The 128,514-nt window shown below is 44.0% G+C and overlaps 1 protein-coding gene and 3 long non-coding RNA genes across 27 annotated transcripts; 3 read left to right on the forward strand and 1 right to left on the reverse strand.

Moving 5' to 3' along the window:
* Window positions 1-71,070: 71,070 nt before the first annotated feature.
* On the reverse strand, window positions 71,071-73,505 carry LOC123077451 (protein ANTAGONIST OF LIKE HETEROCHROMATIN PROTEIN 1). Its single transcript, XM_044499731.1, has 2 exons — window positions 72,768-73,505; window positions 71,071-72,375 (listed from the first exon to the last, which is right to left on the reverse strand). The coding sequence occupies exons 1-2, from the start codon at window positions 73,410-73,412 to the stop codon at window positions 71,410-71,412; spliced, it is 1,611 nt and encodes a 536-aa protein (XP_044355666.1). The 5' UTR covers window positions 73,413-73,505; the 3' UTR covers window positions 71,071-71,409.
* Window positions 73,506-80,930: 7,425 nt separating this feature from the next.
* Window positions 80,931-91,777, forward strand: LOC123077452 (uncharacterized). 14 transcript variants are annotated; one of them, XR_006436631.1, is made up of 14 exons: window positions 80,933-81,483; window positions 81,591-81,661; window positions 81,775-81,884; window positions 81,979-82,013; window positions 82,678-82,831; window positions 83,357-83,525; window positions 84,203-84,314; window positions 84,407-84,536; window positions 85,480-85,593; window positions 85,913-86,077; window positions 86,274-86,385; window positions 86,492-86,621; window positions 87,637-87,735; window positions 91,381-91,777. It is a non-coding gene; the product is annotated as an uncharacterized lncRNA (long non-coding RNA). The 14 variants fall into 14 exon arrangements; XR_006436630.1 differs by lacking the exon at window positions 91,381-91,777 and adding an exon at window positions 87,951-88,206; XR_006436620.1 differs by lacking the exon at window positions 91,381-91,777 and adding an exon at window positions 87,833-88,206 and having other exon boundaries at window positions 80,935-81,483.
* A 3,045-nt stretch (window positions 91,778-94,822) lies between these two features.
* Window positions 94,823-99,979, forward strand: LOC123077453 (uncharacterized). 4 transcript variants are annotated; one of them, XR_006436635.1, is made up of 8 exons: window positions 94,828-95,374; window positions 95,466-95,539; window positions 95,652-95,761; window positions 95,856-95,890; window positions 96,555-96,708; window positions 97,291-97,467; window positions 98,342-98,632; window positions 99,326-99,823. It is a non-coding gene; the product is annotated as an uncharacterized lncRNA (long non-coding RNA). The 4 variants fall into 4 exon arrangements; XR_006436633.1 differs by having other exon boundaries at window positions 94,829-95,374; window positions 95,469-95,539; XR_006436634.1 differs by having other exon boundaries at window positions 94,823-95,374; window positions 95,469-95,539; window positions 95,652-95,890; window positions 98,339-98,632; window positions 99,326-99,979.
* Window positions 99,980-100,881: 902 nt separating this feature from the next.
* Window positions 100,882-107,773, forward strand: LOC123077454 (uncharacterized). Of its 8 annotated transcripts, XR_006436641.1 has the most exons (9): window positions 100,882-101,210; window positions 101,922-102,075; window positions 102,723-102,855; window positions 103,546-103,657; window positions 103,758-103,887; window positions 104,675-104,839; window positions 105,036-105,147; window positions 105,225-105,382; window positions 106,399-107,773. It is a non-coding gene; the product is annotated as an uncharacterized lncRNA (long non-coding RNA). The 8 variants fall into 8 exon arrangements; XR_006436638.1 differs by having other exon boundaries at window positions 102,687-102,855; window positions 105,036-105,382; XR_006436639.1 differs by having other exon boundaries at window positions 103,546-103,662; window positions 105,036-105,382.
* Window positions 107,774-128,514: the final 20,741 nt, after the last annotated feature.

The raw sequence follows: 128,514 nt of genomic DNA on the forward strand, positions 1-128,514 counted from the left end.
GATGCATACGGGATTGAAGGGGGACCAATATATCTTAATGCTATGGTTGGGTTTTACCTTAATGAACGTTAGTAGTTGCGGACGCTTGCTAATAGTTCCAATCATAAGTGCATAGATTCCAAGTCAGGGATGACATGCTAGCAGTGGCCTCTCCCACATATACTTGCTATCGGTCTAGTAAAGTAGTCAATTGCTGAGGGACAATCTCACAAATCCTACCACCACTTTTCCACACTCGCTATACTAACTTTATTGTGTATTTATCTAAACAGCCCCTACTTTTTATTTACGTGCTCTTTATTATCTTGCAAACCTATCCAAAAACACCTACAAAGTACTTCTAGTTTCATACTTGTTCTAGGTAAAGCGAACGTTAGGCGTGCGTAGAGTTGTATCGGTGGTCGATAGAACTTGAGGGAATATTTGTTCTACCTTTAGCTCCTCGTTGGGTTCGACACTCTTACTTATCGAAAGAGGCTACAATTGATCCCTTATACTTGTGGGTTATCAAGACCTTTTTCTGGCGCCGTTGCCGGGGAGCAATAGCGTGGGGTGAATATTCTCGTGTGTGCTTGTTTGCTTTATCACTAAGTAATTTTTATTTGCTGTTCTTAGTTGTTTTCTATCTTTAGTTATGGGTATGAAACGCAAAATACCAAAAAAAATTAGTTGTACCTACTGAACCAATGGTTGAAGAACCACTCAAAATCTATCACACTCCTGAAGCTTATTACTTGGATCATCTTCGATCCCTATGTGCTCGTGTTGAAACCCCAACTAGCTTAGTTGAGGGCAAATCTTTAGATGAGCATGCCTGTTATGTGCAACACCGTATATCTGAAAAGGGAAACTTTTACTGGGTCAAATTCATCGTTTGCAATGCTATGCTTGGAATTTATGTTATATATATGATTTTACTTGTTGTTCTGAAAACCCTAATGTAACACCCCAAAATTTTGACCTTGTTTTATTAATTAAAATTTTGCCAGGAAATTAAATTTTTGTTTTCTGGATTCATCTTTGATTTCAGAACCCCTCTTCTCTTTAATATTGTGGGTTTTCACCTCAAGTGGAAACTTTCCAAAAATATTATTGGACTTGTATACTCTCCCAATAAAACAATTCTTTATCAGTGGATTTATTTGCATAATTGTTTTTCCTGAGCTTTATTCTTTTAAAATGATTTTTCATAAATTTGGAGCCTCTTTTGCACTGCAACCATTTGATAAATGCATTTAAAATTTTCACCAAAATTTGGGGATGTCATGTGATGTTTCCACATCACTTTTATGCAAAAATATCTTTTGGTTATTGGAGATTTTGAGCTCTACATCAACTTTTCAAATCTGGTCCAGTAGGTATTTTTGCACTACAACCTATTTAATTATTTCTTTAAAAATTCTTCCAAGTGTTTGGAGATGTCAGTAGATGCATATAATTCAACTTCATGCAAAAACCCATGAGTGTTCTTCGAAAAATTTGAGCAAATCATCCTCTTTTGCTCTCTGGTCCAGTTTGGCTTTTTCTACTGCAACCCTAATTTATTTTGCTCTAGTGCCCATGAGCTTTTTCCTGCTTGTAGTCCTCCCTTCAAAACCCTTAAGTCCAGGAGAGTGGACCCATTGGAGTATTTTTGGTTCATGCAAATACAGCCTTTAGTTTCTGGCCAGAATTGGCTTTCTCAAATACTTGCACTAACTAGTTTCTAGTTTTGCCAAACCAACCTTACCACCTACATCTAAAGAGACACTGGTCTGGAGTTTTTGGCCACTCCAAGAGTTGCCTAGATGCACTTAGCATTCTGACGAACACCTTGAGTGCATGGGCAGATTTGGCATGATTATTAGTTTGCATTGTGAACTTGATCCCCTGACCTAACCACCATGTCCATTAACCCCCTTGCTAGCTCTAACCTAGTCCTGTTATTTGCCAGCCTCGCTCAAGCACTCTAGGCTGCCTTGGCATTATGCCGAGCACGTCTCGTGCGTGCTCTGGGCGCACCCAGAGCGCGCGTTTTGCACGTGCGGGCGCCCGAGCCGCCGCGTCGCACGGCCGCCTCCCCGCGCCCGCTCTGGCCTCCCCCCACTCGCAGCCAGCACGCCCGCCCCCTCCCTCGCCGCAGAGCTGCCCCTGGCGCCCTATAGCACCGCCGTCAGGTCGGCCACGGCGGCTAGTGGCCGGCCACAGTGGGCTCCTGCCATGGACGGCACCGCCCGAGCCGCAGCAGTGCGCCAGTTGCGCCCTTGTACAGCCCGAGCCTATCCTCAAGCCCGTCTGCTAGTGCTCGTCGCCGCCACGTTGCACTGGCCACTACAGAACGGCGGTTCGCCGTCGTTCTTATCCACCACCGCGGAACCAACCTCGTTGCGCTATAAAAGGAGGCCCCCGAGCTCCTCCGAGCACTCAGCCGACCCCAGGCCACCCCCATAGCAACCCCTCAGCCAGCAATCGGCGGTTGGTAGCCGTCTTCCTCGACTCCGGCCGGTTCGGCCGCCGCCGCCTCCCGGTGCCGTTCGTCGCAACCAGACCCTCCCCCGTCCATCCAACACCACCACCCGTTTCCCCTCGATCTTGCGGAGCCACCCAACACCTCAAACTCGCTCGAATACCACCGCAGCCCAGAACCCCAAACCACCCGAAGCCTCCTCCGCCGCGGAGCTCGCCGGCGGCGACTCCCTTCACCCCCACGGCCCTCTCGACCACCGGGAGGACCGCCCTGGGACCACGGATCCATCCCTACCCTCCGGAGCCCGCGAGGAGCCGCCAATCGCCGGCGTCGATCGCCGGAGTCCCGCCTCCGCTCGGGCAGAGGAAGAGGAGGGAGAAGCGACTGGTCAAACCTGACCAGTGGGCCCCCTGGACCCACTGTCAGTGACCCCGAGGCGACCCACGCTGGTTTAAGTGGAGATGTACTCCGACGAATACGCCTTCGCTAGGAGAAAGCGTAAGCCCCGAAACGTTTTCTTTTTCTGATTTCTATTAAAAACAGAATTTGACTGAAACTTTGACTGGCTGTAACTTTTTAAATATAACTCCAAATGAGTTGATTCCTTTTCCTACCTTTCTCAAATTCTGTCTAGTTTATTTTAGTATTTATTTGAAAATTTTCCAAACAACTTTTTTGTACTGTTTTAAAGCTATGTTTTAATTTAAATTTTCATAAAATAGGATTTTGAAGAAGAACGCAACTTTCAAAAAGTGCACTCCCTCTTGCATACTCTTAAAGGCAAGCATTCTGAACCCTGGCATAATATTTTTGTGTGTTGTTTGATACGGTTACAACACCACCTTGACATGGAGCATTCGTTATTTTATGTGATGATACGATCATACGCGTGAGTGCATAATGAGATTCTTTGCTGTTAGTAATGGATATGCTGGTGATAGTGATCATCCTCGTGAGCTTTTCATGCATACCGGAAGGAAGCCGAGAAAGTCGCTGTCTTGGGTAGGCACGAGCTTGTCCCTAGTTCCTCGCCGAGACGAGTGTGTCCGGTATAGCATGATGAGGTATGATGAGCGGTGATTCTGTCTGTTAGTTGAAATATAATTGTTATGCTAATCATACAGGGAATACTTGAACCTCCTGAGTCGACCGTAGATCGAGTCTCGTTCCAGTAACCCCCATACTTGTTTCGTGCTACCACTTGTCCCTGCCGCAGGTAGGGTACGGTTCAGTAAGTTGTCAACCCCTCCAAGCACACACCGTATAGAGAGGCCATGGTGGAAGATACCGGAGGCATCCGGTAGGCATGCCACCTGGTCCGGGGGCATGGGTGTTTCCGGTTGTAGCCGAGGGGAGTGGCTTCCCTAGTTTGCGCGCGTTATAAATTTTGTGATCCCATGCTAATCGAGGTTGTAGCCTCCCCACTTAGAGTTTTGCTTGACAGGTGTCGTGGGTGATTCCAGACACCGGTAAGTTAGGCTGGTGTGTGCGGACAGGTGTGTTTTCAATTAAAAGACCGTCGGCGGAATTAGTCCCGATGGACTGAAGAAATCCGTTACTCGTGGGTAAAGAGTACACCCTCTGCAGAGGTTAAATCAATTCGAATAGCCGTGTCCATGGGTAAGGACTACAGTCTGAGATGGATTTAGTGTCGGTCATAGTGTCGGCCTTCGGAGGAGAAACTGCTAAACCAGAACATTGATTATGGCCAGTGACATATGAGGATTTTGATTATTATTATTGTGGACTAACCATTTACATTATTTGAATTTTTGAGTATCCCTGGGACGGTTCTACCTCCTGGATACTCACTGCGATTATTCTCTTATAAGCCCTTTATGTGGTGTCGCATAGACGCCCGACTGTGGCATGCTTGTTATTTCTTTTATATTATAAGCCCTTTATGTGGTGTCGCTCAGACGCCCGACTACGGCATTGCTTGTTATTTCTATTATTTATCAGCCCTTTATGTGGTGTCGCATAGACGCCCGACTGTGGCATGCTTGTGTAACATCCCAAAATTCTAAATTTTGGAATGTTATAATAAACAGATAGATTGGGTTGATTGTTTGATTGATTGACTGAAAGTGAGTGGAATTCGAAAACTTTTGAAAGTTAAATGAGAGGAAATAAAAGGACTTTCCCAAACTTTCATTTTTGCTTTTATGATCTCCGTGAATTCAAATTCTTTCCATCACAAAACCCTCGAGAGAAGATGACATGACTTCTTCCATTTATTTAAATGAAAAGGCGTGTTGAAAATATTTGAATTTCATTTGAGAATATTTCCAATTCTAAAACTTTATGCAACTCAATGATTTTCACGAGCGAAGATAAAATGACTTCTTCAAAACATATGAAATATGAGTTGGGAGTTTCAAAGGATTTATTCAAAGTCCCATTGAAATTATTTTTCAATATTGGGGTTATTTGAGTTTTATTCAAATTATTTTTCTCCAAAAATAAAATATACAGAAATTAGGGTAAAATGATTCCCTACATCAGAAAATTGGAGAAAAATAAATTTGAAATCATTTTGGTATTTTTAAAATGATTTTATTGGATTTTATTAAGGCAGTAGCACTGTTTGATTTATTTGAATTTTTGAGGATTTTATTTGCCTTTAGAAAAATGTTCACGTTGTAGGAAATCTTTTTCTGAAAATTTTGATATATTATATGCCTATATAATATTTTCATTTTCTTTTGATTTTATTATTTCTTTCTCTGAAAAAAATTCCTCTGGACCGACCGGACCGGGCCGGCCCAGCCGGCCCACGCCGCTCGTCCCCGAGCCCCGAGCGGGACTCCTCCCGCCGCACGCCGCCGCACCGCCTCGGCGTCCATGCCCCAGCCGGACACCGCCGCCGCCTTGCCCTGCCCCCTCCACCACGCCACTTCCTCGCCCCCCCCTCTTAAATAGCCGGCCCCGGACCCCCTCTCCCCTCGATCCCCGCAACCGCCGCCTCCCGCCGTGGGTTGCTGCCCCGCCACCGCCGGATCTCACCGCCGCCGCCGGATCTCACCGCCGCTCGCCTGCGCCGCCGCCCGTGCCTTGCCCCGCGCCCGAGCCGCCGCGCCGGAGCCACGTCGCCGCCCTCGCCCCTCGTCGCGAAGCCGAGCCGCCGCGCCGGAGGCCGCCGTCGCCACTGCCCCGCCTCGCCGGAGTTTCCCCGCCGGCGGCAGACCGCCGCGAACCGGTATAAACCGTGAACCGCCCCGGTTTATTTTTATTTTATTTTGTTTTTGGTTTTATTAAGAAAACCTAGTTCGGTTTTTTTTAGGTTTTACTAAACTGCGAACGTCCGCTGGTTAGGTTTAGAAAACGAACGTTCACTATTTAGTTTTTTTATTTTTCTGTTATTTTCGGCCAGGGACCCATCTGTGAATATTTTATTTACAGATTAGCCCCTGATCTTCAAACGTCTATAACTTTTTACTCGTTTGTCCAAATCCAACAAAACCAATGCCCACTTCTTCGTTATGATCCCCTCTATCCAGTAATCCAACTCAAACATGTTTTTGAAAGTTTTAAAATTTGATTTAGAACAGATTTGTATTCAAACTTCTTTTGTTCATAACTTAAGTTCCGTAACTCCGATTTACTTGATTCTTTTTGCAAATCGAAGCTCTTGACCTAAACTTTCTGATAAGGCCAAATTCACATAATTTTGGTACTGTTAGAAATTGTTTTATGTTGCAAGAGTTATTTGCTTGGTTTTGAAGTTTTCCGAATTGTTTTCCTCGTTCTTTCTGATCTATTGAGTGATTGCTTATGTGTGGTTACCATTGCTTGCTTACGATAGATTGACCGGTGTGTGTGACGAGTAGATCTATCAAGAGTTTTGAGTGCGAATCATCTTCATCAACATTGCAGGCAAGTAACACTTTGATCATATACTTTCCATACCCAGTTTTATTGCATTAGATCAATCCACAAACATTGCATGATTAGGGTCTAATTAAATTGTGGGTATTGGGAAGTAGTTGAGGTAGTACCTATTACCTGTTTTATTATCAAACCCTTGGGAGTTACTTCTACGTTTGCTATTGTATTGCCATGCTATGCTCGTAGATGTGGATTGGGTTTGAGAGATTTTCCATGACGGATGTGAGATTGTTAATTAATGGTTTACTTAAGGTGGCAACTAAAACTCACATCTTGGTGGATTGAGGTACCTGGGTATTCCAGGATTGCCTGTTTTTCTTTTGGACCGCCACCCAGGTTCAAAGGGATCATGAGATTATTCATGCTAGAAACTTCCGTGTGCAGCCACAAGCTATTATGGGCTCTAGCATAGTTGATTAAGTCGTGTGAACTCTTACAGTGGTAGACTAGCAGATGTAGGGGATGTAGGTGTACTGGTCTACCCATCGTAAGGTGCTAACGCTTCTGAAAGACTGTGTCTCGGTCATCCGTTTCTCAAACACCATGTAATGCGAGAAATCCAACGGAGGAGATCGAGTCTTGTGGGGAAAAGTGCGCAAACCTCTGCAGAGTGTACAAACTAATCATGATTAGCCGTGTCCCCGGTTATGGACAACTTGAGTATCTAGTACTTGGATTATCCCGTTGATCTCATCATGTTACTTTGATTAATATTGTTGGGTTAATGATGATACTTAATTGGGATTGAGATGCTGTCAACCATCTCAATGTTTCACAACCACCATGATAGTTAAATAAATTTTATTCCTTTGAAGTAGGGAAAAATTGGCTTTTCGCAAAAACAGTAACCATAGAGCTTTCCACCAGCCATATATGCATGTAGTATAGCATTACTTTGTTCATTATTCTCTATGTGTTACATTGCCAGCATATTCCATGTGCTGACCCGTTTTCGGGCTGCAACGTTTCATGTTGCAGGATTCTTACGACGAGTAAGTGATACGTTAGGGTTATGATTTCTACACTCAACTTTGCCGTTGGTGTTGATGGGAATCCACAACCTTGTTACTTCCGCTATTTGGATTGAGGTAATAGTATTTATGTTACTGTATGCATGTGATTTACCTCTGTTATAAATCCTCGAGTACTGTGTGTGTCAGCATACCGATCCAGGGATGACACTTAAGCACAGAGACTTGATCCATTCGGGTCGGGTCGCTACAGCTTGTTATTTCTTTTATCTATAAGCCCTTTCTGCGGTGTCGCTCAGACGCCCGACTGAGGCATGATTTATCTTTTTATCCTTCCGAGGAGTTGCTTCAGACACTCGATCGGTGCATCCTATTTCTACTCTCGTATTACATATTCATATTTTACCTGCATGCGTGCATCATGGATTTCGTTTATTTCGTGACAGACGTTATGATCATAGAATATTTCGGAGCATGATTATCCCTTGTTATATTATACCCGTGTTAATATTGTTTGCGAGTACATTCAAAAGTACTCACTGGCTTGTCCCTGGCTATTGTCTTGGCCAGATTTCTCGCGTGGAGAGGAGCGTTGCGATGACAGCCCCGGAACCTAAGCAACGGTGATAACAGCCTCGCGAAGATAGGAGTTATCCTAGTCAGTTGTTCCTGTGGGAAATGGAGTCCCATAGACGCAGATGAACCACAAACCGCTTCCGCCATCAATCACTAGAAACCATTCGTTGTACTCATAGGCCACAATGGTCTTGTACTACATATTTTGTACTTTGCTTGGAATTTCTGTATTGAGTTTGTGCCTCATCAGCTAACAGTAATCCTGGGGCTGGTGAGCACAAGGGCCATTTTCTGGGAAATTAATATCCCGAAAACCGGTCGTGACAGACTTGGTATCAGAGCCAGGCTGACCATTGGCTAATCCTATCTTAGCCAGGTCGAAAAACCTAGGTTAACCAACCCACCAGACCTTAGCCTAAACCCCAGCCAAGCTTCTCGTGTAAGATAGCCCCACAGTAACCCGACGCCTCTTGGCAGTCGGTGCCCAACCTATCAGCCTAGCCTGTCGATCTCGCGCCAGTGACCGACGCCTAAATTTGTCTCATTCGCAAGCGTGCGAAGGAAGACTCCGTCCCCTTTCCATAAAAAGGGCACGCTAGCCTCAGCACAGCACAGCACAGCCTCTTTCCCAAACCAGGCTAAAATGCCTGGACCCATTGTTCAAAATGAGACCACAGCCACCAACCTTGGAGGTTTTGTGACCGTGCTCGCAAACCTCACCCGTCGTGCCTATGCATTAGAAGAGCCCCCTGAATATGTTGTGTACCAAGGACCCATGAACGGTGAGAGCCATCAGTTTTGGGCCACTGTACACATCTATGGTAGGGGTCTATCGCCAGAACGCCCCTACAGGTTCACTGGAAGGACAACTTCCTTTGAGCCACAAGCCATCCAGCTAGCTGCTCGAGAAGCTATAGTTCAACTCCGGCACTCGTCGCCCAGAGTTAACTATCGCTCGTTCTACTACTACCCCAGTCGTGACGGGTATGGTAGGCCGCCCCAGGTCGCCAAACGGAGATCACGAGATGGATCCTGCATTATTGCATCTAGTGCGCTATGTAAGTGCACTAGAGGAACTGTTCGATCAGATCACCCTTGATCTGATCGCAGCTCGTGGGGAACTAGTTCGCCGAGCCCCGGCGAGAGGAGAAGATGAGTCCGACGACGACAACCCAGTCGTGTTATTCGGACAACCAATCGAGTCCTTGAGGTCTGCCCCAGCCATCGACCAAAATACGTTGGTGTCCCCAGAAGCGTTTCGTCGCCTTTTGGGAACCCGCTCCAACGGGATTGTGGCCAACAACCCCCGCGATGGTCATCATCGCTACCCCGACCCTGCAGCCCCTCAATCTCGTCCAGCTAATCCCGACGATGAAACCCGTGGAGAAGCCTCGACGTCCACTAGACAAGCCCGCTTAGATATTAACGAAGTAGACTAAGTCACTCGAGTAGTAACGAGCCTTAGTATTTCTACGCCTTGTAATTGTGTGATCCTGTATCACCATTATTAAATGTTGTCTGCTTGTGCGCCCCTATTTTTGAATAGTAGCCATGCACAAGTACGTTAGCGTACAGTTGCATTTTTAAATTCCGGTGCAGCTACCAAAAACCACCCCGACGACACCCATAGCAATGTGTCACATTTATGAGATATGTGTATCTATAGCATTGACCCCGACCCCAAGAGCAGAACCGACAACTAGTTACCCTTCACCACGGTAAATAACCCAGCCCCACTGCTATATAAAAGGCCACTTCGTGACCTTGCCAAGTACCCCTCACCTTGTGCACAACACTCACAGCCATTCCTTTGCCATGCAGACCCCCAGTATTTATCTGAGGACTCCAGACGCAACCCCGGGTAGTTTTGTCAAAATATTGTGGGACTTTACCTGCAGTACCATGAGTGCTATCCATCCACCCCAGTATGAGTTGCTCAAATCGAGGATCACCCCTTCCACCTCGAAATATTGGGCAGTGGTGCACATCCCTCCCGCAAACCCAAACCAAGACCCAACGGAAGTCTCCTTCGTGGGGAAATCCATGCCGACTCCGCATATGGCCATAGAAGCTGCTGCGTACGAAGCGCTTGCTCGTCCTCGATTCGCGGTACCCTATGCCAGCGAACGAGGATATTATTATTTTCCGAGTCGTGCAGCACCCAGAGAAGTAGCATCTTTTCCCGGTGGACGAGTCGGAAGAGACCCAGTACTGGCCAACCTCGCCCAGTATGTTAACGCTCAAGAGCGTTTGACTCAGCGGGTAATGGGTTATCTCCAGAGCCTCGCTGATTTAAATCCTCAGATCGCTATTGGCAGACCACTGAGGCCCGACCAGGAGAGACGCATTCATCGGCTAGTCAATCCGCTTCCCCCGATAGAAGAGGAGTGTGCCCCAGTACCAGAGACGTTTTCTCAGGACCCTGTCCATTTACCGTTTTTATTGTAGACGTCACCGCTATGTTTATTATCCCAGTATTTATTTATGTGTTGTAACTTGTGTGTGGTATCCAAAAGTTGTGCGACGGATCAAATATTTTGTTTCAGTTATGTGAGTAGTTTTACTACTGTTAATTTTGATTTAACTAATTTTCACTCACGATAAATTTTCAAGTGAGATTTCCTTCCCTGAGTTGCTGCAGCGTATACCTCTTCATGACATAGATTTTTTATGCACGCAGCACCATAACAGCAGACTCACAACCATAACCACTCGACCTCGTGCGCTAATTACAGATCCTCGTACACATTTTTGGCACCTAATTGTTCACACCCGAGCGCACCACAGTCTCAGTAGGAGAGATTTGTGAGCAATTATTCGGGTGCAAGTGGCCTCCAGCACACCAACAGCAGTTAGCACTCGATGCCGCACCTAATCCTCATGATCGCCGCCACCGCGAAGAGCTAACACTCGAGCGGCAGCATCACGACGATCGTCAAGGAGCATCGCGCACAGGAGCATGAAGAACCCCAGCAGCGTCGCCAAACCTCCGCACATCAGGACCACGTAACAGTCCGGCATCGCCTCCACCATTAGAGCCTCGTCTCGAGCTCCTGCAAACAGAAATGGAGAAGGAAGGAGAAGAAGAAGCGAGGCCAGGTGTGAGGAAGAAGAAAGGAGCACCGCGATCATTTTATAGCTCGAGATCGGTGTACGGTGGGCAAGGTCCACCAGCGCCGCTCGTCGCTCGATCGCCGGTGTTCGGAGGCGAATCCGCGAGCAGTGCCGACACTGCACTGGCCCGCGAGGTGAGTGCACGCTGCACCGGCAGCTAGCACGCCGCGCACTACCACAGTACGGCCTAGATGCCCTACGCGCTAGACGTCGCCGGTGGAGAAAGCGCGGGAAAGCACGCGAGAGAGAGAAAGAAGAGAGGGCCAGAGGTAGAAGAAGAGACTGACAGTGGGCCCCGGGTCCACCCGTCAGCCAGAGGGAGCACTGTGCCCTCGGGTACGGCCAGCGTATTTTAGAAATTTAGAATTTATTCTAAATTTACTGTATCCAACGTAGAAATATCTCGTTTTCCCCAACCATGGATTTTTCCACGCAACGCCAGTATACCACACTGTAGTTTTACACCACTTATTGCCCTCTCACTGTAGCCACATTTTATTGCATAAGTAGGATGATTTTTTTTTTGGTAAGAGCAATATTTATTCAAAACAGTTTTTAACAAATCTCGAGGATGAGATTTTTCTTAAGGGGGTTAGTGTTGTAACACCCCAAAATTTTGACCTTGTTTTATTAATTAAAATTTTGCCAGGAAATTAAATTTTTGTTTTCTGGATTCATCTTTGATTTCAGAACCCCTCTTCTCTTTAATATTGTGGGTTTTTACCTCAAGTGGAAACTTTCCAAAAATATTATTGGACTTGTATACTCTCCCAATAAAACAATTCTTAATCAGTGGATTTATTTGCATAATTGTTTTTCCTGAGCTTTATTCTTTTAAAATGATTTTTCATAAATTTGGAGCCTCTTTTGCACCCATTTGATAAATGCATTTAAAATTTTCACCAAAATTTGGGGATGTCATGTGATGTTTCCACATCACTTTTATTTAAAAATATCTTTTGGTTATTGGAGATTTTGAGCTCTACATCAACTTTTCAAATCTGGTCCAGTAGGTATGTTTGCACTACAACCTATTTAATTATTTCTTTAAAAATTCTTCCAAGTGTTTGGAGATGTCAGTAGATGCATATGATTCAACTTCATGCAAAAACCCATGAGTGTTCTTCGAAAAATTTGAGCAAATCATCCTCTTTTGCTCTCTGGTCCAGTTTGGCTTTTTCTACTGCAACCCTAATTTATTTTGCTCTAGTGCCCATGAGCTTTTTCCTGCTTGTAGTCCTCCCTTCAAAACCCTTAAGTCCAGGAGAGTGGACCCATTGGAGTATTTTTGGTTCATGCAAATACAGCCTTTAGTTTCTGGCCAGAATTGGCTTTCTCAAATACTTGCACTAACTAGTTTCTAGTTTTGCCAAACCAACCTTACCACCTACATCTAAAGAGACACTGGTCTAGAGTTTTTGGCCACTCCAAGAGTTGCCTAGATGCACTTAGCATTCTGACGAACACCTTGAGTGCATGGGCAGATTTGGCATGATTATTAGTTTGCATTGTGAACTTGATCCCCTGACCTAACCACCATGTCCATTAACCCCCTTGCTAGCTCTAACCTAGTCCTGTTATTTGCCAGCCTCACTCAAGCACTCTAGGCTGCCCTGGCATTATGTCGAGCACGTCTCGTGCGTGCTCTGGGCGCGCCCAGAGCGCGCGTTTTGCACGTGCGGGCGCCCGAGCCGCCGCGTCGCACGGCCGCCTCCCCGCGCCCGCTCTGGCCTCCCCCCACTCGCAGCCAGCACGCCCGCCCCTCCCTCGCCGCAGAGCCGCCCCTGGCGCCCTACAGCACCGCCGTCAGGTCGGCCACGGCGGCTAGCGGCTGGCCACAGTGGGCTCCTGCCATGGACGGCGCCGCCCGAGCCGCAGCAGCGCGCCAACTGCCCCCTTGTAGAGCCCGAGCCTATCCTCAAGCCCGTCTGCTAGTGCTCGTCGCCGCCACGTCGCCCTGGGCACTACAGAACGGCGGTTCGCCGTCGTTCTTATCCACCACCGTGGAACCAACCTCGTTGCGCTATAAAAGGAGGCCCCCGAGCTCCTCCGAGCACTCAGGCGACCCCACGCCACCCCCATAGCACCCCCTCAGCCAGCAATCGGCGGTTGGTAGCCGTCTTCCTCGACTCCGGCCGGTTCGGCCGCCGCCGCCTCCCGGTGCCGTTCGTCGCAACCAGACCCTCCCCCGTCCATCCAACACCACCACCCGTTTCCCCTCGATCTTGCGGAGCCACCCAACACCTCAAACTCACTCGAAAACCACCGCAGCCCAGAACCCCAAACCACCCGAAGCCTCCTCCGTCGCGAGCTCGCCGCCGGCGACTCCCTTCACCCCCACGGCCCTCTCGACCACCGGGAGGACCGCCCTGGGACCACGGATCCATCCCTGCCCTCCGGAGCCCGCGAGGAGCCGCCAATCGCCGGCGTCGATCGCCGGAGTCCCGCCTCCGCTCGGGCAGAGGAAGAGGAGGGAGAAGCGACTGGTCAAACTTGACCAGTGGGCCCCCTGGACCCACTGTCAGTGACCCCGAGGCGACCCACTCTGGTTTAAGTGGAGACGTACTCTGACGAATACGCCTTCGCTAGGAGAAAGCATAAGCCCCGAAACGTTTTCTTTTTCTGATTTCTATTAAAAACAGAATTTGACTGAAACTTTGACTGGCTGTAACTTTTTAAATATAACTCCAAATGAGTTGATTCCTTTTCCTACCTTTCTCAAATTTTGTCTAGTTTATTTTAGTATTTATTTGAAAAATTTCCAAACAACTTTTTTTACTGTTTTAAAGCTATGTGTTAATTTAAATTTTCATAAAATAGGATTTTGAAGAAGAAGGCAACATTCAAAAAGTGCACTCCCTCTTGCATACTCTTCAAGGCAAGCATTCTGAACCCTGGCATAATATTTTTGTGTGTTGTTTGATACGGTTACAACACCACCTTGACATGGAGCATTCGTTATTTTATGTGATGATACGATCATACGCGTGAGTGCATAATGAGATTCTTTGCTGTTAGTAATGGATATGCTGGTGATAGTGATCATCCTCGTGAGCTTTTCATGCATACCGGAAGGAAGCCGGGAAAGTCGCTGTCTTGGGTAGACACGAGCTTGTCCCTAGTTCCTCGTCGAGACGAGTGTGTCCGGTATAGCATGATGAGGTATGATGAGCGGTGATTCTGTCTGTTAGTTGAAATATATTGTTATGCTAATCATACAGGGAATACTTGAACCTCCTGAGTCGACCGTAGATCGAGTCTCGTTCCAGTAACCCCCATACTTGTTTCGTGCTACCACTCGTCCCTGCCGCAGGTAGGGTACGGTTCAGTAAGTTGTCAACCCCTCCAAGCACACACCATACAGAGAGGCCATGGTGGAAGATACCAGAGGCATCCGGTAGGCATGCCACCTGGTCCGGGGGCATGGGTGTTTCCGGTTGTAGCCGAGGGGAGTGGCTTCCCTAGTTTGCGCGCGTTATAAATTTGTGATCCCATGCTAATCGAGGTTGTAGCCTCCCCACTTAGAGTTTTGCTTGACAGGTGTCGTGGGTGATTCCGGACACCGGTAAGTTAGGCTGGTGTGTGCGGACAGGTGTGTTTTCAATTAAAAGACCGTCGGCGGATTAGTCCCGATGGACTAAAGAAATCCGTTACTCGTGGGTAAAGAGTACACCCTCTGCAGAGGTTAAATCTATTCGAATAGCCGTGTCCATGGGTAAGGACTACAGTCTGAGATGGATTTAGTGTCGGTCTTCGGAGGAGAAACTGCTAAACCAGAACATTGATTATGGCCTGTGACATATGAGGATTTTGATTATTATTATTGTGGACTAACCATTTACATTATTTGAATTTTTGAGTATCCCTGGGACGGTTCTACCTCCTGGATACTCACTGCGATTATTCTCTTATAAGCCCTTTATGTGGTGTCGCATAGACGCCCGACTATGGCATGCTTGTTATTTCTTTTGTATTATAAGCCCTTTATGTGGTGTCGCTCAGACGCCCGACTGCGGCATTGCTTGTTATTTCTATTATTTATAAGCCCTTTATGTGGTGTCGCATAGACGCCCGACTGTGGCATGCTTGTTATTTCTTTTATCTATAAGCCCTTTCTGTGGTGTCGCTCAGACGCCCGACTGAGGCATGATTTATCTTTTTATCCTTCCGAGGCGTCGCTTCAGACACTCGATCGGTGCATCCTATTTCTACTCTCGTATTACATATTCATATTTTACCTGCATGCGTGCATCATGGATTTCGTTTATTTCGTGACAGACGTTATGATCATAGAATATTTCGGAGCATGATTATCCCTTGTTATAATATACCCGTGTTCATAATGTTTGCGAGTACATTCAAAAGTACTCACTGGCTTGTCCCTGGCTATTGTCTTGGCCAGATTTCTCGCATGGAGAGGAGCGTTGCGATGACAGCCCCGGAACCTACGCAATGATGATAGCAGCCTCGCGAAGATAGGAGTTATCCTGGTCAGCTGTTCCTGTGGGAAATGGAGTCCCATAGACGCAGATGAACCACAAACCGCTTCCGCCATCAACCACTAGAAACCATTGTTGTACTCATAGGCCACAATGGTCTTGTACTACATATTTTGTACTTTGCTTGGAATTTCTGTATCAAGTTGGTGCCTCATCAGCTAACAGTAATCCTGGGGCTGGTGAGCACAAGGGCCATTTTCTGGGAAATTAATATCCCGAAAAACCGGTCTGACAGACTTGGTATCAGAGCCAGGCTGACCATTGGCTAATCCTATCTTAGCCAGGTCGAAAAACCTAGGTTAACCAACCCACCAGACCTTAACCTAACCCCAGCCAAGCTTCTCGTGTAAGATAGCCACACAGTGACCCGACGCTTTTGGCAGTCGGTGCCCAACCTATCAGCCTAGCCTGTCGATCACGCGCCAGTGACCGACACCTAAATTGTCTCATTCGCAAGCGTGCGAAGGAAGACTCCGTCCCCTTTTCTATAAAAAGGGCACGCTAGCCTCAACACAGCACAGCACAGCCTCTTTCCCAAACCAGGCTAAATGCCTGGACCCATTGTTCACAATGAGACCACAGCCACCAACCTTGGAGGTTTTGTGACCGTGCTCGCAAACCTCACCCGCCGTGCCTATGCATTAGAAGAGCCCCCAGAATATGTTGTGTACCAAGGACCCATGAGCGGTGAGAGCCGTCAGTTCTGGGCCACTGTACACATCTATGGTAGGGGTCTATCACCAGAACGCCCCTACAGGTTCACTGGAAGGACAACTTCCTTTGAGCCACAAGCCATCCAGCTAGCAGCTCGAGAAGCTATAGTTCAACTCCGGCACTTGTCGCCCAGAGTTAACTGTCGCTCGTTCTACTACTACCCCAGCCGTGACGGGTATGGTAGGCCGCCCCAGGTTGCCAACGGAGATCACGAGACGGATCCTGCATTATTGCATCTGGTGCGCTATGTAAGTGCACTAGAGGAACTGTTCGATCAGATCACCCTTGATCTGATCGCAGCTCGTGGGGAACTGGTTCGCCGAGCCCCGGCGAGAGGAGAAGATGAGCCCGACGCCGACAACCCAGTCGTGCTGTTCGGACAACCAATCGAGTCCTTGAGGTCTGCCCCAGCCATCGACCAAAATACTTTGGTGTCCCCAGAAGTGCTTCGTCGCCTTTTGGGAACACGCTCCAACGGGATTGTGGCCAACAACCCCCGCGATGGTCATCATCGCTACCCCGACCCTGCAGCCCCTCAACCTCATCCAGCTAATCCCGACGGTGAAACCCGTGGAGAAGCCTCGACGTCCACTAGACAAGCCCGCTTAGATATTAACGAAGTAGACTAAGTCGCTCGAGTAGTAACGAGCCTTAGTATTTCTACGCCTTGTAATTGTGTGATCCTGTATCACCATTATTAAATGCTGTCTGCTTGTGCGCCCCTATTTTTGAATAGTAGCCATGCATAAGTACGTTAGCGTACAGTTGCATTTTTAAATTCCGGGCGCAGCTACCAAAACCACCCCGACGACACCCACAGCAATGTGTCACATTTATGAGATATGTGTATCTGTGGCATTGACCCCGACCCCAAGAGCATAACCGACAACTAGTTACCCTTCACCACGGTAAATAACCCAGCCCCAATGCTATATAAAAGGCCACCTCGTGACCTTGCCAAGTGCCCCTCACCTTGTGCGCAACACTCACAGCCATTTCTTTGCCATGCCGACCCCCAGTATTTATCTGAGAACTCCAGACGCAACCCCGGGTAGTTTTGTCAAAATATTGTGGGACTTTACCTGCAGTACCATGAGTGCTATCCATCCACCCCAGTACGAGTTGCTCAAATCGAGGATCACCCCATCCACCTCGAAATATTGGGCAGTGGTGCACATTCCTCCCGCAAACCCAAACCAAGACCCAACGGAAGTCTCCTTCGTGGGGAAATCCATGCCGACTCCGCATATGGCCATAGAAGCTGCTGCGTACGAAGCGCTTGCTCGTCTTCGATTCGCGGTACCCTATGCCAGCGAACGAGGATATTATTATTTCCGAGTCGTGCAGCACCCGGAGAAGTAGCATCTTTTCCCGGTGGACGAATCGAAAGAGACCCAGTACTGGCCAACCTTGCCCAGTATGTTATCGCTCAAGAGCGTTTGACTCAGCGGGTAATGGGTTATCTCCAGAGCCTCGCTGATTTAAATCCTCAGATCGCTATTGGCAGACCACTGAGGCCCGACCAGGAGAGACGCATTCATCGGCTAGTCAATCCGCTTCCCCCGATAGAAGAGGAGTGTGCCCCAGTACCAGAGACGTTTTCTCAGGACCCTGTCCATTTACCGTTTTTATTGTAGACGTCACCGCTATGTTTATTATCCCAGTATTTATTTATGTGTTGTAACTTGTGCGTGGTATCCAAAATTTGTGCGACGGATCAAATATTTGGTTTCAGTTATGTGAGCAGTTTTACTGCTGTTAATTTTGATTTAACTAATTTTCACTCACGATAAATTTTGAAGTGAGATTTCTTTCCCTGAGTTGCTGCAGCATATACCTCTTCACGACATAGATTTTTATTCACGCAGCACCATAACAGCAGACTCACAACCACAACCACTCGACCTCGTGCGCTAATTACAAATCCTCGTACACATTTTGCACCTAACTGTTCACACCCGAGCACACCACAGTCTCAGTAGGAGAGATTTGTGAGTAATTATTCGGGTGCAAGTGGCCTCCAGCACACCGACAGCAGTTAGCACTCGATGCCGCACCTAATCCTCGTGATCACCGCCACCACGAAGAGCTAACACTCGAGCGGCAGCATCACGACGATCATCAAGGATCATCGCGCACAGGAGCACGGAGAACCCCAGCAACGTCGCCAAACCTCCGCACATCAGGACCACGTACCAGTCCGGCATCACCTCCGCCATTAGAGCCTCGTCTCGAGCTCCTGCAAACAGAAATGGAGGAGAAGGAAGGAGAAGAGAAGCGAGGCCAGGTGTGAGGAAGAAGAAAGGAGCACCGCGGTCATTTTATAGCTCGAGATCGGTGTACGGTGGGCGAAGGTCCACCAGCGCCGCTCGTCGCTCGATCGCCGGTGTTCGGAGGCGAATCCGCGAGCAGTGCCGACAGTGCACTGGCCCGCGAGGTGAGTGCACGCTGCACCGGCAGCTAGCACGCCGCGCACTACCGCAGTACGGCCTAGATGCCCTACGCGCTAGACGTCGCCGGTGGAGAAAGCGCGGGAAAGCACGCGAGAGAGAGAAGAAGAGAGAGCCAGAGGTAGAAGAAGAGGCCGACAGCGGGCCCCGGGTCCACCTGTCAGCCAGAGAGAGCACTGTGCTCTCGGGTACGACCAGCGTATTTTAGTAATTTAGAATTTATTCTAAATTTACTGTATCCAACGTAGAAATATCTCGTTTTCCCCAACCATGGATTTTTCCACGCAACGCCAGTATACCACACTGTAGTTTTACACCACTTATTGCCCTCTCACTGTAGCCACATTTTATTGCATAAGTAGGATGATTTTTTTTGGTAAGAGCGATGTTTGTTCAAAACAGCTTTTAACAAATCTCGAGGACGAGATTTTTCTTAAGGGGGGTAGTGTTGTAACACCCCAAAATTTTGACCTTGTTTTATTAATTAAAATTTTGCCAGGAAATTAAATTTTTATTTTCTGGATTTATCTTTTGATTTCAGAACCCCTCTTCTCTTTAATATTGTGGGTTTTTACCTCAAGTGGAAACTTTCCAAAAATATTATTGGACTTGTATACTCTCTCAATAAAACAATTCTTTATCAGTGGATTTATGTGCATAATTGTTTTTCCTGAGCTTTATTCTTTTAAAATGATTTTTCATAAATTTGGAGCCTCTGTTGCACTGCAACCATTTGATAATGCATTTAAAATTTTCACCAAAATTTGGGGATGTCATGTGATGTTTCCACATCACTTTTATGCAAAAATATCTTTTGGTTATTGGAGATTTTGAGCTCTACATCAACTTTTCAAATCTGGTCCAGTAGGTATTTTTGCACTACAACCTATTTAAATATTCTTTAAAAATTCTTCCAAGTGTTTGGAGATGTCAGTAGATGCATATAATTCAACTTCATGCAAAAACCCATGAGTGTTCTTCGAAAAATTTGAGCAAATCATCCTCTTTTGCTCTCTGGTCCAGTTTGGCTTTTTCTACTGCAACCCTAATTTATTTTGCTCTAGTGCCCATGAGCTTTTTCCTGCTTGAAGTCCTCCCTTCAAAACCCTTAAGTCCAGGAGAGTGGACCCATTGGAGTATTTTTGGTTCATGCAAATACAGCCTTTAGTTTCTGGCCAGAATTGCCTTTCTCAAATACTTGCACTAACTAGTTTCTAGTTTTGCCAAACCAACCTTACCACCACCACCTACATCTAAAGAGACACTGGTCTGGAGTTTTTGGCCACTCCAAGAGTTGCCTAGATGCACTTAGCATTCTGACGAACACCTTGAGTGCATGGGCAGATTTGGCATGATTATTAGTTTGCATTGTGAACTTGATCCCCTCACCTAACCACCATGTCCATTAACCCCCTTGCTAGCTCTAACCTAGTCCTGTTATTTGCCAGCCTCGCTCAAGCACTCTAGGCTGCCCTGGCATTATGTCGAGCACGTCTCGTGCGTGCTCTGGGCGCGCCAGAGCGCGCGTTTTGCACGTGCGAGCGCCCGAGCCGCCGCGTCGCACGGCCGCCTCCCCGCGCCCGCTCTGGCCTCCCCCACTCGCAGCCAGCACGCCCGCCCCTCCCTCGCCGCAGAGCCGCCCCTGGCGCCCTACAGCACCGCCGTCAGGTCGGCCACGGCGGCTAGCGGCCGGCCACAGTGGCTCCTGCCATGGACGGCGCCGCCCGAGCCGCAGCAGCGCGCCAGCTGCCCCCTTGTACAGCCCGAGCCTATCCTCAAGCCGTCTGGTACTGCTCGTCGCTGCCATGTCGCCCTGGCCACCGCGGAACCAACCTCGTTGCGCTATAAAAGGAGGCCCCCGAGCTCCTCCGAGCACTCAGGCGACCCCACGCCACCCCCATAGCACCCCCTCAGCCAGCAATCGGCGGTTGGTAGCCGTCTTCCTCGACTCCGGCCGGTTCGGCCGCCGCCGCCTCCCGGTGCCGTTCGTCGCAACCAGACCCTCCCCCGTCCATCCAACACCACCACCCGTTTCCCCTCGATCTTGCGGAGCCACCCAACACCTCAAACTCGCTCGAAAACCACCGCAGCCCAGAACCCCAAACCACCCGAAGCCTCCTCCGCCGCGGAGCTCGCCGGCGGCGACTCCCTTCACCCCCACGGCCATCTCGACCACCGGGAGGACCGCCCTGGGACCACGGATCCATCCCTGCCCTCCGGAGCCCGCGAGGAGCCGCCAATCGCCGGAGTCCCGCCTCCGCTCGGGCAGAGGAAGAGGAGGGAGAAGCGACTGGTCAAACTTGACCAGTGGGCCCCCTAGACCCACTGTCAGTGACCCCGAGGCGACCCACTCTGGTTTAAGTGGAGACGTACTCCGACGAATACGCCTTCGCTAGGAGAAAGCGTAAGCCCCGAAACGTTTTCTTTTTCTGATTTCTATTAAAAACAGAATTTGACTGAAACTTTGACTGGCTGTAACTTTTTAAATATAACTCCAAATGAGTTGATTCCTTTTCCTACCTTTCTCAAATTCTGTCTAGTTTATTTTAGTATTTATTTGAAAATTTTCCAAACAACTTTTTTGTACTGTTTTAAAGCTATGTGTTAATTTAAATTTTCATAAAATAGGATTTTGAAGAAGAAGGCAACTTTCAAAAAGTGCACTCCCTCTTGCATACTCTTGAAGGCAAGCATTCTGAACCTTGGCATAATATTTTTGTGTGTTGTTTGATACGGTTACAACACCACCTTGACATGGAGCATTCGTTATTTTATGTGATGATACGATCATACGCGTGAGTGCATAATGAGATTCTTTGCTGTTAGAAATGGATATGCTGGTGATAGTGATCATCCTCGTGAGCTTTTCATGCATACTGGAAGGAAGCCGGGAAAGTCGCTGTCTTGGGTAGACACGAGCTTGTCCCTAGTTCCTCGTCGAGACGAGTGTGTCCGGTATAGCATGATGAGGTATGATGAGCGGTGATTCTGTCTGTTAGTTGAAATATATTTGTTATGCTAATCATACAGGGAATACTTGAACCTCCTGAGTCGACCGTAGATCGAGTCTTGTTCCAGTAACCCCCATACTTGTTTCGTGCTACCACTTGTCCCTGCCGCAGGTAGGGTACGGTTCAGTAAGTTGTCAACCCCTCCAAGCACACACCGTACAGAGAGGCCATGGTGGAAGATACCGGAGGCATCCGGTAGGCATGCCACCTGGTCCGGGGGCATGGGTGTTTCCGGTTGGAGCCGAGGGGAGTGGCTTCCCCTAGTTGCGCGCGATATAAATTTGATCCCATGCTAAGTCGAGGTTGTAGCCTCCCCACTTAGAGTTTTGCTTGACAGGTGTCGTGGGTGATTCCAGACACCGGTAAGTTAGGCTGGTGTGTGCGGACAGGTGTGTTTTCAATTAAAAGACCGTCGGCGGAATTAGTCTCGATGGACTAAAGAAATCCGTTACTCGTGGGTAAAGAGTACACCCTTTGCAGAGGTTAAATATATTCGAATAGCCGTGTCCATGGGTAAGGACTACAGTCTGAGATGGATTTAGTGTCGGTCATAGTGTCGGTCTTCGGAGGAGAAACTACTAAACCAGAACATTGATTATGGCCTGTGACATATGAGGATTTTGATTATTATTATTGTGGACTAACCATTTACATTATTTGAATTTTTTAGTATCCCTGGGACGGTTCTACCTCCTGGATAATCACTGTGATTATTCTCTTATAAGCCCTTTATGTGGTGTCGCATAGACGCCCGACTGTGGCATGCTTGTTATTTATTTTATATTATAAGCCCTTTATGTGGTGTCGCTCAGACGCCCGACTGCGGCATTGCTTGTTATTTATATTATTTATAAGCCCTTTATGTGGTGTCGCATAGACGCCCGACTGTGGCATGCTTGTTATTTCTTTTATCTATAAGCCCTTTCTGTGGTGTCGCTCAGACGCCCGACTGAGGCATGATTTATCTTTTTATCCTTCCGAGGCGTCGCGTCAGACACTCGATCGGTGCATCCTATTTCTACTCTCGTATTACATATTCATATTTTACCTGCATGCGTGCATCATGGATTTCGTTTATTTCGTGACAGACGTTATGATCATAGAATATTTCGGAGCATGATTATCCCTTGTTATATTATACCCGTGTTCATAATGTTTGCGAGTACATTCAAAAGTACTCACTGGCTTGTCCCTGGCTATTGTCTTGGCCAGATTTCTCGCGTGGAGAGGAGCGTTGCGATGACAGCCCCGGAACCTAAGCAACGGTGATAGCAGCCTCGCGAAGATAGGAGTTATCCTGGTCAGCTATTCCTGTGGGAAATGGAGTCCCATAGACGCAGATGAACCACAAACCGCTTCCGCCATCAACCACTAGAAACCATTCGTTGTACTCATAGGCCACAATGGTCTTGTACTACATATTTTGTACTTTGCTTGGAATTTCTGTATCGAGTTGGTGCCTCATCAGCTAACAGTAATCCTGGGGCTGGTGAGCACAAGGGCCATTTTCTGGGAAATTAATATCCTGAAAACCGGTCGTGACACCTAAGAAACACCTTCCCTACCAATGTGAGTTTATTGATAATGGAATCTTATCTTCGTATGCTAAGAGTGTTTATAATTACTATGATGTTCAACAAATTAAAGAAGTTGTTGCTTTTAAGGGTGCTTATGAAATTGCTTCTTTGATTGAAAAGTATGATGCTACTCTTTACAAATCTCAAAACTTTGCCATACTTAAATATTGCTATGATAATTATGCTTCTAATGCCTATGTTGAACCATATATTGAGGACTACTCCGCTGTCCAAGAAGAGACTAATATTTTGCAGGAGTCTATGGAAGAAGAAATTGATGAAACTGTGAGCTCATTGGATGAAAAAGATGAGGAGGAGAGCGAAGAACAAAAGGAGGAAGAGCAGATTAGCTACCCGTGCCCACCTTCTAATGAGAGTAACTCTTCAACTCATACATTGTTTAATTTCCCTTCGTGCTTACCGAAGGATGATTGCTATGATGATTGTTATGATCCCGTTGATTCTCTTGAAATATCCCTTTTTGATGATGCTTGCTATGCTTGTGGCCAAGATGCCAATATGAATTATGCTTATGGAGATGAACTTGCTTTAGTTCCTTATGTTGAACATGAAATTGTTGCTATTGCACCCGCGCATGATAGTCCTATTATCTTTTTGAATTCTCCCGACTACACTATATCGGAGAAGTTTGTGCTTATTAAGGATTATATTGATGGGTTGCCTTTTACTACTACACATGATGATTTTGATGAGTATAATATGCATGTTATTGCTTCTCCTACTTGCAATTATTATGAGAGAGGAACTATATCTCCACCTCTCTATGTTTCCAACATGGTAAAATTGCAAGAAACTGTTTATACTATGCATTGGCCTTTACTATGTGTGCATGAATTGTTCTTTTACGACATGCCGATTCATAGGAAGAGAGTTAGACTTCGTCATTGCTTGATATATGTTGCTTTGTGCTCACTACTAAATTAAAAATCATTGCTAATTAAAATTGGCTTTGATATACCTTGGGATCCGGGTGGATCCATTACTTGAGCACCATATGCCTAGCTTAATGGCTTTAAAGAAAGTGCTGCCAGGGAGACAACCCGGAAGTTTTAGAGAGTCATTTATTTCTGTTGTGTGCTTTTATAAAGCTTAAAAATAAAAATAATGTGCCAAGTTTTGCCTTTAGGATGTTTACAATGCTTGTTGGTTTGTACAGTGCAGGACAGAAACTTTGTCTGTAGTGCGCGATTTTTAAATTTTTACTGGAACATCAAACGGTTCTGATTCTTTCTGCACTGTCTTTCTGTACAAATTGTTTATTTTTCCTAATTTTGGCAGAATTTTTCAGGTATTATAAGTATGGTGAATGTTCAGATTATTACAGACTATTCTGTTTTAGACAGATTCTGTTTTTGATGCATAGTTTGCTTGTTTTGATGAAACTATCAATTTATATCAGTGGATTAAGCCTTGTAAAAGTTATATTACAGTAGACATAATGCAAAAACAAAATATGAATTGGTTTGCAACAGTACTTAGAGTAGTGATTTGCTTTATTATACTAACGGATCTTACCGAGTTTTCTGTTGAAGTTTTGTGTGGATGAAGTGTTCGATGATCGAGAAGGTCTCGATGTGAGAAGAAGGAAGAGAGGCAAGAGCTCAAGCTTGGGGATTCCCAAGGAACCCAAAGTAAATATTCAAGGAAACTCAAGCATCTAAGCTTGGGGATGCCCCGGAAGGCATCCCCTCTTTCTTCAACAACTATCGGTATGTTTTCGGATTCGTTTCGTTCATGCGATATGTGCAAATCTTGGAGCGTCTTTTGCATTTAGTTTTCATTTTTATTTTACGCACCATGCTGGTATGAGATAGTCCTTGGTTGATTTATAGAATGCTCTATGCACTTCACTTATATCTTTTGAGTATGGCTTTATAGAATGCTTCATCTGCTTCACTTACATCATTTGAAGTTTGGATTGTCTGTTTCTCTTCACATAGAAAACCGCCATTTGTAGAATGCTCTTTTGCTTCACTTATATTTGTTAGGGCGTGGGCATATCTTTTGTAGAAAGAATTAAACTCTCTTGCTTCACTTATATCTATTTAGAGAGATGACAGGAACTGGTCATTCACATGGTTAGTCATAAAATCCTACATAAAACTTGTAGATCACTCAATATGATATGTTTGATTCCTTGCAATAGTTTTGCGATATAAAGATGGTGATTTAGAGTCATGATAGTGGGTAGTTGTGGATTGTAGAAATACTTGTGTTGAGGTTTGTGATTCCCGTAGCATGCACGTATGGTGAACCGTTATGTAACGAAGTCGGAGCATGATTTATTTATTGATTGTCTTCCTTATGAGTGGCGGTCGGGGACGAGCGATGGTCTTTTCCTACCAATCTATCCCCCTAGGAGCATGCGCGTAGTACTTTGTTTCGATGACTAGTAGATTTTTGCAATAATTATGTGAGTTCTTTATGACTAATGTTGAGTCCATGGATTATACGCACTCTCACCCTTCCATCATTGCTAGCCTCTTCGGTACCGTGCATTGCCCTTTCTCACCTCGAGAGTTGGTGCAAACTTCACCGGTGCATCCAAACCCCGTGATACGATACGCTCTATCACACATAAACCTCCTTATATCTTCCTCAAACAGCCACCATACCTACCTATTATGGCATTTCCATAGCCATTCCGAGATATATTGCCATGCAACTTCCATCATCATCATATACATGACTTGAGCATCATTGTCATATTGCTTTGCATGATCGTAAGATAGCTAGCATGATATTTTCATGGCTTGTCCGTTTTTTGATGTCATTGCTACGCTAGATCATTGCACATCCCGGTACACCGCCGGAGGCATTCATATAGAGTCATATCTTTGTTCTAGTATCAAGTTGTAATATTGAGTTGTAAGTAAATAAAAGTGTGATGATCATCATTATTAGAGCATTGCCCCAGTGAGGAAAGGATGATGGAGACTGTGATTCCCCCACAAGTCGGGATGAGACTCCGGACGAAAAAAAATAAAAAAATAAAAAAAGAGAAAGGCCAAAAAAAGAGAAGGCCCCCAAAAAAAGAAAAAAAACAGAAAAAAAAATGAGAGAAAAAGAGAGAAGGGGCAATGTTACTATCCTTTTACCACACTTGTGCTTCAGAGTAGCACCATGTTCTTCATATAGAGAGTCTCTTGAGTTATCACTTTCATATACTAGTGGGAATTTTCATTATAGAACTTGGCTTGTATATTCCAACGATGGGCTTACTCAAATGCCCTAGGTCTTCATGAGCAAGCAAGTTGGATGCACACCCACTTAGTTTCCAGTTTGAGCTTTCATACATTTATAGCTCTTAGTGCATCCGTTTCATGGCAATCCCTACTCACTCACATTGATATCTATTAATGGGCATCTCCATAGCCCGTTGATACGCCTAGTTGATGTGAGACTTTCTCCCTTTTTGTCTTCTCCACATAACCCCCACCATCATATTCTATTCCACCTATAGTGTTATGTCCATGGCTCACGCTCATGTATTGCGTGAAAGTTGAAAAGGTTTGAGAATGTCAAAAGTATGAAACAATTTCTTGGCTTGTCATCGGGGTTGTGCATGATGTGAACATTTTGTGTGGTGAAGATGGAGCATAGCCAGACTATATGATTTTGTAGGGATAACTTTCTTTGGCCTTGTTATTTTGAAAACACATGATTGCTTTATTAGTAGGCTTGAAGTATTATTGTTTTTATGTCAAATGATAGACTATTGCTTTGAATCACTCGTGTCTTAATATTCATGCCATGATTAGACATATGATCAAGATTATGCTAGGTAGCATTCCATATCAAAAATTATCTTTTTTATCATTTACCTACTCGAGGACGAGCAGGAATTAAGCTTGTGGATGCTGATACGTCTCCGTCGTATCTATAATTTTTTATTGTTCCATGCCAATATTATTCAACTTTCATATACTTTTGGCAACTTTTTATACTATTTTTGGGACTAACATATTGATCCAGTGCCCAGTGTCGTTCCTGTCTGTTGCATGTTTTATGTTTCGCATAATATCCATATCAAACAGAATCCAAACGGGAAACGGACGGAGAATATTTTTGGAATATTTGGAGAATTCCGGAAGAAGAATCAACGCGAGACGGTGCCCGAGGTGGCCACGAGGCAGGGGCGCGCCTGCCCCCCTGGGCGTGCCCCTGACCCTCGTGGGCCACCCGTAAGGTGGTTGATGCCCTTCTTCGGCCGCAAGAAAGCTATTTTTTGGTAAAAAAATCACGGCGAAGGTTTCAGTCCAATCAGAGTTACGGATCTCCATATATATACGAAACGGTGAAAGGGCAGCAGAGGAGAGCGCGGAAACAGAGAGAGACAGAGAGACAGATCCAATCGCGGAGGGGCTCTCGCCCCTCCCACGCCATGGAGAGCATGGACCAGAGGGGAAACCCTTCTCCCATCTAGGGAGAAGGTCAAGGAAGAAGAAGAAGGAGGGGGCTCTCTCCCCTCGCTTCCGGTGGTGCCGGAACGCTGCCGGGGCCATCATCATCACCGCGATCTTCACCAACACCTCCGCCATCTTCACCAACATCTCCATCACCTTCCCCCCTCTATCTACAGCGGTCAACTCTCCCGCAACCCGCTGTACCCTCTACTTGAACATGGTGTTTTATGCTTCATATTATTATCCAATGATGTGTTGCCATCCTATGATGGCTGAGTAGATTTTCGTTCTCCTATCGGTGGTTGATGAATTGCTATGATTGATTTAATTTGCTTGTGGTTATGTTGCTGTCCTTTGGTGCCCATCATATGAGCGCGCGCGTGGATCACACCATAGGGTTAGTTGTATGTTGATAGGACTATGTATTGGAGGGCAAGAGTGATAGAAGCTTCAACCTAGCATAGAAATTGATGCATACGGGATTGAAGGGGGACCAATATATCTTAATGCTATGGTTGGGTTTTACCTTAATGAAAGTTAGTAGTTGCGGACACTTGCTAATAGTTCCAATCATAAGTGCATAGAATTCCAAGTCAGGGATGACATGCTAGTAGTGGTCTCTCCCACATAATACTTGCTATCGGTCTAGTAAAGTAGTCAATTGCTTAGGGACAATCTCGCAAATCCTACCACCACTTTTCCACACTCGCTATACTAACTTTATTGTGTCTTTATCTAAACAGCCCCTACTTTTTATTTACGTGCTCTTTATTATCTTGCAAACCTATCCAAAAACACCTACAAAGTACTTCTAGTTTCATACTTGTTCTAGGTAAAGCGAACGTTAAGCGTGCGTAGAGTTGTATCGGTGGTCGATAGAACTTGAGGGAATATTTGTTCTACCTTTAGCTCCTCGTTGGGTTCGACACTCTTACTTGTCCAAAGAGGCTACAATTGATCCTCTATACTTGTGGGTTATCAGGTATCTAACCCTTGTAGGTACTTGGATGAATATAAATCCATGAGATTGCAACTCACTCACATCTTGAGCAATCTCTAGAATCACCAAGTCGCTACAATACGGTGGTTGATGACAAGGAAGCACGAAACCCTTCAACATATCCTTTGACAAATTCTATATATCAAATTTCATTTGGTATCAAGTTTCATGATTGTCATTTTGGATACACAAGTGCTCCTCCTTGAAAAACTAACCCATGTAGGTAGATGAACTCAAACTATAAGTGGTGCTCCCAACTCCTGATGAACTACATCAACCTTGAGCAACCCACACAAGTTCAACTACATGATCAAGATCTACACCACCACCCAAGGTATGTTATTCCATCTTTGAGAAGCTTTACTCCAAGTCATGGGTCAAAGCAGCTCAACAAGATGTGAAAACATCAAAAGCTTAAACGAAAAATGGTAACCCCATTTTGAGCTTAAACGATGAGTATGACTTATGATCAAGTGCTCTCACTTGACTCCTTAGTCAATATACAATAACATAGGTGACCTTGTCACCGCCCAATTCTAGATGAAGTTCTCTAGTGTTTATTTGAGTTTTTGCATTTTTGTCCTTTGCATATTTATTCCCTTTTCTTTATCAAAAAAACTTCATCTAGATTTTCTCTTCTTTGTTATGTTCTGCATTGCCTGCATCCAATTCATTGCAAATCCTTCAGTAAATTCCTTGCAAATCCTTGTGAGGTCTTACTTGACTAGTGAGCTGAGGTGACAAGTGTTTTCCTTGTGATGAACTCGGTCACACCGGTTTGTTGTTTTTTGGTCCAACCGAACCCTTTTCGGTGCAACTGAAGCACACAACTCAGTGCCACCGATTTCACTATAGGAAAGACAACTTGCCACTTGTTCCTGCATTATTTTTGCTCCAGCTCCACTCAATGATTCTTGTCCTCTACCAGCATCACATTCGACTTGCTGCTTTGCTTTGTGACTCAAGGACCAAACCCATTTGCAACAAACATCCAGAAGAGCCCTTCTTGGAAATTGATGTCAAAGGGGGAGAGAGATCACATCAAAGCTTAATCATTTCTATAGGGGGAGAAAGAATACTCAGGGGGAGAGAGTTCTTCAATGAGAAAGAAGTATCACATCAAAGACCCTAGATGCTTGGTGTTCAGAGGAGACAAGTCACATGTCTTTAGGAGGGCAAAGACATGTTCATATTTGATTATTTGCATTTGCTCTGATTTTCTGTTCCCTATCTTCTCCCAGTATCCCATGCAAGATTCAGGGGGAGCAAGACATCTAAGGGAAGGAAATCCTTGAATTCATTGCATATCTTTACCCTTGGGGACATGTCTATATCCAATAGAGTACTTAGTACTCACTCTCTACATGTCATCCCAGTCTTGGCACTCTTGTGGTTTCTTTGTTTGCTCTGGCTAGTAGATGTATCTGTGTTGTCTAACCTTGTTTACTCAGGTTCATTCCTTCCTAAGCCAACTCAAGACCACAAGGTAAGTATATGCATCATAGTCATGTGCATGAGGATTTCTTGCTGATGTACATACTGTTTACAAGAAGGACTCATGAGCATGAAGGTACATTTCATATATTCACATCATTTGCTCTGATGCATATAGCCAAGATACATGTAACACATTGCTTACTCCGTCATGCTTATGCATTCACATGCTCCTATATTCCATATTTACATGATTGCATACATGTAGGGGGAGCCTATGCATGTTACATGTCTTTCCCAAGCTTTACTTGTTATTCTCTATATCTTTATCCAAAGCTTTGATGTATGTTGTCATCAATTACCAAAAAGGGGGAGATTGAAAGCACAAGTGCTCCCTGGGTGATTTTGGTAATTAATGTCAACATATCTCTTGTTGGACTAATGTTTTCACCTAGTATATTTCAGATAAGTTCAACAATGGAGTGGCATGGACAAGAAGATGTGGAACCCCTTCAAGATGATAAGGACAAAGGATTGGCTCAAGCTCAAAGGTCAAGACTCTGCATTTTCTATTTTAGTGATCCAAGATCACATTGAGTCCATAGGAAAGCCAATACTATTAAGAGGGGGTGAGGTGTTGCTTAATGGCTTGCTTGCTCAAAGTGCTTAGTGATATGCTCCAAAGCCCTCAACCACTTTCTCACATCCACATATGTCCCAAACCAAAAGTCAAACTTGGCCCCACCGATTTGATCTATCCGGCGCCACCGAGTTCACTTGACATAGCCACTGCCACAAACCCTAATCAATTCGGTCTCACCGATAGAGATCTCGGTATCACCGAGATGGGATTGCAAACTCTCTGTTGCCTATTGCAATAATCTCGGTCTCACCAAGATATGCAATCGGTCCCACCGAGATTGCAATGCAAACTCTCTGTCACCCTTTCATAATGTTTCGGTCCAACCGAGATGAACGAATCGGTCCCACCGAGTTTGCCTGACCAACTCTCTGGTTAGTCTATTACCAAAATTGGACTCACCGAGTTTGTGTAATCGGTCTCACCGAGATTACATTATGCCCTAACCCTAATGACATCGGTCCCACCGAAAACCCTAATGGTCACATTATGAACCAAATCGGTCCGACCGAGTTCTCTGAATCGGTCCCACCGAGTTTGGTAAATTGTGTGTAACGGTTAGATTTTGTGTGGAGGCTATATATACCCCTCCACCCACTCTTCATTCATGGAGAGAGCCATCAGAACATGCCTACACTTCCAACATACATTTTCTGAGAGAGAACCACCTACACTTGTGTTGAGGTCAAGATATTCCATTCCAACCACATAAATCTTGATCTCTAGCCTTCCCCAAGTTGCTTTCCACTCAAATCATCTTTTCACCAAATCCTATCCTATGAGAGAGAGTTGAGTGTTGGGGAGACTATCATTTGAAGCACAATAGCAAGGAGTTCATCATCAACACACCATCTATTACCTCTTGGAGAGTGGTGTCTCCTAGATTGGTTAGGTGTCACTTGGGAGCCTCCGTCAAGATTTTGGAGTTGAACCAAGGAGTTTGTAAGGGCAAGGAGATCGCCTACTTCGTGAAGATCTACCCGAGTGAGGCAAGTCCTTCGTGGGCGACGGCCATGGTGGGATAGACAAGGTTGCTTCTTCGTGGACCCTTCGTGGGTGGAGCCCTCCATGGACTCGCGCAACCGTTACCCTTCGTGGGTTGAAGTCTCCATCAACGTGGATGTACGATAGCACCACCTATCGGAACCACGGATAAAAAATCTCCGTGTCTCCAAATTGCGTTTATACACTCCAATCCCACCCCTTTACATTCTTGCAACTTGCATGCTTTACTTTCCGCTGCTCATATACTCTTATCATGCTTGCTTGACATGTATTGTGAATGTGTGAACCTATGCTAAAACTCCACTTCAACTTAAAGAATTTAAAAACTGCAACTTTTATTGTAAAGAGTCTATTCACCCCCCCCCTCTAGACACCTCTTCTCGATCCTTTCACATTCATGCCACAATAAAGAGAATTACATGGATAAATATGTTAGGTAGCATTCCACATCAAAACTTCTATTTTTATCATTTACCTACTCAAGGACGAGCAAGAATTAAGTTTGGGGATGCTTGATACGTCTCCAACGTATCTATAATCTTTTATTGTTCCATGCTATTATATTATCTGTTTTGGATGTTTTATATGCGTTAATATGCTATTTTATATGATTTTTGGGACTAACCTATTAACCTAGAGCCCAGTGTGAGTTTCTTTTTTTCCTTGTTTTAGAATTTCACAGAAAAGGAATACCAAACGGAGTCCAAACATAGTAAAACATTCGCCATGATTTTTCTTGGACCAGAAGACACCCAGGAGACTTGGAGTACAAGTCAGGGAAGCTTCGAGGCGGCCACAAGGGTGGAGGGCGCGCCCCCCAACCTTGGGCCCCTCGAGCGTCTCCTGACCAAATTCTTTCGCCTATATATACTCTTATACCCCCAAAAACTTCCAGGGGAGCCACAAAACCACTTTTCCACCGCCGCAACCTTCTGTACCCGTGAGATCCCATCTTGGGGCCTTTTCCGGCATCCTACCGGAGGGGGAATCAATCACGGAGGGCTTCTACATCAACACCATTGCCTCTTCGGTGAAGCATAAGTAGTTTACCACAAACCTACGGGTCCATAGCTAGTAGCTAGATGGCTTCTTCTCTCTCTTTGATTCTCAATACAAAGTTCTCCTCGATGTTCTTGGAGATCTATTCGATGTAATACTCTTTTGCGGTGTGTTTGCCGAGATCCGATGAATTGTGGATTTATGGTCAAGTTTATCTATGAATATTATTTGAATCTCCTCTGAATTCTTATATGCATGATTTGATATCTTTGCAAGTCTCTTCGAACTATCGATTTGGTTTGGCCAACTATATTGGTTTTTCTTGCAATGGGAGAAGTGCTTAGCTTTGGGTTCAATCTTGCGGTGTCCTTTCCCAGTGACAATAGGGGCAGCAAGGCACGTATTGTATTGTTGCCATCGAGGATAAAAAGATGGGGTTTTCATCATATTGCTTGAGTTAATCCCGCTACATCTTGTCATCTTGCTTAATGCGTTACTCTATTCTTATGAACTTAATACTCTAGATGCGGGCAGGAGTCGATCGATGTGTGGAGTAATAGTAGTAGATGTAGAATCGTTTCGGTCTACTTGACATGGACGTGATGCCTATATTCATGATCATTGCCTTAGATATCGTCATAATTATGCGCTTTTCTATCAATTGCTCGGCAGTAATTTGTTCACCCACCGTAATAATTTCTATCTCGAGAGAACACTACAAAAACAAGACACTTCTGTGATGATATATGTTTGTCACAGTAGGTCACATTTTCTGTCATGCATATACATCCATGACGATTTTATGACAGAATCAAGATAGTCATACTTGTGCTGTCGTAGAAGTGTTCCATAACATTACCAAAATTATCATCACGGAAGTGTCCACTTCCATGACGATAAGTGGCGCGTCATGGAAGTGTTTTCGTCAAGGGTGACCGACACATGGCATCCATCGTAACGGGTCGCCGTTAAGCTATCGGGTCCGGTTTTGGATCCGATATCCCGCTAATAGCCCGGACCAATGAGGATTTTCCATGTGTAAAATTCCCATTGGCCGGAGGAAACACGTGTTGGCTCACTGTTGGGATAGATGTCATCCATTAATTGGACAGGAGGCGCCTATGATACGTCGACACGTGGCACGGCCCAACAGAGGCCCATTCCGGTGAAAAGGCCGGCCCGTTTGACTTGGTCAAAATGTAATGGGCCGGCCCACGGAAAGCCTGTTAACGGCCTGTTCGTATATAGCCCATTTACGGCCCGCTAACTCACGGCCTGTTACGGCCTATCAGAATTAAGCCCAGTAGCTTCATCTGGGACATCCAATATGATTCCAGCCCGTTGTAACTTCCGGCCTATGTATAGCCCATGATGTCTTCCGGCCCATACGAGGCCATTTGTAACTCTTGGCCCATTAACGGCCCATGGTGAATCTGGCCCGCAATGAACAGTGTACCGCTTTATACCCATCAACGGCCCATTATTCCATTGGGCCGTTTCCAACCCGTGTTATCTTTCGGCCTTCTCAGGGCCCATTTATTCTTGGGCTCATTTACAACATTCGGTTACTTACGGCCTGTTACTGGCCTTTTCTACTTGTGGGCCAAAATCAGCACATGGTTACAATCGGCCCGTTTGCGGCCCGTTAATCCGTTGGGCCGTTTTCATAGTGTCATCGAAAATGGCCGATTAACGATGGCCTGTTATTGTCGGCCCATGAATGGATGATTCCAAATCTAGCCCGTTTATGGCCCATAATGCGGTCTGTTATCGGCCCATGTTTGGCCTATCGATCATACGGACCGTAGAAGGCCCATTGATGCTACGGCCCGTAGAAGGCCCATTGTTTCTACGGCCCTTAGAAGGCCCATTGTTTCTACGGCCCGTAGGAGGCCCATGGTAACTACAGTAAATATGTAGCCCATGGTAACTACAGTAAATATGTAGCCCATGGTTATTGTGGCCTAGTTTTTAAAAAATAGGTTATTGCGGCCACTAACAAACCGCGGAAAAAGAACTGCACTGACTACAAGCAAACAAATAAACAAGACAACAAGGAAATAAATAAGCAAGCAACTTATGCTAGGCTATCATGTCTATTACACATATTACATCCACTGGGAATCAAAGTTTGCCACCAGTGCAAATATAGGGAACAAAGCTGCATATCATATACACTGGTTGTCAAAGTTGGCGACCAGTGCAAATAAACGCCGCAGCAAAACAAGTCCAGAACTAAAACCACTTCAGAAGAGCTCAAGAAACAATATCCTGGGTACCCATAATGCTGGCAAGATGCTTAGCAAGCTTATTAACTTTCTCTTGTTTGGCGCTTAAATCCTCCAGCGCTTGCTGTTGCACCAGAAAGTACGCATCTGAATTCTGCAGGGACTTCCTCAGTCCTTCAGCTTCCTGTCGCAGCACATCTGATCGATTTCTTTCAACTTGAAGTTGAGACTCAAGAAGACGAACTGATTCAGGCAGCGAGTTCGAAGAGTTTGTGCCAGCAGTAGTGGCCAGTAACTCGAACACTACATCAAGACAGGACTTTTGGGTTCTCTCACTGTCGTCAAGATAGTTTTTATCAGCTTTCTTGGAGACCGACAGGGATGTCTCACTATCTTGAACCTTATCTGCATTACTTCCTTTACCATTGCATAACGGGGTACTCTTCTCCAATATTTTGTCTACATTCTAAAAGAGAAACAAGCAGACACATCACAGGTTTACCATGTTGTATATGAAACTCATTTTGGTAAATCAGTTCAGTAGTAAAGTGGACAGGATAACAGCATGAAACAAACATATATCTATGTACCATGGTCACTTTATGGTCTATATCATTCTAGTTTTTGTTGCCAAATCAAGATAGAGACACAGTTCAAATAATATTTGTTCAAGACAAAGCAGAATAGACAGAATATAAGTATGGGAAACTATAGAGCAATAATAACACTTGTAATGTGCATGACATGAGAACATAATTGTTTATTCAATTGAAACTGAAATAAACATAGAGCAAGTTACAACAGCAAACCAGTTAAAGAAACAGGTTTAATACATACATGTTGCGCCATTGGAGTTTCAATTCCATCCTTCAAATTTGAAAATAGTTGGTATGAGTAAATACAGTGATGCAAGAGCAAAGGAGTATGAACCATAGCTACAGAACCTGACCTGAGAACAATTCTTGTTCTCCTTTAAGCGTTGAGTTGGGATTCGGAGTGGTGGTCCTCGTGCTTTGGGCACTGCAGTTCCCTTACTAACTGCTCGTGTTTGGGTGCTCTGTGGTGGAGACGGTGCTGTGTCAACTGGAACTGGGTTACTATCTGCTGGGGTTGGGCTTAGAAGGGGTGTAGCTGGTTCTCTATCCAACTGGGTAGGGGTACAATCTGCGAGAGTCTGGGTTATGTGTGGTGGGGCTGGTTCTTGGGCAAGTACAACTGTGGTTCTATATGCATCAACTGGTAGCACTATCTTTTCTGATGACCTTGTTGTTACTCCCTTAGATACTGCCATCACCCTCTCCAATTCAAATGGTTGATAAACAAGAAAAGTAATTGAATGTACAGACATTGTATGATAGACAGGTGCAATGGATAGTGGGGAATAAAAGAGGGCATGAAATAATTCACATTTATGTTGTCTAACCAAACAGGATAGCATGACACGATTTCACATATATGATGGCTAACTAAACAGGATAGCATGACACAATTTCACATTATGATGGCTAACTAAAAAAGATGGAAATACATAGTTCAAAATATGATGACTATGTAAATAGAATGACATGATATAACTATATAATGTGTTTATTAAATAGGTTGGCATGCCATAATTCACATACATGCCGCCTATGGAAACATGATAGCATAATATAATTCATGGATAGAATGACATAATTCAAAATATGATGACCGTAAACACTAAACAGGATGAGATGATATAACTATATGATGTCTTTATTAAATGGGTTGACATGCCATAATTCAGATAGATGTGGTGTATGTAAACATGATGGCATGATATAATTCAAATATATGATTTATATAGTAATCAAGTAAGCAGATGGCAATCCATATATGATGTAAAAACTAAGCAATGCAAGACAACATGCATGTCATGGGTAATATAACCCTGCCAAGTTTGAGCATAGACCTTAGGGGGGAAATAGGACTAGTCATTAGTCTCTGAATCCTCCTTTGAGGAGCTCTCTGTAACCAGCAAGATGTCTGCTTCAGCAGGTAGCATTGTCTGCTCTGAATACCTTGTTTTCACTCCAGATACATCCATCACTACTTCAAATGGCTGATGCACAGGAAAACGGAGGAAACGGACCTCCTACGGTCGAAACGGGGTCCTGTTCATCGGGAGGGGTGTGGCGTACCGCAAAACAGAGGAAACAGACTTGTGTCGGAGCGCTATGGTCGAAACGGGAGTCATGTTCATCGGGAGGGGTGTGGCGTACCACAAAATGGGACTCCAGGATACTGTTCATCTCCACCGTCGACCTCCTCCAACCTCCACGGGCGACTGTTCATCCACCGTCGGCCTCCTCCAGCCTCCACCTGCGACTGTTCATCCACGGGCTCCTGTTCATCCAGCCTCCACCGCGCGCTCCTCCACTGGCTACTGTTCAACCAACCCTCTCCACGGGGTCCTATTCAACCACCCCTCCACGAGCAACTGTTCATCCAGCCCTCCACCGGCTACTGTTCAACCAGCCCTCCACGGGGTCGTCCTGTTCATCCAGCCCTCCACGGGGTCCTATTCATCCACCCCTCCACGGGGTCCTGTTCATCCACCGGCTCGATCAATCGGGGTCCTGTTCATCCAGCGACAACGGCCTCTACTACCACGGGGTCCTGTTCATCCAACCCCCCCCCAGCAACGCTCACTGTTCATCAAGGGAAGGAGGCAACGGTGTTCGATTGGCTTTAGTTAGCAGCAGTAGCGAAGGAATCACCACTACTAGGGAAAACCCTAGCAGTAGCGCGGGTATTTTGCCTATCAGTAGCGCGGGAGGACGCGCTACTGATAAGGCACTACAGCTATTCCTTAGCAGTAGCGCGCGCTAGCACTAGTGTTTGTCCATTCCAGCGCTACTGCTAATATAGCTAGTTGTAGCGTGTTTACTGTCCATCGCTACTAGTATTCTTTTTCTCATTTTTTAAATTTTTAGTGTATTTATACACCGTTACAAATTTTAGTACAATACCAATTATGAGGTTGTTATATCAATATGTCCATAACAGTGTGTCAAATGAAGGTGGATTAGATTCAAGTGGAGGCAACATGTGGTGCATGTCAAAAGTATACTACTAATCCAAACTTGATCTAGTTTGGACTAGTAGTACTTTCGATGTGCACCACATGTTGCCTCCACTTGAATCTAATCCACCAACACAAGCTATTTAATCATCATCATAGTCAATACCACCAACAGTAGCTATTTAATCATCATAATCATAGTGTAGCTAGCACACATCATCATCTTCAAACTCATTCTAGCTAGCTAATCACCACCAACACTAGCTGCGGTAGCTATCTAATCACCACCAACACTAGCTAATAATAATCATCATAGTCATTATGACCAACACTAGCTATTTAATCATCATAACTCATTTCTAGCTAGCTAATCACTCATGTTGCTCTCTCTCAGGTAAAATAGCATAAAACATGTGTAGCACTCCTGCTTCATCAAGTTGGAGCATGCAGATGAACCTATCTCCTAATCGTGGGCTGCGCTTCTGATTGCTGCCCCCTAGTACTTCTCTGTGATCGTTCACAATTTTGCTCCAGTCTTTCACTATTAAGCATTCCTCGCTATTAGAAATCCTGTATGCACTAAAGTGCATTGTAGGATATCTTGGCCGTAAGCTAACAATTCTCATGCGACCTTTAGTGTCGATCCAATGAGGCACAACATTCATCGGGAGTCCCTGTTGAAGAACATCGTATAGTAACATACTCAGCAATGAAGTTTAGCTTAAAAAATAATGTATGCAAAAGATGCACTGAGGACAAATAGTAAAAATCTTACCATCTTTCCTAAATAGATGTTACCGTAGTTCAGTACGAACACTATTAGTCGCACGTTTTGAGTACTACGATTTTTAAGTCCAGAAAAATAATTTGTCTTGACAGTATGAAGATCCTCAAGCCATGAAACATAATGACCTATCTCCTCGCAGTTTAGTTCAGCCCCGGGCAGTGGACGGTCATGTCTACCAAGCGCCGGACATGTTTGCTTGAATGGAAATAAGCTGTCAATAGAAATTAGTTGTCAACTATTTCTGAATAAACAATATCGAAGACATAAATATGGTTGAGAAACTCACATAATGGTATAACTGGAGGCGTCTGCACATCGACCCAGATGTCGATATTACCTTCAATATCATCTTCGCGACGAATATCAAAGGTGATAACCATATCAGGCTCAAATGCATAAGCCTTGCATAGTGCTTGCCAAGTTTTGCATTCAAAATAGGTGTAGGTGTCTGCGTTGTATAATTTTGCGTGGAAAGTATAACCATGCTCGGTCTTCAAGTTAACTCTCTTTACCTCCGTAGTTTCCATACCACTGAAACCTATCTTATCCAAGACAAAAACTCTTGCATGGCAGGGGATACGCTAGTAGAATAGTAAAAAAATCAAATTATAAGTTGAAGCAAATGAAGCAGATGGCATGCTTAATTACGAAAAAATACTTGTCGTTGTGACTTACTGTATCCACTTCGAAGTTCTCGTCCAGTTTGATGCTGAAGCGCCTATCATCATCTAGGAGGATTCTGTCGCACAGGCCGCGCTCATCTTCGCAGTATTCGCAAATACTGAAATCCTTTTCGTCGTCAGACATTTCCTATGTTCATAGTTGAAACATTAATTGAAAATCGATCGAAGGCAACTACCAGGATACTCAACACACAAATCCGGGGCACTCGATATTTCCTACATATTCTGGCATAAGTCATGCCAAAATGCACGGAAAAATCCGGCATGACCTTTGCTAAAATAGGACATATCGAGCGCCTGAAATTTGCCGGAACGGAAATGAATCAACACTCCGGCAAAACATAGGCCACTCGGAGGTGTAACCTGCAAACATGACCGGACACTTGGGCAATCACATATCCTATTTGAGCAACACAAGATATACATTTCAAAATATATTACAGGACTCATATTGACATGAGTATTCAATAAGCAAAACCAAATCGTAAAATAAATAAGTATTCAAATTAGCATGCATTCAATAAGCCAAAGTAAATCATCTCATGCGTCCGTACATCATCGAATATTATCACTAATACATCCCGAATAGTATCATACATATAACATCACTAATACAACTAAAACCCTAGCGCACGACGGGTATCGGTGCAGGCAGTGGACACCCACAGAGAAGGAACCATCACAGGATCATAGCTCTAGTGAGATCCCTGGAGAACCTGCCAGGTATTGGAGAACATGTGCTCCAACGCAAACAAGTAGCGACGGACATGCGCATCCTCCTCACTGACACGGTGACGCACCACCTCTGCGGGGTCCTCGAGCCTCTGGACCATCACTGGCCCATGCGACCGCCACCAAAGAAGGTTCGTGTCAACGACGGGCTGACTCCTCACCAACCTGCGCCCCCCGGTAGGTAGCGCCTCCCAGTACCACCCCGGCGGAGCCCAGTCCCGAACATGGCCCATCTGGTGACGCAGGTGTCCTCCGCCGACTCGACGACGAGGATGCGGGATAGGCATCGTCGACGTCGATGTGGGAATAATTGCTTTAACTAAAAAAATAACAACAAATGTGACATGTTCAACTAGTTCTTACGATTAAATCTAGTCAATTAATTCTATACCTAATAAAATGAATAATGACATAAGAAAGGCCTATGCTTTGCAGCAATGTTGACTCCTTCCCGGTGCGGCAAATCCCGGGCACTCGATATGTCCTAGTTTGTAGCACAAGTCATGCCGAAATTCACAAAAAATTTCAGCATGACTTTTGCTAAAAAGTGGACAAATCGAGAACCTGAAATTTGCCGGAACGGAAATGAATCAACATTCCGGCAAAACATAGGCCACTCGACTTCATTCCCTGGAAACAACAAAGCCACTTGGGCACAATCGAACCACTTCAATAATGGAATATGCAAATGAACATTAATGAGATATATCATATAACAACAATCTTGTTTTTTGTTTACATAGCAACAATTAGTTTAACCAAGTTTTTGAAAGAAAAACAATTCTGTTTTTTGTTTTTTGAATGAAATTACTGTTTAGGCATTTTCATAAAAAAATCCCTAGCTAATTTCCTAAAAAAATGCTAATCATTTTTCCTAAATGCTAAAAAATGCCTACTGCCCTAAACAAATCTAGGGTTCATATGAACACCTAGGGTTCATATGAACATCAACACTGCATCAACACATATATGAATTGTCCTAGCAGAGAGAGAGAGGAGGGTAGGGGAGAGGAGAGGCAGAGCCTTACGGTGACTGCGGCGAGGGAGGGGTAGGCGGCGTCGAGGTCGGGTCGGGGCTCAGGCGTGCGGCGGAGGGCGGCGTCGAGGTCGGGGTCGGGGGCGGCGTCGAGGTCGGGGGCAGCGTCGAGATCGGGGTCGGGGGCGGCGTCGAGGGTGTGCGGTGGGCGGCGGCGGTGGTGAGGTTGAGGGCGGCGTCGGGCGGCGGCGGTGAGCCCGCGCGGCCGGGGGTTAAGTCAAACTAGCAGCAGCGCGTTTGGCCGGAACGCGCTATAGCTAAGTTAGCTATAGTGTGTCAAGCGAAACGCGCTACAGCTATTCCTTTCTGTTTTATAATATCAGTGGCGCTTTGCCCTGAAAAAACGCTACTGCTAAGTCTAAGCATGTAAAAACTTCAAAAATATACATTGGTCATCATTGATCTTTTTGTATAGAATCTAAATAGTCAACATGAATCCTCACAGTACCTGTATAGGCACTGGTGAAGATTCATATTGCAGCCACAAATCCTACACATATAGTTCAATGAAGACCAAGTGCTCAAGATAGTTTGAGAAGTAACATATTTAAGGTGGTAAACACCTTGTTCGCTTAGCAGTATGGGACTAAACTTAATTAGGTGCAATACTTAGCAGCAACGTGTTTTGAAGAAAAACGTTGCTACTAAGTACTTTAGCAGTAGCATGTCCTTGGAAGGGCGCTACTACTATATCTAGCCTGGAGGCAACGTGGTGGCAATTATAGTAGTAGCGCTTGTTTCACCTAGACCGCTACTGCTACCGTGCTATTAGTAGCGCGGTTTCCTGAAGCTCGCTACTGCTAATTAGCAGTAGCGTCTGTTTTTAAACCGCGTTGCTGCTAAGATTCTGTGTATAAGGTTTTCCCTAGTAGTGCACTCGGGTTCAGTTAACAGCAAGGGATCGATCGATCGCTCGGGTTCAGTAATGCGTAGCCTGCAGTGCAATTGCTCGGGTTCAGTTAGAGCCCAACGCCTCGCTCGGGTTCAGTTAGAGTGCGACGCCTCGCACACACACGCGTACGTACGAGATAAACGCGCATCGCTCGGCCCCCGACCACCCACCGTAACCGGGAACTCCCCGATATTTTCCTCGCCCTCGCTTCTACCATGGTTTTTTCCGTCATGGACGGCCCAAAGAATGTCATGCAGCTGCGTCTCCGCCCCGCCCAGGACGAAAAGCCCATTTTCTGTCATGATTTTTTGTCATAGAAGTAGGAGCCCACCACATCTATGATGATACTGGGTTTTGTCACAATTATCGTCATAGAAGTGTCATAAGTATGACAGAAAAAAAAATCGTTCGGCACAAAATGTCACGGATGTGTCTTTTTTGTAGTGGAAGCCTCTAGTGAAACCTATGGCCCACGGGTCTATTTTCCATCATATAAGTTTCTGATCTATAATTCTAGTTTCCTATTTACTTTCTTTGCAATCTTTTACTTTCCGTTCTATTTACCAAAAATATTACTTTACCGTTTATCATCTCTATCAGATCTCACTTTGCAAATACTGTGAAGGAATTGACAACCCCTTATCGCGTTGGGTGCAAGTTGGTGTTTGTTTGTGCAGGTATTCGGTGACTTGAGTGTTGTCTCCTACTGGATTGATACCTTGGTTCTCAAAAGCTGAGGGAAACACTTACTCTACTTTGTTGCTTCACCCTTTCCTCTTCAAGGAAACCAATGCAAGCTCAAGAGGTAGCGCCCGGCAAACATCTTTTCCATTTATGCAGAATAAGTACAGATCATACAAAGTACAAACATGGATGGAAGATTGCATAATTCAAGCTAAAGTTGGCAGATGCCTACATCTTTAATTTGAAAAGGGATACGTGCCTCGTAATGCCTTTCTTGTCCCTCTCCTCCTAGGAACTACAGTAAGAGGTGAAGAGGGCAAAAGGGGCGTCTGAGCGAAAGCCCAGCCTGACCCCGTCAGGGCCTGCGGGACGTGGCCTGACAAGATCGAGAGGGCGAGGGCGAAGCCGAAAGAACAGAAGGGGCGGCCAAGCGATGTCCTGGTCACCACCGCCAGGACCGGAGGAACACGGCAGGAGGGACATCGGCGGGGAAGACGAATCCGGTGTCCATGAGGAAGCCTGCCGGGGTCCAACTGGAGGAGGAGGAGACACCTACACCCAATGCCCCGGCAAATCACTCTACCGGGGAGAAGACCCGGTGCAGATGATGGTGCTGCTGGCGCCTGGCTGACGGTGACAGTGCATCCGGTGTTCAGCTAGAGTCCGTGTCGTCGCCTTCACGCTTGGCGACCGGGGGCTCGCTGTCGTCGTCCTCCCCATCGGTATCCTCCTCGCCGCTATCGCTCGAGGAGGAACTTTCATCATCAGTCGAGCTCTCCGCGCAGCACCCTAGGTGAGCACCCGAGCGCCCGAAGACCTTGATGGAGAGCAGGTCGGCCTCCATTAACTTAGAATGGAGGACGTGCTCCTCCGCCAAGCTATGGGCACGAGCAAAGGTTTTCCAGCCACGCCAGAGAAGCATGACATGAGGTGCGGGAAACTCCACGTCCACCTGCATGTTGCCATTACAGCAACCCCTTATGTGTAACTTCAACCCGTGAGGCTATTCAACCTCCACTACCCTTGCAAAAGGAGTACGAAGCTGAAGATGGATGCGCGGGGGCTCGTGCAGCCTGACGATGAACTCTAGCGACTGTCCCCGACGTGGCCCTCCATTGGAGCAAGGGCAGCTGGGGGAGGAGCGACCAGAGCACCGCCGTGTCCTCCCCGGTGCTACCTCTTGAGCTTGTGTTGGTTTTTCCCTTGAAGAGGAAAGGGTGATGCAGCAAAGTAGCGTCAGTATTTCCCTCAGTTTTGAGAACCAAGGTATCAATCCAGTAGGAGACAACGCAACAAGCCACTGAATACCTGCACAAACAAACACCAACTTGCAACCAACGTGACAAAGGGGTTGTCAATCCCTTCACGGTTATTCGCAAAGTGAGATCTGATAGAGATAGATAAATGGTAAAGTAATATTTTTGGTATTTTTGGTTTATGGAACGGAAAGTAAAGATTGCAAAATAAGGGAACGGTAACGGAAATTGGCAAGTTGACGGGAAACTAATATGTTGTAAAATAGACCCGGGGCCATAGGTTTCACTAGAGGCTTCTCTCAAGATAGAAATTATTACGGTGGGTGAACAAATTACTGCCAAGCAATTGATAGAAAAGCGCAAAGTTATGATGATATCTAAGGCAATGATCATGAATATAGGCATCATGTCTGTATCAAGTAGACCGACTCCTACCTGCATCTACTACTATTGCTCCACACATCGACCGCTATCCAGCATGCATCTAGAGTATTAAGTTCATAAAGAACGGAGTAATGCATTAAGCAAGATGACATGATGTAGAGGAATTAACTCAAGCAATATGATGAAAACCCCATCTTTTTATCCTCGATGGCAACAATACAACACGTGCCTTGTTGCCCCTGCAGTCACTGGGAAAGGACGTCGCAAGATTGAACCCAAAGCTAAGCACTTCTCCCATTGCAAGAAAAACCAATCTAGTGGGCCAAACCAAATCGATAATTCGAAGAGACTTGCAAAGATATCAAATCATGCATATAAGAATTCAGAGGAGATTCAAATAATATTCATAGATAAGCTGATCATAAATCCACAATTCATCGGATCTCAGCAAACACACTGCAAAAGAGTATTACATCGAATAGATCTCCAAGAACATCGAGGAGAACTTTGTATTGAGAATCAAAGAGAGAGAAGAATCCATCTAGCTACTAGCTATGGACCCGTAGGTCTGAAGTACTGCTCACGCTTCATCGGAGAGGCAATGGTGTTGATGTAGAAGCCCTTCGTGATCGAATCCCCCTCCGGCAGGATGCCGGAAAAGGCCCCAAGATGGGATCTCACGGGTACAGAAGGTTGCGGCGGTGAAAAAGTGGTTTAGTGGCTCCCCTAGATGTTTTTGGGGTATAAGAGTATATATATAGGAGGAAGATCTAGGTCAGGGGGTCTATGAGGGGCCCACAAGGTCGGGGGCGCACCCTCCACCCTTGTGGCCGCCTCGTGGCTCTTCTGACTTGCACTCCAAGTCTCCTGGGTGTCTTCTGGTCCAAGAAAAATCATCATGAAAGTTTTATTCCGCTTGGTATTCCTTTTCTGCGAAACTCTAAAACAAGGAAAAAACATAAACTGGCACTGGGCTCTAGGTTAATAGGTTAGTCCCAAAAATCAAATAAAATAGCTTATTAATGCATTTAAAACATCCAAAACAGATAATATAATAGCATGGAATAATCAAAAATTATAGATACATTGGAGACGTATCAAGCATCCCCAAGCTTAATTCCTGCTCGTCCTCGAGCAGGTAAATGATAAAACCGGAATTTTTGATGTGGAATGCTAGCTAACATATTTATCCATGTAAATCTCTTTATTGTGGCATGAATGTTCAGATCCGTAAGATTCAAAACAAAAGTTTAATATTGACTTAAAAACAATAAGACTTCAAGCATACTAACAAAATAATTATGTCTTCTCAAAATAACATGGCCAAAGAAAGCTTATCCCTACAAAATCATATAGTCTGGCTATGATCCATCTTCATCACACAAAATATTTAAATCATGCACAACCCCGATGACAAGCCAAGCAATTGTTTCATACTTTTGACGTTCTCAAACTTTTTCAACTTTCACGCAATACATGAGCGTGAACCATGGACATAACACTATAGGTGGAACAGACGGTGGTTGTGGAGAAGACAAAAATAAGGAGATAGTCTCACATCAACTAGGCGTATCAACGGGCTATGGATATGCCCATTAATAGATATCAATGTGAGTGAGTAGGGATTGCCATGCAACAGATGCACTAGAGCTATAAGTTTATGAAAGCTCAAAAAAAGAAACTAAGTGGGTGTGCATCCAACTTGCTTGCTCACGAAGACCTAGGGAAATTTGAGGAAGCCCATCATTGGAATATACAAGCCAAGTTCTATAATGAAAAATTCCCACTAGTATATGAAAGTGATATCATAGGAGACTCTCTATCACGAAGATCATGGTGCTACTTTGAAGCACAAGTGTGGCAAAAAGGATAGTAACATTGTCCCTTCTCTCTTTTTGTCTCATTTTTTTGGGACTTCTCTCATTTTTTGGCCTCTTTTTATTTTTATCTTTTTTTTGTCCGCAGTCTCATCCCAACTTGTGGGGGAATCATAGTCTCCATCATCCTTTCCTCGCATGGGACAATGCTCTAATAATGAAGATCATCACACTTTTATTTACTTACAACTCAAGAATTACAACTCGATACTTAGAACAAAATATGACTCTATGTGAATGCCTCTGGCTGTGTACCGGGATGTGCAATGAATCAAGAGCGACATCTATAAAAAATGATGAACGGTGGCTTTACCACAAATACGATGTCAACTACATGATCATGCAAAGCAGTATGACAATGATGAAGCGTGACATAATAGACGGAACGGTGGAAAGTTGCATGGCAATATATCTCGGAATGGCTATGGAAATGCCATAATAGGTAGGTATGGTGGCTGTTTTGAGGAAGGATATGTGGTGGGTTTATGGTACCGGCAAAATTTGCGCGGTACTAGAGAGGCTAGCAATGGCGGAAAGGTGAGAGTGCGTATAATACATGGACTCAACATTAGTCATAAACAACTCACATACTTATTGAAAAAATCTATTAGTCATCGAAACAAAGTACTACGCGCATGCTCCTAGGGGGATAGATTGGTAGGAAAAGACCATCGCTCGTCCCCGACCGCCACTCATAAGGAAGACAATCAAAAAATAAATCATGCTCCGACTTCATCACATAACGGTTCACCATACGTGCATGCTACGGGACTCAGAAACTTTAACACAAGTATTTCTCAAATTCACAACTACTTACTAGCATCACTCTAATATCACCATCTTCATATCTCAAAACAATCATAAGGAATCAAACTTCTCATAGTATTCAATGCACTTTATATGAAAGTTTTTATTATATCCCTTTTGGATGCATATCATATTAGGAATAATTTTATACCCAAAGCCAATGACCATGCTGTTCTAAAGACTCTCAAATATAAGTGAAGTATGAGAGTTAATCAATTTCTATAAAATAAAATCACCGTCGTTCTCTAAAAATATATAAGTGAAGCACTAGAGCAAAATTGCCTAGCTCAAAAGATATAAGTGAAGCACATAGAGCATTCTAATAAATCACGATTCATGCGTGTCTCTCTCAAAAGGTGTGTACAGCAAGGGTTATTGTGGCAAACTAAAAAGCAAAGACTTAAATCATACAAGACGCTCCAAGCAAAACACATATCATGTGGTGAATAAAAATATAACCTCAAGTAAAGTTACCGATAGACGAAGACGAAAGAGGGGATGCCTTCCCGGGGCATCCCCAAGCTTAGGCTTTTTGACATCCTTGAATATTACCTTGGGGTGCCTTGGTCATCCCCAAGCTTAGGATCTTGCCACTCCTTATTCCATAGTCCATCAAATCCTTACCCAAAACTTGAAAACTTCACAACACAAAACTCCAACAAAAAATCTCGTAAGCTCCGTTAGTATAAGAAAATAAATCACCACTTTTGGTACTGTTGTGAACTCATTATTTATTTATATTGGTGTAATATCTAATGTATTCCAACTTTTCCATGGTTCATACCCCCCGATACTAGCCATAGATGCATCAAAATAAGCAAACAACACGCGCGAAACATAATATGTCAAAAACAGAACAGTCTGTAGCAATCTGAATATTTTGAATACTTCTATAACTCAAAAAATCCTTAGAAAATAGGAAATCCAAGATAATTTGTTTATTAATCTTCTGCGAAAAGAATCAGTATTTTATCATGTTCCTGCTAAAAATAAGAATTGTTTACGTGAGCACAAAAGTTTCTGTTTTTCAGCAAGATCAAATTAACTATCACCATAGGCTATCCCATAGGTCTTACTTGGCACAAAAACTAATTAAAACACAAAACCACATCTAACCAGAGGCTAGATGATTTATTAAAAGCAAATCAGGACCTAAAAAGCAAGAACAAAAATAAAATTGGGTTGCCTCCCAACAAGCGCTATTGTTTAACACCCCTAGCTAGGCATAAAAACACGAATAGATCTAAGTATTCTCATCTTCGGTATTCAATTCTTTTCTCATCAAGTCTTCCAAAACTAGTCTAAGTAATTCTATTCTTTCTTTAATCTCCCTCCTAGTAGATGAACTTAGATCATGAAAGGGACTTTGATTGGTAATCTTAACATTCATAAACCCATAATCAGGATCATCCCCGTAAATATTATCATATAAATACGTAACTCGTTTCTAACGGGTTCCTTCATCATTTTATTCAACCAATCCCTATTAAATCCTACGTAACTTCCTCTAGATATCCAATCAAATTCTTCAAAAGGTTCAAGATACAAAGCTTGAGAGATCTCAGAATGGGGAACCCTTTTCCTAAGATTTTCACTATAAGATTGATAATCCCTAGATTCCAAACTACGCATAGTTTCTTTATCATGAAGGATGTATATAATTGGACGGTGTTCAACATCCTTTTTATAGAAAGCAAAAATATCCCTAGCTTCCTGGATAATAAAATCAAATTCACGCATAAGAATAATAGTGGCAATCTTTTTAGCTATAGGGTGATTGATTTTAGGGAGTTCATAAAACACTATTTGTAAAGCAGGATGAAGATGCACAAATTTTCTTTCTAATTTCTCAACAAGCATCACAATAGCATCAGCATAACAATTTGTCTCAAGAAGAATAGTTCTTTTATTAATAGGCAAGGATCCGGTACAATCAAAGAATTCTTGAATAATACTTTTCCCTATAATATTACCATCTCCTATACGAAAGATTTTAGTTTTGTAATTAGGAGGCTTTTCAGCTCCGAGATCCAAAGAGCAAGTTTCAAGATTCTCCTCAAAATTTTCAGCGATAGCATCCCCAATTTCAGAGATGGTGGCGACAAACGGGCAAGCGGAAAAGAGGAACGAAAGAGAGGCGAAGAAAAGGTGAATCTTTTTTAAAATCATGTTAGAAGTGGGGGAGAGGAAAACGAGAGGCGAATGGCGAATAATGTAATGCGAGGGATGAGAGTTTATAATGGGTACTTGGTATGTCTTGGCTTGGCGTAGATCTCCCCGGCAACGATGCTAGAAATCCTTCTTGCTACCTCTTGAGCTTGCGTTGGTTTTTCCCTTGAAGAGGAAAGGGTGATGCAGCAAAGTAGCGTCAGTATTTCCCTCAGTTTTGAGAACCAAGGTATCAATCCAGTAGGAGATAACACAACAAGCCACCGAATACCTGCACAAACAAACACCAACTTGCAACCAACGCGACAAAGGGGTTGTCAATCCCTTCACGGTTATTCACAAAGTGAGATATGATAGAGATGGATAAACCGTAAAGTAATATTTTTGATATTTTTGGTTTATGGAACGGAAAGTAAAGATTGCAAAATAAGGGAACGGTAACGGAAAATTGGCAAGTTGACGGGAAACTACTATGTTGTAAAATAGACCCTGGGGCCATAGGTTTCACTAGAGGCTTCTCTCAAGATAGAAATTATCACGGTGGGTGAACAAATTACTGCCGAGCAATTGATAGAAAAGAGCAAAGTTATGACGATATCTAAGGCAATGATCATGAATATAGGCATCACGTCCGTATCAAGTAGACCGACTCCTACCTGCATCTACTACTATTACTCCACACATCGACCGCTATCCGGCATGCATCTACAGTATTAAGTTCATAAAGAACGGAGTAACGCATTAAGCAAGATGACATGATGTAGAGGAATTTAACTCAAGCAATATAATGAAACCCCCATATTTTTATCCTCAATGGCAACAATACAATACGTGCCTTGCTGCCCCTGCTGTCACTGGGAAAGGACACCGCAAGATTGAACCCAAAGCTAAGCACTTCTCCCATTGCAAGAAAAACCAATCTAGTTGGCCAAACCAAATCGATAGTTCGAGGAGACTTGCAAAGATATCAAATCATGCATATAAGAATTCAGAGGAGATTCAAATAATATTCATAGATAAGCTGATCATAAATCCCCAATTCATCGGATCTCGGCAAACACACCGCAAAAGAGTATTACATCGAATAGATCTCCAAGAACATCGAGGAGAACTTTGTATTGAGAATCAAAGAGAGAGAAGAAGCCATCTAGCTACTAGCTATGGACCCGTAGGTCTGAAGTAAACTACTCATGCTTCATCGGAGAGGAAATGGTGTTGATGTAGAAGCCCTCCGTGATCGAATCCCCCTCCGGCAGGATGCCGGAAAAGGCCCCAAGATGGGATCTCACGGGTACAGAGGGTTGCGGCGGTGGAAAAGTGGTTTCGTGGCTCCCCTGGATGTTTTTAGGGTATAAGAGTATATATAGGAGGAAGATCTAGGTCAGGGGGTCTACGAGGGGCCCACAAGGTCGGGGGCGCGCCCTCCACCCTTGTGGCTGCCTCGTGGCTCTTCTGACTTGCACTCCAAGTCTCCTGGTCCAAGAAAAATCATCGTGAAAGTTTTAGTGCGTTTGGACTCCATTTGGTATTCCTTTTCTGCGAAACTCTAAAACAAGGAAAAAACAGAAACTGACACTGGGCTCTAGGTTAATAGGTTAGTCCCAAAATCATATAAAATAGCATATTAATGCATATAATACATTCAAAACAGATAATATAATAGCATGGAACAATCAAAAATTATAGATACGTTGGAGACGTATCACCCGGCCCCGAGAACCTCGTCGGCCACGTCCGTGTCCTGCAGCACCACCCTGTGCGCTGGATTCTTCCCCCGCATCCCCGGCTGGGGCAGGGATGCGTTGCCGAGAGGAGGCCCTTGTCGCCGCAGCCGGAGCCCAACCGCGCCCTCTTCCCCTCACCATGGTGGAAGAGAAGCATAAGAAGAAGAAAGAGATGCGTGGGTGAGCCCTTTCGCCACCTCTGTGCTCCCATTTTATAGCAGAGCATGGCAGGAGGTTGGCTCCCCACTACCTCGTGGCAACCGCCTTGCTCCACCAATCCGGTCCGTCTATGTCACTGGCGACATCCAGAATCACCGACCGCCCTCTTGCGCCTATCCGCGGTGCCGAGCTTTATGCCATGGTACTCATTCCTGCGCCCTACGCATCCGCCACCAACCCTACGCAATGCATGCATCGTACGTGGTGGAAACATCAGGGGTAGTGGAATGAGTAAAATGGCAGTTACCTCCCCGAACCACGCAGCACTACAATCAACTCTCCGTGAATGTGTGCGGCCCACGGACCTTAACGTGGGTAGCCCCACGTCGTTCAGCACAACTCGTGGGGAAACCAAGAATTGATTCAATTCCACGGTAATGAAGAAGCAAAGAAGATATCAAGGAAGACATGGATCCCGCTTTGGCATGATCAAAGTGTTCGCCTGTGTATTTGTCGGGGCCTACCCCAACGATGCCCGGCAGCACGTATGGGCCAGGCCCGAGGGCTCCTGTCGGTGCAACAAACATCCTCATTTGTTGACCGGACTCACACAGGCGTGATGACGATCATACATCCAGCACCAACCTGTAACGCAAGGCCGAGCCAGAGAAGCCGCTCTTCGTGAGATCAAGGAGCAGATCAAGAAGACCAAGCAAACATACAAGGCAAAGATTCCAAGGGAAGTATCCTTTGCTGGTCAGGCGAGGCCGGCAGGGTCGATGCAGTAGATAAGAGTGAAACCAAACCGCGCCAGCCACGTCTCCGGGATGACCAAAGATCTAAGCGCACACCCCTCCAAGAAGGCCCGTCAAGCCCCGCCCCCGGCAGGCACACGCCAGTTACCACTGCTCCACCGCACCACGACGCCAGTCACTTATCTTTGCGGTGTCGAGCCACCCAGGTGACTAAGTGGCGCTCACTAAGCACGTGGTTGTTTGCTGGAAGACAGATCACACCCATTTGACACCCATCTAGGGGCGTGTCAAGAAGATAAGCAGAAGTTAGCTAAGCAGCGATATAAGCTTGCCGGGATGCACCCCCACACGCCACCTAAGGTAGCATTTATGGCATTTTATCCTAAGTGCCAGAGTTAGGTATGATAGCATTGTTGGCTATCTAATCACAAGATAATGTCTGTTTTGCCAGTGTGGTTAACCCTTGGGCTATAAAAGGAGGTCCAAGGCAACCTAGAGAAGGATTCAGACCATCTCACACTTGTCCGCGCGTAGCAGCTCTCCCCGAGGCCACCTTGCCGGGCTTGAGCATTGTGTGCCGTCATGTTCCTCCATCCAATCCACCAAAGCAGGAGTAGGGTTTTACGCTTCCCAGCGGCCCGAACGTGGGTAAAAATCATCGGAGTCTCATCGTCGTGCTGCCTCATGGCCTCCGCTCTTTGCGCAACGTGATTTCCCCCTGCCGAACCACAAAGGGGCCCGTGGCCCCATAGGTGATCGTGTCCACCCATGACACCGACTAACCTGATCCCTCTATACAAGCTGAGCTATTGTTTGCATGAAACGAGACAAAGCCGCCTAAGTATATAGTGGAACTCCTATATGAAGCTCTCAATGGCAGATTGCCATAAAATCGCACACGCAACGAGCTATCGTTGCAATAATGGGATTGCCCAGTTTTAGCTATGTAACGATCGAACTCCGTATCCCTCGCTACATAACGCGTGAATTTAACGCCGCACCTGATACCTGTTAGTGACTAATAGGCATCTGAACTTTTAGGAACTATTTACAACGGCATATCCGATTATTTTTCCTAAAAATAATGAATTGTTTTAAAACATTCGGAACTTTTTTGACAAACGCAGACATTTTTTGGAAAATCTGAACAATCTTTTTGTGAACAATTTTTGAAAACATGAACAAAAGATTAAAATTCCATTCTTTTACAATTTTCGAAAACTTATTAAAAAAGGTGAACAAATTTATAAACGTTAACAAAATTTCAAATTTATATAAAAAAGGTAATAAAATTAATAAATTCAGAATCGTTTTTTAAAAAGTGAATAATGTCGGAAAAACATGAACTAAATATAAAAACACCGAACATTTCGGTAAAAATGTTTACAAATTTTGAAAAACGTGAAGAAAATTCTGAAATTCAATAAAAAAATCGTGCACAATTTTTGAAAGCATGGACTAATTTCAAAATTCGAAACAATTTTTGAACAAATGAGTAAATTTCGAAAAAGTGAACAAATATTGGAATCCAGCACAATTTTAAAAAGGCAATTTTTTGAAAAGAAAACTTGATCAAATTTTGAAAATATGAACAAAATTCCGAAACTACATACAAAATTGTGAACAGTTTTTGAAAACATGAAAAAATTTCAAATTTGAGAACATTTTTGGAAAATGTGAACGATTGTTTTAAAATTGATCATTTTCTAAAAATATGAACAAAATAAGGAACTTCCGAACATTGTTTTAGAAACTGTGAACAAAATTTTGGAATCCAACTTGTTTTCGAAAAAAGTGAACAAATTTTGAAATTTTGAAGAAGACTTAAAAAATTTGGAACCTTTTTATGTAATTTTTGCAGTTATGAAAAAACACAAAAATATATAAGGACTAGGAAAAACGAAAAAAACCAGAAGAAGAAACCAACAAGAAAACACACGGTTCAGGAACCTTCTGGAAGGTCACCAAAACCGCTAGAAATACTGTACAGAAAACAAAAAAGCGTCGCTAACGATTGGGCCGGACCACTGCGTCGTTCGCTCCCGCAACCCTTTTTTTTTTTTTTTTGCGGGGCGCTCCCGCAACCCTTTGCGAAGTGTCAACACATGACGCACCGAGCGGCCTATAGGGTTTTCCAAGACTAGCACCTGTCTCGCCTGAAGCTTTTCAGCAGTCCGCACGCGTATGGGCTGGCCAATACCATGTTGCTTGTTCGTTCGTTCGCTTCTTTTGTTTTCTGTTTCGTTTTTATTTCTTCTCTGGTTTTTTGGTTTCCATTTTTTGTTTCTATGCAATGTTTTTTGTTTTTTTCTCTTGCTTTTCTTCGGTTTCTCTTTGTTTCTTTCATGCAGTTATTTTGTTGTTCTTTTCTCTTTTTTTCCTTTTTTTAGTTTCGACGAGCTTTATATTTGTTTTCTTTGTATCTTTATCAATTTTTAACTTTTTACGTTCTTTGGAACCTTTTTAATCGGTTTACCTTATTGTTTTCATTTTTCTTTGGTTTTCTTTGATTCTTTTCCCCTTTTAATGGTTTTTCATTTATTTTTCTTTATTTATTTTGGATTTCGTTCTAAATTTTCGTATACATAAAGAACATTTTTGTAATACACGTTAACATTTTTTCAAAACAAGTTTAACATTTTTCTAGTACATGGTCAATATTTTTAAAATGTAAGATTTACATTTTTTTAATAGATGACCAATATTTTTCTACACAAATTTTACCATTTATTAAATATTAGGTTACAATTTTCCAATTAAAGATTAACATTTTTCTAATACATGGTCTGAATTTTTATACACATTTAATATTTATTTAATCCTTGGATAACGTTTTTCAAATACAAGATTAACATTTTACGATTAAATGATTAATATTTTCAATACATATTTTTCACATGTTTATTTAATCCTTGGATAGCTTTCAAAATTGTGTGACAATGAAAAATGTTCCAACCAGATTCAAAACATCTGAAAATAACCGGTTAATTCGTCGATCCAAAGATTGCCACACACAAAATTCAATTCACGCACAAGCTGCGGCGAAATCCAGCTAAAATCATAATGCAAAAGCATTTGTGGTACAAATAGCAAATTCATGGATAGTGGCAAGCTTCGAAGTCTACATACAGTCGATAGTTTAGCTACAGTTGATAGTTCAGCCACGAGTCCACGACAAACTCAAAGCTACTATTTGTACACTAAACTACACATAGATATCATATCATGTATTACCTCCGTATCAAAATGTAAGACATTTTAGATTTTGGTACGGAGGTAGTACTTGCATAGTCCGGATTTCATACCAACCGAAGAACAACAAAGTACTTTTACGTGTGGAGAGTGGGTGATACGACCGTGTGTAAGTTAACTACGATGATCGCTGATGATACAACGTCTACACCTAGTACTGAATATGCTACAAACGTTCTCCAAGATGTAGATGGATTAGTAGGCGCCACAACTAAGCATGACATAGTTGTACAAATGATGAGCAAGATAAAAGGAGATATGTTTCTATCTTCCCATAAATTAGGACATGAAGGAGCACGCATGCATGGAAGCGGGTCCAACCAAAAATCAATTAGTAGACACCAAGTTATGTACTACGTGGGCATGCAAGAGTTTGTTTTGGACGCACAAAGAATAAATCAAGTTGGTCATTTCTTTGGACGTCCACGGCCACCAGAACAAGTTACATGCATCAAGAAGTTTATCACGCGGGACAGATTGTGCTTAAAGGAGTCAGGATGGGGTCCACCTGCGCTGAGACAAATACATGTTAGATGGTGTTTGTTGCTGAGATGTAAAAGGCAACTAGTAATTAAATATAGCAGAGTCCAGAGTAGATTAAAGTGTCAGTTTCCCTTTGAGTTGTGCGTAGCATGTATAGATAGAATATGTTTTTTTTTTACGTGAGGGTCAAGTTGATTAGATGGATCACGTCAGCTATAAGTACTACTCCCTCCGTTCCTAAATACTTGTCTTTTTAGGCATTTCAACAAGTGACTACATACCGAGTAAAATGAGTGAATCTACACTCTAAAATATGTCTACATACATCCGTATGTGATAGTCATTTGAAATGCCTAGAAAGACAAGTATTTAGGAACGGAGGGAGTAGAAGGGTGCGGTCATGTAAGGAGGTTATTTTATATGAAATAGAAACGATGTGTTTTTCAAGGTAGACACCCGTATCAAGTTTTGGAGGGATCTTTAGAAAACCTCTGTGTTGCCATTTCTCTTCGTGGAAATTGTTTTGTGCGTGAGTACCTTCGTCGAGATTGGTTTTCTCGTGCTGGGCCGCAAGGTTCAAACCCTCTACTTCGTGTACATCACGTGCGTGGGCGAGAGATTGCTACTGCTGGTGGTGGAGTGTCGTGAAAGATCGGGCCGCAACAATAGATCGGATCTCACCACGAGGTTCGGTGTATATTAGGTGGTATTTAGAGCATCAGGTTGTTCACGACACTATGGAGAAGATGGCAAGCGTATCGTTATTCAGTAAGTTAAGCTATGGATTTCGGTTGGAGGAGGAAGGCCGTTGGACTAGACTTTTTCACACCCGTGTGGTGGTCAGCGAGAGATCATGTGCCATGACTATCGATCACATGAATTTGATCAACGCCGCAAGCATCGAGATGGTGGAGAAGTTGGAGCTACCGACAGCACCACGAGCACGACCGTACTTGTTTTGTTGGGGTCATGAAGAGCTCACTGTGACGCACCAAACCAAGGTACCGTTTTTGTTGGGAAATTATTTTTGCGAGGCGTGATTCCGGCACCTATGATTTCATGTCACTGGTTATTGGGCGAGCCATGGTATAAAGAGCATGATGTTACCAACAGATCGGATCTCACCAAGAGGTTCGGTCCATATCAGTGGGAGAGATCAATCTAGTGTATTTGATGGCAAGATGAAATAAGGATACATGTTTGGCAAAATTGATGGTGATATACAAGATCCAAGAGATATCCTAAAACATGAAGAACGAATATCATCATTTCAATATCTCAAACATCATCATTTCAATATCTCAAACCACAATCTTGTGTCTGAACTTGAAAACAAGAAAATGCTGCCCTAAATCATACTAAAAACGAGACTAATCTCGAGAAGAAAACTTGTTGGCTCTTCCCGTTCCAACAAAACTTAAATAACGAATGAACTTTGGTGCTCTACTCCCTTATTCCTTGTACTATCCGCTGATCCGGTAAAGAAGTTAAACATGTAGCTGCTAGTAGAAAGACCCAGCGCCGGCCACCGTGGCATGGTGAAGCATGTTGTGGGCGATGGTATCTCGCATCTGCCCAGCGGCGGGGGAGGGCACAGGGTCATTGGCAACCATGTTGTCGCCGTCGAGCTCTAGCTCCAAGCCCTGCAGTAGCTGGAGGTCGAAGGGTTCGCCACTGCGCTCGCAGATGTTGTGGAGCGCGCAGCACGCGCCGAGCATGATGGAAAGGTCGTGCACCTTGACCTCGGTGAGCCTCTGGAGGCAAGCCCAACGCGCCTTGAGCCTTTGGAAGGCGCTCATGGCCACGGCACGCGCGTTTGCCACTCTCTTGTTGAACTCCCCGATAAGCGCATGCCCTGGCCCTGGCCAAGGGTCTCCCCGATAAGCTTCGGCTTGTTCATTGACCAGAGTAGGAGGGTTTGGGCGTCTGTCATGGCGCCTGGCCGACGTAAAAGTCAGTGAAGGTCCCGTTCGTGTCCACCGACGCCTGCAGGGTGATGTTGTAGCAGGTCTTGCTCTTGCACGCTGTGGCGCGGGGGTTTAAGTAGTTGATGACGTGGTGCTTGGGCGCGATAATGGCCACGTGGGTAGTGTAGACGGCGCCAATGATGCCTGGGATGCCTGACAAGGCCTCGAACTTGGCGGCGTTGGTGGCCATGGCGGCGGCGGCCGGCCACTGGATGACGTTGGGCATGACCATGGCCTGGATGGCGCCACAGATGTCGAGCACGAGCTTTTGGCAGGTGGAGACCCCGATGGCGAAGAGATTGGCGACCTTGCGGAGGTTGTGGCCTCCAGTGCACCTGGGCCAGCCCATTTTGCGTTGAGATTAACATATAATTTTTAATACATGGTTAACAGTTTTTTATACACATTTAACATTTTTTAGTTATCCTAATTTTTTAATCAATTTTCAAATGCTTGATTAAAAAAATTCAGATAGTTATTTAACATTGTTTCAATGCTTGATTAACAGTTTTTAATACATGATCAACTTGTTTCACATACATTATATTTTTTTGGATAGATGAGAAACATTTTGAAGCGATGCCTCCTTAGGTCTCTCTATAACCGGGGAGCGCCCCAACCGGTTCCGGATGTGGGAACTTTGTCATGGCAGGTTGAAACCACAAGTGTTCCCTGGGTGCTTTTGTTAATTAATGTCAACATATCTCTTGTTGGACTAATGATTTTATCTAGTATATTCCAGATAAGTTCTACAAATGGAGTGGCGTGGACAAGAGGATGTGGAACCCCTGCAAGATGCTAAGAACAAAGGATTGGCAAAAGCTCAAAAGCTCAAGACTCTACATTTTCATTTTAGTGATCCAAGATCACATTGAGTCCTTACGAAAGCCAATACTATTAAAAAGGGATGAGGTGTTGCTTAATGGCTTGCTTGCTCAAAGTGCTTAGTGATATGCTCCAAAGCCCTCGATCACTTTCTCATATCCACATATGTCCCAAACAAAAAGTCAAACTCGGCCCTACCGATTTGATCTATCCGGCGCCACCGAGTTCACTTGACGTAGCCACTGCCAGAAACCCTAATCAGTTCGTTCTCATCGATGGGATCTCGGTCTCACCGAGATGGGCTTGCAAACTCTCTGGTTTCTGTTGCAATAATTTCGGTCTTACCGAGATTTGTAATCGGTCTCACCGAGTTTGCTTGACCAACTCTCTGGTTAGCTCATTACCAAAATCGGTCCCACCGAGTTTGTGTAATCGGTCAAACCGAGATCAGGTTTTACCCTAACCCTAGCACATCGGTCCCACCGAGTTGATCATATCGGTCCCACCGAAAATCCTAACAATTACATTTTGAACTAAATTGGTCTGATCGAGTTTTCTGATTCGGTCCCATCGAGTTTGGTAAAATTGTGTGTAACGGCTAGATTTTGTGTGGAGGCTATATATACCCCTCCACCCTTCCTTCATTAGTAAGGAGAGCCATCAGAACGTGCCTACACTTCCAGCATTCATTTTCTGAGAGAGAACCACCTACTCATGTGTTGAGACCAAGATATTCCATTCCAACCATAAGAATCTTGATCTCTAGCCTTCTCCAAGTTGATTTCCACTCAAATCATCTTTCCACCAAATCCAAATCTGTGAGAGAGAGTTGAGTGTTGGGGAGACTATCATTTGAAGCACAAGAGCAAGGAGTTCATCATCAACACACCATCTATTACCTTTTGGAGAGTGGTGTCTCCTAGATTGGTTAGGTGTCACTTGGGAGCCTCCGACAAGATTGTGGAGTTGAACCAAGGAGTTTGTAAGGGCAAGGAGATCGCCTACTTTGTGAAGATCTACCCTAGTGAGGCAAGTCCTTCGTGGGCGATGGCCATGGTGGGATAGACAAGGTTGCTTCTTCGTGGACCCTTCGTGGGTGGAGCCCTCCGTGGACTCGCGCAACCATTACCCTTCGTGGGTTGAAGTCTCCATCAACGTGGATGTACGATAGCACCACCTATCAGAACCACGCCAAAAATCTCCGTGTCTCCAATTGCGTTTGCACACTCCAATCCCATCCCTTTACATTCTTGCAACTTGCATGCTTTACTTTCGGCTGCTCATATACTCTTGTCATGCTTGCTTGAAATGTATTGTGAATGTTTAAACTTGTGCTAAAACTCTACCTTAACTTGAAGAAATAAAAACTGCTACTTTTCTTTGTTAAGAGTCTATTCACCCCCCTCTAGACACCTCTTCTCGATCCTTTCAATTGGTATCAGAGCATTGGTCTCCATTGCTTTGGTTTAATCACCATTGGAGGAAGATGGATGAGTCTACATTGGGGAGTCTTAGACATAGAGTGCCTATACTTGATGGAGAGTTCTTTCATGAGTGGAAAACTGAGATGCTTGAGATTTTCAATGAATATCATTTGAACAAGTACATTACTAGCCCTTGTCCACCCCATGTTGATCCTTTGCATCCTACCCTTGATGAGTCTATTGACATGATCTGCAACCTTAGAACTGTTAATCTTATCACTAGAGGTTTGCCTAGAAATTTGCTTGGTTGCTTGCCTACTCTTGATTGTGCCTACACCATATGGAGATTTCTTGAGGAACGATTTCCAAACTATTCCTTGCAAAACTTAGATGAAATTCTTCATAAGTCTATTGCCTTGAGTAAGATGAATTCCAATGATCCTAAGTTTGGTGATTGTCTATTTGAGCTTACTAACCTCATGCGTGCCAAAGGAGATGTTGGAATCATTAGCAATATCATCTCCGAAGCCATTAGAATTCATAAAGATGAATATTGTGATGATCATTTATCTAATGAATCACTCTCTCTAGGAATTGATCCATCACAAGACGATGTTGAACATGGATACTATGATGAGGATGATGATAGTGACTTTGATCTCGATGAGTCTATGAGACACTTTGGTCTTATGGCTAATCTTCGCGGCTACATGGCTGGAGGAAAGGAATGGGTCCTTGATAGTGGATGTACCGATCACATGACCGGAGATAAGGATATGTTTCGTGAGCTTGCTGAAAACGACGGCCCTCGAAAGTATGTCACTTTTGGTGATAACTCAAAGGGTAAGGTGGTTGGCCTTGGTAAGGTGGCCATCTCACATGATAGCTCCATACAAAATGTTATGCTCGTTGAATCTCTTGGCTACAATTTACTTTCCGTATCTAGACTTGCTGACTTTGGCTTCAATGTCCTATTTACTGAAGTAGATTGCCAAGTGTTTCGTAGAGATAATCATAATATGGTCTTTACCGATATTCGTAGAGGTGATTTATACATTGTTGATTTCACTAAAAATGCTCAACCTAGAACTTGCTTAATTGCTAAATCTTCTAAAGGTTGTTTGTGACATAGAAGGTTAGGTCATGTGGGCATGCGAAATCTTGATAAGCTTATTAAAGGTGATCATATCCTTGGAGTGAAAGATGTTATATTTGACAAGGATAGATTGTGCAGTGCTTGTCAAGCAGGAAAACAAGTTGGAGGAAGTCACCCCGTGAAGAACATCATGACCACGAGAAGACCGCTCGAGCTACTTCATATGGATCTCTTTGGTCCCAATGCCTATAAAAGTCTCGGTGGAAACTCATTTGGTCTAGTCATAGTAGATGATTTTTCAAGATTTACGTGGGTGTTCTTTCTTGATGATAAATCGCAGGTCCAAAAGATCTTCAAGAACTTCGCTAGGAAGGCCCAAAATCAATTTGAAGTGAAGATCAAGAAGGTTCGCAGCGACAACGGAACGGAGTTCAAGAACGCAAATGTGGATACCTTTCTTGACGAAGAAGGGATTTCACATGAGTTCTCGGCTACGTACACGCCTCAACAAAATGGAGTTGTTGAGAGGAAGAACCGGACTCTTATTGAGATGGCGAGAACGATGCTTGATGAGTACAAGACGCCAAAACACTTTTGGGCGGAAGCGGTTGAGACAGCTTGTCATGCAACAAATCGCTTGTATCTTCACAAGCTACTCGGCAAGATGGATACGAGCTTCTCACCGGTAACAAACCCCAAGTTGGATACTTTCGAGTATTCGGCTCAAAGTGCTACATTCTTGATAAGCATCATCGTTCTAAATTTGCTCCTAAATCTCATGAGGGTTTCCTACTTGGTTATGGCTCAAACTCTCACACTTACCGTGTCTACAACAATTTCACCCGAAAGGTTGAAGAGACGGTAGATGTGAAGTTTGATGAATCTAACGGCTCGCAAGTAGAGCAATTGCCAATTGATGTAGGAGACAAAGACCCTTCGGAAGCAATCCAAGACTTGTCTATTGGCAAGATTCGTCCAACAGAGGTAAAGGAGAGTACCTCATCTGTCCAAGTGGAAGCTTCTACCTCACGTCAAGGTGAACCAAGAGTTGACATGGAAGCATCCACAAGTGGGACACACCAAGATGAAGAAAACGAGGAAGTACACCAAGATGAACCTCATCAACCTCCTTCTCCACCTCGACAAGAGAACGACAACGTCAACAATGAAGAAGGCCAAGAAGAAGAACAAGATGATGAAGAAGATGTTCCACCCCGACCCAAGCAAAAGCTCTCACGAGTTCGAGCAAGAGTTTCAAGAGACCATCCCGTCGAGCAAATCTTCAATGATATCCAAACCGGGAGAATCACTCGCTCTAAAACTCGTTTGGCTAATTTTTGTGAACATTATTCATTCATCTCTAGCATTGAACCTATGAAGGTTGAAGAAGCATTGGAAGATCCGGATTGGATAAATGCCATGCATGAAGAGCTACACAACTTTGAGAGAAACCAAGTGTGGACATTGGTCGAGAAGCCCGACAACAACCACAACATCATCGGTACCAAATGGGTGTTTCGCAACAAGCAAGACGAAGATGGACAAGTCGTTCGCAACAAAGCACGTCTCGTCGCCTAAGGCTACACTCAAGTCAAAGGTATGGACTATGGTGAGACATATGCCCCCGTTGCTAGACTTGAGTCCATCCGCATCTTACTTGCCTATGCTAATCACCATGATATCACCTTGTACCAAATGGACATTAAAAGTGCTTTTCTAAACGGTGAAACCGGCTTTGTTAATCCTAAGAAACCCGACCATGTTTACAAACTTCACAAAGCTCTTTATGGTCTTAAACAAGCTCCTAGAGCGTGGTATAAATGCTTGACCAAGTTCCTTATTGAAAAAGGCTTTGAGATTGGAAAGATTGATTCTACTCTTTTTACTAAAAGGGTTAATGGTGAATTATTTGTGTGCCAAATTTATGTTGATGATATCATATTTGGTTCGACTAACCCTCATTTTAGTGAAAAGTTTGGAAAGCTAATGTCGGAGAAGTTTGAGATGTCTATGATGAGTGAACTCAAGTTCTTTCTTGGTTTGCAAATCAAGCAAACTAAGGAGGCACCTTTGTTTCTCAAACAAAGTACACCAAGGACTTATTCAAGAAGTTCAACATGCAAGAAAGCAAAGGTATGAAAACACCCATGCCTACTAGTGGACATCTTGACTTGACCAAGGATGGCAAACCGGTTGACCAAAAGGTTTACCGCTCCATGATCTGTTCATTGTTATATCTATGTGCCTCCCGTCCCGATATTATGCTAAGTGTGTGCATGTGTGCACGATATCAAGCGGCCCCCAAAGAATGTCATCTTAAGGCTGTGAAAAGGATAGTGAGATACTTAATTCATACACCAAATTTTGGCATTTGGTATCCTAAGAGGTCTTCTTTTGATCTTGTTGGCTACTCCGATTCGGACTATGCCGGTGACAAGGTTGATAGAAAGTCCACTTCGGGTACTTGTCAATTTCTTGGTAGATCTCTTGTGTCTTGGTCCTCCAAGAAACAAAACTCGGTATCCTTATCCACCGCCGAAGCGGAATACATTGCCGCCGGTTCATGTTGTGCTCAATTACTTTGGATGACCCAAACTCTTAAAGATTATGGGATCTATGTGAAACATGTTCCATTGCTTTGTGACAATGAAAGTGCTATTAAGATTGCTCACAATCCCGTGCAACATTCTCGAACTAATTATATTGAAGTTCGTCATCATTTCATTCGAGATCATGTTGCAAAAGGGGACATTGATCTTAAGCATGTTCGTACCGATAAGCAATTGGCGGATATATTCACCAAACCGCTTGATGAGAAAGTATTTTGCCGTTTGAGAGGTGAATTGAACATCATTGATGCTTCAAACTTGGAGTAGAAACTCCATTTGGATACATGCAAGGCATGAGCCTTTGACTAATCCTTGATATTTCTCTTATGATGATGATCATATGTCTTGGATATATTTGCACCCTTGCATGCTATCTAACCCTTGTAGGTACTTGGGTGAATCTAAATCTATGAGATTGCAAATCACTCACATCTTGAGCAATATCTACATCACCAAGTCTCTACAACATGGTGGTTGAAGACAAGGAAGCATGAAACCTTTCAACATATCCTTTTGACAAAATCTTTATATCAAATTTCATTTGGTATCAACTTCATGGTTGTCAATTTGGATACACACGTGCTCTTCCTTGCAAGACTAACCCATGTAGGTAGATGAACTCAAACTACAAGTGGTGCTCCCAATCATTGATGAGCTACATCAACCTTGAGCATCCCACACAAGTTCAACTACATGATCAAGATCAACACCACCACCACCCAAGGTATGTTATTCCATCTTAGAGAAGCTTTACCCCAAGTCATGGGTCAAAGCATCTCAACAAGATGTGAATACATCAAAATGCTTAAAAGAAAAACGGTAACCCCATGTTGAGCTTAAACGATGAGTATGACCTATGATCAAGTGTTCTCACTTGACTCCTAAGTCAATATACTCTAACATAGGTGACTTTGTCACCGACCATTTCTAGATGAAGTTTTCTCTAGTGTTTCTCCGTGTTATGGCATTTGTCTCTTGCATATTTGTTCCTCTTCATCTAGATTTCTTTTCTTTTCCTCTGTTCTGTTCTGCATTCCCTGCATCTAATTCATAGCAAATCCTTCAGTTACTTCCTTGCAAATCTTTGTGAGATCCTATTTGCCTAGTGAGATGAGGTGACAAAATGTTGTCTCTGTGTTGAACTCGGACACACCGGATTGCAACTTTCGGTCAAACCGAACCATTTTGGTGCTACCGAAGTAAACAACTCGGTGCTACCGATTTCAGTGCTGAGCAGACACTTTGTCATTTGCATCCTGCATATTTGCTCCAGCTCCACTCAATGATTCTTGTCCTCTACCAGCATCACATTCTATATGCTGCTTTGCTCTGTGACTCAAGGACCAAACCTATTTTGACTCACAATCCAGAAGATCACTTCTTGGAAATTGATGTCAAAGGGGGAGAGAGAGATCACATCAAAGCTTAATCACTTCAAAAAGGGAGAGAGTACTTCAAAGGGGGAGAAATCACATCAGAGCCCCGGATGCTTGGTATTCAAGAGGAGAGAAGTCACATGTCTTTAGAGGGGAAATACATGTTAGTTTGTGCTATGTTTCTGTGTGATCTGATTTGTATTGCTCTGATTTTCTTTTGCCTATATTCTACCATTATCCAATATAAGATTCAAGGGGAGAAAGACTTCTAGGGAAGGAAATCTTTGAATTCATTGCATATATTTACCTTTTGGGACATGTCTATATCCTATAGGAGTACCTAGTATTCATTCTCTACATGTCATCCTAGTTTTGTTACTCTTGTGGTTTGCAGTTCTTGCTCTGTTTAGTGGATGTATCTGTGTTATCTAACCTTGTTTACTCAGGTTCATCTCTTCCTAAGCCAGCTTAAGACCACAAGGTAACTATATGCATCACATTCATGTGCATGATGATCTCTTGCTGATGTACATATGGTTTGCAAGAAGGAATCATGAACATGAAGTTACAATTTCTATATTCACATCATTTGCTCTGATGCATATAGCCAAGATACATGTAACTCATTGCTTGCTCTGTTATGCTTATGCACTCATCTGCTCTTATGCTCTATATTTACGTGATTGCATACATGTAGGGGGAGCCTATGCATGTTACATGTCTTTCCAAAGCTTTACCTGCTATTCTTTACATCTCTATCTAAAGCTTTGATGTATGTTGTCATCAATTACCAAAAAGGGGGAGATTGAAAGCACAAGTGCTCCCTGGGTGGTTTTGGTAATTAATGTCAACATATCTCTTGTTGGACTAATACTTTTATCTAGTATATTTCAGATAAGTTCAACAATGGAGTGGCATGGACAAGAGGATGTGGAACCCCTTCAAGATGCTAAGGACAGAAGATTGGCAAAAGCTCAAAAGCTCAAGACTCTACATTTTCATTTTAGTGATCCAAGATCACATTGAGTCCTTAGGAAAGCCAATACTATTAAAAGGGGATGAGGTGTTGCTTAATGGCTTGCTTGCTCAAAGTGCTTAGTGATATGCTCCAAAGCCCTCAACCACTTTCTCATATCCACATATGTCCCAAACCAAAAGTCAAACTCGGCCCCACCGATTTGATCTATCCAGCGCCACTGAGTTCACTTGACATAGCCACTACCAGAAACCCTAATCAGTTCGGTCTCACGATGGGATCTCGGTCTCACGAGATGGGCTTGCAAACTCTCTGGTTCCTGTTGCAATAATTTCGGTCTCACGAGATTTGCAATCGGTCTCACCGAGTTTGCTTGACCAACTCTCTGGTTTAGCTCATTATCAAAATTGGTCCCACCGAGTTTGTGTAATCGGTCAAACCGAGATGAGGTTTTACCCTACCCTAGCACATCGGTCCCACCGAGTTGATCATATCGGTCCCACCGAAAATCCTAACGTTCACATTTTGAACTAAATCGGTCTGACCGAATTTTCTGATTCGGTCCCACCGAGTTTGGTAAATTGTGTGTAACGGCTAGATTTTGTGTGGAGGCTATATATACCCCTCCACCCTCCTTCATTAGTGGAGAGAGCCATCAGAACGTGCCTACACTTCCAGCATTCATTTTCTGAGAAAGAACCACCTACTCATGTGTTGAGACCAAGATATTCCATTCCAACCACAAGAATCTTGATCTCTAGCCTTCCCCAAATTGCTTTCCACTCAAATCATCTTTCCACCAAATCCAAATCTGTGTGAGAGAGTTGAGTGTTGGGGAGACTATCATTTGAAGCACAAGAGCAAGGAGTTCATCATCAACACACCATCTATTACCTTTTGGAGAGTGGTGTCTCCTAGATTGGTTAGGTGTCACTTGGGAGCCTCCGTCAAGATTGTGGAGTTGAACCAAGGAGTTTGTAAGGGCAAGGAGATCGCCTACTTCGTGAAGATCTACCCTAGTGAGGTAAGTCCTTCGTTGGCGATGGCCATGGTGGGATAGACAAGGTTGCTTCTTCATGGACCCTTCGTGGGTGGAGCCCTCCGTGGACTCACGCAACCGTTACCCTTCATGGGTTGAAGTCTCCATCAACGTGGATGTATGATAGCACCACCTATCGGAACCACGCAAAAAATCTTCGTGTCTCCAATTTGCGTTTGCACATTCCAATCTCATCCCTTTACATTCTTGCAACTTGCATGCTTTACTTTTCGCTGCTCATATACTCTTGCCATGCTTGCTTAAAATTTATTATGAATGTTTAAACTTGTGCTAAAACTCTACCTTAATTGAAGAAGATAAAAATTGTCTAGACACCTCTTCTCGATCCTTTCACAGGTTTTGGAAACATTGTAGATAGATTCTAAGCTAGTTTTCATTTTCTGTTATTCGTTTCCGGTTTCTTTGATTTTCTATTCAGTTTTTTTAATTTTTACTTCATTATTTTTCTCTTTTTTGGAAATTCAAAAAATTAAAATTTATGTAATTTTACAAAACAATTATCACAATTTCATGAATTGTTCACAATTTACAGAATTAATGTTTCAAATAAAGTTGGCGTTATCAAATTTTGTATGGAAGTTTAGAAAATGTTCTTGTGTTAGAAATATTTTTAAAAATATCCTTTAATTTAAAAATGCACCTCTTTTCAAAATGTGTTGATAAATTCAAAAATGTTTGTACATTCACAAAGCTCTTCATGTTTCAAAAAAATCAAAATTTTGTTCGTTTGTGTTTTCACAAAAAATATCATTTTAAAAATGTCAAAACGCGGAGAAAAAACCTGAATTTCAGAAACATTTCAAGATATTCTTATCTTAATTAGTATAAATTAAAAAACGTATTTCGCTACCGTGTAATTAGTATAAACATTTCACGAGTCTGGCAGTAAAGGACAGCCAAGTTGGAAGATCTGCCTATGTGAATCGTTGCCTATGTGACACGTCCAATTCTATTTGGCGTGCAAGTCATGTGTGTTTTCTCATACCAGGTTTTCTCATATTTTTGTGTTTTCTCTTCTTTTTCTATTACTATCGCTACCAGATTTTATCTTCTTTTGTGTTTTCACTTTTCTTTTCTTTTCTGCCTTTTCATTTTCGTTCTTCCTTTCTCTTTTCATCTTTTTTCACGTCTGTTCTTATTTTGTTTATCTAATTTTCTCATACATCCTTTTAAAATTTTGTGACCACTTTTCTGAAATCATGAACATTTTCTTATATCCTAAATTTATTTAGAATTTATGAATATTTTTATGTAATCTTGAACACTTTAAAATTCACGAACATTTTTCAAAATTCATGATCATTTTTGAAAATTATTCACATTTCTAAAATAAATTGAATTTTTAACTCCCGCAGATTGTTTCTGAAATTTTCAACATTTTTCAGGAACCCGTGAACATTTTCTTGAATTCGTGAATATTTTTTCAGGAAATTTAAAAAATACTCAAGAAAACAAAATTGTATTTCATGAACATTTATTTGTACGTCATCATCATTTTTTGAAACGATGAACTTTGTTAAAATTCAAGACTATTCTTTGATTTTGTGATCATTTATTTACATATTCATTAACAATTTTGAATCTGTATACATTTCTTCAGAATCATGAACTTTTCTTTTTGAATTCATGAACATTGTTCGGAATTGTGAATATTTTGTCCATTTTGAGAACTTTTTTCGAAGCCAGACACAATTTTAAACTCGCGAACCTTTTTTACATTCGAGAATAATTTTTCAAAACTCGTGAACATTTTTTTGAAATTCAATTTTTAATTTGACATCCTGACCATCTTTTAAACTAGATGATACCCTGTGCCTTGCTGCCAGAATGGATTGTAATATATTTCAATAGGATTTGATGTGTGGAATATAAATATTTCATTTAACAACATGTGAACCATAATTTAAAGTACATACGACGTTTATATTCATTATGTATAGTTGTAAAGTATTAATAGAATATAACTAGAATAATAGAGTGAACAATATTTTCTCTTTTTTTTAGAATCAACAATATTTTCTCATGCATGGCTGGATGTGGTGGTGGGTGTTTTTACATAGGTGGGTGCATGTTGATGGGCCTTATCCCTTCAATAATTGTATCGTGATGTGGCATGCTTGTATGTTGAGATAATTAAATTAGTTGGGATGACTCTCTTATGTATATATAGAATTTATAACTGTTTTTAAATCCCAAACAATTTTATTAAAGAAACGAAACAAAAAATAAAAAAGAAACAAAAAATCAGGAGCGGCCCACCCCAATACGCGCTGCGGGAGCGGGTGCTGTGTGCTAGGTCACTACACTCGCCCGCGAACTAGGAGCTCCCTAAGGGCAAGCCCTATTTGGCGCTTTCGACACCGGTTAAGGGCTATTTTGCCAACCGGTGCACACCCCCTCACAGTTGGGCCAGCTCATTTACTTTTTTTTCGGGTGTTGAGGTTCAAACTCGGACCTGTATCTTCAACGAGAAGTGCACTAACCAGTAGGACATCGCAAAACATGTCCAACCTTGCTGCGTTTTTTTCCTTTTATTATACGTTTTCCAGTTTGCTGAAAGCCCCTGGTTTTTAATTTTCTTTTTTTCCTTTTCAATAAAAATGTGTGCAACTTTTTGTATCTTGTTAACTTTTTTCATAATTGATTAACTTTTTAGAAATTTGTGATCTTTTTTCAAAATTGATGAACTTTTTCAAATTTGTGAAGAAAAATTCAAATTTGATAATTTGTTTTTCCAAATTTGTGAAAGCCTTTTCAAATTTGATGAACTTTTTTTCAAAGTCAATGAAATGTTTTCTAATTCGTGAAGTTTTTTGAAGTTTGTGAACTTTTATTCAAAATATGTGACCATTTTTATTCAAAATACAAAAATGAAGAACCACTTAAATGAGAGACCTCGTGAACGCTATGTACGGGATAATTCACTGTTTGGGCCGCAGCTCATGACGGAAGCTAGCAAGTACCCGGAATTTTTTCGGCGCCTGAAGCACCGAGTAGATCAATAGAAGGTCCCCTCCCTAAGTGACACATAATGTGTCAGTGTTTGAAAATGTTCACATGTTTGAAAATATTTTGACGAATATTCAGAAAATATTTATACAGTTAAAAAAAATGTCTACATAGTTTAGAAAACATATTTAATTTCATTGCGAAAAATGTTCAATGTGTATTTTAGAAATGTTAATATGTATTCAAAAAAATGTTCAAAATATATACTTTAAAAAATGTATATCATATACTCAATTTGATCAAAAAGATGTTCCGGATGTACAAGGAAAATGTAGACTCTGTATTGAGAAAAACTACACATGTGTAGAGAAAAAAAAGACACAAAAATAAAAGTAAAAGGTGCAGAACATTCTAAAACCCGTTCAACCGGTCAAGTAAGTTTGGTGCACCTATTCCTCGCTGATAGAGAGGTGGTTCACCAACGCCGATGTCACGTTGACGTCCAGCTGACATCATGCTAATTACTTTTTTTACTTCTTATTTATATTTAAATTAATAAATATTAAAAACAAAATTTATTTGAAAAAATAAAAACAATGAATTTAGAAAGTCTTGACACTATAAAAAAATGTAAGCGCAACTAAATAAATGTTGATAGCTTTAAAAAATGTGTGTGACAATGAAAAATGTTCCAACCAGATTCAAAACATCTAAAAATAACCGGTTAATTCGTCGATCCAAAGATTGCCACACAAAAAGTTCAATTCACGCACAAGCTGCGGCGAAATCCAGCTAAAATCATAATGCAAAAGCATTTGTGGTACAAATAGCAAATTCATGGATAGTGGCAAGCTTCGAAGTCTACATACAGTCGGTAGTTTAGCTACAGTTGATAGTTCAGCCATGAGTCCACGACAAACTCAAAGCTACTATTTGTACACTAAACTACACATAGATATCATATCATGTATTACCTCCGTATCAAAATGTAAGACATTTTAGATTTTGGTACGGAGGTAGTACTTGCATAGTCCGGATTTCATACCAACCGAAGAACAACAAAGTACTTTTACATGTGGAGAGTGGGAGAGATCAATCTAGTGTATTTGATGGCAAAATGAAATAAGGATACAAGTTTGGCAAAATTGATGGTGATATACAAGATCCAAGAGATATCCTAAAACAATGAAGAAACAAATATCATCATTTCAATATCTCAAAAACCACAATCTTGTGTCTGAACCTAAAAACAAGAAAATGTTGCCCGAAATCATACTAAAAAGGGACTAATCTCGAGAACAAAACTTGTTGGCTCTTCCCGTTCCAACAAAAATTAAACAACGAATGAATTTTGGTGCTCTACTCCCTTATTAATTCCTTGTATTATCGGCTGATCCGGTCAAGAAGTTAAACATGTAGCTGCTAGTAGAAAGACCCAGCGCCGGCCACCGTGGCATGGTGAAGCATGTTGTGGGCGATGGTATCTCGCATCTGCCCAGCGGCGGGGGAGGGCACAGGGTCATTGGCAACCATGTTGTCGTCGTCGAGCTCTAGCTCCAAGCCCTGCAGCAGCTGGAGGTCGAAGGGTTCGCCACTGCGCTCACAAATGTTGTGGAGCGCGCAGCACGCGCTGAGCATGATGGAAAGGTCGTCCACCTTGACCTCGGTGCGCCTCTGGAGGCAAGCCCAACGCCCCTGGAGCCTTTGGAAGGCGCTCACGGCCACGGCACGCGCGTTTGCCACTCTCTTGTTGAACTCGTGCTGCGTCAACGTCAGGTTCTGGTGGGAGTAGGGCACCAACATCCAGTCCGTGAGTGGGTAGCCGGCGCCGCCGACCAAGCGCATGCCCTGGCCAAGGGTCTCCCCGATAAGCTTCGGCTTGTTCATCGACCAGAGTAGGAGGGTTTGGGCGTCGGTCATGGTGCCTGGGCAGACGTAAACGTCAGTGAAGGTCCCGTCCGTGTCCAACGACGCCTGCAGGGTGATACTGTAGCAGGTCTTGCTCTTGCGCGCTGTGGCGCGGGGGTTTAAGTAGTTGATGACGTGGTGCTTGGGCGCGATAATGGCCACGTGGGTAGTGTAGACGGCGCCGATGATGCCGGGGATGCCTGACAAGGCCTCGAACTTGGCGGCGTTGGTGGCCATGGCTGCGGCAGCCGACCACTGGATGACGTTGGGCACGACCGTGGCCTGGATGGCGCCACAGACGTCGAGCACGAGCTTGTGGCAGGTGGAGACCCCGATGGCGAAGCGATCGGCGACCTTGCGGAGGGGCTCCCCAGTGGCGAGGCGCCAGACGCATACGGCGACGCGCTTCTGCACGGGGATGGCGGCGCGCAGCGCGGTGTCCTCCTTGCGGACGGCGGTCGCCAGCTGCTCGCACAGAACCTGGAAGAAAGTTGATTTATAAAGCTCGGGCTTCTGGACATCTGCATTGAGATATGTGCTACACAACTAATTTACTATATGAATTTTTTTTCTTTTTGTCTCTTCAAAACTAAACAACATATAAACTTCAAACTTTGCAGGACAACAAAACATTCTTACTGCAACGTGGGAAAAAACTTTCAAATTTTTTCGCCCTACATAAATATACAAGATGGTATTTTTCTGAGTAAAAAAAATATTATTAGTAGTACATATGATTCACGAAAAAATCTGAACGTTTTTTCCCACATTCTACTTAGAATGTTTTGTTGCCCTTTAAAGTTTAGAGTTCATATATTGTTTTATTTGAAAGAAACAAAAAGGACAAAAGTGTTCGTAAATGTTTACCGAACCTGGAACGTGTAGGGGGACATGCGGAAATGGTGCCTGAAGTCCGCCGCGGGATAGCCCGAGCTGCTAACCGTGTCCCACCACTCGTTGTGGCGGTCCTTCTTCCACAGCCTTCTCCCTCCGCCCTTCTCCCCCGTCCCGGTGGCCAGCACCACAGACTCATCCACGTTCTCGCTTCCGCCGTCTTCATAGCTCCCGCCACTCGCGGTCTCAATCGAGCCCGACGGCGAGCGCTGCCTCTTGGACCCCCGCGCCTCCGACGGCGCCCCTCCCGTCCACTGAGCTCCAAGGTTGACCATGCCCTGCACCTGCGGCACCCCAAACCCCACCGACGACTCCACCACATGAAGCGCTAGCCCGCCACCGGTATCCATTGACTCCCACAGCGAGTTCTGCCTCTTAAACCCCTGCTGATCCCCCGCCCCCATCTCATTCCACAGATTCACCACGCCCAGCCCCTGCGGCGCCTCAACCTCCATCGCCGACGCCCCCCTCTTCTTGCTCCCCTGCGGGTTCACCGGAGCCGGCACAGACTCAGACGCAGCGTCCTGCTGAAAATAGTAATCGAGGTAGGACAGGTCTCCGCCGTCGGCCATGTTTTGGGCGGAATAGTGCTGCGATCCCACGTAAGGCTGGTCACGCATCATCTAAGTGGAGTTTTGTGGCTATGGTGGTGGAACAGCAGAAACAATGGTGAGATCGGAGATGGAGGAGAGGGGAGAGACGAAGACGAGCAAGTCGATCCTCCCGCGAGAGAGGGATTTATAAAGCTTCTGGGCACGCGGAGAGAAGGAAGGCGACGGTTGGTGGCGGCGAGACGCTGGAACCGCGGCTCGCTCACGCGGTCGGGGAGAACATGGGAAAGCAGCGAGTGGGAGAAGGCGCCTCGCGACGTCGCTCTCGAACCCCAGTGAGTGGGAGTAGTAGTCCGATCGATTGTTTGGGTGATTGGGTCCGTTGCCGAAAGAATGTTCCGACGCCGCCTCATGGGCATGGCGCCGTCGCTTTGCGTCACGACTCACGACTGGCGTGCTGTTCGTACGTGTTGGGCTATCAGCATTATGTTTATTCAAATGTTGTGCCGTGGGGATTAGTTTTGGACTGGTTTACGTTAAAAAAGGAACGAAATGGATTTTTTTTTTCGCGAATACGGAACGAAATGGATTGACCCGTTGGTGCTCACAAATCGAGCCTCCTACTGAATAGTTTAGACAAGATACAGAATGGAGGGTTGCTACTCATCGAAGATGCACTTTTTAATTTTGTAGTTAGCATGATTGGGTGCATTATAGCTGCGTCAACGCAGTAAATTTGTGTTTCATGGTGTGCTAGACCGAACCACGATCATCCGACAATATAGTTGTAAGTGTCATGATTATTTTCATTCAAGGTTTATTTTATCGGATTGGGCAAAATCTAGACGGGGCCAGCGAATCCGTTAACCATGTTTCTTTGTGAGGGATTACCAATATTTTTGGAAACAAAAAAGATGTTAAGGGCGGAGTTCCCTCCCTTAACTTTCGTTGTTAGGCAGGTGGGGAGATTTGAACCCAAGTGGCTTGAGTGGGGAGATTCGAACCCGGCCATGTGGTTACTGAAATTTGCGGACCAGAATTCTATGAATTTGAGATTAAATTGACCGAGTTTGTTAAACTTGCAAGGACGACCTCATGAGTACATCGAACTAGTCAAAACTAGCCATATTTTTCAAACATTGGCAAATACAGAAATGGTTTTAACAACATAATTAAGGTGCAGTTCTGATGTGTGATCTTGAAATAAAATACTATAGCGGATATATAGTTGTTCCAGTTCCTAGGTCTAAGCAATTAACAAGAAAATCATGAGGTTTCTAGATTTGTTTTTTGCGGGACATGAGGTTTCTAGATGCTTGAATATTATATTATACAGTACCAAAAGAAAAAAAAACAAATCTTTGTGCGGAAGTACCATTTTGAGCTCGAGCTCATTTGAGCCCGGATGAACAATAAATTCAAAAAATTCAAAAAATCTGATTTTTTTTGTATACTTTGAAAAATGTTCTAAGTGTTTGCAAATTTTCATCATGAAGTCACATTCGTGGAAAGAGTGGAATCTATGAGTGCTATCCGGAAAAAGTTTTTTTTTACCGAAAAAGATCTATGAGTTTTTATAAAAACGAAACTGTGTTCAGTTGGGGAAAGAAACATATTAGCCTTTGCGTTGCACGCTAATTAAGATAGGTATGCCTAGTCATTCCAGAGAGATAATGTAAGATCAATCAACTCGTATTTTCGGAAAAGGCATATACACAACGTATGTGGCCTTTATAGCTGACATGCATACCGGGGCCAGCGGGGCAGACGATATCTATCAACGACCCGCAGCGTTCTGTAATGGCAACCCGGAACTATAATATGCTGGAGTCGTAACATCCAGCCTGCAGAAAAGTAAGTCGTACGGCGTTTGCGTGTGTGCGTTGTGTGTTGTGGGATTAGTAAAGGGACTATTTTGATCCGTGCTTAACGAGCGCAAGGCAAGGAAGGTCACGTACGACTCGCTGCACGGCCGTGTGCCTCCAGACTCCAGAGCACGCACGTTGCTGCTAGGCTGGTCGTCGCTAGTCTTTGACGACCAGGAGACGGGCCGGGCCTGCGTGACGTCGGTCGTGACGACGCGGTGGACTGGTGATGATTATTAGCTCGCGGTTACCCTTGAGAGGCTAAGGGAGCAATTAGCCAACGAGCGTTCTCAGCCTCCGCTAAGGGGTCATTCGGGGCGCTCTCGGCCATCGTCACGCGTTGCACTCTAAGCGTTTTTTTTATTTTCTTTTTAAATTTCTTCATACTCGTTTTCGGATTTTTAGATGGTTTTTTCATGTTTTTTTGGCTTTTCGGTTTTTCATCGGTATTTCTTAGCTTTTTGATATAAAAAATATTATGCAAAATAATATTATTTTTTTGCTTTCGTAAGAGGCACGGTTTTGTCTCCGCAAGAGGCACGGCCGTGCCTCTCGAAAACGGAAAAAAATGTTTTTTTTGCGAGAGGTGTGTGTTTTCTTTTTTTCTTTTGTTTCCGCGTAAGGCACAGTTTTGCTTCCACAAGAGGCACGATCGTGACTCTCGGAAACAAAAAAATATTTTCTTTAATTTTTTTTCTTCCGCAAGAGGCACGGTTTTGCTTCCGCTAGAGGCACAGTTGTGCCTCTCGTACTTTCTTCATTTTTTCCTTCGCGAGAGGCATGATTTTTTCGCCTGATTTTTTCGTTCTGTTTTTTCGAGAAAAGAGAAGTTCGTTAAATGTGATCTATTTTGAATATCTTGACGTGAGGAATCCAACGGTGAAAATGGTTCAAGATTTGGGCACATGGATTAATAGACAAAATATTTTGAATAAATGAATCTACAAAAAGGAAAACTTCCAGGTTGCAACAAGTAGCGCGCATGCAGTGCGCCACTTGTCGCACCTAAGGAGGACGGAGTGACCTTTAGAAAAGTACGTCTTAATTAGTGATTTCGTCTTAGTGGGCGCTTCGGGTTAGAGATGAAAATGATAGCGATGATAATTTTTGTTTCGAATCCTCGTCCATATCCGTTTTTAAGGATATGCATGTACGTGCATGAATATATTGGAAATGGATGCAGATACAGATTTTGGTCAGCTGGATATGCGATGGGTATGGTATCAGTAATAGTATATATATTACCGGTGATGTGGATTACCTGGTATTTTTGTGGATTATCCAAATATGATCATCTGATTAATTTGACACATTCAACATGCTCAAATACCCAATTAAACTGCCAATTAGAATCACTACATATAAATAGAATAAAGCGAAGAAAACAAAGGAAAACAAGACAGAAACAAACAAACAAAGAAATACCAAAAAACCAACGAGTAAACTAAGAAAACCAAGAAAAATGAAATAAAAAAAGAAAACAAATGAAAACAAATAAAACGAAAGAAATAACAAAAGGAAACAAAAAAGAAAAATGTAGTGCCCTAGGCCCTTGTTTTGTTGCCTCCGACTCACGAATAAGCAGACGAGCAACCCTTTCACACAAAAAAAATGTTTGGGTGAGCTCGCCAGAATAGGTCGGGCCATTTTTGCTTGCCTTCGGGCGATACCTCCATGTTTGGACGCCTGCGGGCGTCATAGAGCGCGAATGCTATGTCTCGCTTATAGCAAGACTAGCATGCGTCTCGCCTGAAGCTTTCTTGCAGTGCGCACGCGTATAGACTACCCCAATAGTGTGTTACTTGTTCATTCGTTTATTAGTCAGTTGCTGATGCGCTCGTTTTTTTTTGTTTGGTTTTTGTATTTTTTCTTTGGTTTCTTTGGTTTTTTTGTCGTTATACTTTGTTTTTTGGTTTCTGTCTTTCATTTTCTTTGGTTTCTCTTTGTTTCTTTCATGGTTTTCATCTTTTTTTATTTCCTTTCTCATTTTCCTTATTATTTTCGTTGATTTTTGTTTATCTCTTGGTTTTCAACGGTTTTCTTTTGTTTTGCACTCTTTTCTTAATCAATTTTCACTATTTTCCATTCTTTTTGCACTGGTTTCTTTGGTTTCATCTTTTTTTTTCAATCTTTATTTTTCTTTGGTTTCCTTTGTTTCTTTCAATTTTTTTTGTTTTCCTTTGTTTCTTTTGATTTTCATTCTACATTTTTCGTATACGTCAAGAATGTGTTTCTAATACAAGTTTGACATTTTCAAAATTTCATATTTTTTAATACATGCTCAATATTTTTTCTATGCATATTTTAAACATTTTTCAAATACAAGACTAATAATGTTTTAATACATGGTCAACATTTTTTTCTATACACATTTTAGCATTTTCAAATGCTTGATTAACATTTTTCAAATAAAAAATTAACATTTTTTTAATACATGAACAGTATGTTTTCTATACACATTGAACATTTTTCAAATGCTTGATTAAAAAAATCAAATGCAAGATTAACATGTTTAATACATGATCAACATTTTTATATACACATTTAAAAAATTTCAGATGCTTGATTAACATTTTTAATACTTCTTTAACATTTTTGAAATACTTCTTTAACATTTTTCCCAAATGCATGATTACATTTTTGGAATACATGATCTCTTTTTTCATACACATTGTCTTTTTTTATATTCGTATATATGAGAAACAATTTCTCTATACACATTTCACATTTTTCAAATGCTTAGTTAACATTTTTTTCAAACATTTTTAATGTAAGATGTTTTTTGTATATATTTATTTAGAATATTTGGAAGTATAAACAAAATTTAAAAATAAAGCAAAAACAAAAACAGAATACATGGAAAAATCTGGAAAAAAAGTTGACCCCCCGCACGTGCACACTTTGGATCTGCCTTTGTGGGGCAGGGCGCCCCAGGTTTTTTTCATTTTGTTTTTCCTTTTTTGTCTTTTTCTGTTTTCATTTATTTTTTATTTCAAAAATCTGAATTTGAAAAAAAAAATTCTTTTGACTGCAACCGGCCCCCTATAACTTGTATTCCCCTAAACATTATGTGATAAAGCTAGTTTTTTGTGAGTGGTGATAAAGCTAGTTGGCTGACTAAAAAAACAAATCAACTTTTCAGACTACTTTTTGTTGGCAATGCCAGAAAAAAAATGTTTTCCACCGGGTGCAAATCAGGGTCAGGCAGGGTTAAGTGTGACTTTCCATTCACCAAATTGTTTCTTTGACCCATACTATTAGATTTGGATGCAACAAAGTTGACACGATACTTCTTTTGACCGCACGGGCACCATGTTCCTTTTTGCATCAAGCCTGTTTGTGCCACCAGGTGTGAAGCAGGGGAGGGTTATCAAACCCAGTCACCCGGACGACGTGACATACAAGATCCAAGAGATATCCTAAGACATGAAGAAAAAATATACGGAAAAAGTAACGCCCACACGTGTGGGCGTTTGCACATCGCCTACACGCCTCCATCACCACTTATTTTGCCATGTATGAACAAATGACATCAGCAAAAATCTTTTTGGTTTTTGGCTTAAAAATATTTTATCTCCTAATTAAAAAAGCGAATTAAAAATCCGTTTTCACCATTAAATCCGTCTCGACGAGATCTTCAAAACTAGACCCCATGTTGATATGTTTCGATGAATTTTTTTTGCCCAAAAGTTGCCATGATGTTTACACTGTAGTTGCCATAGTGCTTAAACTAAAGTTGCCATGTGGCAATTTTAGTTTGTAGATCATGGCAATTTTAGTTTTTTTATGATGGCAATTCCAGTACTTTGACCATGAAAATACTTTTTTGTATGAACCATGGCAATTTTAAGTGCATGTATCATAGCAATTTTAGTTTATGGTGCATGGCAAGTCTAGTTTCTTAATTCCCTGTTTTATAATATGTCAAAATTTACTTTTAAATATAGAAGAAAATAGCTGAAACATATCATGACAACTTCAGTGTAAACATCATGGCAATTCATGTGCAATAGACACGGCAACTTTTAACAACAACAAATTCGTCGAAATATATTGATATGAGATCTAGTTTCGAAGATCTCGTCGCGGGGAATTTAATGATGAAAACGGATCTTCAATCGGATTTTTCATTTAAGAGTTAAAACATTTTAAAAACAGAAAATCCAAAAAAAGTTCCACATGCATGCATGCATGCGGTGACATGGCGTAGTCTGTGTGTTATAAAGCGTTTGGTCGGGTTTGGCTCCCACCACACGTGTGGGCGTTAGCGTTGTCGAAAAATATATCATCCTTTCAATATCTCAAACCACAATCTTGTGTCTGAACCTAAAAACAAGAAAATGTTGCCCAAAATCATACTAAAAACGGGACTAATTAATCTCGAGAAGAAAACTTGTTGGCTCTTCCCGTTCCAACAAAAATTAAATAACGAATGAATTTTGGTGCTCTGCTCCCTTATTCCTTGTACTATCGGCTGATCCGGTCAAGAAGTTAAACATGTAGCTGCTAGTAGAATGACCCAGCGCCGGCCACCGTGGCATGGTGAAGCATGTTGTGGGCGATGGTGTCTCGCATCTGCGCAGCGGCAGGGGAGGGCACGAGGTCATTGGCGACCATGTGGTTGTCGTCGTCTAGGTCGAGCTCCAGGCCCCGCAGCAGCTGGAGGTCGAAGAGTTCGCCGCTGCGCTCGCAGATGTTGTGTAGCGCGCAGCAGGCGCCGAGCATGACGGAAAGATCGTCCACCTTGACCTCGGTGCGCCTCTGGAGGCAGGCCCAGCGCGCCTTGAGCCTCTGGAACGCGCCGACAGCCACGGCGCGCGCCTTTGCCACTCTCCCGTTGAACTCGTGCTGCGTCCACGTCAGGTTCTGGTGGGAGTAGGGCACCAGCATCCAGTCCGTGAGCGGGTAACCGGCGCCGCCGACCAGGCGCATGCCCTGGCCAAGGGTCTCCCCGGTAAGCTTCGGCCCGTTCGTCGACCAGAGGAGGGGGGTTTGGTCGTTGACGCGGTCAGGGAAATTAAAGCAGCGAGTGGGAGAAGGCGCCTCGCGACGACGCGGTCATGTGATTGCTCCCGCCGCGAGTTCTGGCTCTTAATTAAATCCCGGCTCCTCCGCCCCCATCTCATACCACAGAGTCCAACTTCCCGTTCCTTGGGCCTCGAACTTGCACCTCTCCACTCGTCGCGTCACACGCATGCATGCCCTTTCCTGTCGCGCAGGCATGCATGCAATGCAATGCGTGGGGATGTCCTCGGTCCTTTTTTTTCCTCTCTCTGTGAGGGAAAGAAAAGGAGTCATCGTTTATTAATTCCACTCAAGACAACGCACACAAAAGTGTACTGGTACCTTTTTGGGAGTGGGACCCATCCATCCATCCACCCACGGCGCTACACGATAAAAAAGATATTTAGGAACGAAGGAAGTATATTTTTACTGAATTTGTTTTCTATATTTTTGTTGTCAGATTTATAACAATACACGAAGGAACTAATTAGGCCAAAGCTGGTCATAGGGTGTCATAGGGTCGTGATCCCCGTGATATTAGGTGTTCATCGTCCGATCTAGAAGGTAAAGAGATGAGCGATCAGGATTGGCCGGAGGAAGACCACGATCCGTGGACTCACGTCAAGGACCAATCAAGCCGCACTCTTGTTGAAAGGTTTCGCGTTCAAGCTCAAGAGCGCGGGACTCCGTCGCGCCGAAAACTCTAGCGCCAACGCTTTCGTCCAAACTTTCGCGCTCGGGCTCGGTGACGTCTGAAAAACTCTGGCGCCCACGCTTTTGTCCAAGTGTTTCGCGCTCGGTCCAAGACTTAATATTTTCAAATGAAAATGAGAAGAGAGATTCTACCAACCAGCACCCAACCCAACCCAAAACAGCCCTCGCACACTCTATCTTCTTCCTCCTCCCCCGATTCCACCCAACGAGCCGCCGGCAACCTCCTCTCCTCCAGCCACCGTCGGCGCCCTCCACCCTCTCCTTCTCTCCTAGTCTCCGCGTCCAACCTCGTCAGCTTCCCCTCCTCGCGCCCGAAACCCTAGCCCGCGTCCACGGCAACCAATCTCTGGATCCGCATCGCAGGATGCCGCCGGATCCGGGAACAGGGCATCGCACCCTGCAGCCGCCGTTCGGGTCGAGCGGGGCGGCGGCGAACGCCGGTGCTCCTCTGCTTCCTCGACCTCCAAGGACGCAGGCCCCGGATTCGTGCTCGCCTTCTTCCTCCACCAGCCTTGGTGCCCAATTCCCTACAGCCGCCGTCGCCGTCGTGGATTCCCAAGGTCCCATCCGCCTCTCGTCTTTCCTATTTCGATTTTCACCGTCGATGTGTGTGTGTGTGTGTGTGTGTGTGTGTGATCAATTTGCTTTTTTTGATTCCAAGCAGCAGGCGAGGAGCATGAGGACCGAGCTCGAGCGCGACCACGACGCAGCGCACAAGGTCCCTGTTTCCTGCACAAGGTAGCACCTCTCTCTCCCTCCGCCCACTCACTTCCTAATCTCCTCCGGTCACAAGCTTTCCGGCAATGGAGCCCGAGGCATCAAGAACCGTCCACTCACTGATGCATTTGCAGTATACACAGCACCTTGCTTGGTTGGGGAGCAGCAACATCAAGGCTGTTGAACAAACAACAATATCGAGACGTTGAACAAATAGCAACATCTGTTGCTGATAGCGTACTGAGTTACTCACCATGAACCGTCCTCATTCTGTAACTTCTGAATGAATTCAGTCACTCACCTGATGCATTGTTCTACTTCATCTTCTTGATGCCCAGGGTGTTTCAGCACCAACGCTTGGATGACCAACGAGGTACACTCGACGTACCTGTGATATGCATGTGTATTAATATCGAGTCACATGTGAGAGCTATTGCAAAGAAAGGATGTAGATTTCTTACTGTTGTTGTACCATGGTGTCTGCACATATATCTCTCATGTTGAAAATCTGAAGATGGAAAAATAAATAATAAATTCTCATTACCCAATGTTAAATTGAGTTGCCTAATTTCCAAATAAAAATAGCATGCAGTGCAAACATATGACTGCACATCATCTTTTGGTTCAGTCTGTATGTGCATTTTTAAATTTTGCCTAAAACTGTGCTAAATGCATGTCCTAAGCTATGCATGCTCTTACCGTAGCTAATCTCAACCCTGTGTGCAAGCTATTGGACCTGATATCGGTTAGTTCCAAGTACAAATTCAGTTACTGTATATTTATCGTAGAACCAGAATATTTATTGTGGATCTTGTTACATGGTATGCCATGCATATGCCTTAGCACTAGTATTTCAGCATGCTTATGCCTGTGCATTTGCTAGTTTATTAGCTAGCACATGTTTTACTTAAGCGGTTTGCATAACCGTGACTAGACTAGGTCAATATTATTGATTTGGTAACCTTGAAACTCAACAATCAATGAATGAAATACATTTGATCCTCTTTTGACATGTGCCGAGTGTTGTCCTGATGTAGGAACAAGCAATGGCGGTGTCTGCCGATTTGCCGCCTCAACAAGGTCTCGTTCCTCCCTGGTTTGCGCAAGCTTCGTCAGGCAACTGCAGATCCCGTACGACCATGGCCCACACCCCTGAAGCTTCCCCTGTCCGCAACAACTTCTGGATCAAAGGTGTTCATTCATCTCTCTGCTGTCCTAAAGCATGAAATGTTTCTCCTCTAGACTTCTTTAGATTTATGTTGGTCTGATGATGGTGTTAGTACGGAAATGGTGATCTAATCATATTCAAGATATCTAAACTGAATGGATGTTATTACAAAACAATCTTCATTTTGCCATTGACACTGAATATGTTTCTTAATAATGTGGTTAATCTTTATGCATGGAGAAACAAGATCATTTGTGACTTTTGAGCAAGGTTATAATTGGTAGCTTTGAATGTATTATGTCTGCTTTCAGAGCAAGTTTTGTGCAGCAGTTGTTCTGGTCATTAAAGTTTGTGTTCTGTGCTTGTTTTGTTCTGGCATGTAATCTCATGTTTGACCACAACTGAATCTTCAATGCAAAGACTCTGTGTTCCACTCATATAATCTCATGTTTGACCGTTCAATGCAAAGATATAAGTTCATTACACTAACCAACATGGTATTAATGTCGAGTCAAGAGTTGACCACTTTGCTCTTCTTGTTATCTCAGGATTGTTGCTTAATCCCAGGCTGCTCTACCTTGAAGGAAAAGGGGTCGTCCTTGAGATCATATAGATGGCGCAAGGACAATGGTCATTGTGGTGGCTGAGGATGCTGTCCAAGATCTTATCGTGTGAAGCATGAATTTTGTGGACCTCACCATCCCTTCCTAGGTTTGGGTGAGTCCTCTCTCTCCTCCTCCCCTCCCTCTCCTCTCCTCTCTCTCTCTCTCTGAGATGGTCCGGTCATTGAGCTGTGGGTGATTGTGGTGCTGGCAATCGAGCCGCTGATTTAGTGTTTGGATCTGTGGTGGCCTCATGTTATTGTGATTGTGATCGTCTTTCTTGTTGATGAAATTGGTCTCTCTTAAATTGTATTTCTATGATCACCATTTTGCATGTAGCCTGGGAGGGAATTTGTTTACGATAGAGTCTTCATTAGATAGATATAAATAGGATACAATTTTGTTTAAGATAAACAAAGTTCTGTTAACTGGTATATAAAACAATACTATCATTTTATTAGAGGTAAAACTAAGAGAGTGGATATATGGATCCCTGACTCAATGGAGCCCTTTATTTTCAAACAATACTATCATTGTGCGACATACATGCGTCTAGTACTTATCTTTGACCATGTGCTTTTTCCTTGTCTGTGCTGAGGATTTCCTCTAAATCTGAGAAGAAGAGATGCTACCCTGGTCTTCCTTTATTTTTTATGAAAATTTGAACATTGCCTTGTCATACTCTGTGTAGTTAACACTTCTTTGATCCATGCATGCTTACTTATGCAATCTAGCCCATGTGTGTGCAGTTGTTTGACTTGTTTTTTCCTCTGTGTTGCGATGCATGTGCAGCTGCTGATCGGGAACCAGCCATTGGTGTACCTCAATAAGGTCACAGACGGCTCCATGGGCGAGTCGCCGCCAAGCTTGAGTCCATGGAGCCCTGCTCCAGCCTCAAGGAGAGGTGAGGTAGTTGTTCCTTTTTTTCCGGATCCCCATGTTTTTTTGTTTTTCGATCTGAGCTCAAGATTTGTTATGTGTGTTGTCCTTGTGCAGGAGAAGGGGTTCATCGAGCCAGGCAAGGTGCGCGGTGGTAGGCTCGGTCTCCAGCCTCAGCGTCTTCTGTTGGTCCCTTTGCCATGTGGCGCCGACGATGTTGTTCGGAGTCGGCTACAAAACTGGCATGGTGAGCTCCTCTCTTTCCTCTGCTCCTCGCCTCTGGTTGCTCTGAGCTCGTGCCCATCGAGCCACAGCTATGCCATGTTAGGATTTGGCCTCTAATGGTCACTATGGATGGATGCTATGGTTCCTGTGATGTGCTAGGGTTGTATGAATTGCCTCATAATTGAGCCATTGGTCCATGTGTATGCGTTTTTCTCTTGTGAGCTATTTGACAGGAGTTTACTAAGTGTTTGTGTAGTGCAAATGTGTTCTGCATACAAGCTTATCACCCTTAGTTAGATATAGCATGTACAAACTCTTCTTATGATTATATGGCTCACAATCTCAAGCTTGAGGGGTTGGTTGTCGTGCTACAGTTGTTGGGGTGTAGGTGGGATGTTAGTTTTAACTAGCTGGTGGTGCTGGTGTGGTTGACACCACACCAGTGACTCAGCCAAGCTCCTAGTGTGCTGGATTTACTGATTAATGGGGTTTTTGCAGCAAGGTAGAGTTGATCTGGCCCTTGCGAAACAAGGAAATTTGTTCCTTTTTTTGTTGGACACTTGTAGCTAAAAAGAGTGACTAGGACATCGCTGTCTTTTTATTGCCGCTTGATTTGGACCCTTTAGCCTTGTTGATAGCTAGCATGCCCTGCGACTAACGATTACGCAAAGAACTCTTATCTACTCTTGGTAATTTACTATGAAAACTCTTCAGTTTGAACGGGCCGAGTTGATTGATCTTATTTATGACCATCATGATCCTTTTTATTGGTTTTGTTGTTGAAACAACGCAAACTAGGAGAGAGATTAGATGACTGACTGAGAGCTATTTGTTGGGTCGGTTGCGGAAAGAATGTTGTGATGTGCTTCAGAATACACTATTGTTGTACTTTATGGGTTGCTTCCTTGTGATGCCCTTATTGCTCGGCCATTAATTGATCTTGTTCTCTCTCGCTCTTTGCCCAGGATGGTGAGAAGAAATATGAGCTAGAGATGGTGCACCCACAATCATTGGGTAAGGTCGTTTTTGATCTTCCGGAGGGCAGAGCGGGGCGAGAAGAGTCTTGATGGAGCTTGGAGGTATATGGGAAGTCTGGTGGTTTGCTTTACATTTCGATTATCTATATATGGGTTGTTCCGGCTGGGTACTTGTTTTGCTGGGTGCTTATTTTATATCCAACCGCTGTCTCTTTGAAACGCGATGTCCTCTGCTTCTCTATAGGAGATTAGAGGTAATTTTGGGGTTTGCAAAATCATGCTTTGTCATGGGATGATTTATTGGAAAGAATTTCAAACAACATGATGTTTGTTTTCTGAATCCAAACCATAATGTAGTACTGTATGTTGTAATTTTTTAACATGTTAATTGAATTGATAGTAATCGTTCTTGGAGGTGTAGGTTTGGCTTTTTATCCAATGTATGAACTGATGGATCATCCTCTGGGTTATGCTTCCTGAATAGCGAAGAGCTAATCATCCTGGTGATTGGTCAAATAAAAGTTCATCTTGTTTCAGTTGCCCCTGTAGTGATAGGGATGCAGTGTGATGTTGAAAAAGGCCACAGGTAATTTTCAGAGCCACAAACATACTGGTAGCAACATTACTTTGCTAAATAAGTCTTGGTGATGCTATGTTCCTTTGTCGAAATCCTCAGTTGCATTGTCGTCTATTTGATCCATGCATGCTTACTTATGCAATCTAGCCAATGTGTGTGTAGTTGTTTGACTTATTTTTCCCTCTGTGTTGTGATGCATGTGCAGCTGTTGATCGGGAACCAGCCATTGGTGTACCTCAATAAGGTCACCAACGGCTGCATGGGCGAGTCGCCGCAAAGCTTGAGTCCATGGAGCCCTGCTCCAGCCTCAAGGAGAGGTTAGGCAGCTGCTCCTTTTTTCTGGATCCCCGTGATTTGTTTTTGTTGTTGTTGTTGTTTTTCAATCTGGGCTCAAGATTTGTTATGTGTGTTGCCCTTGTGCAGGAGAAATGGTTCATCGAGCCAGGCAAGGTGCGCGGTGGTAGGCTCGGTCTCCAGCCTCAGCGTCTTCTGTCGGCCCCTTTGCCATGTGGCGCCGGCGGTGCTGTTCGAAGTCGGCTACAAAACTGGCATGGTGAGCTCCTCTCCATCCTCTGCTCCCCGCCTCTGGTTGCTCTGAGCTCGTGCCCATCGAGCCAAAACTATGCCATGCTAGGATTTGGCCTCTAATGGTCAATGTGGATGGATGCTATGGTTCCTGTGATGTGCTAGGGTTCATATGAATTGCCTCATAATTGAGCCATTGGTCCATATGTATGCGTTTTGCTCTTGTGAGCTATTTGACAAGAGTTTACTAAGTGTTTGTGTAGTGCAAATGTGTTCTGCATACAAGCTTATCATCCTTAGTTAGATATAGAATGTACAAACTCTTTTTATGATTATATGGCTCACAATCTCAAGCTTGAGGGGTTAGTTGTGGTGCTACAGTTGTTGGAGTAGGTGGGAAGCTGGTGGTGCTGGTGTGGCTGACACCACACAAGTAACTCAACCAAGCTTCTAGTGTGCTGTATTTACTGATTAATGGGGGTTTTTGCAGCAAGGTAGAGTTTCTTTCTTCCCATAATGAACATATTGAAAGTAGCAAATATGCTATGCAATTAGGTGGTAGGTGGTGCTCGTTTGAATCTGAAACATAGATACAATATAGGTGGTGCTCGAAGCACACATATTTTCTAGTTGTTTTATGGGTAACAACGTTCAGGCACACATTTCTCCTAAAATTCCTCACCATTCTGGCATTTTAGTTCTCAATGGCTTTTCCACTTTCAGTGAGTTATGGAAGGAATTTGTCTGGTATGGATGGTTTGATCATTGAGTTAATGAAAATGTTTCTGAGACATAAATCCCACTCATTTTAGTACCTATATCAATTTTAACCTTTTTAAAATATTTCACAGACCACATATTCACTTGTTTGAAAAATGTATCTGAAACATAGATACAATATTGTTGTTGTTTAAAAGGTCTTGTCTTCGGGATCTTAAATATACAAAAATATTCAAAATGGACTTACACTTTAGAAGTGTTGTCTTATGTATGTTTGCGCAATACAATATGCTCATGTGATCCTTATGTTGGTGATCTTTTAGGAAGCACGACAGGTCGCGTAAAGAGGAGGAAAAGAAAGCTGAGTGCTCAACTTGTTTAGAGGACTAGCCTTTCTTCTTCCTTGAAAGAAACGTTGAAAGGTAAGACATGACAGCGGCAAGCATAGATAGGCATTGGAGATGTTTTTTTCTTTCTCTAGTCCATTTACTGAATGGGGTGGTGCTTTATTTCTTCCAGAGGAGAAGATGTGCTGAAACTAGATGTAAAGATGCATGACCCTTTCTTTGATTTCGTCTACGCGCTTGATTCTGAAGTAGGATGATCAAATTTAGATGGTATTTACTTTTTTTTGTAGGGCAAGTATAATGTTTGCCAAGTCAATCAATATATATTGACATGCTCCCTGGGATGAGATGGCAAACCATTTAGATCAAGCCATTTTAGTTTGCTGCATTCAAATTCCAAACCAATTAATGTCCACTTTTAGTTTAAGCCATGAGATGATGGCAAACCAACTCAGTTTGCTGCACTTGGTTGTAGAAATGTCACTCACTGTTCCAGATTATTACTTGAGGTTATATATGCTATACGTATAAACTATGCTAGTGTTTGATCTGGCCCTTGCGAAACAAGGAAATTTGTTCCTTTCTTTTGTTGTTGCACACTTGTAGCTAAAGATTGACTAGGACATTGCTATTTTTTATTGCCGCTTGATCTGAACCCTTCAGTCTTGTTGATAGCTAGCGTGTCCTGCGACTAACGATTATGCAAAGAACTCTTATCTACTCTTGGTAATTTACCAAGAAAACTCTGCAGTTTGAACGGACCGAGTTGATTGTGACTATCACGATCCTTTTGATGGGTTTTGTTGTTCAAACAACGCAAACTAGGTGTAGCGACCAGACCTCAAACAGTCTGATCTACCGTGCACCAGTGTCATCCCTGGATCAGTAATGCTGACACGCACAGTACTTGGAGGATTTATAACAGAGTAGCAATCACACACTTATTACATCGAGTATCTCAAGAGAGAAATAAGTATGACAAATATGGCTTAAGGCCATCTAAAATAATAACAGCGGAAGACTTGGAAGATAAGTGAGTCCATCAACTCCAACGGCATCACTGAGTATAAGACCACGACCTAAGGCACCTTACTCGTCGTCTGAAAAGTCTGCAACATGAAACGTTGCAGCCTGAAAACGGGTCAGCACATGGAATATGCTGGCAATGTAACACATAGAGAGTAATGAACAGAATAATGCTATACTACATGCATATATGGCTGGTAGAAGGCTCTATGGTTACAGTTTTGCGAAAAGCCAATTTTTCCCTACTGCAAAGGAATAAATTTTATTTAACTATCATGGTGGTTGTTAAACATTGAGAATGGTTGACAGCATTCTCAATCCCAATTAAGTATCATCATTAAAACCCAACAAAATTAATTAAAGTAACATGATGAGATTCACATGATAATCCAGATACTAAATACTCAAGGTGTCCATAACCGGGGACACGGCTAACCATGATTAGTTTATACACTCTGCAGAGGTTTGTGCACTTTTCCCCACAAGACTCGATCTCCTCCGTTAGATTTCTCGCACTACATGGTGTTTGAGAAACGGATGACCGAGACACAGTCTTTCAGAAGCGTTAGCACCTTACGATGGGTAGACAGTACCACCTACATCCCCTACATCTGCTAGTCTACCACTGTAAGAGTTCACACGACCTACTCAACTATGCTAGAGCCCATAATAGCTTGTGGCTGCACACGGAAGTTTCTAGCATGAATAATCTCATGATCCCTTTGAGCCTGGGTGGCGGTCCAAAGAAAAACAGGCAATCCTGGAATACCCAGGTACCTCAATCCACCCAGATGTGTGTTTTAGTTGCCACCTTAAGTTTAACCATTAATTAACAATCTCACATCTGTCATGGTAACACTCAAACCCAATCCACGTCTACTAGCATAGCATAACGATATAAGCAAACGTAGAAGTAACTCCCAAGGGTTTGATAATAAACAGGGCAATAGGTACTACCTCATCTACTTCCCAGAACCCACAATTTAATTAGATCCTAATCATGCAATGTTTGAGGGTTGATCTAATGCAATAAAACTGGGTAGTAAAAGAAGTATGATCAAAGTGTTACTTGCCTTGCTGATGATCCGTGAAACCTAGAGATTCGAAATAGCAAGCGGCGCACTCCGGGTACTCTATCGCAAACAAACAAGCATACAGTAAGCACTCAACTAATGCACAAGTAAAACTCAAATGAAAGATCTAACCAGAAAGTTCAACTTAAGAACTCCGGTTTGCAAAAAGAATCAAATCAAACGAAGCAACGAAAGTCAAAAGGCGAAAGAAACAAGCTTCGTTTACTAATCTGGATCTAGGTCAAATTTTACAGTTGCAAAAACTTGTTTGAGTTGGTTAAACGGAAAGAGAATTTCGAGACGAAACTCTAGGCGCTTGAATCGCCTGATTCCGATAAACGAGCGAAAAGTTAAACTAAAACGAAAAACATATCGGAAATCGCGATCGGGAAAAATCGCGGAAAATCCGACGAAAAAGAAAACTGACGAACAGTTAATCGAACGGACGTTCGTTAATAGCGACTAAACGGTGAACACGTTCGTTAAAACGAACGGACCGGCGAGCGTTCACTAACTAACTAAACCAAAAAAAAATAAACCGATCTTAAAAAAACCTAGTGTTTCAAAATAAACCGAATCGGTTTTCCGGCGAAAACCGGCACGGCGGCTACCTCGGTCCGGCGGGATTCCGGTGGGGTCGGGCGGGGCTCCGGCGGGCTTCGGGAGAGGGCGGCGAGGGGCGGCGGGGTCGACGGGAGGCGACGGCGGCGGCGTTCGGCGACTCTGGCGGGGCGGGTTTTGGCGGCGGCGGCTCCGGTCGGGGGTGGGGAACGGGCGGCGGCGGCGGTATATATAGGTGGGGGGGCTTCGGCTTGGGGAAGGGGTAAGGCGGCAGGGCGGCGTGGTCCTCCCGTACTCGGGCGGCGGCGCGGCTTCGGTCTCCAGGTGGGAGACGACGACGGGGGCATGGGCCGGCCTGGCTCGACCGGGCCTCGGCCCAGTCGGGCGCGGGATCTCTTTTTTTTTAAATAATTTCGCCGAAACTAAATAAATCCTAAAAAAATAAATAAAAATCTAAAAATGCCGGAATAAATTTTCACCGTCTAATTAAAATAATTAGAACAAGATGAACATTTTCTTGGCCCTAAAAATGCAGTTTTGAAAACGTGCAATTTTTCTAATGCAAATAAAATTGCAAATAAAAATCCGATAAAATCAAATATTTGATTTGAATATTTTTCCTCCAATATTTCAATTATTTTGGAGAAGTCATATTTTCTCCTCTCATATATTTTAATATGAAATATTTTACGGAGTGAAAAATAATTAAAACCAAAAATCCTCGTTTCATTATTTGATAAAAATCAAATATGAAAACCGGGGAAATCCCCAACTCTCTCCGAGGGTCCTTGAGTTGCTTAGGATTTCGAGGATTTGCCAAAATGCAATAAAATATGCTATGCAATGATGATCTAATGTATAACATTCCAAATTGAAAATTTGGGATGTTACACTAGGAGGGGGATTAGATGACTGATTGAGAGCTATTTGTTTTGTCGTGTGCATGCTATGGGACACATACATTACACTTTTTTTAGCTTAGTCTCGGCCTACTGGACATTGCTTGTAGTTTCTTGCTTTGAGCTTGTTTGGCATGCAAATTAACTCATATGTGGTGGAGTTCTTTTCTTTGTTTTTGCTGAGACGAAGAGCTTCTAGCTTTGAGAGGCAAAAGAAGATGGTCCTCCGAATTCGTTTAAGCTTGGCTTTGGTGGCGCCGGAAGAGAAAGGTTTGTTTTCGGACTCGAGGCAGACCAAGCAACTAGGCTGTCGACTGAATTCGTTTAAGCTTGGCTTTGGTGGCGCTGGAAGAGAAAGGTTTGTTTTTGGACTCGAGGCAGACCAAGCAACTAGGCTGTCGACAACAAGGGACATGGGACCTGGCGCTGCTTATGACAACGGTCATTTCTTTGTGTATGTAATATACTAGTTGTTGTAATAGACTAGCTGTTGTACCTGCACACTTGTAGTGTTCTCCTTCCATGTGAAATACAAAATGGCAATTCTATGCCCCTGTGCATGCATTCCTTTCTGCCTTTTATGCTGCCAAAATTTCTAGCCGAGACCTGCTCGACATGTCAAAATTTTGTCCTTGTTTGTAACGAAACAAAAAATGTGAAGGGGGCGACTGTAAAAATTTGTCTTTGTTTGTAAGAAAACTAAAACTTCTGGGTGTTGATTGTTCGTCTTAGGGTGCATATCAAGAGAATTAGTTTAATGGGATGAACTATTTACGTGCTCGAGAAGTAACTATTTGGACCGCAGCTCATGACGGAAGCTAGCACATACAAGGAAGATGTAGACTCTGTATTGAGAAAAACCACACATGTATAGAGATAAAAAGACACAAAAATAAAAGTAAAATGCGTAGAACATTCTAAAACCGGAACCCGTATCAGAAAATATTTTTTAACTCCCGACGATTGTTTTTGAAATTGCCAACATTTCTCCGGAACCCGTAAACATTTTCTTGAATTAGTGAATATTTTTTCAGGAATTTTAAAGAATATTCATGAAAATAAAATTGTATTTCATGAGCATTTATTTAGTTGTCATTATTTTTTGAAACGATGAACTTTTTGAAAATTCACAATTTTTTTTGATTTTGTGATCATTTATTTACATATTCATTAACAATTATGAATCGACATTTCTTTAAAATCATGAATTTTTCTTTTTGAATTTGTGAACATTGTTCGAAATTGTGAATATTTTGTCCATTTTGAGAACTTTTTTTGAAGCCAGAAACAATTTTGAACTCGCGAAACTTTTTTACATTCGAGAACAATCTTTCAAAACTCGTGAACATTTTTTTGAAATTCAATTTTTATTTTGACATCCCGACCATCATTTGAAACTAGATGATGGCCCATGCCTTGCTGCGGGAATGAATTGTAATATATTTCAATAGGATTTGACTATGTGGAGTATAAATATTTCGTTTAACAACATGTGAACAATATTTTATTATGTACATACGACGTATCATATTTTATTTTGTATAGTTGTAAAGTATTTATTGAATATAAGTAGAATAATAGAGTGAATAATATTTTCTGATGGATGGCTGGATGTGGTGGTGGGTGATTTCACATGCGTGGGTGCATGTTGATGGGCCTTATCCCTTCAATAATTGTATGGTGATGTGGCATGCTTGTATGTTGAGATAAGTAAGTTAGTGGGGATGACTCTTTTATGTATATATAGAATTTATAATTGTTTTTAAATCCCGAACAATTGTATTAAAGAAACAAAACAAAAAAACTGGGGCGGCCCACCCCAATACGCGCTGGGGGAGCGGGTGTTGCGCGCTAGGTCACTACTCAGCGACTCGCCCGCGAACTAGGAGCTCCCTAAAGGCAAGCCTTATTTGGCGCTTTCGGCACCGATTAAGGGCTATTTTGCCAACCGGTGCACACGCCCCTCAAAGTTGGGCCGGCCCATTTTACTTTTTTTTTGCGGGTGTTGAGTTTCAAACTCGGACCTGTATCTTTAACGAAAAGTGCACTAAGCAATAGGACATCGCAAAACACGTCCAACCCTATTTCATTTTTTCCTTTTATACTTTTTTCAGTTTGCGGGAAGCTCAAAACTCACTTCCCGTCGACAGACATGGCCTATCTTCCTTTCGGTCCCAAGTTCCGTGTCGCTGTCGTGTCCCACCATAGAGTTGGGAGACGACAAATCAAGTTATAATACAATATATGCACATTAATTGTGCATGGTGATTCATGCATATTTTCCATGAATACCCATACACTATTTCTCGCCATTTCATGTGAAGAGTGCGGAGACTAAAAAATTATTGGATCTTGCTATCACTTAAACAATTTTGAGAGAATCATGGTATAATTATAGTGACGATGGGAGAATCATAGAATAATTATAACGACGGCTAGAACAATTGTAGAATAAATTATGATTTATTTTGATGATTTATAGGAAAGTAAGTAAATGGAGGTTAATTAGTTTCAATGGATATCAAGACAATAGCAACATGAGGTAGCCGTTGATTGTTCGGAGGAGTTGGTTTATTAGTTCACGAAACAATCTATCGTCCCGCTTTATACATAAAACACAAACCAAAGTACATGACCGAACAATACAAGAAAGTGAGAAAGCACTCTTACAGAGTAGAACCCGGGATAAACGGATAAAATAAACGAACGGGACTACGTTGATGAGAACTAACAACTAACACAGATAGGCGTGAATACAATGCCACGACATGACCTAGAACCCATAAGCTCCATGACAACACCCTCAAGAGGGGAGACGACGTGAAGCGTTGCCGCTACCGAGTCCGAGACAGACAGGGGTCGTCACCCGAAACCTTGAAACGAAGAGAAGAACCACGGCGACGTCTTGAAGAGAAGCAGTGGCGGAGCCAGCCAGTTGAAGGAGCCGGGGCAAAGTCTTTACACAGCGATGTTGCCCAGATTTGCCCAAGTAATTAGTAATGCTAATCATGGTTTCTTATGATTTCTTTGTATTGTTTAGTGAAGACTGCCCCGAACAACCCGGGCAGCTGCCCCAGGTCGCTGGGAGCTAGCTCCGCCACTGAAGAGAAGGCAGCACCCATGGGTGGAGGATTTTTAGTTCCGTACTCCCGCTATTTCTAAATATAAGTCTTTTAAGTATGGAGTACATACAAATGTATATATAGACCTATTTTAGAATGTAGATTCATTTATTTGCTCCGTATGTAGTTCATATTGAATTCTATAAAAAAGATATTTAGGAACGAAGGAAGTATATTTTTACTGAATTTGTTTTCTATATTTTTGTTGCCAGATTTATAACAATACACGAATGAACTAATTAGGCCAAAGCTGGTCATAGGGTGTCATAGGGTCGTGATCCCCGTGATATTAGGTGTTCATCGTCGGATCTAGAAGGTAAAGAGATGAGCGATCAGGATTAGCCGGAGGAAGACCACAATCCGTGGACTCACGTCAAGGACCAATCAAGCCGCACTCTTGTTGAAAGGTTTCGCGCTCAAGCTCAAGAGCGCGGGACTCCGTCGCACCAAAAACTCTAGCGCCCACGCTTGCGTCCAAATTTTCGCGCTCGGGCTCAGTGATGTCTGGAAAACTCTGGCATCCACGCTTTTGTCCAAGTGTTTCGCGCTCGGTCCAAGACTTAATATTTTCAAATGAAATTGAGAAGAGAGATTCTAACCAACCAGCACCCAACCCAACCCAAAACAGCCCTCGCACACTCTATCTTCTTCCTCCTCCCCCGATTCCACCCAACGAGCTGCCGGCAACCTCCTCTCCTCCAGCCACCGCCGGCGCCCTCCACCCTCTCCTTCTCTCCTAGTCTCCGCGTCCAACCTCGACAGCTTCCCCTCCTCGCGCCCGAAACCCTAGCCCGCGTCCACGGCAACCAATCTCTGGATCCGCATCGCAGGATGCCGCCGGATCCGGGAACAGGGCATCACACCCTGCAGCTGCCGTTCGGGTCGAGCGCGGCGGCGGCGAACGCCGGTGCTCCTCTGCTTCCTCGACCTCCAAGGACGCAGGCCCCGGATTCGTGCTCGCCTTCTTCCTCCACCAACCTTGGTGCCCAACTCCCTACAGCCGCCGTCGCCGTCGCCGTCGTGGACTCCCAAGGTCCCATCCGCCTCTCGTCTTTCCTATTTCGATTTTCACCGTCGATGTGTGTGTGTGTGTGATCAATTTGCGTTTTTTTGATTCCAAGCAGCAGGCAAGGAGCATGAGGACCGAGCTCGAGCGCGACCACGACGCAGCGCACAAGGTCCCTGTTTCCTGCACAAGGTAGCACCTCTCTCTCCCTCCGCCCACTCACTTCCTAATCTCCTCTGGTCACAAGCTTTCCGCAATGGAGCCCGAGGCATCAAGAACCGTCCACTCACTGATGCATTTGCAGTATACACATCACCTTGCTTGGTTGGGGAGCAGCAACATCAAGGCTGTTGTACAAACAGCAATATCAAGACGTTGAACAAATAGCAACATCAGTTGCTGATAGCGTACTGAGTTACTCACCATGAACCGTCCTCATTCTGTAACTTCTGAATGAATTCAGTCACTCACCTGATGCATTGTTCTACTTCATCTTCTTGATGCCCAGGGTGTTTCAGCACCAACGCTTGGATGACCAACGAGGTACACTCGACGTACCTGTGATATGCATGTGTATTAATATCGAATCACATGTGAGAGCTATTGCAAAGAAAGGATGTAGATTTCTTACTGTTGTTGTACCATGGTGTCTGCACATATATCTCTCATGTTGAAAATCTGAAGATGGAAAAATAAATAATAAATTCTCATTACCCAATGTTAAATTGAGTTGCCTAATTTCCAAATAAAAATAGCATGCAGTGCAAACATATGATTGCACATCATCTTTTGGTTCAGTCTGTATGTGCATTTTTAAATTTTGCCTAAAACTGTGCTAAATGCATGTCCTAAGCTATGCATGCTCTTACCGTAGCTAATCCCAACCCTGTGTGCAAGCTATTGGACCTGATATCGGTTAATTCCAAGTACAAATTCAGTTACTGTATATTTATCGTAGAACCAGAATATTTATTGTGGATCTTGTTACATGGTGTGCCATGCATATGCCTTAGCACTAGTATTTCAGCATGCTTATGCCTTTGCATTTGCTAGTTTATTAGCTAGCACATGTTTTACTGAAGCGGTTTGCATAACCGTGACCAGACTAGGTCAATATTATTGATTTGGTAATCTTGAAACTCAACAATCAATGAATGAAATACATTTGATCCTCTTTTGACATGTGTCAAGTGTTGTCCTGATGTAGGAACAAGCTATGGCGGTGGCTGCCGATTTGCCGCCTCAACAAGGTCTCGTTCCTCCCTGGTTTGCACAAGCTTCGTCAGGCAACTGCAGATCCCGTACGACCATGGCCCACACCCCTGAAGCTTCCCCTGTCCGCAACAACTTCTGGATCAAAGGTGTTCATTCATCTCTCTGCTATCCTAAAGCATGAAAATGTTTCTCCTCTAGACTTCTTTAGATTTATGTTGGTCTGATGATGGTGTTAGTCCGGAGATGGTGATCTAATCATATTCAAGATATCTAAACTGAATGGATGTTATTACAAAACCATCTAATATATGTAGAACAACCGACAGGAAATTTGCATCTTCATTTTGCCATTGACACTGAATATGTTTCTTAATAATGTGGTTAATCTTTATGCATGGAGAAACAAGATCATTTGTGACTTTTGAGCAAGGTTATAATTGGTAGCTTTGAATGTATTATATCTGCTTTCGAGAGCAAGTTTTGTGCAGCAGTTGTTCTGGTCATTAAAGTTTGTGTTCTGTGCTTGTTTTGTTCTGGCATGTAATCTCATGTTTGACCACAACTGAATCTTCAATGCAAAGACTCTGTGTTCCACTCATATAATCTCATGTTTGACCGTTCAATGCAAAGATATAATTGATGATCGATCCTATAAGTTCATTACACTAACCAACATGGTATTAATGTCAAGTCGAGAGTTGACCACTTTGCTCTTCTTGTTATCTCAGGATTGTTGCTTAATCCCGGGCTGCTCTACCTTCAAGGAAAAGGGGTCCTCCTTGAGATCATACAGATGGTGCAAGGACAATGTTAATATGGTCATTGTGGTGGGTGAGGGTGCCGGCCAAGATCTCATCGCCTAAAGCATCAATTTTGTGGACCTCACCATCCCTTCCTTGGTTTGAGTGAGTACTTGGTCTCCTCTCTCTCTCTCTCTCTCTCTCTCTCTCTCTCTCTCTCTCTAAGATGGTCCGGCCATCGAGCCGTGGGTGATTGTGTTGCTGGCAATCGAGAGGCTGATTTAGTGTTTGGATCTTTGGTGGCCTTCTTTTGTGATTGTGATTGTCTTTCTTGTTGATGAAATTGGTCTCTTGTAATTATATGATGGGCCCTTTTTTGCTGTGCATGCTATATGGTTTGGTTATGGTCCATGTTTAGTCTTGATAGGAACCTTATGCTGGGATTTTGACTTGTTAATGGCTATCAAATAAAACAAAAAGCTTACCTATTGGTGTAGTGGTTCTGTGTATTGATAGAACTGGTTGATTCTTGTACAACAGAAGGAAAGGGGGTTCCGTTCTCTGTTACTTTTATTCTATCTTAATGCGTGTTGGTAATACACCTTAGTAAAATCTTGATTTTCTGTCAGAGGTAAGGTAACCAATGTCAAATGGGAAATGGACAACCTTTTCCATGCAGAAAAGTAAAGTCCTTAATACAGTCATATAAAATATGAGATGTCCACCACTATTGTCTCTGGTGTATTTTATATATGCTTCAGAAAATGTAAATCATGTGCTGGCTGATATATTTAGCGAAGAATATGGAGGATTTTGTTTGTCTCAAGTGATGAGTGAATGAAACCGTGGGCTGTACACTAACCTGTAATCTGCTATTGGGTCTAGCAAAGTTGGATTTGTTTCCAATCTGGCACATGTTTATAGGTTTCATTTAATTGAGAGCAAAATGGCTATGTTTGAACTGAAGCTTGGTTTATCTACATTTTGTAGAAGTTTTTGATTATTTGATAGTTGATATCTCTTCTATTGCGAGCAGCAGAGGAGGAATGGATCCAGGACTGTCCGCTGCGGATTCGCCGCCTCACCTATGTCGGTCTTGTGCGTGCTTGGGGTTCTTCGCCGAGCACCAACACCGCCATGGAGCCGGCGAGCTCACACACCTGCACCTTCAGAAGCACCACGTTAGGTACTGCAACATCAAGTGCTACGGCGAGGTTGCTGGGCGCTAGCCGTGGCGTCCGACGCGTGTAATGGTTGAAGGTTTTTTGGTTTAGTGCTCGTGCAACGCCGGCGCTAGTGGCGCTGTACGGCTTCGGCTACAGTCGTTCTGGTAAGTTCCTAATTTTCTTTATACCAGCTATCCTTTTTGCGCTTTTCTTTTGATTTTACGTTTGGGCATACATGTTACATATCCAAAATGGGTGGAATTGAAATGTTGGATATTATATCCAAACTGTAGGGTTTAATTTTTTTGGGATTGTGTAAGGTTAAATCTTTGTTCCTAGTGGAACATATCGTTTTTCAAATTGGTAATATGGTTGCTTTGTCCATGATAATGCTATAAACAGTTTGTATGGATTTGTGCTGGTGTTCATCCATCCCTACAAATATTTTGCATCCTCATTTTGCCATTGCCATTGAATATGTTTCTTAATAATGTGGTTTCTCTTTATGCATGGATAAAATTTTATTGTATCAATTCATTTACAAGATCATTTGTGAATTTTGAGAAAAGATATAATTGATAGCTATGAATGTATTTGGTTTGCTTTTGAGAGCAAGTTTTGTCCAGTAGTTTGCACTTTTTTATTCTTTCTTCTTGTTTTGTTCTGGCATGTTAATCTCATGTTTGGCCACAACTGAATCTTCAATGCAAGGATTATGTGTTCCACTCATATAATCTCATGTTTGATCGTTCAATGCAAAGATAAAATTGATGATCGATCCTATAAGTTCATTACAATAGCTGACATGATAGTAATGTCGAGTCAAGCGACTGACCACTTTGCTCTTGTTATCTCAGGATTGTTGCTTAATCCCAGGGATGCTCTACCTTGAAGGAAAAGGGGTCCTCCTTGAGATCATATAGATGGCGCAAGGACAATGGTCATATGGTCGTTGTGGTGGCTGAGGATGCTGGCCAAGATCTCATCGCCCAAAGCATGAAGTTTGTGGACCTCACCATCCCTTCCTCTGTTTGGGCGAGTCCTTGGTCTTCTCTCTCTCTCTCTCTCTCTCTCTCTGAGATGGTCCGGCCATTGAGCTGTGGGTGATTGTGGTGCTGGCAATCAAGCCGCTGATTTAGTGTTTGGATTTGTGGTGGCCTTCTTTTGTGATTGTGATTGTGGTCGTCTTTCTTGTTGATCAAATTGGTCTCTTGTAATTCTACGATGGGCCCTTTTAACTCTGCATGCTACAGGGTTTGGTTATGGTCCATGTTTATTCTTGATAGGATCCTTAGGCTGGGATTTTGACTTGTTAATGGCTATCAAATAAAACAAAATGCTTACCTATTGGTGTAGTGCTGTTGTGTATTGATAGAATTAGTTGATTCTTGGTCTTGTTTGATAGGATAGAATAAGAAGAGATATTCTCTACTTGGTCTTGTACAAGTCTTAGTGATGTGCTTTCTGTTGCCGTGGCATACTTGCGAATATGATCCCGGCCTATTCCCATGTGTTGTGTTGTGCACAATGAAGATGATAATATGATCGTCTGACTGATTCCAACTTGCGAAAGAGCATATTTAACAGAGCATTACCAGGTATCACTTCATCATGAAAGAAATGGCTTTTAGTTGCTACTGTCATAATGCTTGCGGATAGTACACTGTAGTACAATCTCGAGTTCGGTAATCAATGTGAAATGGACTAAAAATGGGCAACCTTTCCATGCTGAGCATATTTGACTGTACGGTTGTTGAATTGAAATACACATGTACATGCTTTGATCATCTGGATTGCATTCTCTTCACATGGCTACTTGGTCCGTTTAACGAAGCTTCACGGTAGGTACATGTCTTGTTAAGAAGTGATTTAAAATATAAATAGAAGATAGAAAGAGGGGATGCTTGGAGATTATGAGACATTTACTGTTCAAAAGAAGGAAAGGGGATTCTCTGTTTCTCTTATTCTATCGTAATGTGTGTTGGTAATACACCATAGTAGAATCTTGAATTTCTGTCAGAGTTAAGATAAGCAATGTCAAACGGGAAAATGGACAACCTTTTCCATTCAGAAAAGCAGAGTCCTTATTACAGTCATGTAAAATATGAGGTGTCCACCACCATTGTCTCTAGTGTATTTTATACATGCTTCAGAAAATATAAATCATGTGTTGGCTGTTATATTTATAGAGAAGAATATGGAGGATTTGTTTGTCTCAAGAAATGAGTGAATGAAACCGTGGGCTTGATTCTAACCTGTAATCTGCTATTGGGTCTAGCAAAGTTGGATTTGTTTCCAATCTAGCATTTGTTTATGCAAATTGGCTATGTTTGAACTGAAGCTTGGTTTATCTACATTTTGTAGAAGTTTTTGATTATTTGATAGTTGATAACTCTTCTATTGCAAGCAGCAGAGGAGGATGGATCCAGGACCGACCGCTGCGGATTCCCCGCCTCACTAATGTCGGTCTTGTGCTTGCCTGGGGTTCTTCTTCGCCCAGCACCAACACCGTTGATGGCAGTGAAAACCAGCTGCTACAGATGCTGATCATTGGCCGGTGAGCTCACACATTTGCACCTTCGGAAGCACCAGGTCACCTACTACAACATCAAGTTCTACGACGAGGTTGCTGGGCGCTAGCCATGGCTTCCGACGCGTTACATGGCTGAAGGCTTTTTGGTTCGCGTGCTCGTGTGACGCCGGCGCCAGTGGTGCTGTACGGCCTCGGCTACAGCCATTCTGGTAAGTTCCTAATTTTCTTCAAACCAGCTTTCCTCGTTGCACTTTTCTTTTAATTTTACGTTTGGTCATGCATGTTACATATCCAAAATGTGTGGAATTGAAATGTTGCATATTATATCCAAGCTGTAAGGTTAAATCTTTTTTTGGAGGGTGTAAGGTTAATTCTTTGATTGTAGTGGAACACATCGTTTTTCAAATTGGTAATATGGTTGCTTTGTCCATGATATGCTATAAACAGTTTGTATGGATTGGTGCTGGTGTTCATCCATCCCTACAAATATTTTAATCTTCATGCTAAGATGGAGATCTTGCCATTTTGCATGTAGCCTTGGAGGAATTTGTTTACAGAGGAGTGGACATATGGCTCCCTGGCTCCATGGAGCCCTTTATTTTCAAACATTCAAAAATCAAGTTTCTATGTTCAGTTACTGTATATTTATCTTTGACCCAGAATATTTATTGTGGATCTATTACATGGTGTGCCATCTATATGCCTAGTATTTCAGCATGCTTATGACTGTGCATTTGCTAGTTTATTAGCTAGCACATGTCATTTACTGAAGTTGTTTGCATCACCATGACCAGACTTGATCAATATTATTGCTTTGGTAATTTTGAAACTAATCATGTTATTGATAAGTTTGTCACCAATCAATGAATGAAATACATTTGATCCTCTTTTGACATGTGTGGAGTGTTGTCCTGATGCAGGAACTAGCTATGGCGGTGGCTGCGGATTTTCCACTTCAACAAGGTTTCGTGCCTCCCTGGTTTGCACAAGCTCCGTCAGGCAGCTGCAGATCCCGTACGACCATGGCCCACACCCCGGAAGCTTCACCCGTCTGCAACAACTTCTGGATCAAAGGTAATCTCTCTACTGTCCTAAAGCATGAAAGCATTTCTCCTCTAGACTTTTTTAGATTGATGTTAGTCTGATGATAGTGTTAGTCCGGAGATGGTGACCTAACCATATTCATGATATCTGAACTGAATGGATGTTATTAAAAACAATCTTATAGAACAACCGACGAGAAATTTGAATCTTCATGTTTCCATTACCATTGAATATGTTTCTTAATAAAGTGGGTTCTCTTTATGCATGGAGAAACACTTTATTGTATCAGTCCATTTAAGAGATCATTTGTGACTTTTGAGCAAGGAAGTAATTGGTAGTCTGCTTTCAAGAGCAAGTTTTGTGCAGCAGTTTATACTTTTTTAATTCTTTCTTCTTCTATGAGTGGAGGTTCTGGTCATTCAAGTTTATGTTATGTGCTTGTTTTGTTCTGGCATGTTAATCTCATGTTTGACCACAACTGAATATTCAATGCAAAGACTCTGTGTTCAACTCATATAATTTCCTTTTTGACCGTTCAATGCAAAGATATAATTGATGGTTGTCCCTACAAGTTCATTACACTAACCAACATGGTAGTAATGTCGAGTTGAGCACGGAGCACTTTGCACTTGTTATCTCAGGATTGTTGCTTAATCCCGGGCTGCTCTACCTTGAAGGAAAAGGGGTCGTCCTTGAGATCATATAGATGGCGCAAGGACAATGGTCATTGTGGTGGCTGAGGATGCTGGCCAAGATCTTATCGTGTGAAGCATGAATTTTGTGGACCTCACCATCCCTTCCTAGGTTTGGGTGAGTCCTCTCTCTCCTCCTCCCCCTCCCCCTCCCTCTCCTCTCCTCTCCTCTCTCTCTCTCTCTCTGAGATGGTCCGGTCATCGAGCTATGGGTGATTGTGGTGCTGGCAATCGAGCCACTGATTTAGTGTCTGGATCTGTGGTGGCCTCATTTTATAGTGATTGTGATCGTCTTTCTTGTTGATGAGATTGGTCTCTTTTAAATTGCATTTCTATTATCACCATTTTGCATGTAGCCTGGGAGGGAATTTGTTTACGATACAATCTTGATTAGGTAGATATAAATAGGATACAATTTTGTTTAAGATAAACAAAGTTCTGTTAACTGGTATATAAAACAATACTATCATTTTATTAGAGGTAAAACTAGGAGAGTGGATATATGGATCCCTGGCTCAATGGAGCCCTTTATTTTCAAACAATACTATCATTGTGCGACGTACAGGCGTCTAGTACTTATCTTTGACCATGTGCTTTTTCCTTGTCTGTGCTGAGGATTTCCTCTAAATCTGAGAAGAAGAGATGCTACCCTGGTCTTCCTTTATTTTTATGAAAATTTGAACATTGCCTTGTCATGCTCTGTGTAGTTAACACTTCTTTGATCCATGCATGCTTACTTATGCAATCTAGCCCATGTGTGTGCAGTTGTTTGACTTGTTTTTTCCTCTGTGTTGCGATGCATGTGCAGCTGCTGATCGGGAACCAACCATTGGTGTACCTCAATAAGGTCACAGACGGCTGCATGGGTGAGTCGCCGCCAAGCTCGAGTCCATGGAGCCCTGCTCCAGCCTCAAGGGGAGGTGAGGTAGTTGTTCCTTTTTTTCTGGATCCCCATGATTTATTTTTTTGTTGTTTTTCGATCTGAGCTTAAGATTTATTATGTGTGTTGTCCTTGTGCAGGAGAAGGGGTTCATCGAGCCAGGCAAGGTGTGCGGTGGTAGGCTCGGTCTCCAGCCTCAGCGTCTTCTGTTGGCCCCTTTGCCATGTGGCGCCGACGATGTTGTTCGGAGTCGGCTACAAAACTGGCATGGTGAGCTCCTCTCTTTCCTCTGCTCCTCGCCTCTGGTTGCTCTGAGCTCGTGCCCATCGAGCCACAGCTATGCCATGTTAGGATTTGGCCTCTAATGGTCACTATGGATGGATGCTATGGTTCCTGTGATGTGCTAGGGTTGTATGAATTGCCTCATAATTGAGCCATTGGTCCATGTGTATGCGTTTTGCTCTTGTGAGCTATTTGACAGGAGTTTACTAAGTGTTTGTGTAGTGCAAATGTGTTCTGCATACAAGCTTATCACCCTTAGTTAGATATAGCATGTACAAACTCTTCTTATGATTATATGGCTCACAATCTCAAGCTTGAGGGGTTGGTTGTGGTGCTACAGTTGTTGGGGTGTAGGTGGGATGTTAGTTTTAACTAGCTGGTGGTGCTGGTGTGGTTGACACCACACCAGTGACTCAGCCAAGCTCCTAGTGCGCTGGATTTACTGATCAATGGGGTTTTTGCAGCAAGGTAGAGTTGATCTGGCCCTTGCGAAACAAGGAAAATTGTTCCTTTTTTTGTTGGACACTTGTAGCTAAAGAGTGACTAGGACATTAGAGGTCATCTGCTTTGAAACGCGATGTCATCTGCTTCTCTATAGGAGATTAGAGGTAATTTTGGGGTTTGCAAAATCATGCTTTGTCATGGGATGATTTATTGGAACGAATTTCAAACAACGTGATGTTTCTTTTCTGAATCCAAACCATAATGTAGTACTGTATGTTGTAAGTTTTTAACATGTTAATTGAATTGATAGTAATCGTTCTTGGAGGTGTAGGTTTGGCTTTTTATCCAATGTATGAACTGATGGATCATCCTCTGGGTTATGCTTCCTGAATAGCGAAGAGCTAATCATCCTGGTGATTGGTCAAATAAAAGTTCATCTTGTTTCAGTTGCCCCTGTAGTGATAGGGATGCAGTGTGATGTTGAAAAAGGCCACAGGTAATTTTCAGAGCCACAAACATACTGGTAGCAACATTACTTTGCTAAATAAGTCTTGGTGATGCTATGTTCCTTTGTCGAAATCCTCAGTTGCATTGTCGTCTATTTGATCCATGCATGCTTACTTATGCAATCTAGCCAAGGTGTGTGCAGTTGTTTGACTTATTTTTTCTTCTGTGTTGTGATGCATGTGCAGCTGCTGATCGTGAACTAGCCATTGGTGTACCTCAATAAGGTCACCGACGGCTGCATGGGTGAGTCACCGCAAAGCTTGAGTCCATGGAGCCCTGCTCCAGCCTCAAGGAGAGGTTAGGCAGCTGCTCCTTTTTTTCTGGATCCCCGTGATTTGTTTTTTGTTGTTGTTGTTTTTCAATCTTGGCTCAAGATTTGTTATGTGTGTTTCCCTTGTGCCGGAGAAATGGTTCATCGAGCCAGGCAAGGTGCGCGGTGGTAGGCTCGGTCTCCAGCCTCAGCGTCTTCTGTCGGCCCCATTGCCATGTGGCGCCTACGGTGCTGTTCGGAGTCGGCTACAAAACTGGCTTGGTGAGCTCCTCTCCATCCTCTGCTCCCCGCCTCTGGTTGCTCTGAGCTCGTGCCCATCGAGCCACAACTATGCCATGCTAGGATTTGGCCTCTAATGGTCACTATGGATGGATGCTATGGTTCCTGTGATGTGCTAGGGTTCATATGAATTGCCTCATAATTGAGCCATTGGTCCATATGTATGCGTTTTGCTCTTGTGAGCTATTTGACAAGAGTTTACTAAGTGTTTGTGTAGTGCAAATGTGTTCTGCATACAAGCTTATCATCCTTAGTTAGATATAGCATGTACAAACTCTTCTTATGATTATATGGCTCACAATCTCAAGCTTGAGGGGTTGGTTGTGGTGCTACAGTTGTTGGAGTAGGTGGGAAGCTGGTGGTGCTGGTGTGGCTGACACCACACCAGTAACTCAGCCAAGCTTCTAGTGTGCTGTATTTACTGATTAATGGGGGTTTTTGCAGCAAGGTAGAGTTGATTTGTTCCCATAATGAACATATCGGAAGTAGCAAATATGCTATGCAATTAGGTGGTAGGTGGTGCTCGTTTGAATCTGAAACATAGATACAATATAGGTGGTGCTCGGAGCACACATATTTTTTAGTTGTTTTATGGGTAACAACGTTCAGGCACACATTTCTCCTAAAATTGCTCACCATTCTGGCATTTTAGTTCTCAATGGCTTTTCCACTTTCAGTGAGTTATGAAAGGAATTTGTCTGGTATGGATGGTTTGATCATTGAGTTAATGAAAATGTTTCTGAGACATAAATCCCACTCATTTTAGTACCTATATCAATTTTAACCTTTTTAAAATATTTCACAGACCACATATTCACTTGTTTGAAAAATGTATCTGAAACATAGATACAATATTGTTGTTGCTTAAAAGGTCTTGTCTTCGGGATCTTAAATATACAAAAATATTCAAAAATGGACTTACACTTTAGAAGTGTTGTCTTATGTATGTTTGCGCAATACAATATGCTCATGTGATCCTTATGTTGGTGATCTTTCAGGAAGCACGACAGGTCGCGTAAAGAGGAGGAAAACAAAGCTGAGCGCTCAACTTGTTTAGTGGACTAGCCTTTCTTCTTCCTTGAAAGAAACGTTGAAAGGTAAGACATGACAGGGGCAAGCATAGATAGGCACTGGAGATTTTTTTTTCTTTCTCTAGTCCATTTACTGAATGGGGTGATGCTTTATTTCTTCCGAAGGAGAAGATGTGCTGAAACTAGATGTAGAGATGCATGACCCTTTCTTTGATTTCCTCTACGTGCTTGATTCTGAAGTAGGATGATCAAATTTAGATGGTATTTACTTTTTTTGTAGGGCAAGTATAATGTTTGCCAAGTCAATCAATATATATTGACATGCTCCCTGGGATGAGATGGCAAACCATTTAGATCAAGCCATTTCAGTTTGCTGCATTCAAATTCCAAACCAATTAATGTCCACTTTTAGTTTAAGCCATGAGATGATGGAAAACCAACTCAGTTTGCTACACTTGGTTGTAGAAATGTCACTCACCGTTCCAGATTATTACTTGAGGTTATATATGCTATACGTATAAACTATGCTAGTGTTTGATCTGGCCCTTGCGAAACAAGGAAATTTGTTCCTTTCTTTTGTTGTCGCACACTTGTAGCTAAAGATTGACTAGGACATTGCTATTTTTTATTGCCGCTTGATCTGAACCCTTCAGTCTTGTTGATAGCTAGCATGCCCTGCGACTAACGATTACGCAAAGAACTCTTATCTACTCTTGGTAATTTACCAAGAAAACTCTGCAGTTTGAACGGATCGAGTTGATTGTGACTATCACGATCCTTTTGATGGGTTTTGTTGTTGAAACAACGCAAACTAGGAGGGGGATTAGATAACTGATTGAGAGCTATTTGTTTTGTTGTGTGCATGCTATGGGACACATACATTACACTTTTTTAGCTTAGTCTCGGCCTACTAGACATTGCTTGTAGTTTCTTGCTTTGAGCTTGTTTGGCATGCAAATTAACTCATATGTGGTGGAGTTCTTTTCTTTGTTTTTGCTGAGACGAAGAGCTTCTAGCTTTGAGAGGCAAAAGAAGATGGTCCTCCGAATTCGTTTAAGCTTGGCTTTGGTGGCGCCGGAAGAGAAAGGTTTGTTTTCGGACTCGAGGCCAACCAAGCAACTAGGCTGTCGACCGAATTCGTTTAAGCTTGGCTTTGGTGGCATTGGAAGAGAAAGGTTTGTTTTTGGACATGGGACCTGGCGCTGCTTATGACAACGGTCATTTCTTTGTGTATGTAATATACTAGTTGTTGTAATAGACTAGCTTTTGTACCTGCCACTTGTAGTGTTCTCCTTCCATGTGAAATACAAAATGGCAATTCTATGCCCCTGTTCATGCATTCCTTTCTGCCTGTTATGCTGCCAAAATTTCTAGCCGAGACCTGCCCGACTTGTCAAAATTTTGTCCTTGTTTGTAACGAAACAAAAAATGTGAAGGGGGCGACTGTAAAAATTTGTCTTTGTTTGTAAGAAAACTAAAACTTCTGGGTGTTGACTGTTCGTCTTAGGGTGCATGTCAAGAGAATTAGTTTAATGGGATGAACTATTTACGTGCTCGAGAAGTCACTGTTTGGACCGCAGCTCATGACGGAAGCTAGCACATACAAGGAAGATGTAGACTCTGTATTGAGAAAAACCACACATGTATAGAGATAAAAAGACACAAAAATAAAAGTAAAATGCGTAGAACATTCTAAAACCGGAACCGTATCAGAAAATATTTTTTAACTCCCGACGATTGTTTTTGAAATTGTCAACATTTCTCCGGAACCCGTATTCATTTTCTTGAATTAGTGAATATTTTTTCAGGAATTTTAAAGAATATTCATGAAAATAAAATTGTATTTCATGAGCATTTATTTAGTTGTCATTATTTTTGAAATGATGAACTTTTTGAAAATTCACAAATATTTTTGATTTTGTGATCATTTATTTACATATTCATTAACAATTTTGAATCCATGGACATTTCTTTAAAATCATGACTTTGTCTTTTTGAATTCATGAACATTGTTCGAAATTTTGAATATTTTGTCTATTTTGAGAACTTTTTTTGAAGCCAGAAACAATTTTGAACCCGCGAAACTTTTTTACATTCGAGAACAATGTTTCAAAACTCCTGAACATTTTTTTGAAATTCAATTTTTATTTTGACATCCCGACCATCATTCGAAACTAGATGATGGGCCATGCCTTGCTGCGGGAATGAATTGTAATATATTTCAATAGGATTTGACTATGTGGAGTATAAATTTTTCATTTAACAACATGTGAACAATATTTTATTTTGTACATACGATGTATCATATTTTATTATGTATAGTTGTAAAGTATTTATTGAATATGAGTAGAATAATACAGTGAATAATATTTTCTGATGCATGGCTGGATGTGGTGGTGGGTGATTTCACATGCGTGGGTGCATGTTGATGGGCCTTATCCCTTCAATAATTGTATGGTGATGTGGCATGCTTGTATGTTGAGATAAGTAAGTTAGTGGGGATGACTCTTTTATGTATATATAGAATTTATAATTGTTTTTAAATCCCAAACAATTGTATTAAAGAAACAAAACAAAAAAAAACAGGGGCGGCCCACCCCAATACGCGCTGGGGGAGCGGGTGTTGCGCGCTAGGTCACTACTCAGCGACTCGCCCGCGAACTAGGAGCTCCCTAAAGGCAAGCCTTATTTGGCGCTTTCGGCACCGGTTAAGGGCTATTTTGCCAACCGGTGCACACGCCCCTCAAAGTTGGGCCGGCCCATTTTACTTTTTTTTTGCGGGTGTTGAGTTTCAAACTCGGACCTGTATCTTTAACGAGAAGTGCACTAACCAGTAGGACATCGCAAAACACGTCCAACCCTATTTCATTTTTTCCTTTTATACTTTTTTCAGTTTGCGGGAAGCTCAAAACTCACTTCCCGTCGACAGACATGGCCTATCTCCCTTTCGGTCCCAAGTTCTGTGTCGCTGTCGTGTCCCACCATTGAGTTGGGAGACGACAAATCAAGTTATAATACAATATATGCACATTAATTGTGCATGGTGATTCATGCATATTTTCCATGAATACCCATACACTATTTCTCGCCATTTCATGTGAAGAGTGCGGAGACTAAAAAATTATTGGATCTTGCTATCACTTAAACAATTTTGAGAGAATCATGGTATAATTATAGTGACGATGGGAGAATCATAGAATAATTATAACGATGGCTAGAACAATTGTAGAATAAATTATGATTTATTATGATGATTTATAGGAAAGTAAGTAAATGGAGGTTAATTAGTTTCAATGGATATCAAGACAATAGCATAGTTCACGAAACAATCTCTCGTCCCGCTTTATACATAAAACACAAACCAAAGTACATGACCGAACAATACAAGAAAGTGAGAAAGCACTCTTACAGAGTAGAACCCGGGATAAATGGATAAAATAAACGAACGGGACTACGTTGATGAGAACTAACAACTAACACAGATAGGCGTGAATACAACGCCACGACATGACCTAGGACCCATATGCTCCATGACAACACCCTCAAGAGGGGAGACGACGTGAAGCGTTGCCTCTACCGAGTCCGAGACAGACAGGGGTTGTCACCCGAAACCTTGAAACAAAGAGAAGAACCACGGCGACGTCTTGAAGAGAAGCAGTGGCGAAGCCAGCCAGCTGAAGGAGCCGGGGCAAAGTCTTTACACAGCGTTGTTGCCCAGCATTTGCCCAAGTAATTAGTAATGCTAATCATGGTTTCTTATGATTTCTTTGTATTGTTTAGTGAAGACTGCCCCGAGCAGCCTGGGCAGCTGCCCCAGGTCGCCGGGAGCTAGCTCCGCCACTGAAGAGAAGGCAGCACCCATGGGTGGAGAATTTTTAGTTCCGTACTCCCGCTATTTCTAAATATAAGTATTTTAAGTATGAAGTACATACAAATGTCTATAGACCTATTTTAGAATGTAGATTCATTTATTTGCTCCGTATGTAGTTCATATTGAATTCTATAAAAAAGATATTTAGGAACGAAGGAAGTATATTTTTACTGAATTTGTTTTCTATATTTTTGTTGTCAGATTTATAACAATACACGAAGGAACTAATTAGGCCAAAGCTGGTCATAGGGTGTCATAGGGTCGTGATCCCCGTGATATTAGGTGTTCATCGTCGGATCTAGAAGGTAAAGAGATGAGCGATCAGGATTGGCCGGAGGAAGACCACGATCCATGGACTCACGTCAAGGATCAATCAAGCCGCACTCTTGTTGAAAGGTTTCGCGCTCAAGCTCAAGAGCGCGGGACTCCGTCGCGCCGAAAACTCTAGCGCCCACGCTTTCGTCCAAATTTTCGCGCTCGGGCTCGGTGACGTCTGGAAAACTCTGGCGCCCACGCTTTTGTACAAGTGTTTCGCGCTCGGTCCAAGACTTAATATTTTCAAATGAAAATGAGAAGAGAGATTCTAACCAACCAGCACCCAACCCAACCCAAAACAGCCCTCGCACACTCTATCTTCTTCCTCCTCCCCCGATTCCACCCAACGAGCCGCCGGCAACCTCCTCTCCTCCAGCCACCGCCGGCGCCCTCCACCCTCTCCTTCTCTCCTAGTCTCCGCGTCAAACCTCGACAACTTCCCCTCCTCGCGCCCGAAACCCTAGCCCGCGTCCACGGCAACCAATCTCTGGATCCGCATCGCAGGATGCCGCCGGATCCGGGGACAGGGCATCGCACCCTGCAGCCGCCGTTCTGGTCGAGCGCGGCGGGGGCGAACGCCGGTGCTCCTCTGCTTCCTCGACCTCCAAGGACGCAGGCCCCGGATTCGTGCTCGCCTTCTTCCTCCACCAGCCTTGGTGCCCAACTCCCTACAGCCGCCGTCGCCGTCGCCGTCGTGGACTCCCAAGGTCCCATCCGCCTCTCGTCTTTCCTATTTTGATTTTCACCGTCGTTGTGTGTGTGTGTGTGTGATCAATTTGCGTTTTTTTGATTCCAAGCAGCAGGCGAGGAGCATGAGGACCGAGCTCGAGCGCGACCACGACGCAGCGCACAAGGTCCCTGTTTCCTGCACAAGGTAGCACCTCTCTCTCCCTCCGCCCACTCACTTCCTAATCTCCTCTGGTCACAAGCTTTCCGGCAATCACTACAAAAAAAAGACACATCCATGACATTTTGGGCCGAACGATTTTTTTCTGTCATACATATGAAACTTCTATGACGATAATTGTGACAAAACCCGGTATCATCATATATGTGGTGGGCTCCTACTTCTATGACAAAAAATCATGACAGAAAATGGGCTTTTCGTCCTGGGCGGGCCGGAGACGCAGCTGCATGACATTCTTTGGGCCGTCCATGACGGAAAAAACCGTGGTAGAAGCGAGGGGGAGGAAAATTTCGGGGAGTTCCCGGTTACGGTGGGAGGTCGGGGGCCGAGCGATGCGCGTTTCTCTCGTACACGTACGCGCGTGTGTGCGAGGCGTTGGCTCTAACTGAACCCGAGCGAGGCGTTGGGCTCTAACTAAATCGAAGCGATTGCACTGCAGGCTACGCGTTACTGAACCCGAGCGATCGATCGATGGCTGTTAACTGAACCCGATCGAGCGATTCCTTCGCTACTGCTGCTAACTGAAGCCGATCGATTGGTTGAACAGTGAGCGTTGCAGGGGGGTTGGATGAACAGTGAGCGGTAGCGTTGCCTCTGGATGAACAGGACCCCGTGGTGTGGAGGGCTGGATGAACAGTAGACGGTGGAGGGGTGCCCGTGGAGGGGTGGTTGAACAGGACCCCGTGGTGTGGAGGGCTGGATGAACAGTAGACGGTGGAGGGGTGGTTGAACAGGACCCCGTGGTGTGGAGGGCTGGATGAACAGTAGACGGTGGAGGGGTGCCCGTGGAGGGGTGGTTGAACAGTAGACGGTGGAGGGGTGCCCGTGGAGGGGTGGTTGAACAGTAGCCGGTGGAGTAGCGCGCGGTGGAGGCTGGATGAACAGGAGCCCGTGGAGGCTGGAGGAGGTCGACGGTAGCCCGTGGAGGCTGGAGGAGGTCGACGGTGGAGATGAACAGTATCCCGTGGAGTCCCGTTTTGCGGTACGCCACACCCCTCCCGATGAACAGGACCCCCGTTTCGACCGTAGGAGGTCCGTTTCGTCCGTTTTGCGATACGCCACACCCCTCCCGATCAACAGGACCCCCGTTTCGACCGTAGGAGGTCCGTTTTGTCCGTTTTGCGGTACGCCACACCCCTCCCGATCAACAGGACCCCCGTTTCGACCGTAGGAGGTCCGTTTCCTCCGTTTTGTGGTACGCCACACCCCTCTCGATCAACAGGACCCCCGTTTCGACCGTAGGAGGTCCGTTTCCTCCGTTTTGCGGTACGCCACACCCCTCCCGATCAACAGGACCCCGTTCCGAACGTAGGAGGTCCGTTTCCTCCATTTTGCGGTACGCCAGGCCTCGTTTCCATCGCCTGTTCCGTCCAAGCCCTCCCGATGAACACGACCACGCATTCCGACCCAGCCGGTTGGCTCCCACGCGTTCCGTTGCCTCCCGATGAACACGACACATTCCGTTGCCTCCCCATGAACACGACGCATTCCTTTGCCTCCCCATGAACATGACGCATTCCATTGCCTCCCCATGAACACGACGACGACGTTGTTTCTCCGTTCTCACCCAGCCATGTACACGAGCCCTGACCGTACGTATGCACGAGTAGGCGTTCGAGACCCGCCCGTATGTACACATACGTGGCCGTATTTTCTTTCTTGCACCCTGGCCGCTGTACGTACGTGTACATGCTACGTGCGCGCCTCTACTATGACACGTACGCGCCTCTACTACGAGACGTGCGTGCCTCTACATCCACCAGTATATATGTATGTACACGTTCGCGACCAGAATGACAACGCTACATACGCTTCGACCAGGTGGGTCCCGACTGTCAGGCACTTCCTTGCGTGCGAAGATGTAGCTGGTGGGTCCCAGCAGTCAGGGGGGCGAATCGTTTTTTTTGCCCGGACGCACTTCCTTGCGTGCGAAGATGTAGCTGGTGGGTCCCAGCAGTCAGGGTGGCGAATCGTTTTTTTTTGCCCGGACGCACTTCCTTGCGTGCGAAGATGTAGCTGGTGGGTCCCAGCAGTCAGGGGGAAACATTTTTTCGCGAAATACGGTGGCCCGTCTGGTGGGTCCCCGCTGTCAGGTGGAGGAATCATTATTTTGCGCGTAATAAGGAGGCACTTCCTTGCTGTGGCCGTGGACCCAGTTGTCAGCCTCTCCACGTACAGTCCACGTCCGATGGAAGTCGTTCCTTGACCACGTTGACCACGCCGCGCCGAGAGCACCACGGAGGTGGATGACGGCGAGGACTAGGAAGGGGACGACTCGGAGCCGGAGAAGACGTAGCAGTGGATGCCCACGCGAAGAGGAGTACGAGGGTTCATTGGTCCGGCTGCGGTGTGAGGCTGCTGTCGCCGCAGAATAACAGGCGGTGTGGGTGAGTAGAGGGATGGCCTGGCCAGCGGTGGTATTAGTAGGGGGCGGTGAGGCCTCCGCGGCATCACAGCCGGCCACGTGAGGCAGGAGCACGCGGCACGACCGGCGCTGGTTTGGACGGCTGGAGCAAGAAGACCAGAGGTTGAAGAAGCACTACGGTCGTTGGATGAACGTCGTACGGTAACAGGAGCTAGAATCGTCCGTATTGACTAAGTTGACAAAGCCCTCCGTCCCCGTCAACTTGGTAGGCCCACAAGTCAGCCTCCCACTATGCTGGGTTCCAGCTGGCAGGGGGAATATTCATTTTTTTGTGCGTAATAAGGAGGCACTTCCTTGCGTGCGAAGATAGCTGGTGGGTCCGACATGTCAGCGGGGGGCACGTTATTTTCGTGAAATACAGAGGCCCTTCCGGTGGGTCCCAGATGTCAGGTGGAGGAATCATTATTTTGCGCGTAATAAGGAGGCATTTCCTTGTGTGCGGCCGTGGACCCAGCTGTCAGCCTCTCCACGCACAGTCTACTTCCGATGGTGTCATTCGTTGACCACGTTGACCACGCCGCGCCGAGCGCATCCAAGGTGGTGGACGACGGCGAGGCCCCGGACAGCAACGAGCCGGAGATGGGAAGACGCGGGAGTAGAGTCGCAGACGGAGAGGTGTACGAGGGTTAACTGGTTCTAGTGCGGTGTGGTTCGGCAGTCGGTGGAGAAGAACAGGAGGTGTGGAGGGGTGGAGGGATGGCCTGGCCAACGGTGGAGTAGCGCTTCATAGCGAAGCGTGCTAAGCAGAGCTGCTAGCAGCAGGAGGCGGGAGGTGGTCCCGGCGGCGCTGGAGGAAGAAGACGAGAGATTGAAGATGGATGCCGGTCGTTGGATGTAAATCCAACGGCTAACATGTCAGAATCATTTGTTGACTAAATTGACAACGACTTGCGTTGGCTTCGACCTATTGGCCCACATTTCAGCCTCCAAAAATGTGGCACGTATTCAACCCATTTTTTCAGAATTTACAGTCTTTTTTTGCACGGTAGAATTTACAGTCAATTTGATCTTTTTTTTGAATTACAGCCATTAGCTGGGCTGGGTGAACAAATAATGTAGCGTCCATGCGGCCCATTTATTTTATTTCCTAAAAAATTACAGGCCATTTGCACTTTCTCGAAATACACGATTTTGCTGGGCTGATTCTAATTATAATGTTGGGTTGGGCCAGCAATGTTATCAAAAAATAAAAAGGGGCTGAGCATTTTGTTATAAATATATTTAAATAATAAGTGATATTATTACATTCGTCCTTAAATCTTACCAAGCTTTTGTACACAATCACTAGGATTTTCGTGCCAAAACAATCCAGGATTTTATTTGTTAAGAAATTATTTTTATAAGTTAATAAGATGTGGGATATTGTTTTCTTACATATGTAAGTATCTGTTAAATATATGATGACAATAAAAATAATATATAATAACATATAAAATAATTTAAATATATATAATATAGTTAGAAGGGAAACATAAGTTGGACCTGGCGTTCCTATTCTTATATAGAAAAATAGAACAGACCTCTGCGTTTTCTTCAAAAAAATACATAAATTGGGCTGCCAAAAATAAAACCTCGGATGGGAGGTCCATAGGCCGGTCGATACATGACGGCCCTAAGAAAATACAAACAGGCCTATGGACCTCCCATCCGAGGTCGTGGGCTGCGCATGTTAAAAATGAAAGCCTAGACGGGGCAGCCCAAAACCACGTCCAACACTTGCCAAAACTTCGTCCCTCGTTTTCTCTGTGTTTCGCACACTCGACATTGTGTGGGCATTTTGACTGTGCATCATATGAAGATGTGCTATGCATGAATGTTGATCAGCATGATGTTAACTGGCTGGTAGTTCCATTTTCGACCATGAATAAAACTTCCAACATGATGTTAACCCTGTTTGAAAAGGCCGTGTTAATATAAATGCTCTGCCTCTGAAAGTTGCAGTTTCTTATCTGAAACTGAACTTGCAGTTTCTTATCTGAAACTGAAACTTGCAGTTTCTTCTCTGAGAATCACATTGTCTGCACTTTTATACTCCTATGAAACTACATTTTTTAAGTGCTAAAAATAGATCTCTAGAATTCATAAAATACTTCATATGCTCAATACTGCAAATCTGAAATTCAAAAGACATTCATATCTGAAAGTACTCTCAAAATACACAACACAAAACACAATTCACAACCTGCAAATACTGACAACCCTAAGCTCCTCCTGACAATTCACAACCTGCCCGACTATTGGGCTGGGGGGGCAGCCCCCTCCTATTCCTCGGCGGCAGACAGCCGCCCCGTGAGACGATGTGAACGGCGAGGGAGACGATGGCGGGGAAGCGTCGTCGGGCCAACTGCTTTTCTCCTCTTGCAGTTGGGTTCGGTCGACGAAGACTCCACCGGCTCGCTCTGGCAGGACACCCTCACAAACGGCACCCTGTAGATGCTCGATCCTTCAATCTCTGGTGGATGCTCCATCTGGGATCGATACTCCCACCACCGCTCCCTCACGATCGGATTCGGTGAATCTGTTTGCTCCATGGCCCAGAGGAGCAGCTCTATGTACTCCGGCGCGACTCCCTCCGGGAGTATCGCCGCCTTTTCGCTCTGTTGCAGATATTTGGCCATGGATGTCGCCGTCGCCGCTAGTTGGTCCTTGTTGTCAAACCAAGACTGTATCTCCAACATCCTAGCTAGCTTCACAAGGTCGCCGTCTGCGATCCTCATGTATCGGTTGTACTCCTCCATCGATCTACTTCTCCACAGCACCTTCACTCGCCGGCGGTGGTTTTTGAATGGAAGAGGAGAGGAGCAGCGCTGGTTTTGGATTAGAACGGGAGAGGAGCGACGCTGGTTTTGGACTAGAACAAGAGAGGAGGGGCGGTGGTTTTGAAATGGAAGAGGAGAGGAGCGGCGCTGCATTTAGATTGGAACAGGAGAGGAGCGGCGGTGGTTTAAGAGGAGAAGAGCGGAAGAGCGGCGCTGGTCTTGGAAGTAATTTTTTTGTTGTTTTCCGTATTTTGGGTCAAAGTTTGACCACGTATTGTATTTGACAAGCAAAATGTGAATGCATGTCACCAAAAATTGTATCGTTTGGTTCGTATCTGAATGTACTTTCAAATTACATTATTTTTGCAACGTATAACATATATTTTATGTGCGGAAATCATGGTCAATTATGACCCAGAATAAAAGGGAGACTAGTTAATGTGGGGTCGCTTTCTTAATTGAAGGGTAAATTGATTTTGATTTTGATCGAGTCACAGCGCGCCGGCCCTCTCGTCCAATCCTAAATCGTTGCCGCACGCTCCTCTCCCTCTTCTCCATTGCAAAACCACCTCCTCTCCTCTCCATCGTCTCCATTCCAAAACCACCGTCTCGCCTCTCCCTCTTCTGATCTTCTCCATTGCAAAACCACCTCCTCTCTTCTCCATCATCTCCATTCCAAAACCACCATTGAGAAAGACCCGTCCACAGAGAGCGCCACACATCCCACTGGTGGTGGTGGATGCGAATGCGTGCATGCAGCATGGTTGGTGTCGGTAATTTTTACTTGGCACACCTCGCACTCTGCATATATGCCGGTTCCATACGTACATTTGTGCAGTTCCACCAAAATGCAGCTGAATAACCCTGTTTGCACAGATAATGAAAAAGCGTGATTACATTATGGTGGCACTAGTTGATGAAACACACAAAATAAATAGAAGAAAATATTGTGATAGTATCATAGTATGCCATGCTGCGAGGGCGAGATGGGCCCTGCGACGCCTCATACGGTACGCCTCATACTGGACATCGTCCCAAGTCTCCCAGATACACCTTCTGCCAGTGATGAACATCAGTGTACAGCGGTAGTACAAGGAGGCGCCTTGAGACATTCAAATCTCTATTTTTGTACATATCAACTAAAATTAAGCACCCCAGTTTGCAGAAACGCTTAAACATTAACAATGGGACTAGTTGATGAAACATACATTAACAAAGAGAAGCACTTTCTTTATCTACATTGGAAATGAAATGATAGAGATGACACTCGCTCTATTTTAACTGTATTATTACTTCATTTTATCAGTGACACTAGGGTCGAGCAGGTGGCAAACGAGGTGTACCGTGCGTCGCAAGGATGGAGGCCGGGGGTGCTTAGACTGGGATGCTGAAGCTGGCTCTTTCAGTCACCAACATGGATGATTCAATTCATGGGACCTTTTGGTGCAGTTCACCTAAAATGAAGCAATGTCCCGTGAGCTAGCAGCTTCTTCTTCAAATTTTTTTAAGAAAAGGGCTCCAGCCCCGGTTCCATTTCCATCAGAAAACGAAACCCACAGAGCTTCTTCTTCATTAGTTGCAATAAAATTGAGCAACATCAAGGTTGGTTGTGAAGCTCCTGGAATGCTCAACTATAATTTGGATATCATTTGTGCAGTTCAACTAAGATCGAGCGTGAAATGTATATCTCTGTTTGCACAAAAAAGGTGGAAAGGAGGGTGACTAACAAGTGATGAAACATGCATCAAATGAAAAGAAGCATGTTCCTTATCTGAATGGCAATCCTACAAGGACAGTAGCAATTTCTAAAGCACTGGCATTGCTAGATATTAGTGTGGGCATTAGGATTAACTATGACAACCGTTAAATACGACATTACTTTGGGCACGGGAGAGTAGGCGGACCAGGACAGTTGCATTTCTAACGAAAAGAACCAACTTATCTTAATGGGAAATTTTAGCAGGACATGTAAAGAAGTGCCATTGATTCATATTACTGGAGGCATTACATTGAAAACAACATTGGTTTAACGTGTCCTTACTTTTAACAGTGCGACTGCTACATTTTACCAGTGGCATTACATAAGAGTGGCTCGGGGCAACAAACATCAGAACAGGATATCTGGGTTGGTCCCATTTTTGTTCGGTATAGCCACCTTATACTGTGTGAGGCTAGCAAATCTAGTGCTGGACTTACTCTGTTGACTTGTCCCCCAGTCCCCACTTTCTTTCCTTTTTCAACCAATAGATCGGGTTTATATTGAGTTTGTACTGCGTTTCCCTTTATTTCCCTATTAGACCTAGAGACCAGTTGGATAGCCAGTCTCTGCTACTTTTCGCCCCCATTATTTCCTCTTTCGACCAAGTCCTAGATTCAGGTAACAAATCCTCCCCCACCCCACCCCCTTTCTTCCTTGTTTGAACCAAGTAGTACTAGATTCGAGTGCATGAACTAGTTTTACCTCTTAAACGTAAAAAAATTAGGTGGTTTTCGAATAGCCGATCGATCCTATCTACGAGGGGCCCTGAGAAATAGTAAAAGATACAAATGCAGCGACGTCAGGAGCTCGGGAAGTAGAGCAAGGCCGGTTTCGAAGGAAGTTATACCTGATGGTCGCCGAGATGTCGCTAGGTGGGCGGCGGGAGGCCGGATCTGCCCACACTACGGCAGCGAGGAAGAAGGGGTCGGAGGCCCTCCCTCGCCAGCGGTGCTTGGGAGAGAACGGCAAGGCAGGCTGATCGGGACGCGCCCAGCAGTGGGTAAGAGCCGTCGCCGAGGACGACCGCGTGAACGTTGCACCTTCTCACCTTCCCCGGCGGAGAGGATCCGGCTGGATCTGTGACCAGCGGTGAGCAGAGAGAGAGAGAGAGTGTGTGGCCACCGCTGTCGTGAGATCTGGAGAGGCCGAGACAGTGTGAAGAGAGCAACACTAGCAAGCAAGCGCGGAGGCTCCTGCCTATATAGTGGAGTAGTACTAGTTTTCTTTTGTCTACCGGAGCCGGCTTGACCTCGTCAATGACTGTCGAGAAGTCTTCATGCACGTGGCCCGGAGGCGCAGTTGTCGTCATTTTGATCTGAAGCGCCGAATTATAACATATAACACGAAAAAATGCCACATGACAAGAAATCATAACCTCACTGCCCAAAGGAGACAACATGAATCCCGACGGACAAACTAGACGAGGAACAAAGCTCAAATTAAAGATAAACTCGTAGAAAAGGGGTCTGTCGATAGATGTCCTAATTAACATAGCCGGCTTGACCTAGATGGCAGCTGAGTAGTCACTGTTCGTGCATGTGCCCCCAATGACTAGCCCAACTCAGTTGTCGCTGTTTAACCCTCGCAGTGATCCGAAGCACATGACACCTAATTTTGCGAGATGATAAGAAACCTTTTTTTAGATTTCTCACCACAACTACAGACATGTACAACACAGCCTGCACGATATGTAGACGATAGCCAATCCAGGCGTGTCTGCTGGAGTCTGGTCACATGCATGGACGAACTGATCTTCCATGTCTTGCAGGGATCGTCCAGGCACCAACGTAGTACAACACTTCTCTAGTACTATCGCTCGTCTCCCTCTTCTATTAAGTCACCCGACTTGCGAGGCCGGGGAGTGTGCCTATGGTCGGTTCTCAATTGCCGTCCCACATGTGTGTGCAAATGCAATATGACGCGCGTTCCATTCGGAGAGTAGCGTGCCAGACCGACCGACCGTCTGGGGTGCGACGCGGACGCGATGGGCGTGCTGTATACTCCGTACATGTGTACCACCATTTTCTAGACGCTTTGCTCCATGGCGCGGGTGCAATCCATGGATACAAAATTAGTATACTGTATACTATTTAAAAGTCAAGGGCGGGGCTTTTCCTGCGCGGTAGGCGGCGGGGCAGTTCCGCCTAGTCGGTTCGACACAGACGCGAGAAGACGAGGGAGTAGGCTGCTGCGAACGTAGGGCTGTGTGATTTGACAGCGAGTTACTGCTGGACAGGTGGGCCCCCGTGATTTGACTTGCCATTATCATTTTAACTGCGGCGCTACGACCGGCATGAGTCTCCTGATTCCTGACCACCTCCATACAGGTGCTTCTCCCAATGCCCCACCATGTAGTAGAGGCTGGCTCTTGCATGAGAGCCCACTTCTCCACTTTTTCCTTGCCTCTCTTTCCTCCACATATGCAAAAATGCCATGTAAAGCGCACTATTGTACTTACTTTTACTTGCTCCTACAGGTGCTTAAGCTTGCCACATAGGCATAAAGTCTGATGTGGCAAGTTAATCAAGAAGAGAGAGACTAGTTTGGTGACCCAAGGAAGAAACGGTGCTAAGCGCGTGTACCTAGGTGAAAAGATAATTTTGAGTCTATAGCTAATTAAATGAAGCAAACTTAGCAACACCATTTTATTGGAAGAGGTCACTCCTTGGCAAATGCAATAAATACTAGTACTCCCTGTGTCCCATAATATAAGAACATTTTTGGCACTACACTAGTGTCAAAAACATTCTTATACTATGGGACGGAGGGAGTACGAAGAAAGAGATAGAGAGGAGTAAAAAAATACACTTATAGCCAACCTTGTTGTAGTATGAGTGACTAAGTGATGACTATGTATGACATGCCAACATCAGATAGCCTAACGCACCGTGTTAAATCTCCAAAGGCACGACCGCGTGAGCGACGCGACGGTCGTGGTAGGCGCGACCATGATACGGGCTGCTGGCAGCCCTTGGATCTGAGATCAAATGGTCGCATGCTAAGTTGCTGAAAATTTGCAGAATAACCCTCCAGGATAGGATATTCACCCATAGGTCTAGAATCATGCCATGCAACCGTTCAATCTCAGATCCAAGGGCTCTCGGAAGCCCGTATCATGGGAGAATGGAAAGCCACTACCCTGCCGTTCGCACGCTGGCAGTTCGCTCCTACTCGTCCCCGCACGTCCTTCAATACTACGGCGGTTCGCTCCTAGTCGTCCCGTCCATTCACATTACGTCAGTTCCACTAATCCTAACCCTCCTCCCAAATCCATGGCATCCCAAATCTCCACGATCGGCGGTGAGTACAAGGTTAGAACCATCACCGGCGATGAGTTCGACGTCATCTACACCCGTTCTTCCGCGACGGTGAAAGGATGCCTTTCTCGCTTCAGACGCATGTTCGAAAACTCAGATGATGAGTGGGTCGCTGGGCTAGATGTTGAGTACACCACAGTCCTGGGACGAGAGAAGGATCTAAAGGACGAAGAGAGGAAGAAGCCCGCCGTGATCCAGGTTTGCGTGCATGACTTATGCTTGGTCTACCACATATGCCATGCCGACGTTGAGTGCCAGGATTTTAAGGACTTCCTCGAGAGCAACCTAGTCAAATTCGTTACTGTAGACTTTAGGTAACGACAAAGAAGTCCTGCGTCGGATAGGCCTCGTTGTAGGCAACACCTTCGACCTCCAGAAGAATCGGCTGGTGTCCTCTCGTCAGCCTTCAATGCTGACCCTGGCAGGAGCCATGGTTCATCCTTCGTACGGTAAACTGGAGAAACCTCCATACACGTTTCATCGTCATGCATGGCAGCGGAATGTACTAGATATAGACCACATCCACTACGCTGCAATGGATGGCTACCTTTGCTTCAATATCTACAAGGGTTGGATGAAGAGCAACAGCCAAGTGTGCGGTTCAAGCAAAGAAGTATCGGCCAAGAGGAAGAGGGACAAGGACGAAGTCGAGGACGTGGACGAGGACTCCGAGTAAGGTGGCAGTGTCGTTGCTCATGGTGGTTCTAATGCAGTGTCTACCGGAATAGTTGCAAAGTTTAATTTCAGGTGTGCTTAATTTAATTTGAGGGGTGTGTTGTGCTGAGCCCCCAGCAGAACTATGTTATGTTTCTTCTCGTTACTTTAACTCTTCAGTACGTACATACTAGTATTTCTTACATTTCATCTTTTAGTTGGTATAGTACTACCACTCGTTTCTTCACATTATATACGTACAATATATATGGCCAACATCATATAGCCAGCAGTTTAGTTGTCAAAGAATTTCAGGGTGCTTAGTTTTGTCAAAGAATTCCAGGATGCTTAGAGGGTGCTTGGATCCAAGGGACTTATTTTAGTCTGACTAAAAATAGTCTCTTTAAGAGGCTAAAGTTCCAAGCACCCCTGACTAAAGAGGGGCTAAAACTAGTCTTGAGACTAAAATTTTTAGTCAGGGGTACCCCTACTAAAATGTGGATTAGTCCTCTCTCTACTCATTTAACTCCTCTCCTTTAACACAGGCGAGTTCTGGATTGGAGGGTTTGGAGGATAATAAATGCTCATTAACTTGATTTTAGCCTTTTTAGTATTTGGATCCAAGCATGGGTGAGGCTAGCATGTTTTAGTCCCACTACTTTTAGTCATGGGACTAAAACGTATCCAAGCACCCTCTTAGTTTTATTTGAGGGGTGGGTTGTGCTGGACACCATTATTGTGACTAGCCTTTTTAATAGTACTATATGCATAATTTGGCGACGAGCGCTCTCTATATGTACCACCTTTTTTTAATTTCAAGTTTTGCTCCATGGCGCAATCCATCGATACTACTGCTGTACAAAAGTATACATTTTTTAAAAGGCTAGAGGGCGGGGCAGTCTAGCTTGGTCGGTTTCACGAGAGGCGAGGGCCTTTGTGATTTGACGGCTCATTACTGCTGGAAGGCGGGGCCTTGTGATTTGACTGCTCGTATAAATGCGCCGACGACCTGATCGAGGAGGAGCAAAGAACCGTGCGGTATACTCAAGTTTTCCACTGGAGTAGTACTGCGACGGAGGAGCACGAAACACGGCAGCCCAGTGCCATATGGCGATAAAAAATGATCTAATTTGCTAGTCATCTCATTGTTAGCATTGTTCTATTCATTCCCTCAAAAAAACCATTGTTCTATTCATGCCTCGCAGAGAACGTGACACGTGCGGCGAAACACCCGAAGCAAAAGATGAAACACAGGAGCAAAAGAAGAAGGAAGATTATCACCCCAAATGATCTAATTCGCCGCGGAGTCGTAACTGCTTCTTCATCGCCTCCACGACCTCCATCTCCTTGCGCGTCTCCTCCGCCATCTTCTTCATTCTGTCCATGACGCGGGATTTCTCGACGCGAGCCTTCATCATCTGTTCCACGGCCGCATTACGTACCTTGACAGCAGCCGGGTGCTCGATGCGGAGCTTCGCCAACTCCTCCTTCTGTTCCATGACGAGGGCCTGCAGCATCTTCATCGAGGAACTACTATTCTCATGCAGCTTCTTCCAGCCGGCGTTCTTCTCCTTCAACAGGTCGATCTCGTGGCAGAGCTTCGCCTTGTCCTCCTGAAGTCGCAGGATTTCGCCGGTCGCCTTCTTCTCCGAGGCAATGCTCTTCTTCAGCAGCATCACCAAGCCGGCGGTCAACTCCCCCTGCTGATTGAGCTCAGCGGGCATGTCGTCGAGGCTCTCCTTCAGCAACTCCATCAAGCCTTGGATGAACTCCTTCTGCTTATTGAGCTGATCGGGCATGCCGTCGAGGGATAACGACTCCAGCTCCGCCGGCTCGGCATGTTCGCCTCCGCGGCTAGGGCGCTCCTGGGAGCCATCGCCTGCCCGTGAGAGATCTTTCGAGGTCTCTGCGTGGCGGCGAGCCCTCTCTTTTTTCCGCAGCCTTGGTTGCCGCTCCCTTGTTACGAGTAGTTCTCGACCTAGAGCTCTGCTCACCGGCCATGGCAACGACGGACGAAGAAGAAGCACTTATGAGGAGGAAAGGTAGAGTAATTTTCGGTTAGGTAGTTCCCCTTTTTATAACCTAAGTACTAGCACTAGTACTAATACCTGCATAGTGGGAACACGTTCAGGTTTGGTACGTACTAGTAGGTGTGAGCAGGCTTTCGAATGTGATGGGAACAAGGTAAAGATTAATTGATGGTTTTGGTTTCGAGGCCCGAAACGGCTCCCGATGAGTTTAGCGGAACATAAATTTCAAGTACTACACTGCTCAAATGCGTAAATATTATGTTACTGTCAAAAATTGGCACAAAATACGAAGGAGACCAATGGAAGTACTACTAGCAACCCACGATTTAACTACTCGCATGCGCGCAGTGGAGTAATAATGTCTTTCTTCCGCCCTCACGTCCACTCAATTTGCATGCGCTGTATTAATTGACCATCAATGAAGTGAACGACTTTACACGCGTCAAATTATCACATGGGGTGGATCTTGGTACAAAATTGCGTCCGCCCGTGTACCCGCGTGTGCGTGCGAGGGAATGAGTGCGTGCGTGGCGTGCGTGCACATCTTCGCTTCGTGCATGTACCGCCAGTATGGCTCAGGGAGGACGAGTACATTCTTCTGGAACCAGCAGCACGTCACTGTGATCAATCCACGCAAGGAGGTCGCGACAACGCCTCCACATGTGCCACGTGGCTTCATGAACTGTAAGAGAGACACTGTGTAGCGTGCCATTGGTATTCTAATTTACGTGTTTTGCACATACTCGAAGTACTAGTAAGGTACACGTGCATTGCACGCATCAGATTTTGCAACCAAATTATGAATAAATACCACACTATAGCATGTAAGCTCTGAGTCATATATGCCTGATGTAGCCCTTCGTTTAATTCTTATAGTTCATCTCATTCAAAATCAATTAGTTTTTATAAAAAAGCTAAGAACGCGGGAATAGGAAAAACATGGGATTATAGTGGAATGTCGTCTTGAATCCTACAGGATTGTACGAGTGTTTGATTGTGCATAGAAAAAACGCAGAATTCTTTCAAAGAGGTTTGAGTGGATGGGATGTTTCCTATGAAATCTAGTGCAAATGAATCATATGGAAAAATTCCTATGGTTTACAATCCTACGAATCAAACAACCAAGATAGGAAAAATTCCTAATGATTAGAATCCTCCAAAATTCCTTTGAGAATCCTTTGAATCAAAGAAGCCCTTAATCTATTTTATGATTCATGGAATTGTGCGTTGTAAAGCATAAAGTAAAAACAAATAATGGCAATTCAACTAGAAAAAAAGTTTGGGCAGTTATGATACGGAAGATTCTAGAACAAAAGAGAACCACTGTTGTTTTGAGGTTTGTGCATTATGCTTAAGTTCAACCATGGAGTCTGCTAGATTGTACATGTGGCAAAATCCGGTGGGGGGCTAGAAGATGGTGCGAGGGGCCGAGTGGAGGGAGACTATGAAGGAATGCACAAGTGCGAGATCGATATTTAGAGAGAGGGGGCGAACACGTGCGCTGTTGCGCGCAGTGGCGGAGCCATGAAAAATAAATGAGCTAGGGGGCCAAGCATTGCTAATCCTTTACGAGGAGGGTCAATTCATGAACTTAAACCATTTTTAGCAGCAATTGTCTAATGATCACATTCATATTAGCCTCGATATATAGTGATGTTAGGGGGGAGGGGGCAGGGCCCTTACTGCCCCCTGTCTTCGCCATTGTGCACGCGTCTGAGAGATGAAGCGGAAGGCATGGATGATGAGAGGGGGACGTTGGATATATAATTAATGTGGGTGTATTAGCTATATATGTTAATCCTATATAGAGAGGTATAGATTGATCGATGTGGACGTGGGAAAGAGGGTGAGACCTCACTGGATATATCGATTGATCGGTTTGTGTGGAAAACTATGAAAGACCTAGCTATATACACACATACATAGAGGAACATCGATCGTTGCGCATGCACGCGTGAGAGATAAAGAATGCCCGATATGATGGAGAGGGGGATGTGTGTGGGTGTGTGCCTTCATGGGAGACCGACCTGAAGAAAAAGATTGCATGCGTGCGATGGATAATGCCGACTGGTAGTGTGTGTGCATGCATGCACGAGAGAAAGTTAGTGGTACAATTATAAAGAGAAGACTACTGTGTGGGTGTAAAAGAATAGGTGAGGTCATAATCAATGTAAAGTTGAATTCAAATATTTGAATAAGAGATCCTGATGTTTGAAACCCATGCATGCATGAATATAACGGAGATCTGCGCGGTGTGGTTTGGAAACGAGCATGTTGTAATGTATACACATTGAACAAGGTCAGACTGATTTGAATTTGAGATACCGATGGCAGACATCATTTGGCCACGTCGCATCCGTGCATGGACACACTATTCTAATTGGAGATGATGGGCGGCTTTCGCATCACATATCTATATCTATACCCCTATATATATATTATATTTTATATTTTTTATATTGTGTGCGGGTAACTTTAACTTTGAAAGATGGTCGTTGGATGAGGCGAATCCGATGGTCCAAAGATGGCAAATTTGAGCACTACTGGCCGTTGGATATCATCTAGATTCCACCAGATTTCGCCACATGTATAATCTAGAAGACTCCATGGTTGAACTTAAGCATAATGCACAAACATCAAAACACAAGCACTTCTTATTTGTTCTAGAATCTTCCGTATCAGAATTGCCCAAATGTTTTTCTACATGATTTGCCATTATTTGTTTTTACTTTATGTCTTACGACGCACAATTCCATGAATCTTAAAATAGATTAGCTTTCTTATAAAAACTAGATGATTTTGAATGAAATGAACTATAAGAATTAAACGAACATCTACATCATGCATATATGACTCAAAGCTTGCATGCTATAATGTGGTATTTATTCATAATTTGGTTGCCAAATCTCATGCGTGCAATGCACGTGTACCTTACTCTAGTCTAAATGGTGTTTGTGTGTGTGTTGTGCGTGTTGAGGTGCAAATTGTCTTTTTTTTGGGTACACGTTAAGCTTGTTCTTCCGAAATTTCAAGCCACGCCTTGTTATGCCGAAAATTCAAGCTAGCGTCTCTGTCTATCATGCTGCGAAACTCCCGCCTCTTCAACCCGCGCCTTGTTAGCCCAAAATATTTAAGATATATCTTTGTCTCGTTGTGCTCTGACAACTCCCTCCATCTCAACCCGCGCCTTGCTATTCCGAAATTACAACGCGCGCGAAAACTCCCACCTCCTGTGAAATCCCGACACGCGAAATGCCCGTGGTACCCCTGAACCGAAAGAACCGCCTCAAATCGGTGGGGGTACTTTTGTAACTTACCCCACATTTCGGACAAGCGCGTCTCTAAGCCATGGTTCCCCACTGCCATCCCATCCGCCTACCCATTCGTACACCGAGGCCGCGAAAACCCGCGACGAAACCCCACACCTTGCTCCGTTCGCCACCCAGCCGGAGCCTCTTCCCCGACGACGTCGTCCACAGCAACACCTCGATGTCCCTCATCCACCGTACCAGATGAGGATCCGTCGTCGATCTCATCGTCCCGCCGGTTCAGCCACCCCGTCCTCCACCTCCAAGGAGCTGCCCCGATGTTCCGCTCGTCTTTCGCGCCACCTCCATTCCCACACCGCCGTCTTCACCTGCACCACCGGAAGAGCATCATCATCACCGTTTCCTCGGATGAAGTTGCGGCCTAATCGGCGCCACCAAAGAGGTTGTACACTAATCGCCACATTTTCTTCTTGATTCGATCTCACGGTGCTGCCGGCGGTCGGTCCCGAGCCGACACGGCGCGGCTCCATCCACGGCGGCGTCGCCGGCCACTTCCTCCACGGCGTCGCTCCCTCGGCGGCAACGTCCACATCAGTAGGAGATGCTGCTGCTTTATCTCTCGCTTGCACTGCTGCTCTGCTCTTGCTCTTGGTCCCCTGCCTGGTCTGCTCTTGCTATTGCTCTTGCTTGCGCTGCTGCTCTCGCTCTTGCTCTTGCTTGCGATACTGCTCCGATTTAGCTACACTTCAGTTGACTGAATCGACTTTTGGGTTAGTC

The sequence above is a fragment of the Triticum aestivum genome, chromosome 3D (genome assembly GCF_018294505.1).
Source record: "Triticum aestivum cultivar Chinese Spring chromosome 3D, IWGSC CS RefSeq v2.1, whole genome shotgun sequence".
Classification (NCBI taxonomy): domain Eukaryota; kingdom Viridiplantae; phylum Streptophyta; class Magnoliopsida; order Poales; family Poaceae; genus Triticum; species Triticum aestivum.

Coding starts and splice junctions, on each gene's coding strand:
- LOC123077451 (XM_044499731.1), bottom strand. CDS start 73,412: ATGATGCGTGACCAGCCTTACGTGGGATCGCAGCACTATTCCGCCCAA. Junction 72,376..72,767: donor TGTCCCCCTACACGTTCCAG/GTTCGGTAAACA, acceptor ACTTTCTTCCAG/GTTCTGTGCGAGCAGCTGGC.